The sequence below is a fragment of the Amblyomma mixtum genome, chromosome 2, assembly GCF_055824585.1.
Source record: "Amblyomma mixtum isolate Tamu chromosome 2, ASM5582458v1, whole genome shotgun sequence".
Lineage (NCBI taxonomy): Eukaryota > Metazoa > Arthropoda > Arachnida > Ixodida > Ixodidae > Amblyomma > Amblyomma mixtum.
The window spans coordinates 111,160,285-111,304,463 of NC_143013.1; the positions used below are offsets into that span (position 1 = coordinate 111,160,285).

Genomic DNA, 144,179 nt, shown 5'->3' on the forward strand with positions numbered 1-144,179 from the left:
AGTACAACCAGCGATATTATGGTGTCCATCCACTTTCCATTTTACAAAACAACAAGCAAGGTTTCACATCACTGCAAGTTGTTTTGACAAAGCGTGTGACTGCTGCATATCTTACAAACAACGAAAGGGGCCGCGCGGAGGCGGTAAGCACAGGAGACAAAAGAACACGAGTGTAGAAATCATTATTCATCATGGGTCCAGCAGTTTATATGCCGTCAAATGCATAGCGCGGCCGTGCCCTATCGGAAGTGCGTCATGTTTAAGGCGCCGCGCTCGACCACCAAAATAGCGGAAGTGGGTAATACACTGACAAAGAAGATGTGCGAGACAGTGACACAATAGGTCATGAACCGTCTAGCGTTCTAAGCGACCATGCAAGGCAACGCCGAATTATACAGGGTGTTTCACCTAAGACTTTCTGCAATTTTTAAAAATAAGCTATTTGAATTAGATGCGCGCTTTTTCTCGCATAGCGTTGTCAGTGGTGTAGTACGTTATAATGCAGCTAAGACGTGCTAACTAGCAGGCTTGTTAACCAATATTTAATAGTTAACTTTTAAACTATTACCGTTGGGCTCCTTAATTATTGGGAGGCATGTAGCCCACCGTAAGTGATGTCAATATCCATTTCTAGAATTTCGAGAACGCGGTTATCCTCGGCGCTGTGGCCCAACAAATTTTGGCTATTTCGACGAGTTACGTGCACTGGAGAGGTTGCTTTGCCTGCAAGCTTCTCAAACCGCATGTATTTTGGCGCGATGTAGGCGAAATTTGTTGGGCCACAACGCCGAGGACAATCGCGTTCTCGAAATTCTAAAAACGGATATGGACATTACTTACGGTGGGCTGCATGGCTGTCAATAATTAAGGAGTCCAACGGTAATAGTTTAAAAGTTAACTATTAAATATTGGTTAACAAGCCTGCTAGTTAGCACGTCTTAGCTGCATTATGATGTACTACACCATTGACAATGCTATGCCAGAAAAAGCGCGCATCTATTTCAAATAGCTTATTTTTAAAAATTGCGGAAAGTCTTGGGTGAAACACCCTGTATATCAGTCTCCGTCCGGAAGCGTGCTGTTTTTTCCCCTCCACTTAGCCTACAGAGAAGCTACTTTATCTTTCATACCTGCGTTTTCCAACACAAGCCGTAGCGGGTGAATGGATTCGCCTAATTCCTGAAACCATCCGACCCTGACAATACAGGTTCGGCGTGGCAAAAGCCCGCTCATCATTACATGAGCAGCGACACAGTAATTCGGGTTTGAAACCTGCTCATGAGTTTCGGCTCTTGCGTCCCAGGTAAGCGCATGGCTGGTCGGCATGGCTTTAGCGGTCCTCCTTGACACTGGTTCGTCTTTCATACTGTTTTTGTTGAACGTTCATTCAATACCATTTTGGTCTCTAGAGTTTTGTCTTTACATCCTCGCACATCACAGAACAAAAATTCAGCTTCGATATTTCGAAATAGTGTTTTGATGCTGCAATTTCTGCACAACCATCTAGAGTTTTAGGCACCAGGCGTTTATCCCAAACCAAAAAAGAATCATTTGACAAGCCGGCAACTTACGCTTCCTTACCCTTCCTCGTTCCTGCAGGCAGAAAAAAAAACATATGAAACCAAAGCAGCACCTTTACGTTGAAGGCACATGGCACCACAAATGAAATGTAACCGGAACAATGATAGATCATGGTAGTGCAGCGTCTGTAGAAAATTCAAAATAAAATTGATTCCAGTGAATGGGATGTTATAAGAGCTCATTAATTTAGACAAAATTAACAGTTATTGTTGGTGAAAGTATTTCCCTTTCTTCCTAGGCTATTATCATTCGACAATCAAAAATTCAGTTTTCTCTTCAAAATATTCAGGCAGAATTGTCCGCAAAGTCAGAAAGAAGAAAAAACCGATTTGAAGAGATATGATGAAAGCACCTAATAGAAGAAAGGCGTTACCTGTAATATGCTGTGCATCTGCAAGATGGAAGTTGTGTAAAATAAACAAAATTATATATGGCAAATACGTTTCTATTGCACCGCGCAGTGCCATCCCTTATGCGAATTTATAAGTTAACTTCGAGACATTAGCAACATATATTTACGTTTCGGCTGAACAGTAGTACGCCACATAGACGTGCCTCAGAGCAATTTTTGATCGTTTTGTTTCTTTCGCGCACCGCGCTCACAACTTAGAAAGCATTCCCTACGTGTGCGCAGCTTAGCAGTATGCGTGGCAGGGCTTCAAGTTGATTGTAAGTATAAGAATTTGTTCATAAACCGAACCTCATCAGACCCAAACAACGTTTCTAAACCACTTTTTTTTTACAAACATCCTGATCACAAGCTTTATTTACACTACCACATTTCTCTGAAGCGGCTGGCAGACGCACTGGGAATAATTTCTTCACCATTTGTTTCACCTCTGCTGTTCGCAGACTTACGGGGTTATATTACACGTTATAAAAATGTTATATAGAAGGACCATTGACACTTGAACTCGCACTGGTCAGTACAAAGCAACTTCCAATCAGTAAAGGGACTTCCGATCAGTCCAAAGCGACTTCCCAGTTAAGTAAAGCGTGGTATAGATACGAATAATCGAGAATCGGGGCTCTTGCGCTAAGTAAGAGTATATCTACACGCCATCTACGTCCGTGTGACCACCACACACATTCTGCTTGCCTGTCAACCTACTCAGCCTTCTGCGGACCTTCATCCAGGTTTTGTTTGCAACAACACAACGAGTTCCCAGCAAGGGAGTGAAACCCCTGGCTTACAAAAATAATGCCACGCGATGAAAAAAAAATTAACCCTCTTGTTTCTCTCCACGGCAGTTCGCTAGACAAGAAATCTATTCACTTCGGAAACTTACGAGCCCTGAATCAGTACGGTACCTATCACTGTTTTTAAAAAGCAAGTCAGTTTCCTCTCGGCGGACGTTGGGTTCTTCCATGTTGAATATTCTCGGAAAAAAAGTTTTAATATTGAAAAATCATGATACCCTTACGAAAATATTGAAGGCAATGATCCATTCTTCTGATGCGTTGCAAAATCTTTCTTTTAACTTGTTCCCATAGATTGCATCGAGAAGATAAGGCTGCCATAGAAAACCAATGAGGAACGCTTTTGACGATAGCAAAAACGCTAATAACAGAAAAATTCGACTCCTGTCAGGTTATATTATATTATATTAAAAATTTGAGTTCATAAGCTGTTTACTGCTCAGAAATACTTTAGTCCACAACTGTTGAGTATGTTGAAGGAACATGAGAGTGCCTCAGCTATAACCAAGGGTGCCCACGAATTGCCGACAACCATCTGGTCAGCTGCGCTCGCAGCTCTTGACACACATGGAAGGCTACTTTACTCAGATAGGTTGCCGCTTCCTTCATTTTTGTTATGTTCGGTAGTCCGCTGCTGTAAAGGGCACTCTCGAAAGTGCGCATGAACTAAAAACGATTAAAAAAGCCTTTAACTAGCAGGCGTCTTTTCTTTACAGCCATGAATAAGACAGAGCTGCATTAAGTTTTCGGCACGTGTGGAATTGAAGGGTTCGATTTGTCATTTCTGACTGGCCCTCATTATTGTGAATACAGGTATATTCTGGGCGTTCACAATGAAATCCACGTTATGTTTGCGCCTTTGCGTCCCTTTCAGGTCCTGTCTTGTGAGCGCGCAATTATTGAAGCGGTAGTTTCACTACTAGACGTCTCAGGCTGAGATCGCCGTGCATTGCTGACAACCTTCAAGGCTCAGCCAAGGTCAAACTTTCAGTTCATAAGTTTGGAGAACCGGTGGGGGGTCAATGATCACACCAATCGTCAAGCAATTGGATAGGTCAAGGTTCAAGGACAAGAGTGAAGGTCAATGTCATTTCAAGGAAAAGCGGAGGTCAAGCCAAATTTGGTCACGTGACGACTTTGGGGAGTCTATCACGTCAGCCTACGACGTCACACCCTATCACGTGATAGGGCGCGACGTCAATCCGTCTTTAACCGAGTAGATGACGGGAGGAGAGCCGGCGCGCCTAGGAATAAGTCGACATGCGGTGTTCACGTGTTTCGTCGTACAGTCATGGCCTCCTAAAGCAAGTACATAACGAAAGTAGCACCGGCGCGCCTGGCACAAAGTGCACGTGCGGTGGTCACGTGCTAGTCCGTTACGTCATGGTCTGCAGCAGCGGCGCGCCTTCTTAGGAATTACACATGTTGCGTTTACGTTTTAGGCGCCTGAGCGGCGCCGAAGTCCACATGTGGCGTGCACTTCCTAGGCCGTGACGTCTCGCCTTCAGGCAAGCATAAAAAAACCACCGTGAAGCTACCGCTTCTAACTCGATTTAACCAAAGCTGCAGCACCGTTATTACTTAAAAAAAAGCATGAATAATAAATATCGCACAGTAAAAGTAGTTCTGCTGATATCTTGCATGCTCCTTTGACATAGCCTCGAGCGGGTTAGAACCTATGGGTAAGAACTGTTTGTTTCAGCAACACGTTGCGGTCGCTAACACGCAGGTCACGAGATATGCTTTGATACTGACATGATCTTATTTGAAGGTTTTCATGTTTGCACGGAGTGACTTTGCAGCCAGTGAAGTGTCGCGTGTGAAGTTACTGACCTTGAAAAAAGTTGCGTATTTCTACCTGCCGAGCTTACGTATTTCGGTGTCCTAATGACCCAATGATCATTATATTGTGGAAGAGCAATGCACATTCAAATAATATGAAATAAAATAATTTATTGAGTGCATAAGCAGGGAGAACATAATCCTCCGTATACAGGCGTGGGTCGCGGAGTCAGGAAACTGTAATGAGACCCTCACTGAAATTAATACTAAACTACAAATAAACTAGCAGCAACACAAGCTGGTACTTACACAATACACACACCTGACACGTAAATCCCGGCAAAAAAGAAAAAGCTATTTGCAAATAATGCAGAGACGAGCTCGAACTAAACGGAGTTTCGATCTCATACACCAAACTGGGAACACTCAGGAGAGATCATGTTACCATTTCTATATTGAACACATCCCTTTTCATACAGGCTGATGTTACGTTAAAATCGCTTGTTGACGTCTCGCACGCTTTTAGGTAGCTGAAGGAATCAAAAACATAAAACAAACTAGAGGTTCGATTTATTATTGTTTGCTAATTACCACTAAGAGACAGTTTTACCTTGTGTTTTGTACTTTAGCTTTAGCTACTTTTCTTCCGTAATAAGTAACATAGCAAAAAACTTAAGCGATGATTAAAAAATACCAGCCTAAATCTGGCGTCGAAAAATATGTCAGCAACCGAAGACACACGATTTGGAATGCATCAAAACATATGATAACTAAAGACGTCATTGCAATAGCAAGCTAGTTTCCTCCCAATGGCAGCTATTTAAGCCGAGTACAGAACAACGGCGAGTACTGTAACCACCCGCCTGCAAGTAATCTAAGTAAAATATTACCTCAGATTTCAGCGATGGTTCTGAAAGATTGTGGCCGCTAAACAGCTCTTGTCTTCCTCTAAGGCAATACAGCAGCCGAGAGTTTTCAAATACAAGCATTATTATGCGGAATTACCCGCAGTACTCGCTTATCGAGAGGGCTAGAACTCGGTGTGACTCTTGAGAGCCTGAAAAAGTATTATTATGCGTCGTGTAAAGGCTCTTCAATGTGATACCTATTTGTTTATAGGTGTCTAACTCTCAATTTTGGTTACGTTACGCACAGCATGTTCGTTCAGTGCAAGAAGAGTTGGACATATCTCGTTCTGCCTCACTGTTGGCTCTCGTGATCTTTGCATCAGGGTCTCAGGACTGCTATTTTATACATAAGCAAAGCCAGACCGGCAAGTTATGATAGGCACGTTATCACTGATTATCATAACGTAATCACAGTGGTGCTAGCTTTAAAGTTTTATTTTAAAGCCAAGCCTCCAATTGGCGATTTTCTTTTGATCAAATACACTTAAGAGCAAGCAATTTTCTGAGCTTACCTGTTCTTCGACCTATGAGAAAGGCAAAGAAAGAAGAGATAAACTATCGTTAGTGCCAAAGCTACGTTCTAAGTCACGTTTTGCCACAGCTCCACTCACAACTGCAGCTTTAGCGCCAGAACCGAAAAACAGTTCTCGGTTCCGCTCTGAAAGGACAAGACTTAAGTTCAGATTTTGTGCTAACACCTGCACCGCAAGAAGCGATCGACCACATAGCAGGAGGAATCTGCCGTCCTCCATCTTCGCTCATCTCTGAGCACCGCTCCTCTGTTAGGCCTAACCAAATAGCCCCTTAATTACTATACAGATGCACCAGACCTTCCGGTTTTCTTCTTTCCAGCATTTTGCTTTATAATCACTGCAGATGGCCGTTGGCTTAACATAAGGACATCGCTATGCCTGAAGCTGTATCACAAAATCAGTGATAAAAATCTTGCCTAGCGGAGCCTCTTTTGTACTGTGAAGAATGCTGCATTAGAAAGAGCTGTTGATTAATTTTAGTACCGTAGGATTCTACTAAGGTGTGCACATGCCGACTCCTACTCCATAGATGTACTCCGCAGCCTACTGTCTCTGAGCCACCGCAGCGCATAATTTTAGCAGTGTGTGTACTTACCACTCTTTTCCTTTCCTCCTTGACGGCGAGAAAATATGCGAAGAACAAGGATTAAAAATTCTTTATAACTTTTGTCACCCGTTTGTTTGTTAGCAAGGTTAGAATATTTTCTCGTACATTGCCTGACTGTACTTTTTCCGCAGTTTCTGGAATTGCTTTCAGCGTTTTTCATTCACTTGGACTGTTAAAAAAGTTCCAACAAGAGAGTAGTTGCTGGCTGCACATCTGTGCAATGCTCCATGACTCTAATCTTCCAAATGTTGGCACCCTCATTCAGGTACGACGTGAAGAGCAGGTAACGCAGCAGATATTATGATAGTCAACACATTTTTGTTCGAATGAAAACGCTAAACTCAAAACTAGATGGCTAACCCATGAATCGCACAAAGAAAACACTACTTACAAAGGTTGGAACGGTGTAGTTAGCTGAGAGAAATCCAATAACGGCATCCGCAACGCAGTATATGGAGCCCCAGAGTCCGGACAACTGGATCAACAGCCCGTTCTCCTGTAAACAACAGTGGGAACCAATTTTTATTGTAGGCTTTGTGAGCAGATAACGTTATATTGGCTCAAATGTGTTAAACGGCATGCGCAGCCGTATTCTAATGATATATTAAATGAAAGAACCTAAATAGTATTATTATTATTACCACAATTATTTAGCGCCTGTTGCTTGATATTGCCGCAGCGCATTCCTGGCGCCGCCTAGTAGTCGCGCTCAGGAGGCTGGCGCGCGCTCTTCTTCGTCCGTGAGCTCGCTCGCTAGTCGGTTAGCCGGCCGGGCCGTTTCCGCTGGCGCTTGGACGTTGTGGCAAATACAAACCTGCCTACCTGCTTCTGTGACATTTAGGTGGAGCTTGCTGGGTACATCCCATGTCCGAAGAGCTTTTGGGTGCCTCCGAAGCCCCGCTACACACCGTGGACACACCTGTGCACAAGGCCAGCCGCCGCTTGAGAGGCTTAGCTCCCGTGTGTGGTCCCCTTCTTTCCTTACCGCGAACCATGACGACTACAGAGGCAAGCCAGCCCGTTCAACTTCCAGTAAGTGCCCAGCCGCTGTTCTTCCATGCTCCGCGTATGCCCACGCCGTTCCATGGCGACAAATTTGAGGATGTTGAGGACTGGTTGACCAACTACGACCGGGTCGCTGCGTTTAATGCGTGGGACGAGGAACGAAAGTTGCGGAACATTTATTTTTCACTTGAAGAGCGCGCGCGAGCCTCCTGAGCGCGACTACTAGGCGGCGCCAGGAATGCGTTGCGGCACAAAATGTCACAGAGGCAGGTTTGTATTTGCACAACGTCCAAGCGCCAGCAGAAACGGCCCGGCCGGCTAACCGACTAGCGAGCGAGCTCACGGGCGAAGAAGAGCGCGCGCCAGCCTCCTGAGCGCGACTACTAGGCGGCGCCAGGAATGCGTTGCGGCACAAAATGTCACAGAGGCAGGTTTGTATTTGCCACAACGTCCAAGCGCCAGCAGAAACGGCCCGGCCGGCTAACCGACTAGCGAGCGAGCTCACGGGCGAAGAAGAGCGCGCGCCAGCCTCCTGAGCGCGACTACTAGGCGGCGCCAGGAATGCGTTGCGGCACAAAATGTCACAGAGGCAGGTTTGTATTTGCCACAACGTCCAAGCGCCAGCAGAAACGGCCCGGCCGGCTAACCGACTAGCGAGCGAGCTCACGGGCGAAGAAGAGCGCGCGCCAGCCTGCTGAGCGCGACTACTAGGCGGCGCCAGGAATGCGTTGCGGCACAAAATGTCACAGAGGCAGGTTTGTATTTGCCACAACGTCCAAGCGCCAGCAGAAACGGCCCGGCCGGCTAACCGACTAGCGAGCGAGCTCACGGGCGAAGAAGAGCGCGCGCGAGCCTCCTGAGCGCGACTACTAGGCGGCGCCAGGAATGCGTTGCGGCACAAAATGTCACAGAGGCATGTTTGTATTTGCCACAACGTCCAAGCGCCAGCAGAAACGGCCCGGCCGGCTAACCGACTAGCGAGCGAGCTCACGGGCGAAGAAGAGCGCGCGCCAGCCTCCTGAGCGCGACGACAAGGCGGCGCCAGGAATGCGTTGCGGCACAAAATGTCACAGAGGCAGGTTTGTATTTGCCACAACGTCCAAGCGCCAGCAGAAACGGCCCGGCCGGCTAACCGACTAGCGAGCGAGCTCACGGGCGAAGAAGAGCGCGCGCCAGCCTCCTGAGCGCGACTACTAGGCGGCGCCAGAAATGCGTTGCGGCATTATACTCGGAGCCAGTAAAACAGTACTCAGTTATGAGTACGCATTTGAGGTGTCTGGTCGCTTTTCTTTACCGACTTCACAAGAATGGCTTATGGCGACCATAACAATTTTCAGGCACTTTTCTATCTTCTACAGCTAATTGGCGTTCTTGTATGTATTATTCTGCCGTTGTGCACAAGCGCTAGGCTGGTGCCTGCAACGAGTAGACCGAAGGCAAAATATAAAATAGTTGTTTGAGATTGCGGTTTCGATAGATGTTGGAGTGAAGGGTGGAACGTGTCCACTACATCACAGCGCTCGAGCAAAGGCAAAGGCTTCTCGAAAAATAAGGGTACTTTTGTGCACACGAGCTTGAATCGTATGGAATCAATACAAATTTTTGTCCCTAGAGTTCGAGAATGAGAAATATCTTCGCTAAGTTTACATCCCTTGGGCAGGTATTGAAAGAGCACAGTAAGAGAGAAAACGGGGCAGAGGACTTCTGTGCGGATTGATTTCTTCTTGCGGTTTCAATGTAGACATAAAATGCGCTTTAGTGAGAGTGATGATTGCACAGCTATTAAATCTGCCGGTCCCTTAAGATTCTGACAGGTTTTTGTTGCTTTCCTGGTTTTAAGGAACAATGTAAGAGCGCCGTCTGTTGCAGTATTATATACGACGGTTGTCCGAGGCATTCGATACGATTTCTTAACCACTTCTCATTCGCCGTTCAAACAACATACACGTAATGCGAAGAAAAACAGGTGGCTGTGGAGTTTTTTTGTCACCGCCGTTCCTGTGTCTGTATGGTTAGTGCTTTACTAAACGTGAAATAAGTGGTTGAATTCCGTTGTCAATGAGTGGTTGGAGCTGTACGCGTGGAACTGTGCATAATTTATTATTCCTGTTAGGAAGGCACTAGACCTGGCAAAGTGATAAACGAACACATAACCAAGGTTGACGCAAGCAGAATGCACGGTTTGCATGAGGGCTTCTGATGCTGCTGTTTCTAACCATTAACAAAAGTAAAAAAAAAATCAATAAGAAAAGAAATATCCTTTTCAAACTCGTAGCCAATAGTAATTAGGCCCCGTACATCGCTCTAGTTTACGAATTTTAATGCATACATGCGCGCTGCATTGTGATTGAGTGTAGGATGATGCTGCACAAACGACGCAATGGATCAATTACTGCGATTGTGCTTCGCAATTGTTGTGATGAAGAAGGTACCATCTTGCCCAAAGGGCCATACGCATTCTGCAGTAGGGTGCTCTCACTTCGAGCAAACAGTTTCGAGGGTATTACTAAATCCTCTAATATCAGTGCCAGCTTATGTAATAGTTACCATTGGTACAAAGTTTTGTGCCGGCAACCCTCCTCCAACTGAAGTTATGTGCATCCTTATGTTGATAGTTTAGAGAACCGCCTACTCCAGACTCTTCCCTTTCGTTTGCGGAAAGTTTTGTGAGGCGGCATTTGTCGGGGGTACATCGCTGACTTCTCAGGTAAAACGAAAAATCTAAACGACAGTGCCATATTCCTGGAAACCAAATGATCAAACTTCCCGCTATTCTTCGCAGGTACTGGTGCTGCCGGCAGATGGCGGCACGTGTTCCCTTGGCTAGGTGAACGTTTTAAGGGCCGTTTGTGAACACGAGAGAGGTTTGGCGCTTATACGGCATGAAAAAGTGCAGTGTTTTAACGTTGTTAAACAAGTAGACTTGAGAATGGATGTGTTTAGCCTGGTTGGCTCATGCTTTGCTTTGTAGCGTCGTCGGCACGTCTGGCGAAGATATTAGTTAGACAGTAGCATTAGTTGAGGAAGGCGACGACGTGCAATGGAGAGCGCGAGACAGTGTTGCAGTTTAACACCAGGCGTGATCGGCTGCTGTGATAGCATATAGTTCTCTCGTACATTGGCCAGCGAAGCTGATCTGTTCGCTCCGCCGCAGGTTCGGAACCCAGCCGCAGGCACACTTATTTTATTTTATCTATTTCCAACTTACCCACATACATCCTAACACCTTGCTCGCAAACCCACATACATCGCAAAATCTTGCTCCGGGGTTACTCATCCCAATAGTGCTTTCGCACTAATGATTCGAGTACTAAAGCTGAATGCATTACAGCGCGAAGGAGATTTCATGCAGCAAAGTGCACAAGAAAGTTGGGTGGTCATAACCAGCGGAACAGCAGAGGTAGTCGATGAAATGTGCATAAGCACCGAGGATATCAGCCATAAAAAAGCTAAATAGCAAATGTGCATGCGAGGAAGGAATGGTATTGATGTTATGGAACCCGCTCCAAGTGGATATTTGAGAGTCGCTTTGTAACTGACTACTATTGGAAAGAAAATATACTGATGCGGTGCTCATGCTGCAATAACGCACTGCTTTCCTTTCAAGAGAACTGCTATGATAAATCCTGTTCAATTTCGCCACCACATTGTTCCACTCAGGATTCGTGAGCAAAATTTCAACGAGAAACTTCAGTATGTTTTCACCGAACCATTGTTTTACTACAACTTCAAAAGAATACCGTACCTTTGCGGCACCGGCCAACAAGATGACGTGAAAGATTAGGCTTACTCCGGCGAAGCCAATGGTGATTTGATCGGGCGTTCTCCTGCCGTTTACTACAGGAGAGAAATGAAATATACGCAGCCGACTTATGGCACCGCTGCCAGTGAACGCGCACAAAATGCAGTTTTCGAATCTCCACTGCAAGAAAAAGTCAGCCAGAGCGTTGATGGAAATCCATTCCGTGATTCAGTAATCATGAATGCAAAGCGCCACCAAAGCGTCGTCGAACCATGCACAGATCTGCTAGAAAACTTGAAAAGGGCAGCACGGGAACCGTACAGCTACATAACCGCCCGAGAAACAACGAATAAAAGGAGTTAGAGCGAGGCAGGCGCAAGGATTCCTTTGGTATTCGCTGTGTGTGCGCTGAAAGTATTCATAAATAACTAGGAGAAGATTGGTGCCCTGAGCAGCAACTGATACGTGGTAGAAGTATTCGTAGCAATACTGCAGAACGTAGAACCGGCTTCTCACGCATAGATATTTGTTCTGCCTTAAACAGTGGGGTTAACTAGCTCTAAGCTAAATACCAAGATTTTTAGCAATGTGCTGGCATGGTACTGCATTACTCAAAAATTTCGCCATTGGAAAATAAAATGACGGATGATTTAGCATGGTTAGGCCATGTGCGAATTAGGTGCCCTAGACCTTCGGTTTTCACTTCGGTTTAGTATATAAGTTTGCTTTTCAATGTTACGCAAGCTTGGTACAAATATCAGCGAAACCTGTAATCCAAATTACTGACTAAGGGCCTTAATGATAGCGCACCAGAACTAGACGGGACATTTAAGCTCCGCCTTGAGGCTATGACGGGATGGCATCAATGAGTCTATGCCTCTATATGCGGAATTGGGAAAGCTCCGCTTTTCATCCATAGATCTCTGGGAGTCCTCACACCACTGCTATGCGATGGCAAGTGCTATGCGATCGCAAGTGTGGTGGGGCTTGTGTGACCCAGGTTGCTCTTGAGCAACTCGTGTCGTGAGGCAGACAGTGGCGAAGACGGTGAGAGAGATTTTTATGCGAAGGCACTGGAAAATCTTTTAGGTACAATATGGCAAAATAAATGAACTTTGGCATAATTATTTACATTTTACGGTCAAGAACAGCCAAACGAGAACTTAGTCCTCAGAGGCCCAATGTGTTATGCCCGTTACTCATTTGGCAGCGTGTATACTTGTGTACTAGGCTTCTTTTACACAGTAACTTTCAAGAGAATCGTGTGTTATTCTAGTGAATACATACATTACACTCGAACATGAAGATTTGCATCTTCTCAATTACCCCATCCTGAAATATGTCCTCAGACCTTCATGTCTATCTAAAAAACGCATTGAAAAAGACTCGCCTTTTCTGATCCAATGCGAGGTTGACGGGCTTTAAGTTTTGGCTGCTTCCCCCACTTTGAAATGTCGGTCACATCCGGGAGGTATGCAGATGCTTTGTTTTGCCGAAGCTTGTCCCGGTACCCGAGCGCTCTCGACGAAAGGTTGAATTCGTTCATGCACTGCGAGCGGTTTTGCGCTGAGTCCGCTGTGGCCAGAGACAAAAGGGTTGCAAGGCACGCGGGTACGTGTTGCTTTAGATCTAAGGACACAAAACGCGAAACAGGCGTTCTTCAGTTTTAACGACAAATACAAACAAACACCTACTTTCAAAAGCGTTTCCAAGGCGGCTAGTTACTAAATCAAGGCTATACAAAGGTCGCTCGAAAAGTGAAAATTTGGTGTTATCAGATATAGAGAAAGCAGCACTTTGCACTTCTTAAAAATGCACAGGAAAACATCGTGTATTTTTAATTAAGCATTTTTTTGTGAAGTGTTGCTAAGCGCCACCGGTCGAAATAACAACGTTGCAAAATCTGTTATTTAAAAAAATACAGTATATTACTATACATTTCTTTGTACTGCACATCGCGCTGTTATTGTTACTTACCAAATTATTGAATTTTTTTGCTATGTCTGTTACATTTTGATCACCCTGTCCTAGGCAGAAAAGCTGCAAATAAATTGTTTTCTCTCTCCTTTCTCTGTACTAGAAGCCAAAGAAAAAATCTGCCTCTCCAGTAATCGAGAGTAGAGTATGAAATGTTTACGGGCATAACGCATTGGTTGTAGATGGTACTAGTCAAAATCTTGAAATGGGTCTAGTGTTCACCACACCACACCACACTCTTCTTGTTGCGTCGAACTGATCGCCTGCAGTAGTGCGGGCTTAGGTGGGCAGCCGAGAACCGTGGCGGCCAGGTCGCTTTCGGGAGCGGCCGCCTAATCATGGCGTTGTCGGCAGCGGCGAGCAGTCTTCTGCTATGGCGCATCACTCGCAAAGCGATCGTTTTCCGCAAGAAGCTTCCTCCCTCCCCTTCATCAGGCTCCATTGCTCGGCTTAAACAGCTGTGACGGTGGCGGCATTGAAATGCAGGATGATACAGAAGCGTACGCTGACACGACGAGACGCAGGCCTGACAAGAATGTACAAGCAGCGCGTTCTAATACTCCGCGAGCGTGTATACATCTGCCTGCCAAAGGGACAAACGTCATGAGCTGAAGGCCCAGCGGCAGGTCTTTTACATGCGTGAGTGTGGGACCGCAGCGCCATCTTTGGGGACGGCGCGGAAGCGGCCCCCGACGGCCCTCCCTCGTAGAGTCTCGTTAAATCTCGTACGGTTCCCGGATGCTCTCGTTTCAGTGCCCGGATAACTGGAATTCAGTGCCCGGATGTTGGCTCTCGGTCTCGGCGTGACGTCACCTCACTGCCGACAACGGGAGCTAAAAGCATTTCATGCTTAAAAATAGAGATTGCAGTGAAGTGAAACTGTTCGTGCTCAACAGGCCGGCGACATCAGGTGTTTGCTTTCCTTTCGCGGAAGTAGTACTAACGGTTCAATGCCGCAGACTGAACCTGCGCGCATGATTTCATATATATTTTCATTCTCGCACATAGCTGTAATCTCTATGCACGACGGCATTGCAATAACAATGTCTCTCGCAGTGGCCATCTCTAAAATGGAAGGCAGGATACTCGTCTGTTCCCCTCAGCGCATTAAGTGCACGAGGAGGGCGACTTTCCATATTGCACTACGCACTGACATTGCTTGTGGCTGTCAGAGTGTGTTGCTTTGGTACAATATGTAATCGGTGGTGCTAAGGATCAAGGGTGTATTCAATATCTGTTCGAATCAAATGAGTCCGCTTAGTACACTGACTGTGGGCTAAGTATTTGGGCTCAAGCCTGAAGCACGTAAAAACATACGAATGAGACTCGGGTTTTCGTTAATTTGTGATTAATGAAGTAGGTGCAGATTTTATTGAGACCACGTGAAAGAAGAGCGCACGCAAAATTGTTACTTTTCTTAATGCACAGAGGTGAGACATGGATGGAACTTGCGCTGCTATTTTCAGTTTCACAACTATGTTCCTTAAAAAAAAGTCTTTTGCAATGAAAATGCAAAATGACTGTAGCTAACGCTAGCAACGATAGCGTCACCTGTGGACCTATAGTTAAACATTTTTATGGTTGATAAGCAAACATCTTGAAGGTGAATGATCATTCCAGTACTGTAAAATATAACATACGTTACAATGTACAACAAAAAAAAAACGCTCGCTTATGTCCTCTGCGTTTATGTCTCCTCGTTATGTCCAGCAGTTCTCTTAAGTGCAGCAAAGACGGATGCATAATGAACGTGATTTATTCGTTAATAGTCACATTGTGTTCACACAAGCTACCATCCTATTCAGACGGTGTTTCCTTCTTTGAGGCCACTACACCATGATTCCTTGCCGCTGAAAAAAAAATGCGCCGCTGATGGCTAGCGATTCATTGAATGCTTAGAGGCAAGTTTGATTTCAAATTCAAATTCTTTATTTCTGCCTTGTAAAGATACAGACAGCGGAGGCGCAGAAAAAGCTGAGAGGAAGCTTGACTAAGCCGCAGCCCCCTTTCGCTTGGCAGCAGCTTGACAGCAAGGCTTTTAATACAAAAGGCAGTTGCAAAGCGTGATAACAAGTATACAATAATGAGCAGGTACAAGAGAGAACGAAAGAACATTATACAATATTGACACAATATTCACATTGGGTAGACACAGGTAATGGCAGCAAAGAAAAAAAAAGAAAAAGAAGAAAAAAAAAGCACAAGACAAAAAATCCTGCAGCTGCAGCTGCGTATCAACTCAAACGTAACTTTAGTTGAAGTTTAGTCATAGCGGCATTAGTGAGTGGTGTTCCCACCGCACTCCCATCAAAATGCTGTCGGAAAATCACGTGAACCTGGCAAATATTAGCCACGTCAACGGTTTCCTCTCGTTAAGAAGCGTACATGCCTGCATAACAGTCCCCAACCATACCGATGGGCTGCTGTTTTCTCAATATATTATAATAGGTGGCTTGCGTGTAAATCGACCGAAAGGCGCAAGAATAAGCCTTCTTACGATACACACGATGGAGACCAGAAGCAGTGTGGTTTTAGTGCTACTCCAGTGCATTTTTCTTCCTGGTGCCTTTTCGGTAACTGAAAGGACAAAATAGCAGTAGCAGTCTTGACAGCAAAAGTTTCGACACTCTGTTGTACCTTATCGCAATTAGTGCAAGCGAGAAATTAGGCTAAATGCAGTGAGATGCCCTGCACAGCGCTCCTTACTGACACAAAGGATTTTCAACGTGAAAATTGGCGTTTGATGTGGGGTCTACTCCCGACAATACCGATGTGTCATCGATAATTAGATACAACTGCTGCAAATTATGTAATAAACTGCGCGACGTTGCACGCCTGACGTGTCATTCTTGAGCATATGGGTCCCGTGCACATCAAGCCGTGTATGATTATTGGGCTGGTTACTTCTCTTGTTCGGAAAATTCTCCAATTGAGTAAAAATTAGCACTTTCCTGAGCGCTTCTCATGGCTTCTTTTCTCTTCAGCTGGTCTAGACCAAAGTTTTGGCTGTCTTTTCTTCCGGTTGCATGCCGCGCGTAACTCCTCTTCTAGTTCTAAATTTCAGCTAGAAAGCAATGAACTTGAGATGGTGGCCTCAAAATGGACGCAAATCAATCTTTGTCATTAACCATTGACCACGTGCTAACTACGGTCTCCAGATGCTTCGAAACAGGCTGCCTTGTACACTAAACAAATATAAGCTAACGGAAGAGCAGCTGCGGGTTCTAACCAAGAAAAATGACTTTATTAACTAACCCGTACTGTAAGATTTGATTGTATTTTTTAACTAATGCACTGATTCACTGTTTTTGCACTTATCTTGTTCGAATATTTTTTCCATTGTTCCTTGTTATTCTTCCGATCACATATATTTTATGTACTTCCAAACTGTCGTGCTTGCTGTCATGTTATTCGGGGAGACGGGGCCAGTCAAGCTGCCCTTGACGCAGCTTTTATCCCGTCACCCTCGCCACACCCCGTACATGCCCTGTACTTGTTGTGGGAAATAAACTGAAACTGAAACAACTACACGTAGTACAAGGCGCAAACATTCTAAACATTTAAATGAATATAGGCTTTATACTGACTCATTCAGGTTTTGGTTTTTTCCCCTTGAGGTTAGAAACCGCAATGCCCTGCCTGATGGTGTTGTTAACACCTTTTCGCTTTCTTCCTTTCTTTCCAAGTTCAGTAGCATTGTTTATGACTGTTAATGACATTAATATTGGCGCGTGCTCATGGGAGCGCGCCGACGATGAAGACGAAGTGTGCGTGAGCCGGTGGATAAAGACGAAGTGTGTGTGTGGTTCGGACAGCCATCTCGTGAGTTCTCTGCTGTGCGCTGAACTTCGCTGAAACTGTGATCTTTGCCGGTCCTGTTACATTTTTGGTGGAGGTGCGGGGTACTTTCCACCATCTACGTGCCCCGAAGGCTCTCTATGAACACGGATTTGACTTCGATTCATCGCAGTACGAGCCGCCGCATCCAAGGTCAGTCACCAGAGTACGGTCCGTTATCCCCTAGGACCAGGGCTCCAGCCGCGACGCGCAGGACTGACGTGGCACCTATGGCTAGCAACGGAGACGCGGCAGCTATGGCTGACAACGGGAACTCAGCTGCTCATTTCCTGGTCCTCCAGCCGCGAACGCCGCCGACCTTCCATGGCGAAGTGTTTGAGGACGTGGAGGACTGGCTTGACCAGTTCGAGCGCGTTGCCAGGTACAACGGCTGGGATGCGGAGCGGAAGCTGCACAATTTTTACTTCGCTCTTGACGACTCAGCGCGGACGTGGTACGAGAACCACGAGACAACGTTTCCTTCTTGGGAACGGTTCCGTAGCCAGTTGCTGGCGACCTACTTCAACACCGACCGTCGGGAACGAGCTGAGTCGGCGCTGCAGTCAAGGAACCAGCGACCCAACGAGAGCGTCGCAATGTATTACCAGGACATGACACGACTGTTCCGAAGGGCGGATCGAAACATGGCCGAGGACAAGAAAGTGCGCCACCTGATGCACGGGATAAAAGAAGAACTGTTTGCTGGGCTTGTGCGAAACCCACCTAACACCACTTCGGAGTTTCTATCGGAGGCCACTACCGTCGAAAAGACCCTCCAACAACGCGCCCGCTATTACAATCGCGCCGTGAATACCGTATCAACTGCCGACTTTGCGCCAGCCTCCAGCGACTCCGCTGACACCCTTCGGGAGCTGGTTCGATCTATCGTCAAAGAAGAGCTGCACAAAATGCGCCTCTCTGCCCAGTCGCAGCCGCAGTGTTCGTCGTTAGCACAAATTATCCGAGAGGAAGTGCAGCAGGTGGTCCCTGAACCTGTTGCCCCTGCTGCCCTCACATCGACGCCCCCGCACCAGACGTACGCGTCGGTACTCCGACAGAACTACGACCTCGCCCCTTGGAGCACAAGCCCATCTGCATATGCTTTCCAGCCGCGGACCCCGCCTGTCCCTGTGTTGCCCGAAGCCAGGCTGCGGAAGACGGACGTGTGGCGGGCACCTGACCAGCGGCCCCTTTGCTACCACTGCGGTGAGGCTGGCCATATCTTGCGGTGGTGCCCTTATCGTCGAGCTGGAATTCGCGGATTTCATCCGCGAGTCCCCTGTCCGTCCAATAGCGAACGGCCCCGCGAAATTGAGGAGCACCTGTCAACGCGCCGGGATCACACTCACACTGATTTCCCTCGCCCTGACTACCGCCCACCAACCTCTACCCGCTATCGTTCGCCGAGTCCCCGTCCTTCGACAAGCCGTTTCAGCCGCTCACCGAGTCCTCGCCGGGGAAACTAGACCCAGCGGCCTGCGGAGGTAAGGCCGCTGACGAGCGAACAGTCGAACATCCTCCATCGCGTTCCCGACCAGACGACGGCTATCAAACGAGGACACGTGACGATCACAAAGGATGTGCAGCTTCGGACTTACCGGTCGATATCGACGATTTAGCAGTTACGGCATTGGTTGATACGGGAGCGGGTTATTCGGTTATGAGCAACGAGCTAGCAAAAGAACTGAGGAAAGTTTTAACCGCGTGGACTGGGCCTCAGATTCGCACAGCTGGTGGGCACCTAATTACCCCTGTTGCCCGGTGTACGGGGAGAGCTACAATCGACGGATTTGTTTACGTTTGTGACTTTGTTGTCCTACCTCACTGTTCGCGCGATGTCATTCTCGACCTGGATTTTTTACAAGCTAACGGCGCCGTTATCAATTTACAAGAGCCGCGCGTGACATTTTCGCCGACGCAAGCAATTGAAATAGCTGACCCAGACGACTGCAGGATACCAGCCCTGCGTATTGCTGCTGATGACGTGACGGTGCCTCCGCGGTGCAGCATGATGGTCCCCGTGCACAGTGACTCGCCCGGTGATCGAGACGTTATGGCAGAGAGAAACGTCAGCCTTCTACTTGAGAAAGGAATTTGCGCTGCAAGAGGGCTTGTTCGCTTACGGGATCGCTCCGCGACACTCTTGGGGCGCTATGCCGGAAGGCCCGAGTTTGGCGCTCGCCCGAGTTTCATCCGAGATTGCGATGACGGCAGTCAGTGAACGAAGGTAGCGCGGAACGTGCGCAGGCAGCGGACAATAAAATGTAGAGATAAAGACACGTAAAGGCGATACAAGCGCACCCTGCGCGCCTGTTTCACACTTCAAACACAATACACTGCGCAATACCAGGCCGCAGCGCTACCTGAAGTTATCAGCGCCATATCAGCAATCGCGAAATCGTGACTTCTCTGCTATCTATCTGCACACTCGCCGCTAGCTGTTTGACACGCCTTTTCGGGCGCGTCAAAGGCGTGTCTTCTCTTTCAGGCTCTATCTGTCTCTCCATTTCCGAAGACGAACAGTGCGCACTAGGTGCACTCTTGTATCAACCATTTCTCTTCTCTCGAATACGTTAAAAGGCAACAGATAATATTATGAACATTTTGTTCATTTCCAAATGTATTTTAAAATCTGAATCCAATAAAGCGTTGTTGAAAAGCATAGCTTTAGGAAATTAACAAAGATTTGACACTTTCTGCCGCTAGAGGCGATAGTGAGGCCCTTGGTGAGGCCATTGCTTGCAGCGTGGCTTGCATACGAACTAGAGCGGCAGCCCAACGTGTCGAAAACGAGAGAGCTCCTGCGCTGACACGCCGCCGGTAGCGCTGCCTTCGACTGGAAAGACTGGGCAACTACTACACGCTGAATCTGTCTTATTTTTCGGCCATTGCGATAATATATTTTATTGTGTCGTATATCAAAATATAAGTCATGCATCTTCTGGCTTGCATAATAAACAAAAGCAAAAAACTGAACTTCACTGCACCCCCGCGTCACTGCTGCTCTCTGCAGTGACCTCAGGTGGAGCTCTCCGCTGCTACGGCCGCTGCCGCACCCCGCTATGGCCAACCATTGCTTTTAGTACGCTCTTGGCGAATCTCAGCGGTAGAAATTGGCCGTGCGAGCGGCTGTGATTGCGGTGTGAGAAAAAAAAAACTGCTGTTTGGCTGTATTCAGTGATTCATTACGTATGCCTGTTGTGTGTGACGCCTCTTTAGTGCACTGCGGATGCGAAGAGCGTCCTTCCCAGCGACAAAACTCATCCTATGTTATCAGACGCTGACTAAAAGCTGTGAAGGGGGTGGCGCGCGTATCTGCGTAGTATTTGTTAACGTCGCGCACTTCAAGGTTTTGCGGACTGGTTTGGTCACTAACGTCGATCGCCGTTGTATACCGCAGGGACATCGCATTAATATCATTCGGGCAGGTGAGGGACCCTGTTTGTAATAATGGAATCGGACTTATAACAGAGAAAGGTGTTACGGTTGTGAAGTACGCAGTGCTAGCGTGCTGGAAATTACAAACACTTTCTTGCACTGGGTCTGGAGCAGCGATCGTTTGTCTATCCGAGATGTGTTTGACACATTGATGCTGAGCTTTATCACCGATGAAAGGACGGCCAAGCCAAACACCTGTGATGTGATGTTGTTGGAGTCGGACGTGCTCCAAGCACCGGTTCGTCGTCGTGCTCCCTGTTTGACGACTTGCAAGCAGGTGTGACGCGCCTTCAGCGTTGCGCTGTGTCTTACGTGGTTGCGACAGGCTATAGTGATGTGCAATCTTGGTATGCGAGCGAAGAAATCGGCGGCTTTCGCCACGTTGCGTGTCCTTCGCAGAGGTGCTTAGATTTATCAGCGATGACGTCCGTTTTGCCTGTTATATTTCGATGGTCAACATCGTCGATGTCTGTCAGCAATCAGCACAGCCGCGCAGCGTACCTGTAGCCGGCAGGGATGTTGGGAGTGGCCCACCCATAGCGCGTACGCCTATAATTTATGTACGACACGCCGGGGGCGTGACCAATGGTTTTGATTGACAGGTGAACTCGGAGCTAAACTCGTGAACGGTGAAGTGCCCCGAATTCATCTCGGGACTGTCATGGCGGCAGCAGCAGCAGCCTGGGTAATCGCTTCCTCTGACGGCAAATGTCAGTACGGCCGGCTGGACCCGTTTACTGCCTTGGCCGACGACGAATTCCAGCGACATTTTCGCCTCTCCAAAAAATCGGTACGATGGTTGTGTAAATAGTTAGGCGACGACCCACGCCTGCGGAGAGTGCGTACCGGGCTTCATTCGCTTTCGGTCGAAGAGCAAGTCCTCTGCGCCCTCCGGGTATTCGCGAACGGGAGCTTCCATGGGAGCGTCGGCGCAGACCGCTTTATTGGACGCCAATAAAGCACTGTGAGCCGCTGTGTGAGGGACGTCTCCGACGCGCTTATCGACGCGGCTGTGCAGAAGCGGTGGCTCGCTTTGCCCACGACTGCGGCCGAGCGTGCGTATGTTGAGTAGCGTTTCCTTCTGCGCGGCGGCATCACAGACGTCGTGGGATGCGTCCACGGGACCTACATTGGCGTAAAGGCCCCTTCGAAGTCCAGCCCTGACATGGTGAAGGCCAACTATTTCACGAGGAAGGCACATTATGCATTGAACATTGCAATCGGTAAAAAATAATTGTTCTCGCCAAGTCCTTTGGGCTACTCTAGAGCACAGTGCCAAAGTCGGTCCCAGACTCTTTTGGCGAAGACTGGATCAGCCGCTAACCGGTTCCACAGAACAATTCATAACATGCCAGGTACCTTAAGAGAGGCCTACAAAAAAAAGTGGGCTCCTCGGCAACGGCGAAATCGAAAGTTGCAGATGGCCACTTGTTAATCGGACCACTGCAGAGCACCCACCACTGTGCTAATTAATTAAATCCGACGAATGAATGTCATCTTTCGCACAAACCTCTCACTTGCATCTAAAAAGTGTAGTCTCAATGCTGCAGAATCGGGAAGATAACCGCCACTGCTGACCAAAAGCCGGTGCGAGCTCATTGACAACGAATTTCGGACAGCTCACATTAACGCGGTATGCATGAAATGAACAGATGCATGCAGTTCATTTCAGAACACGGCATAATATTCAAGCGATTCTGGACAAAACGAGTTTTCTCATTCAAGTCACGCGAAATTCAGCTTGCGATGAAAAAAAAATGTGAGATAAAAAAGTTTCACCATGCGGGATTTGAACCCAGGCGCTCCCATTGCCTGCCGACTCTCCGGAGCGACGCGTTAGACCACACGGCCACAGAACAGCGCGGAGTGATACACCTCTCTTTATTTTTTTTTGCGGACTACTTCCGTAGCTTTCACAGCGTTGCCCATGTACCTCGTCGCCATTGGCGGTCAGCTGATGACGGGCGTTGGTAGCGTTCCCTCGCGGTACAAAGCAAAATTTAATAATGCATAAATCACTCCAAAGCGCTTTAAATCCAAATCTTGCACACTATAAAATGCTTATAAAGGTGTACTAAGTGCCTTATAAAATTCAACAAACCTCGTTTGTCTAATTGCACACGCAGTGCACTTGGTGGAGCGACACACAAATGAAAAGTGCACCACCGGTTGGCTCACGTGACCCGTTCTTTGTAGACCGCCCAAGAAGCCGATGAGGTGGCGCCGATGTGATGATAAAGCACGGAATATATCCAGATAACCCAATGAAGTTTGAGGCGTGACGAGGGTGGGATTTTGTCTTGCTACCATTAGTTCACTCATCAGAGGGCGTCGCCAGAGCTCGGGAAGATTCCGAGTTTCAGCAAACTCGGGCCTTCCAGCATAGCACCCTTGATCACCAACTTCGGAACAGAGTTCCAGCCTATTGCGAAAGGAACGGCCGTCGCATACGTTACCGACTTCGTTGATCCCGCAGAAATATGTGCTCTGGAGCTACCATCACCGGACGGACGCGATGCAGCAGCCGTTCTGTCTACCGTGGACATTAATCCCGGCTTGTCGGTGGGTCAGAAGCAGCGCTTGTTAGAGCTCCTTCACGATTTCGCAGAGTGCTTCGCCACGACATCAAAGGTAGGGCGCACCCCGGTAGCCAAACACCGCATCATCGTCAACGAGGAGACTACCCCATATCCCAACACCCGTACAGAGTGTCGCCGATGGAACGGGAGGCTATACGATCTCAAGTGCAAGAAATGCTTGCAGACGACGTAATCCAGCCGTCCACGAGCCCCTGGGCTTCGCCTGTGGTATTGGTGAAGAAAAAAGATAACACCTTGCGATTCTGCGTCGATTATCGGAAGTTGAATCGTGTCACGAAACGTGACGTTTACCCCCTTCCACGTATGGACGACGTCTTGGATCGACTGCGTGACGCTAAATATTTTTCTTCCCTCGACCTTAAGAATGGCTACTGGCAGATCGAAGTGGACGAAAGGGACAGAGAGAAGATAGCGTTCGTGACACCTGACGGCCTTTATGAATTCGAAGTGCTACCCTTTGGACTCTGTTCTGCTCCAGCAACCTTCCAACGCATGATGGACACCGTTCTTACTGGGCTGGAATGGCAGACATGCCTAGTGTACCTTGATGATGTCATTTTTGCTCCTAGCTTCGAGGAACACCTCAACCGGCTGCGAATGGTGTTACAGGCGCTCCGTTCGGCACAGTTGACGATAAAGCCACAAAAGTGTCACTTTGGTTTCGAAGAGCTCAGTTTTCTTGGTCACGTGATAAGCGCTGACGGAGTCCGTCCTGACCCGGAGAAGACTGCCGCTGTGGCACAGTTCCCGCGCCCAACCGACAAAAAGTCCGTTCGTCAAAACCGACAACCGACAACCGTCAAAACCGACAACCGACAACCGACAAAAGGGCCTCTGTGCCTATTACAGACGTTTCGTTGAAAACTTGTCCACAATTGCCGAGCCCCTTACAATGCTTACTAGAGACAATGTATCTTTTCTGTGGCATGATGATCAGGAATCTGCCTTCAACGAGCTACGCAGCCGCCTACAAACTGTCCCAATACTCGCCCATTTTGATGAACGAGCTGCCACTGAAATTCATACTGACGCCAGCAATGTTGGTCTCGGCGCTATTCTCGTTCAGTGGCAGGATGGCAACGACAAAGTCATAGCGTACGCCAGCCGCTCCCTCTCGAAAGCAGAGGCAAACTACTCTACCACAGAGAAGGAATGCCTTGCGGTAGTGTGGGCGATTAGCAAGTTCCGACCATATCTCTATGGTCGCCCGTTTCGAGCTGTCAGTGACCATCATTCGTTATGCTGGCTAGCCAACCTCAAAGACCCTTCGGGACGGCTTGCGAGATGGAGCCTTCGCCTCCAGGAATACGACATCACGGTAGTGTACAAGTCCGGCCGTAAGCACAATGACGCCGATTGTTTGTCACGTGCACCTGTCGACGTTGCTCCGGCCGAAACGGAGGACGACTTCCCGTTTTTTGCTCTCGTCACGTCGTCCGATATGGCCCGGCGTCAACGGGCTGACTCAGAGTTGCGTCCGCTCATCGAGCATCTGGAGGGCCTTAACGTCGCTGTTCCGCAACTTTTCGTTCGAGGTTTGGGTTCCTACAGTCTCCGAGATGGCGTCCTTTACAAGAGGAACTTCGCCCATAACACGGAAACCTTTCTTCTGGTTGTGCCATCCGAACTCCGTCCAGAAATCTTGCACGCCTGCCACGACGAGCCATCGGCTGGTCATTTGGGTGTTACGCGGACGTATGCCCGCATTCGTACGAAGTATTACTGGCCAAAGTTGCTCTCATCAGTCCAGCAATATGTGAGGACCTGCCGTGACTGCCAGCGACGAAAGACACCACCAGTTAAACCCGCCGGGCTTCTCCAGCCCATCCCACCGCCTACAACACCTTTCCAACAAGTGGGCATGGACTTGCTGGGCCCATTCCCATTGTCTTCCTCTGGGAACAAATGGATTGTTGTGGTGACGGACTACTTAACGCGGTACGCCGAGACACAGGCGCTCCCCCACGCTAGTGCTGCAGAAGTGGCTCAGTTTTTTATGACATCAATCGTCTTGCGTCACGGTGCGCCATCAGTCGTCATCACGGACCGTGGAACCGCCCTTACGGCGGCATTAATGCAATCTCTCTTCGAACTCACCCACACCAGTCACCGGAAGACAACAGCCTATCATCCCCAAACAAACGGCTTGACTGAACGCCTCAACCGGATGCTTGCAGATATGCTTGCTATGTATGTCGACGTTGAGCATCGTACGTGGGACGAAGTTCTTCCTTATGCAACCTTCTCCTACAATACGGCAGAACAGGAGACTACCCGTCTTACACCTTTCCAGCTGGTCTACGGACGGTGTGTCACTACCATGCTGGATGCTATGCTACCCGCTGCTCACAACGACGGAGACATCGGCCCCTACGCTGACGTTGACACATTCGTCCAGCGGGCTGAAGAAGCCCGCCAACTCGCAAGGTGCCGGATTCGACATCAACAACAACTCGACGCTGGTCGCTACAACCTCCGACATCGATGCGTTCGGTACGAGCCCGGCGACTCTGTATGGGTATGGACACCTGTGCGCCGCCGCGGACTCTCCGAAAAGCTCCTCCGACGCTACTTCGGTCCGTACGAGGTGGTTCGTCGTATAAGTGATGTCACATACGAAGTTGTTCCGCGGGACACGACCTCCGTACCACGTCGGCGCCATCCGACCGAGACTGTCCACGTGGTGCGCATGAAGCCCCACCATGACAGGCTGCAACCCGCCGCTTTACCAGCTTAACAGCTCTCTGTATTCTCTGCCGTCCGCCGTCTATACCGAACATTACCTTTGCTGTCCGTGTTCGTTTCCGGCGTCGGGCCGCCGCCTTGATGGAGGGGGTATGGCGCGTGCTCATGGGAGCGCGCCGACGATGAAGACGAAGTGTGCGTGTGCCGGTGGATAAAGACGAAGTGTGTGTGTGGTTCGGATAGCCATCTTGTGAGTTCTCTGCTGTGCGCTGAACTTCGCTGAAACTGTGATCTGTGCCGGTCCTGTCTTCGTTACAATATACTCTACAAGTTGATTTGTTTTTAAATTGCTGCAACTCGAGTTTGTACGTGTCAGTCCATTTACATTTCTTTTTTTTTTTGTTCGCTGGCTACTTTCCAACCACTGTTCGATGATTTGTCTATGTTCTCGAGATATTTTTTTCCCTTGTTTTCCATATTTCGAACTTCTTTCTTTTTGCTGTACCACATCCTAAACCTGCCGAAGCCTCAAATGAGGCTAGCGGTATGTTGAAAACAAAAATAAATAAAATAAATAAGTTCCTTTCCACAGTCGCTTCCTCTATTACAGCGCTACAGCTGTCACAAAAAAAAATCAAGAAAAATTGGCTGAGGCCGTCCCTCGTTATCATGAAATAAGAGGTGACAACGATCTGGAAGGGAACACGAACTATCGCTGCCTTTCCCTCGACAGTGCTGCCATGTGGAAATGCGATTATGAAGCAACCGGTGCCTAGCGTCTAACTAGTAGCAAGTGAGACAAGGTAAAAAACATGCCGGTGTTTATTTCCAGGAAATCGTTACAAGCGCTACTAGTTGCTTTCGCTGCCACCACGCTGCGCGTGGCAATAAACTTATAAAAAAATTGCACGCTGACCTCAGCATGACATAATGAAGAAACAAAACGACCGAGTCGCCTCCCATTGAGGCGCTATCAGCCGCTAGGCTTTGGGGCACTGGCTAGGTGCTCTCGCGAATTCCTAATAATGCAACCGTAAACAGGTATCAAAATGGATGGATCTTCACGTGCCAGGTAAACACTGCGAGCTGGGAGGACCACGGCAGAGGAGCATTCCGGATTTGTCCAGACCCCGCGTAGTCCTTTAACATGCAATGAGAACACAGTACAAAGGCGTTTTTGCATTTAGCCTCGAGTGAAGTGCAGCCGCAATACATACATACATACATACATACATACATACATACATACATACATACATACATACATACATACATACATACATACATACATACATACATACATACATACATACATACATACATACATACATACATACATACATACATACATACATACATACATACATACAACACGCACATACATACATACATACGTACATACATACATACATACATACATACATACATACATACATGCATGCATGCATGCATGCATGCATGCATGCATACATACATACATACATACATACATACATACATACATACATACATACATTTTGACTGCAAATAAAAGATACATAACATAATGTTTACTTTGATGGAGGCATCTGGATCTTAATCAATAGCTAGTAATGGATAGATTATCGAAATGCAACATATCTAGGCAGTTTATAATGGCTGCAAAATATGAATATTTCATTACTACTGTGAATGTACTGCACTCGAAGTGTACTCGAAGGTAGTAACAAGACAGAAGAATTGTAAGGCCTATTTGTGTTTAAAGTGATCTTCACAGTGGAATTGTCTTGTAATTGCGAATATGTATGTACACGCGCACGCACACTTAACACGACTGCTCGAGCGCTTCTCTCGGCTTGACATTAACGGCGCTGAAAAGTAGTCAATGGGCCCGAAACCATTCTGCACGGTGTGTTTTCTGCGGTTGGCGGTGCCCTACAGCCACCCTAGCATGGTCTCGAAATATGCGTTGTGGGGCCGGTTCGTCTACTCTCACAGTTATTTTCAGCGCACTCAAAGACGACGCAGTAAAGGACGAGGAAGACAGGACTGGGCGCTGTCCTGTCTTCCTCGTCCTTTACTTTATGGTCTCGGAACCAGCGGTAAAGGCTGAGCGGCGCTTATGTAAGGCCGAGTCGGGCGCTGTAGAACTTGTGTTAGGTTAGCCTTCGTGTTGCGTATGCATGTACATAATATTGATAAAGCATATGGAGTTTCACGTAATTTGAGCCAAGGATTTTTAGAAAGCCATCAGCCGCAGCTGAGTCAAACCAATGACATATTGTTTGCAGTCACTTAGCGCTCCTCAATATTTTTTTTTATAATGCGCTCAATTTTTTACTTGGCTAAAATGAATTATATGAAATTATAATATTCACTTCAGGGCCAAGGAAGTTTCGTTAAGTAGTAAAGGGGCTACAAAATCAACCGATTCAATTTTTTTATGGCGACGTACCTCCGACATATTCCTCCCTTTTTTTGACATTTTAAGAAAGCCCGCGAAATATAAAAAAGAAAACACGTGACTATGCTCATACCCTACCATATTTCAGCGTTCTCCAGCGCGTTTTCAACGAACAAAACGTGTGTGCTGACCCTGCCTAAGTGGTGGTTCGGTTTATGGGGTTTAACGTCCGAAAGCGACTCAGGCTATGAGTTGTAGCCGTAGTCCGGAAATTTGGACCACCTGGGGTTCTTTTACGTGCACTGACACCGCACAGTACACGGGCCTCTGGAAATTCGCTTTCATCGAAATTCGGCCGCCGCGGCCGGGATCGAACCCGCGTCTTTCGGGTCAGCAGCCGAGCGCCGTAACCACTGAACCACGGCTATTTCTTTGTTTTGTCTCAGTAAAGGCTCCCTTTGAATCACATATCAGTCGTCTGCCTATCACGTATCGAACAGTACGGCTCACGCTTTCGACATTGTGGACAAACGTGCTGACACACTTTCAAGACTAGGCTAACAGCAACGTCGTCCGCACACTAGAACGCGCTCGATTCATTCATTAAAAATATCTGCCTCTCCCGTAACCGAGAGTAGAGTAAGCATGAAATGTTTACGGGCCTAATGTCATCTCGGTGGACACCCGAACCGCACCGTACAGGAAGGGAGGAACGCCACCACCCGTTCAGCGCGATGCCTTGCGATTTGAACGCAAGGTTTTTTGAGGAAAGGAAATGGCGCAGTAATTCTCTGCCATCTCGGTGGACACCCGAACCGCACTGTAATGGAAGGGAGGAACGCCACCACCCGTTTGGCGCGATGCCTTGCCCTTTGAACGCAGCGCTTCTCCCCCGGGCCCCTGTGCGCCTGCGCGGCTTTGCTTCGATGCGCGAAGCCCCTAAGAGATCACGTATGACAACGAAGTGTATCGAGGCATTTATGTGCTTTTTTCACGCGTTATTAGAAATCGGAAATTATAATTCCGTGCATTATGAAACGCACAGCGACTCATATCTTGATAAACATTGAGAAGGCACTGGCAGCAGTTATTTTTTGTGACTCCTTTGGAGACCAACCGGCGCTTGCATGCCGGTCGCGTGGGAGGGCTTAGAGAGTCTCGTTAAATCTCGTTAAGTCTCGTACGGTGCCCGGATGTTCTCGTTTCAGAGTCCGGATGACTGGAATTCAGTGCCCGGATGATGGCTCTCGGTCTCGGCGTGACGTCACCACACTGCCGACAACGGGGGCTAAAAGCATTTCATGCTTAAAACACTACCCAGCGCTTTCGCACAAAAAGCAAAACCTTAGGGGCCAACACGTCGCACGGAAAGGTCCAACACGACGGACGCAAGCGACCCCAAAACAGTGCCATCGTAAATTCGTGCTTTACTTAGCAACGCTTGAGGCTTATTGTGAAAGCGCTGGATTGATGCCGATGCGCAGGAATCGGGAATGATAGTGACTTGAAGGGTCTGAACTGCTCGTGAAAGCACTTGACTGCTTAATAAATCTCCTTTAGGAAGAAATTCTCGAACGCGTTTTGTAGAGGACGAGTGACCGAAAATGGTGACTCGCCACACCTTTCCTTCTCCATTCAAGTATCGTTTGTGATGCAGTGTGGTCGTTGGTTTTTGCACCATTTATTTACTTCGTGAGCTGGCTACTTTCATTCATGAAACCATTTATAGGTGGCGCGACCTGCGCTGTAAAGTCGTAGGAAAGAGCTAGCCATGCACCTAGAGTGGTTATCTTTTTATTTATTTATTTATTTATTTATTTATTTATTTATTTATTACAGATACCTGCAGCGCCCAAGGGCATTATTGCAGGGGGGAAACACAATAATTTCTGCTCATTTGGCCGAAAGTACACATAATAACAAAAATAACGTGTGAAGGTTCTGTATGGTAATGGTAAGAAATTTTAAGACTCGGAAACTTGTTTAGGGTGTTCAGAACGTTTTGCAGCGCCCCTCTTTAGAGCTGAACTTGAACAAAACGCACATGACGCTTTCTAGTAGGGAAGGACAGTAATGAGCAGTTCTTACGGTTAAACATTTGTGAAGTGCCTGCTGCCGAGAGCGATTACGGGATGTCATCGCAAGACATTTAAAAGAATGAAACATATTTCACCGAGATAATGAAACACGTCTGTGGACACGCTTTTGAATCATTTGAACTGATTACGTAAGTGGCAACATGAAGTAATTGAAGGCTGCGAACAGCAATATCCCGCGGTGAATCGCACGGATCGCCTAGTGCGGAAGAAAAGGTTCAATCACTTGTGATTCAAAATATTGATAGACATCACTAACATTACATTTTGTGCATTCGGAGCTTTGCTCGGATTGAAAAGGCTGCTATACAACTGGCAGGATCCATAAACTGGCATCCACACATTGCTGCAAAAAAAAAATACACCCAGTCCCATAACTTTAACCCAACACAGGGTGACCGCGTGAGAGCACTGACTTATCTCTCTCCCATAACGACGATCCGCATCTACATGTGCTAGGTCTGTCTGAATTTCATAAGCACGCAAATTACAGGTATATGAAAAACTTTCCAACACAATAGGTTCGCATTTTGGCAGCAGAGTCGGGCAATTACCGCGAATAATTAGCTACCAAGATTGCCAGATGCAAAAATCCCACTTATCTCCCTCCGCTAATTTCGAGCTTAGATGATGTCGTAAACGCCCCGCCGTAAGGCTGGAAAACGATCCTTTGACTTGGTTTTTTTTTATTTACCCGTTATGTGCGGAGGAACATATCGCATTCGGCGCACCTGTATAACATTCTCATACTCGCAGATTTCGGGCAGAAAATCAGCGGCGGCGAAGCTGCTTAATCAGCCGCATTTCCCCGCAGAGCAATAGTATAAAAATACCCTGGTTAAAGAAAGTACAACATATATTTCATAATAAAAAATATAGGGTCACTGACCAAGTCAAAGTTTAATTAAACGTACTGACGTTTCGGGAGCCCTACGGCTTCCTTGTTCACAATGGGGAAACCAGGCAAAAAGCATGCGTCTTCAAAATGCGTCGTAATGATCTTGCGTGATCAGATGACAGATTTCCCTGTGTCCGATTTAGTGTGCCGGGAGTGGTCTGAATCATCAGACTCTAGATACAAGCGTCTAGAACTGATCCGTTCTCTGGTAAGCACACGTGCCCCATCCCAACTGATGACATGTCCAGTTCCTTGCACGTGTTCACCTAGTGCGTTATCAGCACTGCGTCCTCTCATCACGTCATTTTTATGCTGCCAGATTCGTTTGCACCAGTTTCCGGACTCCCCGATATAATTGCGGTCGCAATCTGCACACGGCCCCAGGATATCTGTCAGGGGAAGCGGCTCTTTCACATTGGCCACCTCGTGTCTAAGCTTGCTTGTTGGAATGTGGGCAACTTGCACGCCGTACTTTCGAAATACCCGACCAAGCGCTTCACTGATCTGTGGGATGTAAGGAATGGAGGCGCGTTTTGGTGTAGAAGCATTGGAGACGTCAGAAGGTGGCGGTCGCTTCAGAAGTTTCTTTTTTGTGTTTGCCACAAAGATTCTTGGATAGCCATTTCTCGTCAAGTCCCTTTCGACAGTCCTTAGCGCTTCTTTCAGGGATTGCTCGTTAGAGCACGTGTTTATTGCTCTTTCGACTAAAGAGCAGTCGACAGAGCGCTTGTGTGCCATCGGCACATTAATCGGACGCAAGAAAATCTGCCATCTGATTATGCAAAATCATTACGACGCATTTTGAAGAAAACATACATGCATGCTTTTCGCCTGGTTTCCCCATTGTGAACAAGGAAGCCGTAGGGCTTCCGAAACGCCAGTACATTTAATTAAACTTTGACTTGGTCAGTGACCCTATATTTTTTATTATGCCTCCACCTGAGCAGACGATGTTTCGTCGAACACTTGACTACAACATATATTTAATAATATTAACACTATAAAGAGCTTCCGTGTGGACAGCAGTGGCGATTCCGCCGTTGTCTTAAGCAGAGGCTCGACTCCTTCGCTCGCTGGTTTCAAGAAAGGTATTCAGGCAGGCATGGTCAGCGCAGACCATAAGGGAAGGTCACGTTGCTTCAGTTAATCAGCGATATTTGATCACAATGTCCAAGAGAACATAGCAGCTAACTAGGTGTTTGTTGGTGCTTCGTCAAGATTATATCATGTGGCGTGATGAAGTTGGGCTTGGGAGTTAAGGCTCTAGTGCGTGGTTATCCATCGTCGTCCTTTCTTCATGCCATGGACAGCAAAAAGTCAAGTAGTTTACGATCTATAGCAGCCGTGAACTTCGGTATACGCTCGAATTGCTACAAGGCGCGTGCGAAATGGCCGCTGTCCCTAACGGATGACGTCCGTCCTGTACTGCACCAAAGGGTGAAAAGCGGAAACGAGGTGTCTGCGCACACTTACATTACAGTGCCTTGAATGTGCCTGGGGAAAATTCGGGCTTCAGAAGCTCCTGCTCTTCTTCTTTGATTTTACAATGGGCACGCGTCGGCATAGAGCGTAACGCCGCCTATCGGTGGTTATGCGGTGCATTTAACCTCGTTCACTTCAACACGCCCGCGTCCGAAGCTGTCCGTACCGTAGTGAGTACAAGGAAAAGGACTTCTGGCGCAGCGTCCAAATCCTTTTTCGTTTCTATTTTGTGTTCTACCGCAAGGAATGAAACACTGGTGCAGTAATATGTGGATATAAGAAGGTCTGAAAACTACGTTAAAGTGCATTTAGATACTATATTAACGCGCACCTCGTGTGTGTGTGTGTGTGTGTGTGTGTGTGTGTGTGTGTGTGTGTGTGTGTGTGTGTGTGTGTGTGTGTGTGTGTGTGTGTGTGTGTGTGTGTGTGTGTGTGTGTGTGTGTGTGTGTGTGTGTGTGTGTGTGTGTGTGTGTGTGTGTGTGTGTGTGTGTGTGTGTGTGTGTGTGTGTGTGTGTGTGTGTGTGTGTGTGTGTGTGTGTGTGTGTGTGTGTGTGTGTGTGTGTGTGTGTGTGTGTGTGTGTGTGTGTGTGTGTGTGTGTGTGTGTGTGTGTGTGTGTGTGTGTGTGTGTGTGTGTGTGTGTGTGTGTGTGTGTGTGTGTGTGTGTGTGTGTGTGTGTGTGTGTGTGTGTGTGTGTGTGTGTGTGTGTGTGTGTGTGTGTGTGTGTGTGTGTGTGTGTGTGTGTGTGTGTGTGTGTGTGTGTGTGTGTGTGTGTGTGTGTGTGTGTGTGTGTGTGTGTGTGTGTGTGTGTGTGTGTGTGTGTGTGTGTGTGTGTGTGTGTGTGTGTGTGTGTGTGTGTGTGTGTGTGTGTGTGTGTGTGTGTGTGTGTGTGTGTGTGTGTGTGTGTGTGTGTGTGTGTGTGTGTGTGTGTGTGTGTGTGTGTGTGTGTGTGTGTGTGTGTGTGTGTGTGTGTGTGTGTGTGTGTGTGTGTGTGTGTGTGTGTGTGTGTGTGTGTGTGTGTGTGTGTGTGTGTGTGTGTGTGTGTGTGTGTGTGTGTGTGTGTGTGTGTGTGTGTGTGTGTGTGTGTGTGTGTGTGTGTGTGTGTGTGTGTGTGTGTGTGTGTGTGTGTGTGTGTGTGTGTGTGTGTGTGTGTGTGTGTGTGTGTGTGTGTGTGTGTGTGTGTGTGTGTGTGTGTGTGTGTGTGTGTGTGTGTGTGTGTGTGTGTGTGTGTGTGTGTGTGTGTGTGTGTGTGTGTGTGTGTGTGTGTGTGTGTGTGTGTGTGTGTGTGTGTGTGTGTGTGTGTGTGTGTGTGTGTGTGTGTGTGTGTGTGTGTGTGTGTGTGTGTGTGTGTGTGTGTGTGTGTGTGTGTGTGTGTGTGTGTGTGTGTGTGTGTGTGTGTGTGTGTGTGTGTGTGTGTGTGTGTGTGTGTGTGTGTGTGTGTGTGTGTGTGTGTGTGTGTGTGTGTGTGTGTGTGTGTGTGTGTGTGTGTGTGTGTGTGTGTGTGTGTGTGTGTGTGTGTGTGTGTGTGTGTGTGTGTGTGTGTGTGTGTGTGTGTGTGTGTGTGTGTGTGTGTGTGTGTGTGTGTGTGTGTGTGTGTGTGTGTGTGTGTGTGTGTGTGTGTGTGTGTGTGTGTGTGTGTGTGTGTGTGTGTGTGTGTGTGTGTGTGTGTGTGTGTGTGTGTGTGTGTGTGTGTGTGTGTGTGTGTGTGTGTGTGTGTGTGTGTGTGTGTGTGTGTGTGTGTGTGTGTGTGTGTGTGTGTGTGTGTGTGTGTGTGTGTGTGTGTGTGTGTGTGTGTGTGTGTGTGTGTGTGTGTGTGTGTGTGTGTGTGTGTGTGTGTGTGTGTGTGTGTGTGTGTGTGTGTGTGTGTGTGTGTGTGTGTGTGTGTGTGTGTGTGTGTGTGTGTGTGTGTGTGTGTGTGTGTGTGTGTGTGTGTGTGTGTGTGTGTGTGTGTGTGTGTGTGTGTGTGTGTGTGTGTGTGTGTGTGTGTGTGTGTGTGTGTGTGTGTGTGTGTGTGTGTGTGTGTGTGTGTGTGTGTGTGTGTGTGTGTGTGTGTGTGTGTGTGTGTGTGTGTGTGTGTGTGTGTGTGTGTGTGTGTGTGTGTGTGTGTGTGTGTGTGTGTGTGTGTGTGTGTGTGTGTGTGTGTGTGTGTGTGTGTGTGTGTGTGTGTGTGTGTGTGTGTGTGTGTGTGTGTGTGTGTGTGTGTGTGTGTGTGTGTGTGTGTGTGTGTGTGTGTGTGTGTGTGTGTGTGTGTGTGTGTGTGTGTGTGTGTGTGTGTGTGTGTGTGTGTGTGTGTGTGTGTGTGTGTGTGTGTGTGTGTGTGTGTGTGTGTGTGTGTGTGTGTGTGTGTGTGTGTGTGTGTGTGTGTGTGTGTGTGTGTGTGTGTGTGTGTGTGTGTGTGTGTGTGTGTGTGTGTGTGTGTGTGTGTGTGTGTGTGTGCGCGTGCGTGCGTGCGTGTGTGTGTGTGTGTGTGTGTGTGTGTGTGTGTGTGTGTGTGTGTTCTCCGGTCCCGGTTTTTTTTCGCGCTGCGGTCTTTCATAATCTCAAAACTAACCTGCTGATAGGAGCTTATTTCTTCTATGAGGCCACATAACCATGCAATGTTTTATAACAAGGCTACACGGGACCGCGCCAAGGTCTGGGTAACTGCCACAGAGCTCAAGTATTGCGGCCGACCTCCGAAACAGCATCACTGTGTGAACTGCCTGCGCCCGGGTAATTAGCAAATTGTGTTTTTCCGCTCTCCCATTCTACTCTCTTCGTGTACGTGCAGTAGTTATCAGCAGCAGCAACCTGACTACCCCCACTGCAAGACAAAGGCCTCTCCCGTATGTCACCCATTAACCCTCTCCTCTGATAGCGGCGGCCACCTTATCCCCGCAAACTTCATCTCATCAGCCCACCCAACTTTCTGCCACCCCCTGCTACGCTTGCCTTGCATCCACTCCATTACCCTTAAGGACCAGCGGTTATCTTGCCTTCGCATTAAATGCCCTGCCCAAGCCCATTTCTTCCTCTTGATTTCTACTAGGCTGTCATTAATCCTCGTTTGCTCCCTTTGCCACTCTGACTCTGCCCTCTTTCTGTTCCTTGGCGTCAAACCCATCATTTTCCTTTGCATAGCCGGCTGCGTACTGGAAGTTTTAATTTAAATGCAGGAGTTTTGCCCTGTCGGCAGTCTCCGAGGCCCGATAGGCGCCCTCAAAATCCCTGTCCGCCGCACCAGCATTTGCTGGCAAGGGGCGGTATCATTGCTCACTTAGCCTTTCCAGGGCACACAGGCAGCACTGTGTTTAGGCAGGAAGATGATGATAATGACGGCTGGCTATGGACATCAAATTACTTACTCATAGGAAATTCTGCGGACGTGTGGTTTCAGGATGTCTGCTCGTGATGGGTTCCTTGTACTCTTTGTTTCGGTGCATAAGGAAAAATTACTAGAACATAAATAAGTGTCGAGAAGGGAAGTGGGAAGCGCTTTCCTCCGTAGTTCCCGAGATTTATTTAAGATTCACTGAGGCGTCACAGTATGGCTCAGGGATTGTTAGCTTAGTCTAGAAATGTAGTGCAGTGCCCATTGGCTTTTTGAATTCGTTTTATTCTTTACATTACTGCACCAATCGGTATTTTTGATACCCGGTCACTCGACTTATAACCTTCTCTTTGCATTACTCCGGTTTCCGAGTTAGAGGAAGAGGAAACAACTGTATTCTGGTAGACATAAGTGCCTGCGATGCTGATGCCTAGTTCCGTTTCTCATAACAAGTGCGTAATTCGACACTTTCGAGCCTCCGTACTTCGGCGTGGTAAGGACGACGAAAAAGTCGCTAATTTCAATGCTGGAGAGTTTATCGGCAAAGTCTGCAAGAAAATAGATAACAGCACCGTTATTAAGGCTGGAGTCTACGCTTGCGCGGCCACTGCACATTTTTTTTTATGTTTGCGCGATCGCAGTGGTCCTCAAGCTTGATATTTAAATACATTTTTACCACATTGTAAAGTGAAATGCATTGACTCATAAACGTATGCTTTGTTAACAGCAGTTCTTGTTGACATCAGTGGAGTGAGAAAAACCCGGACGAGCATATTATAATCTTATTGTTCGATTTGCCTTTCCCCGTGACGTTTTTGGAAAACAATACTGCACTAAAGAGAACTATTTTGCAGCCCTTAAATGAAATGTCGATTTCGGGAAATAGAGAGCGGCTTCTGGATCCAGCGGGTAGTTATTTAGAACCAGTGTTCTGAAAAAGTTCAACAGTGACACAAATTAGATGTTCAGTAAGTGCCGGCCCAACTGACATTACGCGGCCATAAGCGGACATATGGCACATTTGCGCGTCGTGCATATCTCGTTACGTGTTCTAAACTGACCTGAGATGCACAAGAGAGCCCTTGCATGTTCGTTGTTGACAATTACCTGTCATCAGGAAAACGCAACCCACGGATGTCTGGGCATTCGACCCACCGTGGTGTGAATGCCCAGACCTCCGTGAGCCGCGCTTTCTTCATCACATGTAAATTTTACCAAATTAAACAAATAAACTACTAATTGACTATTTAATAAATTTTGCAGATTTAACGAAATACGAGGATCCCTAAATCTTTCAAATACTTTTAGCATTTGTCAAGTAGGCTGGAAGCTACTGAGCCGCTAATATGCGTCATTTATGTCTTTCCTGGCCTTTTTCAGATCTGTGATTCTAAATTAGTCTTCACTTGAGCCAATAGCCACTCCATATTTAGAAAGATCTACACTTAATTTAAACACTGCAATAGTCTCATTTCAGTTTCGAAGCACGCAATATTATCTTCTGCATAATTAATGTTTTATGCAACATCTCCTCCACAATAAATATTAATTTTTTAGCAGAATTCACTCAAAACAAAAGCAGCCCTGCTTTAGTGTGTAAGTTTTTGCAGAAAACGTCGCGCAATCAATAAGTAAGGTAAATAAATTTACTCACTAAGTGATTACCATCTTATGGTGACGCTGCAGATTCTACAATAAATGCAGGGCTACATGGGAAAACCGGTGCTATAGCAGCTTAAGCTGCAAAATGAGCATAGATTGCGCAGCTGTAGGAGCGCGGCTTTAAGCGTCACAAAAACAATGGTGACTCTGGCCCCACATTTAGCCACGTTACGTCATTGCCGTGACAGAAAGCTTGCTCCCCGTGCTCCGAGGAGATACACCAACCTCAGGACACCACTACCGCAAGCGAAGCTTTTATGAAGTAGTATTCATCAGTCAGTTCCTACAAATCGGCAAGCACATTCCGTAGCCCGAGCCTGTGTCCACCGTGAGGCACACAGCACACGAAAAGAGTGTGCACACACAGTAGCCCACCCCCGACCAATACTCACAAATTCTCGCCCATCGGCAGTCACTAGTACACCGCGGCTGCTTGAGATTCAACGTGACGCGGCCGTTATCAAGAGAACCTGAGAATGCGCAAACATACAAGAGCAAGGTTGTGGCATGCGTCACAGCTGCCCGTTCCGCCCCACGTGTTCTGAGGATAAGAGCAGTATTGCTCGTGTAATGGGAAGGCCCCTGCGCTTATTCTGGCTTGCTAACTTACCTGCTTCTATTGCTTTGAAATTAATTGCAGGTGGCGGCACCTGCAGGCCCAAATCTTCCGCAGATTTTTCGATGTCTGGAAACAAACGGGAATCCGCGTCAATATGCGCAAAGAAGTCCTACATCCTTCATAACAGATGCATCCAGGAAGAAGCTCCCACTTCGACGTTAATTAAAATTTTTATTCAGCTTGTGCATTACTATTGTGCCTCTGGCACGAAGAAAGCGCATCTGTAACACTGTGTCAAAATTTTGCCGTTCCCGCAAGCTCAGGTTTCCCTCGAAGTAACCTTGCGTTTCGCGACTGAGGGCAGCGGAAGTGCCTACACTTCAAGCAAGCTGTCCGTGATGACGGGTACACGGAGGACCTTGCGCAAGAACTCCTTCTCGGCTGGGTCATTGGACGTCCAAGCGATCACGTGCATCCCCCGATCGTGCCACGCTCGAACGTAGTCCACGCTGAGCGCATTCGTGCTTATAAGCAAGGCAGACACGCCGGTCAGCTGAGGCAGCAGCCCGTAGTGAAGCGCACTTTCTAGAATCCAGTCGGCGACCATGGAGACGCAGTGCTTGAAGATCGATTTGTATCGCGGCCGCCTGTTCTCCATGTCCTCGAAGGTAAAGAGCCCCGGCCTCCAAGTCAGTGCTGTCAGAATGTCTCGGTTGTGCTTTCGCAAGGCGTAGATGAACTGCGGATAGGAGGAGGCAACGAGTGCCCGCCGATATAGCTCCGGTCGCCGGCGAAACAATTCGTCGAGAATAGCGATGGCGCGCCCATCCGCATGCTTGACGTCTACGATGATCCGCAGTCCGAGGCGCAGGCACTCTTCTACGCCTTCTTCGAGCGTCGGAACGCGCTCGCCTCGGTAGCGGTTCGCCAGAGGGTGCTTGCTGGCGGCGTCCAGTCGACGCACGTCTTCGAAAGACATTGCCGCTAAAGGACCCACTCCATCCGTGGTACGGTCAAGAGTCTCGTCGTGGAAGAGCACTGCCACGCTGTCGTTTGTGAAGGACAGGTCGAACTCGATTCCGAACGCGTTGTTACCCTTCGCTTGTCGGATGGCGGCCAAGGTGTTCTCCGGGGCGTCGTGGCCAGCGCCGCGGTGCGCGAACACGGGAGGCAAGGACGCGTCGCCATGCTCCTTGCCCAGGATCACCTCATAGGCCACGGAATCGGGAAGACGCGGCAGCGCTGCTCTGTAGATGGCGAACCAGGTCAGCAATGCGGCGATCACGCTTGCCAACACGGACACCATGACGAGATTTCTGGGCACAAATAAGAAGAAAGGTGAACTTCCACCACCACTCAACGTCACAGCCCCATTTGGTGCTGGTAATTTAACGACAGCTCTTACGACTAGCAGAATGTTGGATTAGCTCACGGCAACCGAACGACGCGACATCGTGGGAGCATTTCCTCTTCTTCTTCTTCCTTAGTAAAAATGGCACATACCTCCCGATTCTTGGCCGATCCCCGAGTGTGGGTATGTGCCGTCCTGTCAAAGGCTACAACAACAACAACATACCCACGAGGTGGGTTTGGTTGGTTGGTTGGCCTCAAACGAGGTGGGATTGGCCAAGGTGCAGTGCTTAATGGGAGCTCTTCTTTTTGACCTCAGTAAACATAGCAGCTCAGCTCTGCAGCCTCTTTCTTTGCACTTGACCAAGCTCCTGCTGCCGGGTCCAGATCACAGTTTCATCTTCTTTCTCATTATATAATTAACTACTGGCATGGCATGACGATCATTAAAGGCTAGATGTTTGATAAGGTCAGCTGTTGAATAAAAACTCTAATTGCACGTGTACTATTTTCCGAAGGGATCGAAATGCACACAAGATGCATTCAGCAAAGGCATTAGGCCATGTAGGCCTCTCTAGTCGTGTGGTAAGAGCTACATTCAAGGTGGCATTGCAGCATATCTTTTTACTGCACGCCACGTTTAGCTGTAGTGCACTAGGTCTCTCTTTACAACCAATTTGTCACCCTGTTTTGCGCGAGGTGTACCTGCTATCTGAACGAATAGCAGGATGATTAGCGGGCCGGCTGACTCTGACGGGCCGTTAATTTTCAGCGTTTTTTCTCAGCCCCAGGGTATTATTGCTCTTTTGGTTTGTGTCCTTGACGTGCGACAACTTAGGGGCCCCTGGCCAGTGTCAGAAGCACGTCAAGCGACCGCCTAGTCGACACTGCGCCCTATCCACGCCTACACGGAGCTTGACCGTCAGCTGAACCCCATGCTGCAGCGGCAACAGCTATAGTCCAGCGGCCCCTGTAGCCGCGGCTACAGACCAAGTCTCTGCGAACGACAGACTACTCGACGAACAAGCCAGTGCCGAGCTTTTAAGGCGGAAGCCTTTAATGCCTCATCGTTGTAAGCAGGAGTTGTCGACAGAAAATGTCACGCTTTTCAATTGGTCGAAACGTTCGTGACGTCACAGTGCGCGAATTTCAATCGGGGCCAATTGTACTTTGGCTACTAACCATGCAACCAATTAAAGGGATCGTATAGTGATGCTCCAATTAAGTTTGACGGAGTTTAGTTAATTGCTTAATCAACCAATTAGTCTAGTTAACCTTTCTAGTCAGACCAGATAAGTAAATAAAAACGAGTAAGAAATTTGCCGAGCTTGGGAATCGAACCCCGGTCTCCGGAGTGCGAGTCGAGCACGCTACCACTCCGCCATGCCAGCTCGATGGTTCGGAATGAACAAAGGTGCGTCTAGTGAATACGGTGTCTTCATTCACTCCCATCTTCCTCCCTTCCCATTACGGCGAGGTTTAGGTGTCCACCGAGATATGAGAGAAAGATAATTTCCTTTCCTCAAAAACCAATTTACCGACGAGCAAGGCGTATTTGTCCGTGTTTCGGATTGGTCGAAATTGTCGTGACGTCACCGCGCGCGAATTTTGACTGGTGTCCAACGAAATATGGGAGACAGTTACTGCGCAACATCCTTTCCTCAAACACAATTTTCGACTAGTGTCTACTGAGATACGTGAGACAGTTAATACGTGATTTCCATTCCTGAAATACAATTTTCATTTTCTTCATTACGGCCCCTCTTTCTTCTTTCATTCTCACTTCCTCCCTTCCTGTACGGTGCGGCTCAGGTGTCCACCGAGATGACAGAGAATTACAGCCCCATTTCCTTTCCTCAAAAAAGCGTTCCGTTCAAAGGGCAACGCATCGCGCCGGACGGGTGGTGGTGTTCCTTGGACTCCGTGGCAGCGCTACAACACGCTGTCGCGTTCCACTCCTTAAGGCGAAGCTTAAGCGTCATTAATTGGCAGTTAATTAATGCACCAAGAAAATGTGCAGTGAACAATCGCGTAGCAGAATGCAGCACTCAGGCTTTCGCCTTTCACCACTTTAGCCGCTAAAGTTCCTCGTAATTTTTGCGTTAACATAGAGAGGACATGGACCAGGTGCCCTTAACAGTTGTGTCCTTCTAGAAAAAGAGAGCTGCTTGTGTTCCTGTAGTTATCAGGCCCACCGAGGTAGGCAGCTTAGTGTCAGCTCAAGAGCAAGTACTCAGCCATCGCCTTAGCAAGGACGGAGGTTGATGATCAGAGTGTCGGCACTGCCCGCTGCAACCTTCTGCTTACAGTAACGAAGCTGGCTGTAGTGGCTGTAGAGGCAAGTGTCCCATACTCTAAGACTCGGCAAATAGTCTCTCTCGCTCTCAGCCTAAGGCGCCTCAGCGCGATAGGATGTTCAGCGAAAAGCAGCACAACGAAAGCACTGACATCAAGCCTTAGTCGGGCGCCCGGGCGGCGGCAACCGCCACTGGGGTCCCGTACTAGGGACCTCCACCTAGTGTTTGTAAGGATCGGTCCCTTACGGGCTGATCCAAACATACCTCCTGCTCATTCGTAATAAATGTTTTCACCACCACCACCACCAAGACATCACATGCCTATGTATTCCGATCCTGTTTGCATCATCAAGTCTCTTGTCCGCGCCAAACCGTTGTGAAGAGGTCTCTAGAAGAAGAAGCTGTCTATGCAATTCAGTCGTTGGTGTCGGCCTCCTACGCTCCCTAGGGGCGTAATACCATACATCGATAACCTGGACTTCAACAGCCACAACTTCAACGCAGACGACCATCCACAACATCGTTCGCACATGCACAATTTTCTAGCCTCGGGGTTTACGATCCAAATTCTCCTTTTTCCAGCAGCTTGTGCGAGCGTATCACTCCCGTTTCATAGTCATCTCTGAATCGTGCATCGAGGAAATTTTCAGCTGCACAGATACTATTTAAGCAATTCAGAATGGCCAGATGACGTCAGGAGATTGCTGATAGGCTTTCGCAAGGATATCCCGGCCATCTTGGTTACGTCCCACCTCAAAGTGACAACGAATACGTGTGCGCAGTAACAGCAATTGGCAGCCAATAGTGCACTGTCATTGGAATGTACGTTGAGCCAGGCAGGCCATTCGACTCTTTAGGGCATGAAAATTTGTTAGCAAGGACGTCCTCTCCGCATGTTATTTGTGGAGGCTTCAATGATCGCAATGAAACTTGGTAGCTTTGGTTTATGGTGTTTAACGTCTCAAAGCAACTCGAAATTCATTTCGTTTGGTTTAAGGGGTTTTAAAATCCAAAAGCGGCTCAGGCTTTGAGGCACGCCGTACTAGAGAAATCCGGAAGTTTCTACCACCTGGTACTCTCTAACGTGCAATGAGATGGCACAGTACACAGGCCTCTAGATTTCGCCCCCATCGAAAGACGACCGCCGAGGACAGGATCACACCCCCGTCTTTCGGGCCAGTAGCCGATCCCCATAACCACTGAGCCAACAATAAAATTTAGGGGCACTACACGTACATGTGCCCGAGGTGCCAAGCTTGCGCAACTTCTCTCAACAGATTCAATTGAGTTCCTAAATGATGGGCCGCCGCGGTGGCTCAGCGGTTACGGTGCTCAGGTGCTGGCCAGAAAGACGCGGGTTCGATCCCGGCCGCGGCGGTCGAATTTTGATGGAGGCGAAATTCTAGAGGCGCTTGTGCTGATCGATGTCAGTCCACGTTTGAGAACCCCAGGTGGTCGAAATTTCCGGGGCCCATCACTACAGCGTCCCTCCTAGTCTCAGACACTTTGCGACGTTAACCCCCCTCCCCTTCAAACCATACCAAACTAAATGATGGCAGCATATCCTACCTAGAGAGACTCTGTTTGAAGAACGGAAAGCAACCCGCCGAAAGGGCTACCGAGTGCGACACGCAGGCTTTGTAATCTGTTAAGAATGGCCGCAGACCCACCTCTGTATTCAATTCACTTTCTATCTTAATCGTTCAAACAGCACCAATCTCTAGCCCACTTCCCGTCGACAATCGGTGCAACTGTACCTGTTTCTGCCTAGACCGCAGCCAACAGATGTTGAGCGTTGCGACGCGATGTCCAGCGCAAATCCGGAAGGTGAGGGCTCCATAGAAATGGCCCCTTTTCTTCGACCTTATGCGCCAAAGATATTTCTTGGTCTCTCACTTTTTACAGCGGGACTTGTGTTTGTTTGCAGGGGCAGCGTCCTCCTGAGAGGAAGCAGAAATCGGCGACACACCACGTTTCGAGGACAACGTTGGACTTTGCACGTCTGCCCCAGACTTTCCGTCAGGGATTGAGCTAACAGGCTGGCAATCAGCCAGCTGTATGCAACATCCCACAGTGACATCAAGAATCCCATTAGTGGTGGTGCTGGACGCCGCGGCCACACCGCCATCTGTTTGTTCCTCCGGCTCACGCGCCGGGCAGGAACGCGCAGCCAGAGTTTCATCATTGAGGCTGTGTATTTCCGATCTGTGCTCAGACAGGCAGTGGTGGTGAACATCTGCAGACAGTTTCCCGTCCGTGAAGGCATTGGAGGCTCACGCTACAGATCAGGACCGGCATCAGAGACTAGGCGAGAAGTTGTTGATTCAATTAGCGTAAAGGCTGTCATGCCACCAGCAGCATCCAAAACTTCTGTCGCATTCATCAAACATTCATTCACACAGCATTCATTCAATTCATTGAACACAAGGGCGGCCTGCCTGTAATTAAATCCAGGTTCTATAGAGCGCAAACTGTCAAGAGATGAGGGACGTCGTTGGCAATTGACGCCATCAGCAAGAGTGAGTGCAATGTGTTTATTCAAAGTACGCATACCCTCCATATCTGAAACTCTCCAGTGCTCTACAGTGATGGAAGCAACCTATCCGCAAGCTCGAAGGGCTAAACGAATGGAGAGATCTTCTCGGTGTTCTAGGAGTCAAAGAAGCTCGAGCTTTACGGGCTTCGGTTCTGGGTCAAGGACGAGAAACAACGGTTTTTCTCTTGTAACTCTACGGAGCTCACGGGCTTAGCTCTTTGGCTCACGCTGTCTTGCAAGTTACCATCCATGCGAGGGACATTTGGAGAGAGAGAGAGATAAAGAGAGGGGGAAAGGCAGGGATGTTAACCAGAAAGGTTTCCGGTTGGCTACCCTGCACTGGGGAAGGGAATGAGGGGATAAAAAGGGAAGAACTATGCGACGGAACTGACTCCCCTTAAATCGACGAAACGCGTAAAGCATCTCTAAAGTCCTAGGCACGATATGGAGGGCCAGCAAGGTCCGCATGCAGAAAAACGGAGTTGAAATCTAGCTTACCGACAGTTAGACTGGGGAGAACTGTGCGATAAGTAGTATTACTGGCGGCAGACGCCCCAGCAGTACCTCGGCCTCGGGCCGATTTATCCATTTCAGCGGATAACATGAAAGAAACGCGACCGTTCAGAACGTCATCATGGCAGACGAAGTCCGATACGACACTTCGACGTTTGAAGCTCAATAAAGGCGATTTTAGTGAACGCACAGCTCTTAAAAACGTATCTTCGAGGTATGTGCTGAGGCTTACATGACAGATCATGTACATGTTAACTACAGATGTGGCAATCCAGAGAGTAGGAAATTTCCTCCGTTTCCCGTAAATTTTCTACGTGCTGGCGTGCGGTCGTAGCGACATCATGCGGCATCCACTGGAAACCCCCCTCGCAAAGCACGACGCTGAACCAGTACATGCCGCAGGTAGCGGACAGCGCACAACTTTCGCACTTCCACACGTAAGGAGATTTAAGTGTACCTCGTAATTTTTTTCAGCATTAATAAGCAAGCACCGGTCGGTGAACCGCTTACTCACAAGTTATGCGTCTTATTCACAGTGCGGTTCTTGAATGTTCTTATTTTGCCCTCTCTATTGTGAGTAAACTGCCCGCCGTGGCTGGTCATGGCTAAATTGTCGCGAGACGTTGCTCGATAAGAGAAACCTGGGTCGCACACCGCTATCGGTGGCCGCACTTTCCATAGCAGGGCAGTGGCGCATGAGTGGCATGAGGACTCCCAGAAATTCCTGATAGTCGCAAAAACAATTTCGCACGACTGGGGATGAACCCATTAACGCTTCCGAGTGATACCCTTAATGCGGAGCGTAATTGCCCGCTCAATTTAGCCTTAGTCGCTTTGGGACGTTAAACCCCATAAACCAAACCAAACCAACCAATTTTCTTGCTCCTCGGTGTCTGCTCAAGATAAAATTTGCAGTGGCTTAGCTCGAGTATGCCAGGATACACGTACGAATGGTAAGGCATAGCTTGGTTACCCTTGATTAATCTTGATTGCAAGTCCAGGTTAGTCGGGTTTTCTAGCTGCGTTGTTTCAATCCTGCGACATGTTATCAGACATGCGACACAGCTGGCAAAGCGAGCCGAGGCGAGCGCAACGACGAGGCAAGCGGTGTGACGTCATACCAAATGACGGCGGCGGCTCTGCTGTGAGGCGCGCGGCGTGACGTCATGCCAGATGGCACGGCGAGCGCGCGGCGTTCGCCAGCTGCGGTGGTTGCTAGGCAACGGCTGAAGGTTGGTCTCTGTGCCTTCTCGGAGCACCAGCGCAGCGAAATCACAACTTCGTCGCCAATGCAGCTTTCGCTGCAATAATTTCTCGTTTTTAAGTCCCAAACACAGCTCAAAATGGGCTCAGAATGGCCATATACTTAACATCATTCAATATTTCGTAATTTTTGGAACTTATTTTCGCACATTATGTAGGAAGAATGTGGAAAACGCAAGCTGAGGCATAGGAACTGACACTGATGGCTGTCGTAGCCTCAAAAAACACCGAAGATTTCAGCTCTGATAGCTCAACGTATTCCACAAATAACACCGCTTGTCGTTTATATGAGTGATTTGTGCAGTCCCGCCTTTATAGCCTGATGGGCTCCTTATCGGCTTCCTCTTAGCTAAAAGAATTTTGGGCGCGGTTCCCACTGATAATTTTTACTTGTTTTCTAGCAGCGTACGCAAGCACTGAGCTGGAAAGATGGACTAGAAAAAGAAGAGATTATACAATAGCACCAATACAAGGTTTAGAAAGCGAAACTAACCCCCGTATTCACAAACTGGCCTTACCTTTACCTTACTTTAACTCGAAAGGCGACTTTACGTAAGGTTACTGAAAGTGAAAGGTGAGGGAAAGGCCATGCCGTGTTACAGAAATCCACCTTTCGGGTGCCTTACGGAAAGCGCCCTTACCCGCAGAAGTAAGAGGTATGGTACCGAGGCTAAAGAAATATTAATGCTTCCCTCAACAGCGCATGTACTGATAACTTGTTTCTATACTGTAGAAAGCAGTTAAACATATAGTGGAGCTAGCCTGGCTCTAATTTTCACGCACGTTTTCTCTTGGTCTAGCCACAATGAGAGGCAGCCGTCGCTACAAGCAGCTTTGTTGCTTCAACGTCCTTTTTGTTTACTTTTGTGTGATTCGTAATGTGTTGTGCGACTGTGCGCTTTGTTGTTGTTGTTGTTTTGTGCGGAACGTCAAAAATGTATCTATAGCGAGGATCGTTGGCCAATACTTGTTTTTGTTGCTTGTTTTTTAAAACTGTATAAACTCTTGTGTTGCCTCCCTGTCAATAATTAGGATTGTAGACTCGTCAAGCTGCCCAAGGGCAGCTTTTTTCTACGATTCCTCCATCTGTAGTGCTAGATGGGAAATAAACTTTGATTTGATTTGATTTGATACCGAGTTTCTGGTAGAAGTGACAACTGCGATACAATGAAATTTCATCCAACAGCCGCTTTGCTTCTGCTGCCTCTTCCGGCCCGCCTGGCTTCTGCTGGGTACGCTGCAGAAGGCGTCGCAGAAATCGAGCATAGCTTTATTTTATGACGGGACGCGTGCACAGTAAAGGGGTGACGTGAGTAGTATTTTTATTATAGCGCTGCACAGTTCCGAAGCGCCCTCAGCTGCGGCATCGATGCGAAACCACCTAGGCATAGCGACGACCAGGGCAGCCAGCGAGCAGCGCAGTTCGTCGCTCAGCGCGTCGCGGACGGGGTCGCTGCCGAAAGCTCGGCTCTTGCTCAGGCATGCTGTCATTGCTCGAATATAGCAGGCCGCCTTTCTGATAGCATGACTGTTTTGCCTTTTCTGGTGCGAACGGGAAGTACACTAAGCCAGCAGTCATAAAAATGGCCGGCGTCATAAAAATGAGCAGAAGATTGTTGTTGACGTAAATAGGAAACCCTTGGATAGGGAAATGTAAAAATATATCATTTTTCTGTGTCACTGGCCGATACCGAGTTGCTGCATGGTAAAAGTGACAACTGTAACTACGAGCAAATTTGTTGCTGGAACCGACTCGCAGCTGCCGCTGGCCCGACTACCTATATGGGGCCCGGCTCGCTTGGCGTCCACCAGCTCCACTTCCGAAGGCGTCGCGAAAAATTGACGACATTTTTAGTTTATTGTTAGATGGTGCTTTTAACAGTGAATCGATATCAAGAGTGGTCTTTTATTACAGCGCAGGCGACTTCCGAAGCGCCGTCCGCTGCGGCATCCATGAGAAAAAAATTACGAGGAACTTTAGCGGCTAAAGGGGTGAAAGGCGAAAGCCTGAGAGCTGCATTCTGCTACGCGATTGTTCACTGCACATTTTGTTGGTGCATTAATTAACTGCCAATTAATGACGCTTAAGCTTCGCCTTTAGGAGTGGAACGCGACAGCGTGTTGTAGCGCTGCCACGGAGGCCAATGAACGCCACCACCCGTTCGGCGCGATGCGTTGCCCTTTGAACGCAACCCTTTTTGAGGAAAGGAAATGCGGCTGTAATTGTCTTTCATCTCCGTGGACACCTGAGCCGCACCGTACAGGAAGGGAGGAAGTGTGAGTGAAAGAAGAAAGAGGGGCCGTAATGAAGAAAATTAAAATTGTATTTCAGGAAAGGAAATTACGCTTTAACTGTCTCACATATCTCAGTAGACAGTAGTCGAAAACTGTATTTGAGGAAAGGAAGTTGCGCAGTAACTGTCTCACATATTTCGGTGGACACCCGTCAAAATTCGCGCTCGGTGACGTCACGACAATTTGGACCAATCTGAAACACGGACAAATACATCTTGCTCGTTGGTAAATTGGTTTTTGAGGAAAGGAAATGTATTTGTCTCTCATATCTCGGTGGAGACCTAAACCTCGTCGTAACGGGAAGGGAGGAAGATGGGAGTGAACGAAGACACCGTATTCACTAGACGCACCTTTAGTTCATTCCAAACCATCGAGCTGGCATGGCGAAGAAGTGGTCAATAAATAAAAAAAAAAAGCTGGCATGGCGAAGTGGTAGCGTGCTCGACTCGCACTCCGGAGACCGGGGTTCGATTCCCAAGCGCGGCCAATTTCTTACTAGGTTTTATGTATTTATGTGGTCTGACTAGAAAGGTTAATTAGACTAATTGGTTAAGTAAGCAATTAATTAAACTCTGTCAAACTTACTTGGAGCATCACTATACGATCCCTTTAATTGGTTGCATGGTTAGTAGCCAAAGTACAATTGGCCCTGTTTGAAATTCGCGCACTGTGACGTCACGACCGTTTCGATCAACTGAAAAGCGTGACATTTCTGTCGACAGCTCCTGCTTACAACGATGAGGCATTAAAGGCTTCCGCCTTAATAGGCTATAGGCCTAGCGACGACGAGGGTCGCCAGGCGCAATTTGTCGCCTGGCGCGCCCGCGGGCTGTGCCGTAGCCGAAAGCTCGCTACTTGCGCAGGCATGCTTTGTCGCTCCTCGAGTATAGCAGGTAACCTTTCTGATAGCTTGGCTGTTTTGTCTCTTCTGGTGCGAACTTCAAGTACACCAAGCCAAGCAGCGCTCATACACTGCTGCACGGTGGCAAAGCCTGACATCGGCTGTAGGCGGAGCTTGAGTCGAGCAGCGCTTCGATGCTTGGCGCTCGATGTGTCCCTGTTTGCAATGGGGCGGCAGTTCTCAAGCGGTGTGCGCACCAGTTAAGTTTTCACACGTGTGTCTCCTGTTTTCATTTTTCCATATCTTCGGCTTATGGAAACTTGACCAGGGCCGGAAACAATGTTGCTGCAATGACGGCAGATACAGTCGATAGCACCCGGGAAACCGTGGGCTGGGATACGCTGACAAGTTAGCTGGTGACAACTTGGAAGGTCCTCGCACCGTAAAAGCGAAGGGCGGCAAGCAGTCGCAGCAGCGGCGGCACGGGGCAACCTCGTCCGTCAGGGTAGCGGTGCAATGGCAGCATAGACAATAGTTCCAGCACGGCAGGCTTCGAAAAGTGGTATCTCGCGAGAAACTCGTCGAACAGCTCCATCGCGTACTGGCGATTCCTCAGCACTCGCCGCTTCGGCTTCGCTCGATTTCTTCTATTAACTCCGTGAACTTGACGAATCGGAAAAGCGGTCGTCGTGCTGGGTTGCCAGATTGATTGAAGAAAGGAGCTGCTGAGGTAGGCCAGGGGCTACCTTTGCGAACGCGCCCTTTCAGAGGGCGAAAGGGCGGCTAAAGGTGCAGTTTAACGGCAAGTTTGGTTTCTGAAACTCGGAAAGGAGACGCAAAGCCAAGGACGTCGAAAGGAAAGGTGAAGGTTAGTTTGTGAATACGGGGGCAAAACCTTTAAACTGTAAACGTGAAAGCCATAACCTCAAAAGATGGTGCAAAAGAAATGCATCTCACCACGCGGCGCTCAAAAGATGAACTGGCGGAGTCAGGACTCAGAACTTTACGGATAACTATGCACTGAGGATACTCCTGCGGTTGTGCGTTTAATATAAAGAAGCAGCTGCGGTTCATTACATTGATTATCGTTAGGAAGCTTGGCTATATCAGCAATGTTATGCGCCACGCACGTGCAAAATGGGCATTATCATTTCTGCTGCCAATGCAGTAAAGACGCCCGTTCCATGTGGTGCGTCATTCCGAGCCAATGCAGCTGTTATCTGATTGGCACATTTCCCGTTAGCAGTTGCAAGGATTATGCTAACAGGCAGAAGTGCGACACGAAGCGAGTCTTCACCTTTCAGCCATTTGGAAGACAACCCTTCATACACCATGAATACTTCATCGCGGAGACAGAATTTCTAATTCTTCCGAGGGAATTTAAAGAAAAGAAACGTTGCACTGGCATCAATCCATCCGCTGGAATTTAAGAAATGAGTCCTCTGTAAGATATTGCTGCCACCATTCAGAAGCGCAAGTACTGAGAAGCTTTTAGGAGTATGTGCAAATGCACATAGGCCACTTAAAGAGATTAGCACAAATGGCCCACCGGCGGAGTTATTTCTTCGAAACTCGCATTATTCTGGTTCACGATAGCGACGATAACGAGGGTTCAGGCCTTCCCGAATCCTCAGTATAGCTTAAGGCTCAGCGGAAACTCATCGCCTCGAAACGATTCTTTTTCTTTCTTTCTTTAAATTTTGTCGCAACGGCTGTCGTCGGTCAATTGTCGTAATTTTTTTATTCGCCCCTCTACGTAATGATAATGCCTCTCTGCTCTTTTTCGGTACCCAAATTTGGACAGTTTGCAAACCGCCCGTATCACCCAAACCTGATGTTGACAATTATTTCACACCGGTATATGTGGGAACATTTGAAACAACAGATCTTTTTTTTTGCTTTTATTGTTTTTTCAGTCTATTTTGTACTTCAAGTGAGCTCCGATGGTCATAGCACGCAGCAGCCTTCCCTGGCAAAAGGCGTGCTGTAACGCTGACCAGGCCTGGGTATTGCAGTAGCAAACAACGCTGCACACAAAATACCCATCCTTCAATTTTTTTTTTCACCTTAATCTCTCATCAGGGAAGTCATTGCAGAAGGACGCTTCTGAAATATAGCCAAATTACAAACATAAAATATTAGGTGAGTCATCCTGAGCAAAGGATACTTCCACCCATCTGGCTTCAGCAGAAGGTACCAGCGCGCACAATCATCATGACAAAATAAAAAAAAATCACGAGGGGTGAACGAATGCAAAAGAAAAAAGGTTGGCTTGTTTTCAGACATGCTGCCCTTAACCCGTTGGTGAGGCTCAAGTAGCACATGATTTCAGCCCTCCGAGGGGGCTCAGAGCCGATATTCAAGGAAGGAAGGGAAAACTTTATTTACACCAATGGTTTTTCCTGCGGTTTGGGGGCATCTTCAGAGACGTCTTGGTTCTACCCCCAGGAGCCTTCTCTGTCGAAGTCGTCCGCCGCCTCGGACAGAAACGTTGACGCTCAGCTTGCGATTCGCTCCCGCAGGCAGAGTTAAAGCACGCATTCTACCTGCCCTCTTTGCTCGCTCTCAGCTGCCGCAACAGGGGTCACATGGGCTATAAAATATTTCACCCCCACCGAGAAGAGGAGGAGGAGTTGGAGTTGAATCGGCGTCTCGAACAGCAGGAGGTAACGGGAAAAAGAGAAGCGGTGTTCCACGATCGCCGGCAGCCGGCCGCGGAAGGTCGGGTGAAAGTGCGACGCCGCCCCGAACAGGTTCCAAGGTCGCCAACACCTCGCACAAACGGCAGATAGTACCGTGCACTGAAGCGCGGCCCACAGGCGTTCTGTGGGCGGCCATGGAAGGCTAGAAGAGGTTCGAGTGTTGTCGCATCCTATTGCATGGCAGTGGCCTAAAGTCATGATCCAGGTAATGGTCAGTGAATGGTTTTCATATAGACAGCTTAGCGTCTGTCTGGGGTTCCGTCGTAACATAATTTCCCGCATGTAAAAAAGAAAGACGGGAAACAAAGAATATTCCACCGTCTTGGATCCAGCGGTTCCGGGAAACTCACTCAACACTTTCACAGCCTTGCCTTTTATCTCTGTGCTGCTTGTGCAGTTTCAAAACACGGGAACATGAGTTTGCGATCTCACCTTCAACTCAGTCACGGCTAACTGCTCGAAGTACAAGCCCGAGAAAGAGTTAGCGATAGCGTTGTATCTGTTTCGCGGAATGTGGCACTCTGGAATGTCCCAATTAAGAAGATCGCTTTGATGTATATTCGCATTCTGAGGCTGGCTCGTACTTCCTGAAACAAAAAAGAATCCATAACTAAAGATTTGATAGACGTTTTTAATTTATTTTTTTTATAACAGCAGTCCTTTCAGGGAAGTTTTGTTTGCCTTCTACCTATTACAATGTCACACTCGTACAACGGACGGGCCAAGTTGTCCGTTTCCACCATACCTACGAAGAATTGTCACTAAAAGATCTATCGAAGGACATCTTAGCGAGCAACGTCTAGTGTTGCGTCATGTCGGTACTGATCTAAAGTTCTGGCCTATTTAAGGCCTATATTGAGGCGTTTAAGGCGCACTAATGTTCTGAATATCCTAGCTTGTGTCTGTGCAAAAGCGCTTACCCTAAAGCCTTCTCCCGCAGCACTCTCTACCTCCTCCAGTCTGGTAAGACACTCGGATTGGCCGAAAGTTTTGCACCAAGCGCCGTCACGACTAGTGGTCGCCATGGTGAAAGCATCTTCGCCGCAAACATAGTTCCGCGGTTTGCGATGATGCTTTTTTATCTGTGCAGTTCTTGAGTGAGGAAAAGTACGGCGCTAAGGAAGGGTTTACTGCACGAAACTGCCCGATTGCTACTCTGGGCCGGCGGCGCGGAAGAGAGGGTCGTCGGCGTCTTATCCAGTCGTTTGCCTTTCGCCGCAGCGACCAGTGTTGCAGAGGCGAATGACTTTCGCCGCTGGCCATGCGCTGGGCGCTTCCCGGAAGCAAAACAAGATAAGCCACATCGCCCGCTGTGACCGGGTTGACTCATATTGGATGGAATGCTTGCAAGCATTGGAAAGTGAATAACGAGAGGCTGCGGGTTCACCGCACGATCAGCAGTGATCCTGTCAGGTACGCAAAGGGTTAATTTTTACTTTTCTTGAAATACCCTGAGTCATATATTTAGGACTCAGTTATACATACACTTGACGAGGAAATATAATGCATTGAGGGTGTTCTCCGGATTCCTTATGTTGCCCCTGCATCGTTGTGCAGGGGCAACATAAGGAATGTTGCATCGTTGTGCAGCCGCAACATTGATACTACAGCTTGCAGATGACACTGCTTGCTAGCTATGACGTCACAGATGGCAGATGACTGATGGAGAAAAGGAATAATGAAAGGGGAAAACAATCTTTATCAAATCAAATTGTGAGAAATCCGTATGTAAAAACCGGTATGTACCATTGGGCTCCATGGTTTTATAGTAACTTACGGGCTACGTTGCTCCAAATGACAGCGCACTGCAGTTCATTGCACTCCGGGTATTTCCCGCGACGTCTCGCGCCGAGTGCATCGACCCGCCTCAAGAATGGACACTTTGTTCGTGGCGGTGCGGCTGACCACATTCGTTTCCTCTCTTAATCTAAACAAATGGGCTAAACAGGGAAAAGGAATTACTTCCCTGCCATGCAAGTATTTTATTGCAAAAGCATTACTAGTCCCTCTGCGACAAAAGCCGGCGTCGTGTGTGTTAGTGTGTGTACTCGGACATGGAACAGAAAATCCCAATGATGGCAAGAAAAATAGAGTAACGTCGTCAAGCGGCCGTAGGACGTACAAAGCAAGCGGAGCACCGTACTTGAGACAGTCATAGGCATGTCATTCTTCCATATATACTCCCCACTGGGTGACCTCAATGTGACGGCAGTTTTGCCGGCAACATTCGTACCAAAATTGTGACGCAACCGTGACGCAACCGTTTATCGTACAGCGTTCTGGGTGTTGTGAAACGATTTTTCGTCGCATACAGCTTACATGTGCTAGTCAGATTGGAGGCTAGCTTGCGACAGGGATTCGAACCGACGACGTATGCATCTTCAGTTCTATGCTTTCTCAGGCTCTACCCCATCCCTTAAGGCGCGGTTGAAGTGTCCACCGAGATGTGAGACAATTACTGTCACATTTGCTTTTCTCAAAAACCATCGCATCATTTACTGGGACGCCACCGTTCGTCTTACAGCGTTCCTGGTGGCGTCATACGTGCGCGCGTGTGTGCATGTGTGCGGTTGGTGTGTGTGTGTGTGGATGCCAATGAACCCGCGGACAGTTATGCTTTAGCATTCCACTCGCAAGCAGTCTTAAGTGTTTCTGTCCAATTTTTATTGTTTTTTTATTCTGCGGTTTCTGCATCTCTGAAGTGTTCTTTTCCTGCATGTGAATGCGAGCACATTCAGGAAACCATCTAGACATTCAATGTATTTATTCGAGGATAAAACAAGCTCTTTAGATTCCGTACTCGCAGCTTGGCAGCTTTCAAGCAGCCATTTTATAGTTATACCAAGGAAATAACAGATGTACAATGAAAACTGCTACGACCTGGGGACTACAAATAAAGTACAAATTAGCATAATAAACGAATGACACTGGTAGAGAAGTACAAAGGGAGGGCTTCGAGACGCAGCATTGAAGGAAAGAAAGGCAGTCATCCGATTCTTACCTTGGTAGGTTTCTGTCCTATAGTAAGGCGTAAGTCTGAGACATGTATTTTGAACGAACCTACGCTGAGTTGTTGGTAAACTGAGATGTGAACATTGTGCAGCCGCTTTACTGTTACTGATTAAAGTTGTCTTTCAAATCAAAAAGTTCACCTTGCGGCATGTCTTGCTGATCTCTAAGGGACCAAAGGGGGGGGGGGGGGGGGGGCAACTTTACTTGTTTTGCTGCAGGACAGGATCTCTCTCTTTCTTCGGATAAATGGTTAAGTGCAGCTCATTGAAAAATGCTTAGTGGGATGTGTTCATTAACGCGAAGCTGGAGGTTCAGCTAAGATTAAGTGTCGATCCTAATTAGGTGAATTTTAAAGACACCAAGGAGAAAGATGCAGGAGACGAATGGGAGACGCCTTTGCCCTGCCCGGGACATGGCCTAGTAGACGGCGAAGGAAAAATTACCCGTCCTCCCTCCGATTTTGCTCACGTACGCCTCTACTTTATGGTATAGAAATTAAAACCTAACGTCTGTAATTACCTGCTTTAAGAGAGAAACTTTCTTCCTGACAGCAACTTTATCTTCGACAGGATCGAACAGAATGTAACCAGCCACAGAAACGGGAACCCAAGAGGAATTACACAGGACAGCGCTGTCCCGTGTACTTCCTTTTGGGTTCCCGCTGTCGTTGCTGGCTGCATTATGTTTGATCAAAGCCAACCAGCCCCGCATGGTTAGCCTGTGGCTCCCACCGGATTATCTGCCATAGCAAGAATCGATGGGCAACAAGCTGATGCGCTCACCAGTTTTGCACCGGTGCTCACAACTTAAGGCCGCTCGTATGATTGTCCCCATTAAGCCTCTTCACTATCAGCCTCCTGACTCGTCATTTGTGCAAACGTTTTGAAAGCTTACAACCCATTTCAGAGAAGTGCTCCGAGAGGGGCATATCAATTTTGTCTGAGAAAATGTTGCACCTTGAATGGAGGCTAGAGGAGGCGCTAGCAAATGGCGGGCCGCGTTTTTCGTACGCGAGAGCCATTTGAGTTGTCCTTTCATCCGTGTCGTTGGCATCCACGATAGCAATGCGTATGATGCACAATATGTCGACCATTCAGAATCCCTTTCAACGCACCCACAGCTGGGAACGTTCTTATCCTGATTCGGGGACACCGGCCGCAGCTTAAGCCTCAGTGCTCATTGAATACGGTCTGTACTTTCGCCTGCTCCTCCGCGCACGCGTCAGCGGTACTTCCCTCCATGCGAGTTACGATGGAGATGGGAGAGAAAGAGAGAGAAGAGGTGTGCCCGTCGGAGAAGGGAGAGGGTGAGCAGTCGTCTGGCTCGTTCAGCGGCAGCGGAGGCAGCTTGTGTCGGCGGGGATGCCGAACAGCGAATAAAGGGTGGCGTCGCGCGAGTCGACGTCCGACCTTGGCCCTGGACGGACGCCCGGGACGCCCAACATGCAACGCCATCCGGACGACCACAGCTTCCGTGTCGGCCTCTTCGGCGCGCTCGTCGCGTCCGTCATCCTGCTCGGCAGCAGCACTGCAGGCGAGTGCACTTCGGCAGCATCGGTCGATTCGCGTCAGATGGAACGGGCAATTGACTAGGCGTGGAATACAATCCATGTTGCAGGAAGCTGAAGAATTTCAGGGAGCTATCACTTGGCACACAAGAACGAGTTGTCTTTGAACAGAACATTTTCAACCCAATATAAACTGTGGAGTAAAAAGAAAAAGTGAGGTTTATGGCGAAATCATTGGTTAAACGCGGCTGATGGTTTTCCTTTCTTATTGGTACGGCCTGTATATGGTAAAAGAATGTCTCAGACTAGAATAACGCGATGGTGGTTTGAAGCGCTCACAATGCGTGTACATTTTTCGCTTATTTCGAAGGAGCCGTATATTGGCAAGGAAATACAATTGTGGTTCTGTTATTAGAAGAATCGGTAGCAGCACATGAAACACCTGGGGCTAAATTTGCATATTTTCTTCTGAAAGCATTGCGATATATAGTGAGAAACTGGGCGAAAATATTTGAACGAGTATGCCGGTTTTCTAGTGTAGTTCCCATCTGCAAAATACCTCATGTTTTTCAAGCTCCAAAAGGAATTCAGCCCTATTTAATATCTGTTCTGGCGGATGGAAGTGAGATATACCGTATTTACTCGCATAATAAGCGCACTTTATTTTTAAGGCCGTCACTAAAATTTGGGGTGTTAGTTCATTACTCTGCATAAAATATTAAGAAAAATTTTAAGCGGTAAAAAGGGGATAGCAATTTCACTTCTGGTATAAATACTCCATCCGGAACGACTATACCTGCAAACAAAACAGAGCGCACTCTTTCCTTGTTCGAAACCAGAGTGCACAATTTTTACCTTAAACCTGCAGGCGCAACTTGCGTAGCGATCTATAACGCTTTCCACAGAGAGCCCGACTAGAGTTCACTCAAGCACAAGTCGCACCATTTAGTGCGAAGCTTTACTGCAGCATGTTGATACAATCCTTAATATGGGAAATCGAAAAGACACCCTTTGTGACCAGGCCTGGTTTTCATTGGTTCTCGGGTTCCTCGCAGGATAGTCTTATTGGCTGTTCGTCCTTTGAAGTAAGGCGCAAAAGCCTTCACATGCGACAGACGACTTTGTTTCGACGATAAAAATAGGGGCCTCTGATTATGCACTGCAATTAGCACCAGGCTAGAGGCTAATAAAATTGATGCTTTTTTTCAGCGAAGGAAGAATAGACTGCACTTTTTGGCAGGAAATGTGGGGGTGCGTTCAGTATGTAGCGCGCTCATTACGCAAGTAAATATGGCAATAAACTCAACGATGACGAGGAACAAGGGCCGCAGGCATGCCGAAAAAGCCAGCAGTTGTGTTTGAACGTTGGCCTTAAGATCCAGCAGTGGGAATGTAGGGAACCTCGGCCAATTGCGCACTTAGAAGCCCTTGCATTTTAGTTTTGATACCTAAAGGATAAATTATATCATAGAAGCTCATGGTACAATTAGCGGAGTGCAGCATTCCATGCACTCGGTCGGTAAAAATGACACTATATAGTTCCATTTAGTGTTCCACGCCGTAAGCGACCGCTTGCTCGCATGGCACAACTTAGAAGAGAGCTGGAGGAAATCTTAATTTCCTTAATATTTTTTTATTTTCTTAATGCTTCGAGTTAATAGCGCCCTTTTGCATATCAAGGTCGACTGATTAGGGCGAGTGTAGATAGAGCTCGTATTCCTCTGAGTACTGCGGAAGAATGTCGTAACAGCTGATCAACCGTGGGAAGTTCAGGGCTGAAAGACATGAATAGCTGTTTTAACATTTTGTCAGGGCGCCTCACTTCTTGTGACGTTTCACTAAGTACAACGCAAAATAAAAATTCAGGGGGCACTTTTACAGTCTAAAGTGCGTAGAGGCACAAGCGTTTTCCGCACCACTTTGCTGCCTCTGTGGCACTGGTGACGTCACCACTGGATGACATCAATATAATCAACGACTAATTACTAAGTAGTGACAAATTTCTAATTAATGCCTAATTACTGATTAATGACAAAATACTAATTAACTGATAATTAATGACGCTTAACTTCGCCTTTAGGAGTGGAACGCAACCGCGTGTTGTGGCGCTGCCAGGGAGTCCACGGAACGCCATCTACCCGGGTGTTCGGCGCGATGCCTTGCCCTTTGAACGCAACGCTTTTTGAGGAAAGGAAATGGCGCAGTAATTCTCTGTCATCTCGGTGGACACCCGAACCGCACCGTACAGGAAGGGAGGAAGTGGCAGTGAAAGAAGAAAGAGAAAAGGGGGCCGTAATGAAGAAAATGAAGATTGTATTTGAGGAAAGGAAATTACGCGTTAACTATCTCACATATCTCGGTGGACACACGTCAAAAGCGTGACACCTCTGCTGACAAGCTTCTGTCGACCACGATGAGGCATTAAATAAAGGCTTTCGCCTTAAAACCCAGTATACAGCGCCATGAAACGTGTGCGCTTGGCGGTGTATATTGGGCCTTGTGAAGCGCGTGCACAAATTTTATGAAGATGAATAAAGAAACGTGAGGTTAAGCGTCAATGCTGCACTTGTCCCCTTGTTCGTTTCAATCTTCATTCTGCTGCAACATGGACGGCGTCCAGAGGGTAATCCTGCTCACTCATTGAGTCATCTCTTTCACATCTTTTCTGCTTTTATCACGGATAAAACTGAAATTTATCGCTTTGTGAGCGCTAGGAAATATGTGCTTCATGGCATATACTCAAGACACGTCAGTTGGTTTGAAGTATTCATTAACATAAAAGCCACTGCCCGAAAAGGCTCGTTTCGTAAGGTTTAACGTCCCAAAGCAGCTAAGCCATTGCGGAACATCGTAGTGGAGAGTTCCACATAATTCCGACCGCCTGAGGTTCTTTAAAGTGCATTGACGTCGCACACTACACGGCCTGCAGCATTTCACCTTCATCGATATGCGATTACCATGGCCGGGATCGGACCCGCGTCTTTCGACTTAGTAGCCCGGCACTACAACCACTGAGCCTCTGTGGAAACTTTCCAGAAGGGGCATTCCCAACGCTGAGCAGGTGTGCTAATTGAGAAAATCTACCTGGAACTCTGCGCACTAGTCATGTGTGATGGCTATGAATTAAATTTCAGGCTTGAAAAAAATCACTTTCTTGATTTTTTTTTATCACGTAGAGGATGGCGTATTGCTGCGGCTGCTTCCAGATGGATGCCTTTCGCTCAAAATAATTGCCGCAGAGTCTACAGCGTGCCACTTTCGGAACAACTAGGGAAAGGAGTCGCAAATAGCAGACGACTGTTTTCTAACAAAAGATGGGCAGGCATTTTAATCCCTGACTTTGTGTCAAACTCGGCTGAACATAAGGACTTTTGAGTGAGGAAAAATATTGGATAGAAAATGAATGCGAACTGCGCGATTAGAAGCATGGTTGGAAATCAGCTGACTCGAAAGTCGCAATGTGCGTCGATCGTGAATTCTGGATCGAATACTGTCGCCGCAGCCTCCGTCATTGGGAAGGCCTGTCGTTTGTCTTTTTCTTCACGTACCCTCCCACTACACATGCCAGGAGCGGTAGCCGACAGTGATTGCTTGCTGGCGCTGATGGCTGAAGGGATTATTCACCAACGAGCACAGTTTCTCTACAGCACACGCTAATCCCAACTGAACAAAACCTGAAGAACATGGAACCAGGTCGTAGCTCCCTCCACGACGCAGCGGATGTCCGGACACGTTGAAAACTTGGGTTCTGAGTTACCGATCGAAACCGTTCGCTCTCTTTTAGTGAACCTCATTTCTCTTGTTGTGTTCTGCAGGGCATCCATATAACAGAAAAGCTAAAATCTTAGAACATTCACTGCGGGCTAGCTGTATGTCCTGTTGTCCGCGACTGTACAGACATTGTACCTGTGCCATGTTTAAAAAGAGACCGTGGTGCTGACGGAGCACTGGCCATTTATGGGGTGCTGAAGTATATGCGCATATGCTGTGGAAACTAATTGCAACCACTTTTTTTGGAAATAGAATTTAATCCTGAAGGCACTGAAAAAAAAAACTCGCAGTGCTTATTTGCCTGTAATGTAGAATTTTTTTTCTTTGTGTTTCAGATGCCATGAAGTGGGATGACCTAAGAGGTAAGTTTAGCGTGGAATCTTATACTTTCTCTAGAAGGAAGAATAGCTTCCATTTTGCGGTATTTATTATAATAAATAAATCTTAATAAATAAAGCTTAATAAATCTGCGAAGTGCTTCAGCACCAAAAAAGTTCAATACAGCTGTCATGGGGGTGCTTCTAATCCTGATACAGGAGGTTCGGATAGAGTTGAGTGAAGATCCGTCGATGCGATACGGGCAGTTGAATCGCCGCAGGCCCGATCCGGCTCCATTCCAAGCCGGTTCCTGCAGTGCGATAAAGCTTTTGTGATGATGTCAAGCGCACCTACCCTCCTGCTAAGTAAATACTAAAACGAAAACCAAATTCGAAACAAATATGCTGATATGTCATAAAAGCTACAAAATTTCAAGGTAGCTTTCTGTCACTGCAGCTTGGTTGCTTGGTTGTGCAGCTGGTTGTGTTCACTGGTTCACTGCAGCTTGGTTGTGAAAATTGTGTTAGAAAACCATACAGGACGCGACGTCTTAAGATCAGGGAACGAGGATTCAAGGGGAACGGAAAACCTACCTTGCACGAGCCGGAAGTATGGGGATTTTCGCGCTTTAGAAAATGGAACCTCCTGTAGCTGAGTCATAGCCACAGTGTTTTAGACCAAAAATTTTTTGCTTATTCTTACTTGCTTAATAGCTATATTTTTAATGTCTTGTGTAAATTCTTGTGGATGCTGTGTTACCTCACCGTTCGAAAGTCAACTTTTCGATCGATATCGACTGCTATCGTGCATCAGAGTCGCACGTCGATTGCGCTCGGAACTCAAATTAGTAGGGACTTGATCTGAACCGCATGTGCGCGTGTGGGAGGAGTGTTTAAAACTGATGAGATGAAAGAATCTGAACTCGGTAATAATGCATGCTTGAGTTCACATTGCACTGTCAGGCTACACTTTGAAGTGGCTCTGTCACCCTAATAGTATGCACTACTGCCAGAGTGAATTCCTTTTTCCGGTACGCTCCCTTGTAGGTTTAAACCACAGAGTGCGCACGCAGTTATGGCGTGCAAACAGGATAGATTGAAAATGGTTTTTTTCCAATAAAATACAGAGAAGTCGGTGTTGCATTGCGGTTATTGCAATTTTTAACTCTGAAATACTTGGTCCTAATTGAGAAACCACGCATAAATTGCGGTCTTACTCTTGGGCTGAATATGCTCAAGCCAGAGTTAATTTCCGCTCGACTAGAATTTTCGTGGGGATGAAGCCCAGAACATTTAAGCCTGCGCTCTGCTGAGCAAAATGACGAGCTTAGCGCCAAATAAAAGTGCTATTAAATTTACTTCGAGGATAAAGTGGGGTAGGCCTGCATCGGTAGACTACCGCATTTTAGCAACAAACATGTTACTTTCACTAAAACGAATTATTCATCGGCTAGAAAATGTTGAGAGATAATATTGTCACGTTGTAGTGACGGCAGTCCAGTGGTCAGGAAGACACCAGCCAGTCTTGGAAACGAAGCTCTTTATTTGGGCTGACTTGCGCCCGCAAAATAACTGAATCACTCGGCGGCGGCGTAAGCAACAAACGTGCTCGTCGGTCGTCGAACTACGAATGTCCGCCGCTCGCGGCATCGCTCAATTTAAAGCCGGCAAGGAAACTTCCAGATAGCAGGACAAGATCATCTACAGTAATCTGGAAAAACCTAGATGCAGCCTTTCATGGCTGCGATCAATCGAGATTAGACTGGTCGCTTCTCGCGTCACAAACAAAAATGATAACAGCCCTTTCCTGCAGCCTTGGGCGTGAACGAACAAACACTACAATGATACGTGGCATTACCCCCCTTCCAAAGAAGCATCGTCTCGATGCTTTAAAATGAAAATAAACACGGAGAATGCTTCGAGAACTTAGAGTCCTTTAGCGTTCCAAGTAAGGTGTAAGGGCAGCGGTAAAAGCTTCAAGTCTGGCCGTGTCGTCGTCGTAGTTGTCGTCGTCGTCGTCGTCGTAGTTGTCGTCGTCGTCGTCGTAGTTGTCGTCGTCGTAGTTGTCGTCGTCGTAGTTGTCGTCGTCGTAGTTGTCGTCGTCGTAGTTGTCGTCGTCGTAGTTGTCGTCGTCGTAGTTGTCGTCGTCGTAGTTCTCGTCGTAATTCTCGTCGTAGTTCTCGTCGCAGTTGAGGCATAGTCTTGTGTTTTCGTCGATGGAGGACCTTAGTTCTTGCGCTCAGGCGGCTCGGCGATGAGCATTCTTCCCGACGCAAAAATTCTTCTGTTTCGGCTGGTCGCTGGCCGGGTCGGGGTCGTGGGGCGCCGTAAGAGAACCCTCGGATGCCCATTCTCCTGTATGGGCAGTACCGGAGAATGTGACCGGCTTCGCCGCTGTAGAAGCATAGCGGGAGGCACTGGTCGGGTGTTCTCCACTCGTCGCATTTCCTCGGCCGTGTGCGACGCTCGTAGGACGGGCGAGTTGGGGCGAAAAGGCGGCGCTCCACCGCAGCTGGCTAAGGGCGATAGGGGCTTGGGTCCCGTCGTCGAGGTGCAGGACGGCGCACTGATGCGGCGTAAGTCATGGCTGGAGGCTCCAGAGGCTGCGTGGTAGACTGGAGTCAGTTCCTCTGTCAGTTCCTCCGGTGAATAACTCAAAGGGCTGGCATCGCGACTTGCAGGGGTTGTCCGGTACCTGGAAGGCTACCCAGCACCTCCACCAGATGTCACGTTGTGGTGACGGCAGTCCAGCGTTCAGGAAGACAGCAACAAAGACTTTCAAACGAAGCTCTTTATTCGGGCTGACTTGCGCCCGCAAAATAACTGAATCACTCTGCGGCGGCAGCGTAAGCAACAAACGTGCTCGTCGGTCGTCGAACTACGAATGTCCGCCGCTCGCGGCATCGCTCAATTTAAAGCCGGCAAGGAAACTTCCAGATAGCAGGATAAGATCATCTACAGTAATCTGGAAAAACCTAGATGCAGCCTTTCATGGCTGCGATCAATCGAGATTAGACTGGTCGCTTCTCGCGTCACAAACAAAAATGATAACAGCCCTTTCCTGCAGCCTTGGGCGTGAACGAACAAACACTACAATGATACGTGGCAATATAATAATGCCATCGCCCTCTCCTTTTTGGGAAGCAAACTAGCTGCAGTTTGGGTTTTTTAACCAGACAGTTTTTTGCGAAGATCGCCGAGGCCAGTCTATACTGCCATTCAACTTGATATGGTAATCATTGGGTGTTTTTCAGTTTCGTAGTCATGAGTATGATTCGAGTGGCGGGAAGGAAAAAAGTGCCTTTTTTATAACCACTTTTCTACGTATAAAATGTATTTTGCTGCCGAATAAGCATCAACATTGAAAGACAAAGCATTGAGCTTTTCTCACTAGGAGAATATGGATGATGTGGTTTTAAGTAAGAGAGAAGGGGAAGTAGTTGATTGAGTGCATGTTATTAATCCAAAAAATTCATGGGGCACTTTGAATGTCTAAAGTGCGTAGAGGCGAAAGCGTTTTCCATATCACTTTGACTGCTTCTGTGGCACTGGTGGCGTCACATGTAATTGAGTACTAATTACTAAGTGATGACTAATTGATGGCTGATTACTAATCACTAATTAATGGTTAATTACTTATTGATGCCTGAGTACTAATTAACTGCTAATTAATGACGCTTAAGCTTCGCCTTTAGGAGTGGAACGCGACAGCGTGTTGTAGCGCTGCCAGGAAGTCCGCGGAACGCCTCCACCCGTTCGGCGCGATGCCTTGCCCCTTGAACGCAACGCTTTTTGAGGAATGGAAATGGCGCAGTAATCCTCTGTCATCTCCGTGGACACATGAACCGCACGATAGAGGAAGGGAGGAAGTGGGAGTGAAAGAAGAAAGACAAAGATGGCCCGTAATGAAGAAAATGAAAATTGTATGTGAGGAAAGGAAATTACGCAGTAACTGTCACATATCTCGATGGACACCAGTCAATATTCAGGGGGGGGGGGGGGGGGGGGCACTTTTTTGACCTAAAGTGCGGTCACTGATGTGTGGTTAAGATGTTAAGCTTCGCCTCTGAGTGTGGAACGCGACAGCGTCTTGCAACGCTGCCAGGGAGTCCACAGATACCATCACCCATTCGGTTCTACGCCTCGCTCGTCGGAAAATTGGTTTTTGAGGGATTGAAATGTATCTGTCTCTCATATCTCGGTGGACACCTAAACCTCGCCGGAAGGGAAGGGAGGAGGATGGGAGTGAGCGAAGACAGCGTATTCACTAGACGCACCTTTGTTCATTCCAAACCGTGAGCTGGCATGGCGGAGTGGATAGCATGCTCGTCTCGCACTCCGAAGACCGGGGTTCGAATCCCGAGCTCGACAAATTTCCTACTCGGTTTTATTTATTTATGCGGCCTGACTAGAAAAGTTAATTAGGCTAATTGGGTAATTAAGCAATTAACTAAGCTCAGTACCACTTACTTGGAGCTACTGTGCGATGTCAGTGCACGTGAAAGAACCCCAGGTGGTCGAAATTTCCGGAGCCTCCCACTACGGCCTTTAGTCGCTTTGGGACGTTAAACCCCATAAACCAACCAACCAACTTACTTGGAGCATCACTATACGATCCCTTCAATTGGTTGCATGGTTACTAGCCAAAGTACAATTGGCCCCGTTTGAAATTCGCGCTCTGTGACGTCACGACCATTTCGACCAATTGAAAAGCGTGACATTTCCGTCGACAACTGCTGCTTACAACGATGAGACATTAAAGGCTTTCGCCTTAAAAAAGGCGCAATGTGGCTTGAATGTTTGGTGCCACCGCTTATAGGCTCGCGGTGACAAAGAAGGCGCGATGCAAGAACGCTCACAAAAGAACGCATTTGGGAAAGGTTTCAGTAGACGTGGCCTCTCCAGCGCCCACCTCCCAGCCTAGAACAAATGTGGTCGCCTGTGTCACAATAGTGGTGACCAGCCTGAATATCTGCTGGCGAATGTGCACTGGGTTCCCTGTGTGCCTTGTGGGTAACTGTAGCTCGCTAATTCAATATCTAAAGTCGCATTTCTCCTCCAGCACAAACGCCTGGTTCTGGTGAAAATTTCGACGAAACTTTCAAAGCATGAGCAGCGTTTCTCTAAAACGTCCATTTAGCTTCGGTTTTAGAGCGCAGCTCTTAGGCGCCTGTTCCTGCGTTCCGCGTCGTAAACGTTGGCGCTGTCGGCGTAACACGCCACTTCACGGGTAGCCTGTGCAGGTGTGTGACAGGTGCCGTGTTGGCAGGCAGAATCGGAGCGAGACGCCACCTGCCACGGTGAGAGCGGAGGAATATACAAGCGGAAGGTGGATGTAGCGGAAAGATCTCACAGGGTGGCTAGCGACGTAGCACGCCGCCTGCCAGCGGTGGCAGGTCACGTGTGAAGAGCTGCGCTCAAATTTCGCATGAGCAACTGTCGTAGTGACGTCCATTTTTTTTTCTTCTCTGAGAAGTTACATTATTAATGCATTAGCATTAAAAGGATCAGCGCAAGCGAAAACTGGTAAGTGGCCCACCATCCATCATGTGGAGGTCGCAACCTGCCCACCGTGCTACGAATTTGGTATACTTCCTGTACGAACTTAATATACTACCTCGGATATAAGAAATCTCAATATTTCACCTCCGATATAGCGACATCTTGTGTGTTAACCTCAGGTTTAACTAGAAGTACTTGTAAGTGCTTGCATTTGAGCGTGTTGGTTCATAACTTTTCAGGAGGACACAGGGGCGCAAAAAAAGACACGGACATGGAAGTAGACAAGGACGAGCGCTTACTATCAACAGGCTTTATTCAACGTAGACCGTTAATATACAGGGTGTTTCAGCGAACACTTTCAAAAATTCTCATAAGTAGAATTTTCTTGGTAAAGATATGGCTTTTGCAGCATAGTATTACCAATGTTGGTGGACACCAGAAAACCGATGAATAATATTAGGTAGTAAACTGGTTCACTAATTTTTAATAATTAACTTTCTAACTATTACAGTTAGGCGCCTAGTTGCAATTAGACATTTGTAGCCGGTCGTTAGTAATAGCCATATCAGTTTTTAGAATTTCGAAAACGCAATTACCCTCACCGCTGTGGCTCGACAAAGTTTGGCTGCATCGGGCGAAAAATACATGCGCTATCGAAAGCATGCTGGCAAAGCATCCCCTCCAGTGCAGGTAACTATTCGAAAAAGCCGAATTTCGTGGAGCCACAGCGCCGAGGATAATCGTATTTCTGAAATTCTAGAAACTGATATGGCTATTACTAACGACCAGCTACAAATATCTAATTGCAACTAGGCGCCTAACTGTAATAGTTAAAAAATTAATTAATAAAAATTAGTGAGCCAGCTTACTACCTAATACGATTCACCGGTTTTCTGGTGTCTGCCAACATTGGTAATGCTATGATGCAAAAGCCATATATTTATCAAGAAAATTCTACTTATGAGAATTTTTGAAAGTGTTCGCTGAAACACCCGGTACCTTCGCTTTACCCAAGCGCCCCTGTGCGAATCACAAACACGTGGGTACCAGAGAACACCAAAAGAAATCCAAAGGCAGGCGATTACAGAAATCTATCTAGGAAAACCATTTCAGATCGGCGAAGTATCCCAGATAAATCACTTTTCCAGTTATCTCCTTTTTTTCTAATGTAATAGGCTTCCACCAGTTCCCATTGAATCTGATCGCGGCTTCTCAACAATACTTTACAGTCCGATAAGCGGGATAACAGGCGAGCTTATTCTTCTTAGTGCATTCTTGGCAATGGTCCGGGAGATGGGTGCCTGTTTTCTTTAAAGAGTTCTTGTGCTCCGGAAGGCGCTGGTTGAGGCAAAGTCCAGTTTGCCCAACGTAAACCTTAGTATACTACCTCAGATATAACTATCTGTCATGTGTTAACCTCAGATATACTGAACCTAAGTATTCAACCTCGGATATAGCGAAGTCTACTGCCTCAACCTCGGATGTAACGAACTATCGTGCGTTGATGTCGCATATCACGAATTTTCATGAGTTATCTCGTATGCAACTAACTTTCGAGTATGGACATTGGATCTAACGAACTACTGTGTTTGCTCGGAAGTAGAAAACTTAGTGCACCACCTCGGATATAATGAAGTTTGGCTGCTAACGCTTTCAAAGGATCCGCCTAGGATTGCCTAAGATTTCGTTTTTACACGAAATATAACCGACAGAAAATATCGTTGTATGCAGTAAGTTGTATGCAAGAACTGCATTCATAATTTTACTCTTCCCCTTTACGAACACCTGCAAATTGGTGAATCCCACTGACCATTGTAAGCTTCACAGTTCACCATATTTCTTTTCTTTTCTGTCCCTGCCTTGTAAACAGAAGCTGCCGTCTTGATACCGTCAAGAGTGCTAGATTTGATTCCTGTTTCGACGATTTACTCGCTAGCTATTCGAATTGTTTTCGTTTCGAGGCGCTCTTGAGTCACGCCTTAAATCATGATACTTTACCAGCTAATTGACGCAGCTGTTATCACTCAGTAGGTAACCGACTACTCAGTAGTCAGCTGCGAAGGCGTGGAACTAATCAAAAAAGCAGAGTTACAGAATCTAGAGACAAGATGTTCGATAAAGGGTCGATACAATTTTCGCTACAGGCAGCGATACTACAAACGAGTCTGAATGGCGGCCATTTTTTGAAGTATTTTCTCTTTATAAACATGAAGAATGCGCTGGTACATTTAATTCTGAATTTTTACGCTTATGGTTATATTAGATTTTAAATCAACATTACAGCTGGAGGAATAATAACATTCATTCATTCATTTGTTGCTCACAACAGGACATCCACTGCGTGAAGGGGCCAAGAAGAAAAGCTAATTTATTACGGCTTGAAAAAAATCTTGGTCCCCTTGGAATTGACATCAACCAGACAGTACAGTTAGAAAAAAAAGGGCTTATAAAACTGACACCAAGAGAAAGGTTCCCAGTACAATACAGCTAGTTGCCCACAGACACTTTTCTAATACAGCAGCGGTAGATTGTCCCGATAAAGTAGGCTGTTTTTGAAGTGCTTGTTTTGTACTGGAAAAAAACGAGTAAATTAATAAACCATAGCTTCGGGTACCGGAAATTAAATTTTTAAGTATCTATATCTGCTTTCAGGTATTCATTTAGCAATCAACGCAGGTAATTTTTAAGCATTTGAAAGCCGTAATTTGTACGACGTTTTTATACTTCCCAACGGTCAGTTTTTCTAGCATTACATGCCGCGTTGCCTGATAATTATCAGTGCCATTAGTGAAGCAATAGCGTGTGTGCTTTCCTAATGCTGAGCAAGTAATCTCGCAGGAGTTTATATTGATTCATAATGGCTACAGGAATGATCTGGAGCATTTGGAGATTCCTGCACTGGAATGAAAAGTGGGGACATCACTAATGACTCGTAAAATCTGCTTTTGCATTCTTAAGAGACGAGTAAAATTTTTTCTGTCGTTCTGCCCAACACAAAATGATAATAACTTATGCAGGATAAAAATGAGCTTAGTAAACTGCTTGCTTTGCGGGAATTTTAAAGACGTGATGATTTTACGATAGTACCGGTTACCGAACATGATTTCTGCCAAATATGATGCATGTGATAATTAACATTAAACATAGATTAATATTCAAAGAGTGTGCGCTTACTAATGCATGCATATAACAAACACTTTCTGAAAATTTCGTCAGTAACGATTTATTTCATGCGCCGTCACATTACAAGCGCAGGTTCCTGCTCAGAAAGGAATGCTCATTACCTAAGGTATGCTACCGCACATCAATCCAGACTTGGTCCCTTTCAGTGTTGCGCTACCATCCCCGCGAAGTTGAATAGTGTGCCTTGTTGACATTTGAAATGCCTTTCTTTTTCAGTAACGTGGGGCATGCGCAACTGGAAGGCAAGTGCGTTCGCCCAGATGCCCCTGACCGCCAAGCAGGCCGAAGAGATGGGCTTCGTGCAACTCAACAGTCAGTGCGCAGGTGAGCGAAGACTGGCGAGGGATTTTTCAACCGTGCAGGTACCGCCTGTACATGATGTTGCAACGCACATGTAACCAGTGAAGGCGGGCTAGTTGGTGGTTGATAATGGAGTGCATATTGCAATCGCGCAAAACGACGCAGGACGAAGAGAGGAAAGCACAGGACAAGACGCGTCTTGTCCTGTGCTTTCCTCTCTTCGTCCTGCGTCGTTTTGCGCGGTTGCAATATGCACTCCATTGCAACGCAGTTTTCCGTTGCTCCGGCTCCCGCCGCGTGGAGTGTACACCTTTTGTCCCCGATATTACATTGAAGGGCGCTGCTTCACGCCCCCGAAAGAGGCACCGTCTTCAAAACGAGCCCTAACTGTAGAAAATTTATTGTACCGTCGCACCTATGGCCACCACATTTCGAAAATTCGAAGAATTGTTATCGCATTTACTATTGGCCAGCGACACATCTGAAATTTTAACCAAGCGCCTAACTCTAACAGTGAAAAGGTTAATTATGAGAAATTATTTACTCATCTTATCTCGCAACGGAATTTACCTGTTTTCTGATCTCCGTCAGCACTGGTGTTAACGTGGCGCTGAAGCCATATTTATTCTTGGAAATCCCAATTTTGAAAATTTAGTGCAGGGCTTCCCTGAAACACATGGAAGAGTTCTTTTCATAAGAAATCGAGATTTCACATTTTTTGCGCCCACAGTAGGTCAAAGGCGCTTCAGCTACGGAATGTTGCTGGGGCAGAGGACGTAATGAAGCGGAAATATTGCGGAAGAGACAACGTGCTCCAGATGTGGCGGGCTGTGCTACGTAATGTAAATTCCCGACAAAGTGTGTCCTCCCCAACTGTCCTTGCCCCTGCTCGAATATAGACGGAAACAGATGGTGGAAACATGAATTGTAAACTTCGGCTTTTTTAGCGCAACGATGATACCGTCCGTCGGCCGGTGTAAAAGCGGGTTTACTTTCTCTAAAGTGATACTGAAAATCTGATCAGGCATCACCCAGTCCGAAAAGCACAGCTGAAAATGGCAAAGCGATGAAAGGCTCTTTGAGAATCTGCAGCCTATCTGCCATAGGCACTTTAACTTATCACGTGGCATTCGAGGGGCCCCTGTTATAGACGGTGCGGGCACCTCCACCTCCGTTCGATCGGTGCCGCGTTGAAAACAGGAGGTAATGCTCTGACAAGGAGGGGTTGTCTTAACGAGACCTTACAGTAAATGTTTCAAAATGGGAGGTCGTGTACAGAGTTGATACACTGAGCTGCCTAGAATGGTGGTTTGCTGATAATGTATTATGTACAGTCGAGGACATAAGTAAACGAAGCACGCCATTTCTTTCTCACTGCAATCACACCTTCGCTTTAAAGAATGATGAGATGTTTTTTGTCCTTAAGAATGCGCACAACGTTCCACCACCAACAAGCACATAATATAACTGGCAATTTCAGTTAGGCAGCGCGTGAAAAATATTACGAGGCAATGGTTTGTTTGTTTTAATTTGTGGGGTTTAACATCTCAAAGCTACTCAGGCCATGAGAGACGCCGCAGTGAAGGGCTGCGGAAATTTGGACCACCTGGGGCTCTTTAACGTGCACTGACATCGCACAGTACACGGCGCTCTAGAATTTCGCCTCCATTGAAATTTGATCGCCACGGCCGGGATCGAACCCACGTCTTTCGGGTCAGCAGCCGAACATCGTAACCACTGAGCCACCATGGCGGCATTAGGAGGGAATGGCGTGCTGCCTTTACATTTCTCCGCACCTGTACCTATTGCGCTCTATGTAACCAGATTGAGCAGTTGCATAGGCGAAGAGATTATGCGCATTGCGCAGTTAGCCGGCGGCCCCTAAATAGCTGCGTCCCAAACTGAGGGTGGTAATTTGAAAAAGTAGGGCTGTCTTCAAAAACTATATGAAAGGCCTTTTTATTGATACGAAAGGAAATAGACATTGCTCCAAGCGCACCACTTAAACGCTAAGAAATTAACGATGATGCCACACCAGGACTGTTTTCGGATAAAGCAGGAAATTGAAAAGGGTTTCGAATAAGGCAGTCAGCTCTAGGTTTGGAACCTCAAAAAGCTCCTCATCGTTGAGCAGGTTGCAAAAGAGAATGCATGGAAACAGGTTTAGCTAGGCACCGCCATGTATGGAAACAGGAAACATGAAAACAAACATCGGCATTCAAAACAGATTTTTAATTCATGCTGAGGACTTTAGTGCAATGAAAATAAAAGGATGACGTTAGTTTCAAGCAAGTATGTAAACTATGATCCAGTGCCTTTCAACTGTTGAAGTTGAAATGAGTTTTACCGTCACGGCTCAGCCTTTTTTTTATTTGCTGAGTGCCTTTATTAGGGTGCATTAATTTATAAAGCCGCCGGCGTCACTCTGACAATCTCAGAGTATTTTTTAGAACAATTATGTGCTTCCCGTTGCTTACTAGGGTAAAAAGGCGATAAGGATAGCTACTGCCCGCGGACGCATTGGCATAGATGTATTATGATCGACAGGCATACCCATCGGACAGGCCTCATACTATATGAAGATAAATAAATGTTTACATCTATAATGAGCCAGAAATATTTGAAGTGCCGCGAAAACGCTAAAAAGAATTCGTTGCTGCGTATAAATGCCACCGTATGTCGTCAACACAGAGTTCAGAAGCCAGATGTCACTAGGGCAGCATGTTTCAGCATTGAATCATGTTAACTACGTACCTTTAGCGTGATGACGGAAGAGGTATGAATGGAAATTCATGTCACGTATTTATTACTACAGTCAGAAGACTAGTATCCGCTACATACTGGCAGTTCTCCGTGGCTTTTAAACAGAAGGAAAGAGCAAGAGCGGTCGTCTTACACTCTGTGGTTCGCGAGCTTGAGAGCACTACGAACTTCTGGAACCAGGCACCTCGCATTCGGACAGCTTCTAGCGCGAAGACGCAGGAAGTTTAATATTGCATAAAAGTGAAAAAAAATATATATTTCTTTGAAATTCAGCAGAAAGACACCTAGCTTCTTACGGTGTCGTCAACATCACTTGTAAAAGAAGGTCTTTCAGATGTGTACAGTTAAGCCAGTTGGTTAAGTTTCAAAAAGGAAACAGCACGACGCAGAGGGTTCGGGGGGCTAAGCCTGCTTCCTGTATATATTTACTTTAAGTTGATAAGACAGCGCCAGTGCTCCTATCAGTGTGGGGGCTAATAATTTACTATCGCGCCTTGTGTGTGTCTTATTTGTTTTTGTTTATAATACTTCAAGCTTTCTGCACTTTTTCTCTCATGTTTCTTTCTGTTTCAGGCACTTTTCATGGCTTCCGATTTATGAAGGACGGTGATCCTTCTGTGGTGCTCATGTACGACGTGAACGGAATTATTGCGGGGTTACAGTCAGGGGTGAGTCCAGCATAGGCGCAAAGCGCTCGGCGCTTTGTCTTCGCACCATGCGCATATTTTTTTCAAGGAAAATTTTTCTAATTAACATCCACCTAACGCATTCGCACAACTAAAGCCTATTTATATCCTTCTGAAATCTTTCAGTTGGGAAAACAAATTTCGTGTCGAAGGATCAAATTTGTTACCATCGCCTCTCTAGGCAGCTGTGAGACGGCAACTCGGGGCTCAAACCTTGGACCAGGATGCATGTCGACAAAACGATGAAGCTGTTATAAAATTGTATTGATTTCAAGTGTAGATGGAAGGCTGCTGTTTTGATGAGAACGTGCAACAACTCACATTGAAAATGTCTCCTTCACCTTTTGAAATTCTCAACCAATAGTTCTATTTCTTTTTCATTATTTCATCTGTTGTTTGTTCCTAGAGCATGAAACATTACTGACTGTCCTTTAGGCACTTAATATATGATGATCAGACTGCACAGAGACGCTTGATACCACATGTGAACCAACAGTCTGTGACCGAAGTAGACTAGTGATGTTTAAAATGCATTGAAATTTTATAACATTATGGAAGCGCAAAAAGAAACGTAGTGAGAAATGAAATGCCAAAACGTTTACTTTTGTATTTGAGACAATAGCAACTACCTGGCAATATTTGGGTGCGTATGTAAGCTTTGCGCTGTGGAGGGGCCATCGACGTAATTGTTTCAAGAGCAGTGCCTCAGAAAACGGCTCGGTACAGATTAATTGCGCAGGCATAGAAATTAGATAAAACAGTTTATATGACAATAACCCGAAATAAAAACGTACTACCAAATACATACAGCATTGATAATAAACGTATTCAGTCAGTAACGCCTCTGAAATCTATGGCTCATTATCACAAGCGCCCTGAAATGAGATCAGCATTTCATGAACATTCGCATACCATTTAATAAGTGGTTCTTTATTCATAGAAAATTCAACGATTCACTTGAATTTGGAGGAAACTGGAATTTGGAAAATTGGAGGCATACAGAAGAGTAGTTCGCCCAGACCTAGGGCACATTTCCGCAGTGGGGGACCCACACTATGCAAATATATTGCACAAGCAGAACTAATTCAGTGACTTCCTGCTAATTTATTTAATCAGACTGCCGATCTTCTTCATCTCTTGGCGATATGCTGCAGCGACTGAATATACAAACACCCTGTATACGCCGCAGCATTGCGAGACTGAAACTGATTTATCTTATCTATCAGAAGAGAATTGCTTTACAGCGCAAAACCAATGTTTGCCCTGCACAGCACGAGTCATCGGGAACCAATAATATGAATGTGAATCGCCCCACACTTTTCACGGACGAAGATATTCCAGAGGTCTTTTTTTTTCAGCTCAGAATTAGAGTGCAGCTGTCTGCCAGCATCGGTTGTTGATTCTACCTATAGAAATGTCTACCAATTTATTGTCACTGCACTTGATAAAACCCTTTACTGTTTTGGCAGCACTGCTGCCTGCTGTGCTTTGAAATAAATAAACTCCCCTCTAAGTACACACGAGAACCGTTGTAGATTTTCTTATTGATGATGGCAATTATTTTCATTTTTAAGTCATATCAAGTGTTTTGCGGATAAGCGACTGAAGCATTCATACGCCGTACACAGGGCAAAACATTACCTTTTGAAGAGAATGTTGCCTTGAAAAAAAAATACACCAATAAACCTCCTTCGAGTTTTTCTGATTATCTTCTGAACCCCTTCCAACTTTACTGCAGACGTTTCTTTCTAAATAAAGCGCTGTTGCTTTTAACGATCTGCGCTCGTTTACAGGAATATTTAGTTCAAATTTCGTCTACCTTTCATCATATCAGCATGTATTTCAGGTGACCGTAAGCCTTCAGCCTATGCAAACACAATTTTATGCGCAGCACAAAGGCTTCACCAGACATCGCAAACTAGAAACAGCAAGCTCGAAGCCCGTTCAATGTCAGACCACCATAGATTTTGAAAAATTATGACGAATTAACAGCTCAATGGCGTAAAATAATATGTCTAGAATATGCAGATTATAAAATTGTACCATATCAATGCGTATGAAGTCATAAGTAATTACCGTTAATTAAAAAGCCGGAGTGTCTCGGAGCCCTCTTCAGTGCACTCTGAGCCGCTTAGAGCCGCTCCGAACTGCTCGGGGTCACTCAGAGCCGCTCGGAGCCACTGATACCAAAGAAAAAGAATGCGACGGCCGCTGAAAGGAAGCGATGGTCTCGTCAGAATCCTGCTGTACATGAACGTGACCTAACAGCAAAGCCTCAAGCTCGACACAGTGTTCCCACAGCGTATGTGAAGGAGGCTGGCTTATGTGACGGAGCGCCATCTAGACCTCGCGCTGCGGCGGTGCAGGGCTCAAACCAAACGCACGAAGCGCGAAGCAGAGGAGCAGCGACACACGAAGCTGGAGGCCGCAGCGGAAGCGAGACACACGAAGAAGTTGCTGCAATGTTCCTTATGGTATCGATAAATGTACGCTGAGTGGTTGCCTGGGCGTTGCTGTGTTTTTTTTTGTCTTACTATAAGCCTACAGCTGTGCTGATATTCTGGAAATATTGTTGCCCATTCAACTCACATAACTTTGCGCGAGTATTCGAAGCTGACGTTATAAGACTGGAGGTCAGTACCGCAATTCCGATATCGATGACGCGTACGGTTAGCTAGAGAACTTAAGTGAACATTACATGCCGCCGTCTCTTCTCCAGTTCCACGTGGAGAATTCTCGGATGCACCCCCGTACGGGCTACCTGACGGACATTGTGGACGGTAGAGACATCAAGTTCCTGACAGTCTACTTCATCCCGCCTGGTGAGCTGCACCACTTCACTTCATTCGTGCTTCAGTTGCCTGCAAGCAGTCACTAGTGCGAAATTTCTTATAACAACCAAAACATATTTCTTCGTACACTGCGTGTAACACAGACTTCTTTGTGATCGATGAGCGCAAACACCTGACAATCCTCGAGGAAGAAAGAAGCACAAGGACAGTAGCGCCGATGCGTGTGATTCTCTCTTCTTCGAGGATGATCTTGTGTTTGCGCTCATCGTTCGCCATAAGAATAACATGCTACATCAAGCCTCAGGCGCAGTTTTATTCACGTATTCTTTATTATCCAACATTCATGACGTTTCCGGCAAAAATTGAGAAGGGTAGATGCTTGTGCCCTTTGGTTCATATTGCAAGGGTAAAAGCGTAGCGCAAAACGACGAGGACTCAGAAAGAGTGTCGAGGACTCAGAAGTAGCGCCGTGTGTTTCTGTCTTTCTGAGTCCTCGTCTTTTTTGCGCTACGCTTTTACCCTTAATAAATTCAATAACTTTCCCACATTCATTGGTTTTCTTCTATTCATTTGTGGAGAAAGAGTGTGTCCTTGTCATTATTTTTGTGCCTGCGAATGAACACTAAACATATGTCCAGCATTCACGTGCCCGTCGAGTTTCGGTATAGATCAAAATATTTGCCAGCTCAGGACTGTCAGTGAGACACCAGCATCTTCTAGTTGAAGCAGTGAGACTAGAGTCTCTACAGTGCTGTCACCCACGTTGTCTTAGGGCAATTTCTTGAGCTTAGTACCTACGAGTCATTACTCTCGAAATTGTCTAATTAGCAGATGATACCTCAAGCAGATCACTAGCAACCACACACACTCCAGGCTTTTCATCCTCAGAATTCTGTGTGCAGCCATTGTGAACCGCTTAGAGGCTAGGGTGGTTCGCTTTTAAGACGCGTAGTGGGGCACCTGTGGCATCACTGGAAGTACGAAGCTTCGGAAGCGGGACGAGCAGTGTTATTGTTAGCTTCAAAAGTTTGTAACGATGGCGGTGCACAGGAAGCCACACGGCAAAGCCCAGCCGAAAATCCCATGGACTATAAACCTCTAACAAAGATGGTACCTGCTCTTCTTGTTGAGGCGCCATCGTCTCTTTTCCTATATGTGTGCGTTATTTGAAAGGCAGAACGCAAAGAAAATAAAAAGAAAGCTGGAGAAGCATGCTACTAGCTAATGGCTGTACCTTTTCTCTGCGCCGTTCATTATGTGGGATGCACCATTAAAGTACATTAAAATGACGCAGAAATATATATTATACCGTTAACAACTTTCATGGTAACTACAGTAAATGCACCAAGAACTACCTCCATTGAAGCGGGATCTCAGAACTATCACGGTGTCGAATTCTTCGCCTTGGTGAGAGGCTCGCCCAAAAAGGAAATACCTGTTCGCTTGTGGCGTTCTTTGCAAAAAAAAAATGAAATTGCTGTTTCTCTGAAGTGCTACCCTGAATAATTATTGAAGCAGCAATGTTCGCGATCCTTAAGCTTATGCTAACGAGTACCTTAGTTCAAAGTATGATAGATATCGGCTCAATATCCAACCAAAATGCATGAATGCTGTAGGCCTTAAGACAAAGTTTATTTATGTCAACGAACTCTGGAGCAGCCGCGAAGCGCTACCTTAGAGTTCTTGGATGTCGAAGCCCTAGCGGTGTGTACCCTGTCAAATCATGGGCTTTCTCTTGTGACGTCACCATTGCAGAGCTCATCTGCATGCGTGGCCGCAGCCTGCGTGAGCTGGAAGAGGAGGGCGTCGGCTCAAACGTGTACCTGCAGCGGGAGTCCGAGGCTCTGAGCCGCCTGGTGTCGGCACCGCGTTACGACGACGACCTGCGTAACAGCCTGTGGGTGCGAGAGGCCTGCTACCCTGGAATGGGTGAGCGTGGCGTGGAAGAAGTCAATTGGATGCCGATGGCTGAATTAGTCACCGAAAGACACCTTTCAGAACTGTTACTACAGAGATGCTCGGCAGGCTTACTGCTTATCTCTGTATGAAAAGATGTGGCAAGAAGTGCCGGCTCCAAACAGCCGCGCGGTTTGAAGCCAAGAGTTCTCGCGCTCTAAACGCAATATTTCTCCCGGCGGAGCTTAACCGACAACCATGATTGTAGAAATCGAAGTCCATATTGACCCGTGCTTTACGACAGTCGATGGGTGGTCAATATGAGTATGGCGTAGTGAGTATCTTTTCAGCCTGCCATTTCAGCAGTGAAGCCAGGTGGCCGTACAGGTACGGATGGAATCAGTGCATTTAAAGGAGCTTTTTTTATAGATAGCATTTACAGCCATAATAAATGTAATTATGGCTGCTGAACAATATTTTTAGTTCGCTGTTTATATCTTGCTCCAACCCTCATAATATCATTTTCCAGCCCAATAAACAAAGCTGCGGCACGCACGCCGGTTTAAACGGCGAGTCTCTGATGCAGCGATTGAGACATGCCTCCACCAGAAGTATAGGAAAAGCCAACGTCTAAATAGAGATATTTATTGGTCGAAACTATAAACAAAGTTGAGCAGGTCAGCCTATGGATTGTAGATAATTTGAACAATGGTGTCCACCATTTCTTTGCATGGGTAAAAAAACAATAGGGTAGATATACCTCTATTAGCATTTAATAGTTGAACTTTATTTATTCATCATAGCGCTTAGCCCTGTCATGTCTTAAGCAAAGAGTCACGTCAGATAACGGCATTCAGCATCCCTTTTTTCTTGGTTCCTTTGCTGGCTTCTGACACTCAGCGCTGAACAATATATGATACATACTTTGGCCGATGGAAAGAGGGAGTGTGTCATGCGTGTGGCTCCCTGGTGTCCGCAGGTCGGCACTACTTCTGGAACATCACCGAGGACATGTCGTGCGAGCATCTGTTCCCGGTTTACGTGACCTTCTTCCGCGGAGAGATCGTCTCTTTCGGCTTCCTCCACTCCCTGGCGCCTCCGTCGTCGGGAAGGTTCGAGCGGGTCATCAAGGAAAATATTGGCGTGAGTAGTTTTATAACATTGCAATCAGAGCTGTAAAAGAATATAAGTATCTAGGTGTCACAATAACGTCACGGCTCAAATGGACGAAACACATCGAAAATATATGCTCCTCCACCCGCAAAAAGCTAGGATTTCTGAAGCTTCGGATGAGCGGTTGCCCTAGTGCCCTAAGACTGAAAGCATATAAATCTATTGTAAGGCCCAGTCTCGAATATGCCTGCATTGTATGGGACCCCTACACGGTAGATGACATCCAAAAACTAGAAAGAATGCAACGTCTTGCGGCACGATTAATTTATAACCGTTACAGGCGCCTAGACTCTCCTTCCGCCATGGTGAAACTCGCAGACTTAGAACCACTGGCAGATAGAAGGAAGAAAGCCCGTCTCAACTTCCTTCATTCATTATACTTTTCTCGACTTGGTATCCGACCTGAAAATTACATCGTTAATGATTCCACACGAGCCTCGCGCCATAAGCATGCCCTTAGCCTGAAACCTATTTTTGCACGCACAGATGCCTACAAGTTTTCTTTTTTTCCGAGAACAGTTTCTCAATGGAATGCTCTACCGGAGAAATCTCCGTTGTTTTGTAATCATTCTTGATTTTCACTGCTGGTTTAGTAGCTGTGCAGTAGCCGCGTTCTCAATTGTACTTTTGCGTTGCTTGTTTTGTTGTATTTATATCGTTTTTTACTATCGCACCTGTTTTGCTTTTCCCTCCTGTATGTATTTCCCTCTCCTGCTTGGACATACAGCATGTCCGCAGTATTCAATAAATAAAATAAATAAATAAACATTCCCAAGAGGGCATCCTACACACAATAGGCGCAGGTCAAGTGCCTAGAATATAGAATTTTTTTTCACACGCCATCATAACGAAGAAGAGGGGTTATTCTGGACGTTTCTCTCAGCGGCTTGACGAAAGGCAATCCAGCGCTAGCAGCACCAGGTGCAAAACTTTAAAGTAAGCTACTGCAGTGGCGTTAGCCCTCTCTCTCTCAAGGGTGTAATGATGGTTCCCGGTTTTGTCACAGGCGCCTTAGAGCGAATGAAACCACCTCTTTTTAAAACGCTCCAGCTACGGAGAGGTTTAAAGGGGGGAAAGTGTGCTCTGAAATTAACATAACTGATTTATAATTCAAGGTAGCTGTTTCCTCAAAGACATTGGGATTGCCTGTAGTCGTCCGTTAAACTGTTATTCGTGCTATTGAAGAGGTACTTTTGATTTAATGCCTTGAAGCTTCACGCGTGCGATGAAGGACGCCGTAGTGCATGCCTTCGAATTAACTTTTAAGACCTGGCGCTCGTTGATGTGCACTGATAGAGATAGAACTTAACATATGGACGGTTTAATCCGATCACATTACAAGCCTCATTCGAGAAAAAGAAAACCCGGTGGTGTCTGGTGACGTAGGATGTCATCGTCATCATAAGCCTCACTACGGCCATTGCAGTGCAAAGGCCTCTCCCCATGTCTCTGTATTTTAGCTTGTCCTCTGCCAGTTGCGGCTGCCGTATCCCTGTACACTTCTTCATCTGATTCGCCCTCTAAATTTTCATCCGCTGATGTATTGCTGATTATACCACGGGGTGTGTGACGTCATGAGGCCATGTGACATGGTCTAGTTGGCTGATGTGCTGGCAGATGCGTGGGCAGTTGGGAAGTGCGCATGTAACAAAACATGGCGGAGGGCGGTGGCGGTCTCGGCGTCAGTTGGCAGGTGCACTTTGCTGTGTGCAGATGTGTCTAGACAGCTCCGCATATCAGGTTGGAATGGAGCCAGAATCAAAAAAAGTTCTCTTGTCTCTGTTCCTGCGCTGTTTTCCTCAACAGAATCAAAACATTGTGTGTCTATCATAGTGGAAAATCCCCGCAAACAGTGAGGCCGACCCCTGACGAAGATGGAGTATCACCGGCTGCACAGACTAAGCATATACGGCAAGCAGCAATGACGGAGGAGGAAAAGCAGGCTTAGCGGGCTTCCGAATTTGATGGTATCGCATCCTCAAGACGTAAAGTAATTAAGTGGCCCTTGAAGTTTTATTTTTTACTTTACTTCCATCCAAATACGTGCGCTGCAGCGAAGATCAAATCCTGCAAATCGGTTTACCAACCTAAAACCGCTGCCATTTGGTCACCCCGGCAGCTAGAGGTCGAGAAGTAACGCATAGGCATCTTTAAATATTTCCAAGCGTATTATATGACCACCCAAGAGCATGGCTGCACACTGCGGGACCTCGTGGGGTATGCCAGGCTTGCAGCGTGCAGGGCACAACTGAGGAAAGCCTCTGCACCGAGGGTTGCTTCCCTGCATCAGAAACATACACACCAGTTCAACACCAATTGTTTATCTAAGAGGTTTTCGGACAACAGAATACCAGGTACGAATCTGCGGCGACAGAACGTAGCTTCAGCCCTACCAATATAGTGCTGAATGTGGTGGTTGCATGCACAGCTGACACTGCATTTCGCAGCATCTCTGAGGGGTTGTAGCAGACGACAGACGTACTACAGTAAAACAGTCTGCTTTTAACGGAGGGTGAAGCGTTCAAGTCACACTATCGTAGTTCGCCTATCTCCTGAGTCACGTCGCTTCGGCGGCGCGCTAGCGCACGTCCCAGTCCTGGTGCTGTGGTCTTATCTCTGCATCGGGAACTGGCACGTTAGAGTTCTTTCCGCGCCTCAGCTTTAGTCCCTCATCGCAGAAGGAAAAAAAAAAGGTATTCTGGGGCCTAACAACTTTTTATAGCCGCTGTCGGCTCTTCGCTTGCAACTTCGTAAGCTTTATTCGCTAGAGAGAGGCGCTCCCACACTTATGTACAGAGAAGCAGCCAGGCTCTTTAGCGGAGTGGTCACACGTCCCTGCGGAGTCCTGAGCTTGCCCTTTTCTGGAGCTGCAAACCGGCCTGGAATTGTCAGTCGCCCCGTTTGCCGCACGTACAATATTGGAATGAAATTTCTAGTAAACCGTCAAATGCAAGAATAACCACATTCATTCATGTTAATTCAATGCCGTGTTTGACAGTAAACTGGCAGCAAAACTTAGATTCGTGCATAGCAAAGAAGCGCAAAGCTGTTGTGAAGGACACGCTCAAAATATTTTGGAAGCGGTAGTTGCGTTCCACAGGCTGCACAGAACATGGTTGAAGGACTCATTAATCGAGTAGTTTTTCTTGACTTATGAGTTTTTATCAGCGGAAGCAACACAGCCGGCTCTGAGGCATGTCGCAGTGCGAGATTAGAGATCGGTTTCGGCTATTTAAGCTTCAATAAGTAGCGCCAAAACTTCAGATCACGAGCACTCTCTTATTTTGTCTTAATTGTCATGCGACCGCCGCAGCTGCGATGTGAAGCCGTGAATTAGCACTTAGCAGCCAAACGCTAAAGATGCTGAGTCAATGCAATGCGAAATCGAGCATCGAAATGGTCGTAAATTCCAGAGATCTTGTACAAGATATGGTCTTCAAAAACGGGCTGCCATTGCATTTCGCAGAACTATCCCCAAATAGCACGTGAGACGGCAGATGGCAGATGTTACTGCCAAATACGACAGGAGGGCGGAGGTAGGACGCACGCTGAACTAACGGTGCAAGCTGTGTTCAGAAGTGGTGCATGCACAGTCCTTGCGCTTAGTATTCAAACAGTGCAACTCGTAATTGTCCAAGGCATTCAGCAAAACTTGACGGAGAGTTAAAGGAACACTAAAGATGAATTGAAATAGGTCTCTATTGATTGATTACTGTGTCCCAGTGATAAATCAGCCAGCTAAAATTAAAGACAGAACTTTTATGAAGTCGAAAAAACAAAATTAAATGCAGGTACCGCCGCTGCCAGTCGTTTCCACAAGCAAAGTACGATAATGTCAAAACCAATATTTGCAACGGGGATCTCTAAGGCTAGACAGCGGTGCCACTTACTAGCGATGATCACGAAGTTCTTTCTGTCATGACGTCAGCAGTTTGAATCTAGTTGTATGCATCCTTGCATCCTTTATTGCTGAAGGTCCATAAAACTAGCCACAAAGAGGCAAAAAATCAATTTCTGCACACAACAAAAATTGTACTCAGTTGTTTTAAGCTTCCCTTAGTTCATTTCTTCCCTTTTGACGTCCTCTGCAGACGTACCTGCACCGTCCACCCAAGTGCCTTGAGAAAGAGCTGGCGGCTCCAGGGACTCGCTTCTCGTCCTTGCACGTATACCTGGTCAGCAAGCCGTGGGAGGTCACCTGTACTCACGACTGACAGCCGCTCCGTCTGCGTGTACTCAAGGAGGCGCTCTTCCAAGCATCAACGCTAGAGGACGTCTGGAGACGATTGCCGTGGAGCGAGCCTTCGGCATCATCTCCGTCACATTTTCGCAAACGATCTGTTTAAATGAGCGAGAGATGTGCTCGTCGAACTCCCATCACGAGCTCACTCCATGCACGAAATCAACGACTTGGAAGCGTAATGTCAATAGGACTAAAGGAAGTGAAACCATGATTTTTGGTGGTATGACATTAATTGTCGTGTAGCGTATTGTTAGGGTTGCACTAGTATTGTAACTGCCGTGCCTTCTTCAACAAATAACGTCACCAATAACCACAAGTGACTGAACAATCAGTTAACTCATTACTACTGATTGTTTACTACCGAATGTAGCCTCATCCTAGTTTAAGCGGTGGTAACAACCGTCAACTAAACAACACGCTCTTACAGTGTCTGTTTAAAGCCAATTCATTTTAAAAATTAAAGTGGTGGATTTTTCAGGTTCTTGATAAGCCGTATTTAATTTTACTGCAGTATTATAATAAGCAGTAGTTAATAGTATTAGCAATTTACATCACTCGAGTTATCCGCGAACACGAAGATAAATAGCGGAGAGCAGGGAGGTCTTCTCCTATGAAACCTACACACTGGCAGCACCGCTGTGACAAACCGTCTAGAGCGGGGGCAGCAGCCTCTATTGCCGCGTGGCGGTGCTCACTTGCCGCATGCAATTGTACCGGTAGAAGTAAGGGTGTTCGTATCTTGCTGATGGCCTGAGTATCAAGCTCTCAGGGTGACTTTGCGGCCCCGGACGCTCCAAGCGAAGGAATACTCATTATTAGTAGACGCCCTTGTGACTACTATCGGCAGCCTGAAATGCAGAGATTCGTGCAACTCTTGGTGGTTTCGCTAAGAACGGCAACAACAAAGCACAGAGGCCTACACTTTCTTATCAATCGCGTTCGTGATGTGGCATTAAGGCGTCGTTTACCTTACTGTGTGTGCGTGTGGTGAAAAAAAGTGGTGGACAGCATGGCTTGCACGAATACGAAAAAACATTGAAGGGCATTGCTTTTTTCGCACATAAACAAAATGTGCCTGCCGCTAGTGTAGAAACTTTTGGTGCTAATCTCATTATTTGAAGTGTCCTCAACCGCAACTGTGACCTTTGAATAGTACTCAAACAGCCTAACTGGCACTATATGCATATCGCGCATTGCACTGACGTCAACAATCTTTACACATTTTGAATAATTATTTCAGCCCCTCCTTCCAATGTCAGCCCTGTTCATTCTTAGCTGCTTTTCTGTTATGCCTTTTCCCCTCCTCCTCAGGCGCAGCTAATGTTATCGCGAACTCTGAGGCAACTGAGGCGACTTGCTTATTTACTTTAATTTTCTTTTTCTAAATAAATACAACGTTAGTAAAAACAAGCCTGTGTTGAGTTATCTTTGTTACATCGTGTTTCATTCTCTTAATCTAGAATCCGCCTGCTTTGTAATGGTAGTATAAGTAGATTTCGGGACCTTACAAACCAATCTCTATTGGTAGCGCCTGTTCTTTCCTGGAAGAACACGTCGTGTTGCCTTTTTTGATATGTCCTGTTTGTGTTTTGCACGCATCAAAGGCCAGAAATTTAATCGATTTTCGCAGAAGTTGCAAAATATTTTGCCTTTCGCATACGGTATCTACAGAAGTTTGAAGCGCTGAAATAAGCCTTACAATAGGTGCGCTGACAGCCATGTAACGCAAGCGCCCTCTACTTTAGATTTAAGAAAAAGTTCTAGTGGACTACACACCTTATATTGCTATTCAGTTCAACGTCCAAAAGGTGAAAAAACTTGAAGTGGCACCATAGCTGCGATGTGTTTGTTTTCTTTTATCCAAAGCAGCTGGAATTAATATTGATTGAAACAAGTGGAGATTTGCAGTAAGAGATGAATCCGTTTACAGCTAACACATTTGCTAGAAGAATCGCTTCGCTGTCTTGCCCACTCTTTCAGGAATGGCTATCAGCACCAGTTATTCTCATGATATACGCGGTGGCTCTCGCTGCAGTAAAATTTTATTTGTATGGAATAGACATTTTGAGCAGCTGCATTTTTATGAATCCATGCAAACCTTCACTAAAAAACTTTTTTTTTTATTTATTCAAGACAATGATACAAAACTAATGTCTTTGAGGATGTGACTAAAGCCAGAAGACTGCTTGACGAAGTCACGCCACCCAGGAGCAAACACCGGCCGACTCCCAGTGGTCAAAACTGCATGATATCGTTTTAGAAGCAGGTAAAAGTAGAGAAAACACGTATTTTTTTCGTTTCTTTTTTTTTTACAGGACAAAACTCGCTGCAGGAACAGAAAACAATAATAGGTATACAATTCTACTAACAATTCATGGTTAAAAAACCTATTTGATATAGATACATATACATGAGACTGAACCTGTTACTTGAAAACAAATTGTGTGTTTTTCTAAAGCGCTAATCTTTTTCTAAAGCGCTAACCATCTAGCCCAACAGCAAGTACTTCTGCAAAAATTTTACGCTAATCTTCCGCTCAGGAAAATAACTTCTATATTTTCTTACCTTGATTTAGTGTGCAAGCTTTGCTTAATAAGTCCTGAATAAGTGGATAGCAGGTTATTAAATCAGGTATCTGATAGCTTAATCACTAAAATATGTAGTAAGAGAGGTCTCGGGACTTGGTTACCATATTCCTTCTTAATTTATATGCACTCCTCTTTTTACTTCAATTTTTTAAAAGTAGTTTTATCGGACGGTATTTGCGATAACCTTCAAGGCATTGTATTTATGAAGTTCAGGTACTTCGAGTATTACATTCGATTTAAAGTGGGGCGCACATTTATCGGGCAGCCCATATTGCTCTTTTTTGTATTGACAGTAGAGAAACTAAACTTGCTTTCGTAATGGTTAGCCACGCTAGTCGGCAATAGAGAAGGCGTCAATGTATAAAACAGTTGTATACCCGTCGTTTTAGAGAAGCTGGAAGATAACTCCTGAGTCTATTTAAAATGACTAATACGCAAGAGGCGTCCGTTGTAAGTGCTTCGATATGCGCATTCGATAAGAAATTTTCATGGAGTGTCGAATATTCTTTTATGCTCACACCTTGAAACTCTCAGACCTTTAGAGCACAATAGCGCATAGTTGTCTTCTACTTATTATTTTTTCTACTTCTAAGTTAAATTAACAGTTTAGTATTATGAACACAAAAGACAGAGCAACGTCATCTGAAATATTTGTAGTAGCATTAGGCAATTTTTCACATCGAGCAATTGCGAATGAAAGCATTTTTGAGCAAAAAACCGTTTATGAACGTAATTTTTTCATATAATGTAAGATTTTCACAATAACAATCATATATCCTCTGATCACCCAACGGCAGTTTGTATTTCTTTTTCTATTATTTTTTTTTGCTGTCGTCAGAAGTGTTTCCCATTGGCTTTCTGTGACAGTCCTAACTTTTCGATGGTATCGATGAAAACGCTTTAAAAGAAAGATTTTGGTACATATCAGAAGAATGTGCCAGTACCTTCAACATTTAAATAAGAGTGTCTCACGACTTTCATATTTCTCAAATTTTTGTTCCAAAATTTTGGACATGTTATAAAGCAAAAAATTCTGGTGCTGAACTTATTGGTTTCCCCTTTGCAAAGAAAGTAAAGTAGCCGATATATACATAAAAAAGAGGGTGTACTAGTGATCAAGTACATTCTTCCATTGTATCTTCATGGAAGTAGTCCCCTCCACTTCTTTATTTTGTAAGGAACCTTCTGCGGTAGCGTGCTTTTTTTTTCTCTACTTCGACGAAGGACTCTAATTTTACAACCTAAAATGACAGGGAAGGACCAGAAAGCACGAGAAACAACTCGTATTCAAAACAGTCTGATTCTCTGTGCATACGTCATGCACCAGGAACAGCTGCCAGTTTGGCCATTGTATTGACAGAGCTTTTTCAACAAAAGCTTGTTCCGCTTTGCCATGTCGAAACCAGGCACCGGGCTGATCAGGCGAGCTCCAGCTGACCTTGCTGCCAAGCGCCCAGTGGACCTCTCCCACCCAACTTCACAAAGCATAAGCTGATGATGATACTAAACTGGACCGCAAGATTGCTCGCAGACATGCTTACGATAAACTACCATATACTAGGCATCACTTAGGGTACGTCGGCCATTTAATTTAAAGTGGCTGTTAAAACTCCTGTTAGGTCTACATTCCACTCCCTTATTTTCTCAGCGTTTGTTCAGCATTCAGCAATTATTATTTTACTTCATGCCTTCCGGCCACTTAGAATACTTGACTGAATGTAGCTGCAGGCTATCCTCGATTTCCTCAGTTTTGTAACAGGTTTTTGAGGCCGTGTCCTCTTAGATTGAAAGTAGATAGAGGCAGGTAATGATGTTATGCTGACCCGTTGGGAATTTAATGCAGCCAGGCTATCTGCTAGGAGGCTCAGTGAACAGAAGCTGGTAATTAATCTCCGACACTTGGGAAGTATATTAAAAGACGAAAGTTTGTATTGAAAATTCACGTATGCTTTCTAAAATGACAGTGAAAAAAGCACCAAGATTTTCCATGACTGCACGTTTTTGTTCTTTTAATCATGTTCTCTGTTTGGAACACTGGTGTTCCCCATATACCGACTGCTAATGTCGTCTTACATAGCCTTTTATGGTCTGCGCCGTGCGAATTTATTCTCGGTATCTAATGACATCGTTATAGCTGTCTACAATCTCTTTGCCAACTATAGAGAGGGAGCTCAAAGACAACTACTATGATAGAATTGTTTTCTTTCTCCGTGCGAGCAGTATCGCATTCAGAGCTCCACAAGCCGTGGTAGGCAGGAAAGCTCGTCTTGAGCAATGGCTTTTACAGCATAGCTATGCTGCTCATGTCTCAGGACGGCCCCCGCATGTCCCCGTTCCCTGATCACGTGCCAATCTTCTCACGTGCCATATGCTGCCTTCGTCGTCTCCAGGTGTTCGCTAAATTTTAATTAGACGAAGCCAGATTCATGCTGGCTGACCACGAGTCGTATGTACATAGCGTTTATTGTGTTTTGTTGATTGTTTGTTTTGTTCAATTTTCTTTGCAAAAGCCAGGCAATAAAGAAAAAAAAATGGTGCGGGTGGAGGGATGGTGCGTGACCATGTACCGCGCCTGCATGCACCGCGCCTGTAGCTTCGCGTAATCTTTGCCGCCATTGGGTGGACCCTGTCTCGTGAGTCACCCAAAGGCTTCGAAACGCCTGTTAGACGCTCTATGTAGCCGGGAAGTAAGAGCCCGGAAACATACAACCCGTCCAGCATACCTAGCATACATGCGCTTGAGACGGTGCTCACGAACACGTTGACCGATAACATGCCCATAACTTTGCTCACAGATTTGAAGGACAGAATGGGACCGCGTTTACGACATCCGGCGTCTAGTGCAGGGCTGCAAGATATATGTCATTGAATTTTGCTACTGCTAAACGCCAATGTCCCCAAAAGGAACACTTGCATAAAACTCACCGTCAGTCAAGGACACAGAGGCTTTAGTTCTTTATTAATGGGAAAGCATTACATGGGTCATTAGGCTGAAAATTTGGTGTCGTCGTCCAATCCAGACAGTCCAAAAACCCACGTGACCTCATCACGTCCAACAATCTCGGGGAAAATTTTGGAAAATTGAACAATTGTAAGAGACTGTTATGGAAATATTGAAGTGATGGTCCTTTCTTCTGATATGTAAAAAAAAACCTTTTTTTTAATGTTTCCATCGATTGCAACGAGCAGTTTAGACTGCCTTAGGAAAACAATGGAGAACGCTTTTCACGATAGCAAAAGCGTTAATAGAGAAAAAGTTGCAAGACTTCCTTCGGGTGATCTGTGGCTGTATTGATTGTTATCGTGAAATCTTACATTATATAAACAATTGCGTTCATGAGCGGTTCCCGTTTAAAACAATTTTTGTCCAGAATTTTTGGGTATCGACTCATCGCCAGTGCCTGCATATCGGGAATGGAAAAAATAAAATTTATAAAATCAAATTTCTCCAGATGTGGGCTTCGAACCCAGGTCGTAGAGAGGGGATAGCTTCGGAGGCCATTCTAGTGAAGTGCGCCAGCAATGCCTTTTTTTTACATAGTTTTCATTACACTGAAAATATTTTACTTCAAATATCATATTTCCTTGTGGTCGTTAAGGGTAACGGAGTTGATTCCAAGAGAAGGCAAACATAGCAGGGGACGGCAGAAAGTTAGGTGGGCGGATGAGGTTAAGAAGTTTGCGGGGATACGGTGGCGGCAACTGACAAAGGACAGGGTTAATTGGAGAGACATGGGAGAGGCCTTTGCCCTGCAGTGGGTGTAGTCAGGCTGATGATGGTGATGGTGATGATATTGTTATTACACTTTTCTATTTGCATGAACTATTTACGCAGCTTTTAGAAATCGCAACGAAAGACAACTAAAAAATTCCCAGCAACACAGCACTAGATGGGCGGTACCACCGCGGTAACACCCCACGCACTAAACTGCCAGTCTCTCGTGCTGGGTTTGGGTACCGTCATCTTCGTTAACTTCTACTTGGGCGGCGCAAATAGATCAGCTTCGATGGCAGTTGCATTAGAGTAGCACGCCACTGCCGCCGCGAAACACCCCGCGTGCACGCTTTTACATCCACCGCACAAAGGTTGACTCAAGCGCCCTCCGAAAATTTTTTCTTCTTCGAAATCAGAAGCTACTTATCACCCCTTTTTCTGCTTTTTTTATTTAAACAATTTTTTTCCTCCCGAAAGGGCTCCAAAACACACTCTGGTGTCAAGGCCAAAAATATGCCATTTGCCAGTAATATTTCAATGCCTTTAAACTGTACAAAAGAAATACTAAAGTCGCGATGTTTGCATTGTTCGTACTACAGCGTGTAAAGACAAATACTTAGGGCTATGGTGCATTTTAAAGAGGAATTAAAAATTGGAGTTTCATATGTTCCAATTTCATAACATTGGCAAGTAAAAGGTTAATTCGTTCCAGGTGCAGGCTCATTCTCGTGTGCTACTTTTTTTTTGCTAGGAGGCTACTTTGGTCGAGGCGAAGACGTATTTTATATCTGCTCCCGATGTCGTCGGCACCGGAAGTATATTGCTAGCCTTTCTACTAGCTCTCCCGCCACGTTTTATTGTCCCATAATTTCAATTTACCGCTGCGAAAGTGCGCTTCGGTGAGGCGCTGCCGGCTATACATCAGCACCCACTTCACCCGACTTCGTGCAGCTTAATAGCGCTGTCGGTCCTTTCCCGATAACAGCCGAAATTTAGCACGTAATAAAGCGTTTTCATTTCGCTCCCAAGCGCCATTCATGATCAAAACTTGCGTTGTGCCGCAGGCCGCAAGTAAATATGCAATAGAGCGGTTTCAGTGAAAGTTTGAGTGCGCAACTGCTGCCGCTCAGGATGCCGTAATTGTATCATTTGGCGGAAATGCGCAGCAACAGAGTTTGGACGAAGAGTTTGCGAAGGAAAGAAAGACCTAGTAGCACGTACAAAAAAAGCCAAATTAGCACGATGCAATTCCTTTGGGACCAATGTCAGTTTGTTTGAAGGTATGCGTGTATTTCCAAATAAACTATTTGTCAAATAGAGGGCTTATACCTCGTGTTTAAAAGGCTATCTCTTGTCCAAAAATGACTATATCCAAAAAGGTGAATTTTCAAACTAGCAGTCGCAGAAAGCATCAACTGAGTGCGTGAGGAAAAAATTCTATGAGCGAAACCTACGATTATTTGCGAAAATTTGACTCGTTTCTCATAGCAACTTCTCGAGGCTAAGCCTATGCTGAAAGGAAAGATTCCGCACCATTCGACAAATAGCCCAGGGTGAATGCTGGGCCGAACCAACAGGCGGAGTCCTAAACTCCAGACGTAGTCGGCAAGTACGAGGTGGAGGATATTAAAACACGAGCTTCAACTCTCAAAGAAGGCATTAAAACATGTTTCATTTAAACTCTCATATAAGGCCTCCTTTGTAGAACAAAAGTGGTCCTAAAAAGACTTGAGAAAGTAATGCGGCTGTCTTCGGAGTGAGCGAAGCGATTATACCGGGTGTTTTTTTTTTAGGTCTAAAATTGTTACAAAAAGTAAATTCCTCAAGATTTATTTTAACACTGGGGCTATACTGAGGGCTACGGCGGACGCCAGGTCAGAGGCAAACTGCTTTAATTAGTTCGCTGATTAACTGAATACGTTAATTAACTTTTATGATTTGTATTTTAGGGAATATGTTGTATTAGCAGAATTGGAGATCGTCTTCCAAACAGTCCAGCCAAGAAAAAAAAATTTCATGAAAAAACTTTTTGCGCGCGTTACGAAGCGAGAAAAAGTCACCCAGGTAGGCAGCTTCACACTGTAATTTAGCGCCTGTGAGCGCCTGTGACGTAGTTCGCTCCGCCCTGCGCTTTGTGTCAGTGCGTTTTTTTTCCAACGCGGCATTCCGTGAGGCTGCGGAGCGAAGCGAAACAAGCAGCGATCGCGCAGGCCGCCTGTCCGGGCTTCAGGTGACGTCAGCCGTGTGACGCAAAGCGCAGGGCGGAGCGAATACGTCAGAAACGCTCACCGCCGCCGAGTTACGGTGTGAAGATGCCTGCCAGGGTGACTTTTTCGCGCCTCGTAACGTGCTTGAAAAATTTTTAATTAATATTGTTTTTTCTCCGTTTGACTGTTTGGAGGACGATTTCCGAATCTGTGAATACCACATACCCCCTAAAATAAAAATTAGAAACGTTTATTAACATATTTAGTTACCCAGCGAACTAATTAAAGCAGTTTTCCTCTCCCTTGGCGCCCGCCGTAGCCTCCAGTATAGCCCCAGTGCTAAAATAAATCTAAAGCAATTTACCTTTTTTTTTTAATTTTGGACCTTCTAAAAAAACACTCGGTATAGCCAGTGGTAACTGAAGCCTGACACATACGATCATCATCATCAGCAGCCTGACTACGTCAATTGCAGGACAGAGGCCTCTCTCATATCTTAGCATATAAACCTTGTCGTGTGCCAGCTGTGGCCTTCTTATCCCTGCAAACCTCTTATTAATCACAGCCCCCACCTAACTTTCTGCCACCCCCGCTACTCGTGCCTTCACTTGATATCCAGCTCGCTACTTTCAACGACCATCGGTTGTCTTGGCTTCGCATTACATGCCCTGCCGAACCCCAGATCATCCTCTTAATTTTGACTATGATTTCATTAAACCACATATGTTACACATATTAACTTTCGACATATTTTCCTTTTCATAGCTTGCTGCGTTACCCACAATTTAAGTTCCACATTTTCGTTAGCCTCTCTCTTTCAGTAGAACAGTTGAGTAGCAATAAGGCGCATACTATCAACCACAGAGTAAATAAGGAAGAGCGGAAAAGATGTATAACCCCGCCACAGTAAGTGCACGTCCCGCGACCACACGTTTCTCTCACGCCACGTGCAGCTTCTGAGTGGCGAGCCTTTGTTGTCTGAAGGAAAACACGTTCATCGCAGTTATGTGACGGCCTCATGGCGTGCCACACGGTGCAGAAACCGTGGCTTCTGTTATGGCAAACACAGCTCTCTAGAACCCAGCTGCTTTCATTCGCGTCTTGTGTAAGCAGTGTGTACGAACAGTGCATGGAAAAGCGGCGAAGTACGAAAAGCTCTGAATTTTGGCATGGACGCCAATCCACGAAGAGAGTTCACTATCAAGGCTGATTTTCAGTGTGAGAACAGAACAGAAATCGGGAAAGGCATCTAGGTAATATCATCAATGGTGGATGTTCAACTGGTGAGTGCATTGCTCCTCACAATGCGCTTTATTTTTATCCGTCGTAAATGTTTTGTGCGGGAATAAAAACACTTGACCTGGAAGACGGAATGTTTCAAGTCAACAGAAAAATCGAGGCTTTTACCAGTTAAACGAATTGCCCACATGTGCAGAAGATTTTGCGCCGAATTTCTAAGTCTAAATTTTAAGTCAATGGTTACCAAGTTAGAAGACAGGCGGCCCAAAGGCACCTCGCTCCTGCCTATAGACGGCTTCCTTATTTGATATACGAAATTTTATTGATTCGATCTGGCTTTGAACGACGTGAAAGTTTCTGATTAACTGACCAGAAAGCTATAATGGAGTTTTCCAGAGGCGATGGCTAATATAAAAGGCAAAAATATTCCGCGGACATCTAAGCGCCTCATTAGGAGTTCGGCACAATTGCGTTAATATCTATTGGCTACTTCGTTCCTTAATTAATGCCTCTGCAATTACACACACTCTTCAGCTTGCAACAGCAGGCGTACAGCCGGCCAAATCTTTAGCTAGCCTGCGCGACGGCTGCTTTTTCTGCGCTCCTCCGCTTTAGGACGAAGCAAACTTGGAGAAAGCTGAATATTAAGCTGGGGCTTGGTGAGCCTGCGCTTAGATTTGATGTTTTCGCAAGCTTGCTCCGTCACAAGGTGCAGGAGGAGTAAAAAAGCAACCGTCACGCAGTCCAGCTAAATATTTGGTCTGCTGTACATGACAAAACACATAAGGTCACCCTTTAATCAAGTCGAAAGAGCATTCCTCAAATGCTTAGCAATAGCGTGTCTGCATGCCGCCCGAAGGGTTATGGGTTCACTTCCCAGCTAATTAACAAAAATTTTCTTTTAAGCGCAAATAGTTTAATTTGTATCCTCATATATATTAATGACATTTCAATCATGCTACGACTGCACAGTCACACTTTAACACGAGTTTCAATCTTTTTCATTGTACCGGTAAAATTGTTGCTTCACAACCCCACCGACAAATCCTGAATTTGTCTGAAAATGCCCGGAGTTTCCTCTGAACGTCTGCTCTAACACTGTCTCGTCAATAATGTACTAAATGTCACCTGCCAAAGTACAGGGGTGCCATTAAGTACTCCGACACGGTGGGCTCCTTTTGAATTAGGTTGAAGGAGACGGTGAAGGTTAGGCCAAAATGGGATCCTGAAATACCCTTGACAATCTTGAGATAGTGCGAATAGTGGGTGCGCGGGCAGATAGTACTTATACTTCATAACCAACAAAAACGTTTAACTATTCACGTTAGAACTAAGTGTAGTGAAAGACAGTTCAAATACACTTCTATGCCACAAACGATTTGGTAAAAATTAAAACTTCGGCATAGGAACACAGCATTTTTTTATATCAGCATAAAGAATATTATAATAACACAGAGAAACGCACGCCGTTATTATAATAACACAGCGAATACACGCCGGTCTCGGCGATGCCTCTACTGCTGCTAATTTATGGCGAAAGGTTTTGCCGGTTACTGCGACGTCCGTCTCCTTTAGTTAGTGCACGGTAGGACTTCAAAACATCCTGCAGCAGAACGGCAGGTCATTTTCCATCGGGTCGCACATCTAGGATATTTGGCGTGGCCTAAAGGGCATCGCGTGGTTGGTGTGCCTCAGTGAAGTAGTCAGTGCTGGTAGTGTGTATGAACGCTACGCTTCCCTGCTAGCCCGAACGGAAATAGAGCCGGCTTGGACAGCCTGAAGGGGATTTCCTTTTAGCATTCTGGCTCTAGTGTTTGTAAGTATAGCATCCATCTCTTTTCTCCTTGTCGTGGGAGTTCAAAGATGTGATTTTGACTATCCGGCTCGTGTGTAGCCTAGTCGCCTAATTGCATGCACCAATTGTACGTTACTTAACATAGGAATTTTGCGGGAGATTGAAATAAAAGGCCATTAAGAATTACGCGTCATTACCTCCTGCTAATCGGTATCCTAATTTGCATTCGCAGCGTTAATAGAATTCACGGGACCACAAAGAACTATTTTATGAGGACAAAAGAAGCGCTTTTAATAAACGTATAAAGCGAAGAGGACACCACATGCGCTATTGTGTCCACTCATGTGGTGTCCTCTTCGTTTCTCCCTTGTGTTACGAGCGCCACGTTTGTCGACATAGGAATCAACTCGCTTAAACAGCTGCCTTGAAAACTATAAAATGCACTAGAACCAGCATGACTAAATGACCGATGGCGAATGGAAGATAACGGATGGTCGTTAAATGTCGTATACTAGATTCCAAGAGAAGTTGAGCGCAGCAGGTGGCGGCAGAAAATTAGGTGAATGGTTGAGATTAAGCTCGCGGTGTTAGGGTGGCCACAGCTGGAACAAGGTAAGGGTAATTGGAGAAATATGGGAGAGGCTTTTCCCCTGCAGTGGGTGTACTCGGGGTGCCTGCTGCTGATGATGATGATGTTGACGTTCACTTCTCTTTGTCTATAAGACGGCCAATGCGCTAGTGGCAGCCTATTTGCACAGAGGACGCCACGCATACGTGGTGCGTAGATCCTTTCATTAGTACCGCTATGCACGGCGCCGTGCAACTCTCATTTCTCTTCGTACATGCCAGCAGCTCTAATTGGAAAGAGGAGACGCGCCAGCTGCACGTGGGACTGGGCATAAATTTCAAAGCTGTCCCAATTAAGCTTCCAATAATGATTTGTCATTGCAAAAAAAAAAATGCAACGCTCAGCCTTGTTGAAGTGTAGAAGTGAATGGTATGTCATGGTGGCTTTTCTGTGTGAAAAGAAAACTGGAAGCTCTTTGAGCGCAGGACAAGAGAAGAATTACACTAATATGGAGTACAAATTGTTAAAAATTGCAATATATTTGCGGGACCCGGGTTTTGCTCCACCAGTAAATTACTTGTTGAAATGGGCTTCGGTTTTGAAAGGCCATAACCTTCAAGATGTTTTAGAGGAGGCTTCACCAGGGGCCTCCTATGAAAGTGGCACCTTGCCTAAATTTCTATTCCACGCGTTTACTTGCCTTCGGCAATGTAGGGTTGGGCCGGCTTTTCGGGCTGAAATTTGCTTCTAGGGATCATCTAGACAATAGCGACTCGTGCCAAGCAGCCTTCGGGTCGGGCTGAGTGGCTAAGTAAGGCCGACAGCAGGAGGCGGGCTAACTCACTAGGCTCCCTCTGCAGATGGAATATCGCCATCAGCAGGCCAGAACTAAAGCAGAAGCCAGTTTCGTTACTCGCGCCGTCGTGTCTCCGAGAGCATGGCCAGCTTCTTGACTCGCCAAAATCACATTCCGTCTCCGTCGTTGAATCAGGGGTGACGTCGCTCATCCCAACGCCTTACTCTGCTCCCTCCTGCAGCATGCATATCAGCAAATACGTATCTAAGCTGTGTGGAAGGCTGCATTGAGGTTACGAGAGTCCTCTTTAAAGTCGAGAGAGAGAGAGAGACTTTAAAGAATAATGGAGAGGTCTGCCTGGTTATGGGCCTGGCATGCTACTCCAGATGAGGATGAAAGAAGAGGGTGAAAGAGAGAGAGAGAGAGAGAGAAAAGTGACATCAAACATACTCAACACTCACGCACTCACACACACAATGATTAACAAAGTATGTCCACTAAAACCGTGTCCCTCAGATGACTCTCAAAGTACGTCCACTAAACCCGTGTCCCTTAGAAAAACTAAGAAAGCTTTTGTCCCTCGCTCAGCCGAAGTCGCATCAGTCCAGGGTCCAAGGACATGCTCCAGGTGCATGGGGTCGTCCTGACGAAGTTCTAAAGCACCTAACAGTGCCTTGCGATGAGTATTAAATATTTGCAGTGGCAGATCAAGTGTTGAATATCTTCGCGCGCACCACATGTCGGGCACGGAGGGCTACTTGATACACCAATTTTATAAAGATATAATTCAGTAAAGGCAACGTCCAGACGAATTCGGTGCAGGCAATTACAGTCACGTGTATTTAAATTGCGGGGCATGCGGAATTCGCAAGCGGGGTCGATGCGAAAGAGGGATGTGTATTGACGCCGCGGATCACACCACATAGAGCGTTGCGTCTGCCAGGCTTTAGTAGCGAGAAGTCTCGCGCCATCACTACGAGAAAAGGGTATCGGTAGGAACAAGGAGGTGTCGCCATGCGCCGGTCTTGCTGCACCGTCAGCACGATCATTGCCTGCGAGGCCACAGTGAGCGGGTAACCACTGAAGCACAACACGGTGACGTAACTCACAGGCCTCGGTGTGTAGCCTATTCAAGTCATCGACGACCTGCTCCTGTAGGCTTCCTGGTGAATTTATCGCCTGTAGTGCAGCGCGAGAGTCACTGAAGATAACCCACGCTGTTGGCGGTTGTTGTAGGGTGTAAGTAAACGCAACACGCAGAGCAGCCAGCTCGGTAGCAGTAGTTGAGGTGCGGTGACTGAGTATCGCTGATCTTTAAAGTGGAGGGGTGGCATGTACTATTGGGGACAACATCCTCTGAGACGCGCGACTGACGACGTTGGCTCATAGGTGCGGAGTGCACGACTGCCCGGCTAATTTCACTGCACTCATTATATAGTCGAAGTTTCATCTCCACAAGCGTGATCTGCAACTACTGGCTGATAACAAAGCTATATGCTTTTGATGTCGATCGCGTGTTCTGGGCACTTTTGTACCCGACAGTAAAATCATGCTCGGGATTTCTTTATCTCTATATTTCTCTAACCAATTTGTCAAACAAGGTATTTTCTACAAATGCGTCATTTTAGTTTAAACATTAATTATATTGACTTTTACGACTCACCAAATTTTATTCCTAAACTTCTATCCTTTCGTCCCACCCTGTCTTTGAGCCCCCAATCTACTGATTGCATTTGCTGATGTCTACTTCGGAGATTCGTTGCCACTGCCTTTGTTATCTCTACCGACATCTGTACCAACATCGCGCTGTATCGACAGCCTGCATCGACATCTGGATTGATACTGCCACATTCTAGCAAAATAAGTTCCATTCTTTCCCTGATTTACGACACACAGCATATGTGTCATCTTGTTTGCTAAATGTCTTTTTATAGCTTACAATTGTAGACACCTTGATCTCGCTGCAAAGAATAGGGCACTGCCCATTGAGTTATTACAGATCTATTCAATTCTTGATTTGCCTCTTTGCATGTTCTACATAGGTCTACAGCCTGCTCTTTTTTCATGAATTATCAGATGGTTGCGCCGCCTGCTGTCATTTGCGCGATGGGGTGGCGGGACGCTTCTGGGTGGCGGGACGCTTGTACATGTGTTTTGAAAGCATACGTCACGTGGAATAATGCTCAGCTGCAAATTTACGCTCATTGTGTGCCCTGAGCTACGACAACAAAGAACTCCTATAAACATCGTCTGCCCAGACACTCTCAAAACTCTCCAGGAAATTGCTCCTGCAACTACCCCGCCTTCACTCGTGAAGAGCGACGACAGCGGCGGATCGGGATTGTCTGACGACAAAATTATGTTTTCGCATCATGTTCTGTTTTAACGTAGTAGTGCGTATTGGCTTTCTTGCTGTTTGTCAACGTCCTCCTTCAGTAATAGTACGGCGCTTACGCGTGGGTAGCCCAGTGGTTCACAGTTCTCAAGCGGCGCAACAGCATGGCTAATGGCTGTCTGCACTGTCCGCACTGTCCGTAGATACACGCGCTTCTGAACGAAAACGTTGATGCGGAAAGCCGACCCACAGGATTTAAAAACAAAATACTAGCAAAAATACTAGCTTACACTTCACCTATTCGCCCTATATTGAAGTATATCATCATAGCCTGGTTCCCATATACAAAACATTGTACAGATAAGTTACAGAGCATCCAACGCAAAGCAGAAAGATTTGCTTATAACCGATACATACGTGATTATTCTCCAAACGAACTTTTGCATCGAGGCGGCCTTCCACCAATAAATGCTCGCGTCAAGTTCATGCGCCTCAAATTTCTTTTCCGCTTTTATTATGGTGGATTCAAAACAGACACAAGTCAATATTTGTATTTAACGACTACACGCTCTACAAGGGACAAAGAATCTAAACATTTAAATAAACATAGGTTTATTATTGACTCATTCAAGTATTCGTTTTCGCCCAAGCTGTCAGAGACGGGACTATTGTAAGACATTCCAGCGGCTAAAAAGACAAGGACGAAGGTACACAAGACCGGCGTTCGTCCTGTCTCGTCTACCTTCGTCCCTGTCTTTTTAGCCGCTGGAATGTCTCACAATAGTACTACCAGCCAACTAGCCCAACTTTCTACGCTTAATGGCATAGACTGGAATGCCCTGCCTGATGCTGTTTTTAAAACCACATCGCTTTCTACATTTCTTTTCAAGTTGACTAGTATCGATTATGACTCTGAGTGACTTTTTTATAATATTCTCTCGTATTTGATTTCTTAAATTCCTTCGACTCGAATTCCTGAGATAGTGTCAGTTTTAATTTTCTTCACTTACAAATTTAAAACTCCGTTCGATGTACTGATTAGTAGTTGGGTTCTTGAGATTTATCTTTTTTCTTCAGCTGGTTTTACTACTTCTTATTTCTTTTTTGCTATACTACGTCCCAAACCTGCCACAGCCTCAAAAAAAGTCTAGCATTATGTTGTAAATAAAATAAAGAAGTAAAAAAATATGAGTTTCTGATTGCGTCTGGAGGCTGCGAAAAAAATGCGCGCTATGGAGAAACTGTCGAGGGTGCCTTAAAAAAAACTCCACAGGAGACCACACATCAGCGCTTTTCAGGAAACTGGTTGCCTCTTTGGCTTTAAGTTTGACTAAACGCACTCTGCAGCCTTAAAATTACCAATAGGCTCTCGCGTCCGCTATTAGCAACATTCACTGGCTATAAGGTGAGCCGCTAGAGATTCAAAATGGCTGCCGAAGACGTGATCCGGCAGATACGCTAACTAGGTTTTGTACAGGACTGCATTCCTTAAAGCTGCTTTAAAATATTCGTGAGATTGTGCTGCCTTGGGAGAAGAAGCTCTCAGTGCATAGGCCGTGATGTGCATGTGAATGATTTTGTGTGAACGGCGACAGCAGTCGCCGTCGTGTACTTGTTTCATAGCTTGTTTGTACCGAGCGACACTAGTCGCTGCCTTGCTGTTTTTGTCGTTGTGAGGGCCTATGGTCCCTTTGTATGAATAATGGGTCCAATAAACCTCTCTTCGAGGCCGTGATGTATTCTGTGGCGCGAAGATATGCATGGCACTGTATGTCAGCGTACAATACCTCTGTGTGCAGTCATTAAATGTGCGATAACATACACGCGACGCAGGTGTGGCTGGTCTGGTATGCAAACCATTTGGATGCTGAAGGCTGGTGCCGATAGGTGCGACAGGTGCAGAGGCGGCTCTAGCTGAGGCAGGAAGGACGGAGGAGAAACGCTTGATACATGCCCGGAGAGCAAACACTGATACCGAGAAAAAATGTTCAACTTTGTCGATACATTAGTACTCGCCGACTACAGCATTCTAATTTGGCACGGTGTTTAGTCACACACGTAATGCAATAACGCTGAGTTCGAAACAAGTATGGCCTTGTTTTCCGCCTCTCTGCACCGAGAACGCCGTCACATCTGAGTGCCTAGTCCGGGCCCAACGGAAAGCCCATAGTACAACGTTGTTAATGACGGTCTGCAGTGCGCATTTCAGCCCCGATTGCTTGTGAAGTATCACCGATCGCCAACGATTCGGAAGGAAAAAGAATTATTTTTCACTAGGAAACTCTTGAAAAGCGAGGTACCTCAGACTATAAATGTAGCCACTACTCTACACTCTCGCCGCGTAAACACTTGTTTACTCCATCTCATAAGTTCCTTGCAGTATAATGGAAGTTACAGACGTCCTCAGTCAATAAGGAGAGCACGTTAAACCTGTTGCTACGTGCCTCGTCATCTGCTTGTCCTCTGCTCCCGGCGTACACAATCTGGTCGAAGAAATTGCAGAGGACACTCAAGCTCCGCTTTAAGGGTATGCGAGATAGCGTATTGGGTCAATCGCATATATGCGGAAGGTCATTCTCGACTTTATAATCATAATGTCACGTGCTGCGCATGGGCTCTGAGGAACAAAGAAGACGTGCGGCGGCTGTAAGAAAACGAGGAAGTCCAGTATCCAGCCGCTGGCGCACCAGGCTCTTATCGACCTGTCTTGTAAATAGCATTTGTAAATAGAACCTGTAACAGTGTGGTGGAAGTGGGGGTCGATCACCACGGACCCCTCTCGAAACCACTGCAGCCGAAGAATCGCCGGATTGCCACCGTTGCCCGTGCAAATGCCAAAAGAAACCGAAGCACGTTCGACCGGCGCAGCAACGCCCGCTTGGCAGCACTACCGTGAGCCGTGGACGTTTTCCGGGAAGGCTGGCGAAGACGTGGATGATTGGCGCCAGCTCGTCCGCAACGCCATCTGCAGCAGCCGGAGTACGATGGTCGTTTCGACACTGGCTACGGGGAGTGTTATCCCGAGTGCTCCCCCGACCCACCACTTTGTTACCGCTGTGGTATGATCGGTCACATCTCTAGATTCTGCCGTCGCCAGTTTTCCCGCTCCCAGCGCCAATGGTCGTACCCTCGCCCGAGTTTCAATGCGCCTGTTCATGACCGTGTCTTCACATCGTCTCAGCGCCCATCCAGTTACGCGCCACCACGGAACGACTCCCCTGCCTCTGACCGAAGTCTGACTCCACCTCCGCACCGCTCTCGCCGCTCGCCTTCTCCCAAACGTCGTTCCCCACCGTCCCCGGGAAACTAGCGTGTGCGGCCATGGAGGTGCGGTCGCCGGATCATCGATAGTGCCAATTCCTCTGCCCATTGTTATGTTAAGGAACCGCCTTGAAGTTTTAGTGGACGGTATTTGCGTCATGCCCTTAGTGGACACTGGTGCCACGTTGTCAGTGATGAGGTCAACTTTCAGGAACCGTCTGGGTCGTAAAATAATGTTCGCTTGGGATCGTGCTGTTATATACCGGGGTGTAGGGGGAGAATCATTGGTTCCGATTGGTATTTGTTTTGTGAATGTAGTGATCGCTGGCCACATGTTCCGAACTGAATTCACGGTGCTCCCTCGTTCTACGCATGACATCATCCTCGGTATTGACTTTTTGCACCAGTGCGGCGCCACTCTCGACTTCCGCAGTGGTGGCATATCACTAAGTCCTGGCCTTCGGTCAGCTCTCATAGAAGACTCGCCAGTGGTTGCCCAAGTGTTTTCTGTCTCTGCATATACCGTCGTTCAGCAATGTCTGCTATATTCGTTCCTGTTGTGTCCTCGAGCACGATTTCTGATGCCTTCGATGCGGTGGTGGAACCTTGTTCCCTTAACTGTGCAAAGAAAAGTGTGCTAGTACCCCGCAGCGTCGTCCATGTGACCAAGGGGCATGCCACTCTTTGGACTGTCAATAATTCCAACGAACCTGCAGTATTGCCATGTGGTTTAAAACTTGCTAGCTTTGAAGAACGTCTTTCTGTGCCAGTTGCCGCGATCACTGACAACGTGTCTCATCCAACTAGACGCCGCGATCTGAGCGACTCTCATTCCTAGCCATGGTCAACAAATCTCTACCCACTAGCGACCGCCAGGTGCTAGTGGCCGTTCTTATGAAGCATGCGGACGTGTTTGACTTCTGTCGCGACCAACCACCGCCGATTCCAGCTTCCCGTACCCATCACATGATCAATACTGGATCTGCACAACCGATTCGACAGAAGCCATACCGCGTCTCGCCTTCCGAACGTCAGATAATCGATGAACAAGTCCGTGACATGTTGCACCGCGGCATCATTCAGGAATCTTCAAGCCCGTGGGCTGCTCCAGTGATCCTTGTCAAAAAGAAAGATGGCACTTGGCGATTTTGTGTCGACTACCACCGGCTTAACACTGTCACAAAGAAGGATGTTTACCCGCTCCCACGCGTTGATGATGCCATTGACTGCCTCCACTCAGCCTCCTACTTTTCCTCGGTGGATCTACGGTCCGGATACTGGCAGATCCGGATGCACCCGCAAGACAAAGAGAAGACAGCATTCGTGACACCTGACGGGTTGTATGAATTTAACGTTATGCCTTTCGGCCTTTGCAACGCTGCAGTCACTTTTGAATGATTTATGGATACGCTTTTACGTGGCCTGAAGAGGCAAGTTTGCATGTGTTATCTGGACGATGTTGTTATTTTTGGTAGGACCTTCGCCGAACATAACAGCCGCTTAGCCATTGTCCTAGACTGCATAGAAAGAGCGGGCCTCGTGCTGAACTCGAAGAAGTGTCGCTTCGGTGAACGCCAAATTACTGTGCTTGGTCATCTCGTTGACAAGGATGGCGTCAGGCCCGACCCGCAGAAGGTTGAAGCTGTAAGCAGTGTCAAAGAACCCAAATCAGTGAAAGAGCTCAGGAGTTTCCTAGGACTTTGCTCATATTTTCGGCGTTTCGTTTCCAAGTTTTCTGATTTAGCCTACCCGCTTACAAGTCTCCTGCAGAAAGACACCCCTTTCCACTGGACTCCCGAATGCGATTCCGCGTTTCGGCAGCTCAAGTTGCTCCTCACCTCGCGGCCAATATTGCGTCATTTCTGCCCGACAGCACCGACTGAACTCCACACTGACGCCAGCGGCATCGGCGTGGGTGCTGTGCTTATCCAACGCCATGAGGGCAATCAACACGTTGTCGCTTATGCAAGTCGCACCCTCAGCAAGTCGGAACGCAATTACACTGTAACAAAGCAAGAGTGCCTCGCCGTTGTTTTCGGCGTACAACGGTTTCGTTCGTACCTTTATGGACGTGCTTTTAAAGTCGTCACAGACCATCACTCTCTGTGCTGGCTGGTCAATCTACACGACCCCTGCGGTCGGTTGGCCCGCTGGGCGTTACGCCTCCAAGAGTTTAACTTCAAAGTGTCTTACAAAAGTGGCCGCCAACACGCCGACGCAGATTGCCTCTCGCGGCTGCCGCTCACGGTTACTACTTCCGATGATGAAAACTTCGACGACTATCTCGCTGCCGTTTCACAAGAGTTTCCAGATCTTGGCACTTTCCAGACGGAACAACGCAAGGATCAGCACTTGGCGCCGCTTTTTACCGAAGCCCGTGACCCGGCATCCGCAAGCCCTTTCTGCATTCGCGACGGTTTACTCTATAGAACGAATTACTCGCCTGGAGGTGCGCGCTTTCTCCTCGTCGTTCCGGCTACTCTGTACTCCTCTGTTCTGCAGGCTATGCACGATGACGTCACGGCTGGGCACTTGGGGTTTGCCAGGACCCTTAACCGCATCAAATAACGTTTTACTGGCCAAAAATGCGTCACATGGTTCAGCGCTACGTGGCCACCTGCGTGCAGTGTCAGCGGTTCAAGCTTTCCACGACTTCTTCGCCTGGACGCCTGTATCCTGTGCCACCTCCAAGCACGCCATATGAACAAGTTGGACTCGATCTGCTCTGCCCGTTTCCCCGCTCGTCCAACGGTAACCGCTGGATTATAGTGTGCGTTGATCACCTCGCCCGTTACTATGAGACCGCCGCCCTACCTTGCGCCACCGCTGCTGAGGTCTCGCTCTTCCTTCTTCGTGCTGTCATCCTCCGGCATGGACCTCCTCGAGTTGTTATCAGTGACCGCGGTCGCCAGTTTACGGCAGACGTTGTGGAAGAGCTTCTGCGTCTTAGTTCATGCCATTTTCGCCACTCGACGCCGTACCACCCTCAGACGAATGGACTGGTTGAACGTACCAATCGGACACTCACGACCATGCTGGCCATGTATGTCGATTCCCGCCATAAGAACTGGGACGACGTGCTTCCTTTCATTACATACGCCTATAACACGTCGAGGCATGAAATAACTGGTTTAAAGCCCGTAGGATTGCCCGGATACGCACTTTGGCATCGCAGGATCGCTCTAAGCAGCGTTATGACCGCTGGCGCAAGGATGTCTCCAACCTGCCCGGTGACGTTGTATGGTTGTGGACGCCCCTACGCAAGCGTGGTTTATCAGAAAAGCTGCTATCCCAATACACTGGCCCGTTTATCGTTGTTGTTCGCCTCAATGACCTCAACTATGTCATCTCTCCCCAATCAACGCAAGGACGCCGCTCAAGGACAACCCAGGTCGTGCATGTCGCACGGCTGAAGCCCTTCCACTCTCGGGACCCCGATTGATTGACTGGCCCAGAGGGCTTCGTCTGCGAACGGGGAAATGTCACGTGCTGTGCATGGGCTCTGAGTAGCAAATAAGACGTGCGGCGGCTGGAAGAAAACGAGGAAGTCCAGTATCCTGCCGCTGGAGCACCAGGCTCTTATCGACCTGTCTTGTAAATAGCATTTGTAAATAGAACCTGTAACAATATATCGCTGGGAGTACTCATACCAGTCCCGGAGCCGTAGTGGATCGATTAAGCGATATATCACTGGCATGCGACGGTAGATGCCGCCAGCGGTAGGGTTTGTGAGACCCGGTTGCGTATTCGCCAAATGCAGCCGGTACAGCCAGCGATGACAGCGCCGCCCACCGGCAGGTAGCAGCCACCATTAAGGCTGGTTATAAATATTCATTCAGAACGACGGCTTGACATCGCCGCTATGGCGCAGTGGATTAGAGCCACGTGTTGCGTATGGAAGGTCGGCCGTTCGACTCCGCTCTCTGTACTGTAATTTTATTGTTTTTTTTTAATTTCATTTCTTAATTTTTTACCCTTTTAGGTCGCAAATCGTGATGCTTAGTGCCATATAACGACGTTTAAGATTTTCAAAACATTTTCTGCATACTTTTACACAGATTATTCACAGCGCTGGAACATCAGTTTTGTATTTAAACTAAACATTACATGGTTAGTAACAATACGTTGGTATAGACTTTTAAGCATTATTTAGGGAATAATTATCCCTTTTAGGTAAGCCATTGTGACAATCTTCAGTCACCGTGATCAATTCACCGTGGTTTCAAGCCTTGTGGCTGTACAGGCTGCAGTGGCTGTACAGGCTGCAGTTGGCGAATACGCGACCCGGTTGCTCTTTCCGAGCGACCTCTCACCACGAATCATTAATTTAACTGCCGCCCTTCACGGTGATCAATTTGCTCACAATCCGGTGGACTGGTTGTGATGACGCCGCAAAGTCATGTGACCTACGTGGCGCGCCTAGGTTGCTTCTCCGGAGATTTTTCTCTCACAGAGCCGACGACGCCAAAGACGAGGTTTTCTGCGAAACGGCAGCCTAAATGCGATTCCGTTAAAAATAGTGTAAATAGGCGCTGTATACGAACCGAACAATGAAGGAATATTAGCAACATTTAGAATAGTGCTTGCACTCCAGAGTAGATTAAACGCAAGCAATGCACGCAAAGTTGCGTTGTTTGTTCTTTATGCAATCGTAGACGCAGCAATAACTTCAGCCTAATGGCGGCATGTGGTTGTCAGGACGCAAGCAATTTTCCTCAGTAAAATAACGCCCCTCTTCAGACATGGCAGTTGCGCGAAACACACACACACACACAAGACAGGTTACGTGTTACAGACAGGTTACAGTTTACGCTCGTCCCGTAACCTGTCTTGGGTGTGTGTGTTTCGCGCAACTGCCATGTCTGAAGTATTGAACCAACTAGTCCGACAACACGTTCTACTTAACACCCCTCTTTTGGTCTAAGAGCAGCAAAATTGTAGCTCGAAACAAAAGATAAAGGAAATTGATCACTCGTGGATTTGCTGCACGTGTGATGAGACCAGGCAAAAGCTTGACGCCCTGTTCATGACTAATAGAAGAAAAGAAACACCAAGTATGTAATAACAAAAAATTCACTCCGAAGCGAGATGTCCTTCGTATAAGCGCGCCACCATGTTGAAAAGGCTTCTGTGGCGTACGCAAGAGTCGCGCAGGCTAAACTCAAGAAATAATGTACAGAACACGAGCGTACAGTATCATCCTCATCCGTTCTGGAATAGCATTAGGCGCATGCGAACTTAAAGCAGGCCATCCGATATTCGGGCACGCCCATTTTATAATGGAACTACATTCCGATGAGTTGGCAGTCGCCTTTGCACTCATTGCCGCCTCGGTACTGCTGAAAGGAATTCCTGAGACAGGAGTACAGGTGGCAGTACTGGCTGCGAATCTAGCCTCACGTGTCTGTAAAGTTCAGTATACGCTACGAATTGAGCGTGCGTCTGGCGACTGATAATTGCATACATTAAATCGCACAGAAAACACATGTTCTCATTTCTGAAAATGTGCCTCCACCAGCAAGTGGCCACTCCTCCAAAAACGTGGCCCTCAGGGGTGGTCCACAATTTACGTCAATCAATGTCACTGTTCATGGCAGAAATGCGCACTGCAAAACGTCGTAGTTTTTGCAACCGGTTTCAGCCAGGATCACTCGATATTCACAGCAGCGAGGTAAAACTTTGAAGAAACACAGGGACACCGGGACAGCCACCGAGCTGGTGTGGTCGTTTGTTTGTTTCTTGGTCGTCCTCATTTTTTGGGTTCCTATGGCCAGGATTATGGCTCATGCACCCATAGTTCAGAAATCCGCCACCACGCGCCGCATGAAGCTGAGCTCCTTCTCCTCTTACATTCCTCCTCCGGGGTTTCGGAGAGAGATTGCAGTAATCATCGCCCATTGTAAACTTTGTGCGTACTCCTCTCACACCCAGCTTTTCGGGGCCCCGGCTGCGATTCTCTTTCTTGTTTTCTCACCCAGCTTGTTCAAGGCGTGCTGATTGTGCGGCTCCGCTACCCGCTTCATTCCTTGGTGGGGTGAAAGAAAAGAAGCCGGACCGTGGATAGCGCGGTGGACGCTCGCCGTTTTCGTCAGAAAAACTGGTGGCGGTCTGGCATTGCTAACCACGAACACCAACGCCAAGTCCTTTCCTTTTGTGACTTAGGTATGTAAACAAATAGGTATCTAAATAAATAAACAAACAAACAAACAAACAAACAAAGGAAAAACAGAAATATTGCTGCGACTAAGTTTGGAACCCGCGGCGGCGTGAACAGATCAACCTCGCTGGCCTGTACACGAGAGAGCTCTGCTATCGCCACAGTTTTGTTTTCTTTTTATGTCATTGAAATCAAACCCGCTAAGCTATCAAATGCTTTATGTTACCCTGGCGGTTACCCTCAGCGCTGTGGCCCAACAAAGTTTGGCTACATCGCTTCAAAATACATGCGCTTTCGGGAAGCTTCCAAGCAAAGCAGCTTCTCCAGTAGCTCGTCGAAATAGCGGGAATTTTTTGGGCCACAGCGCGGAGGGTAATTGCATTTTTGAAATACTGAAAGCTGATATGCGTATTACTTACAGTGGCCTACACGCCTCTCAATGATTAAAGAGCCTAACAGTAATAGTGAAAACGTTAAGCACTCATTATTAGTTAGCAAGCCTTCTAGTTAGCAAGTATCAGCTGTATCTTGATCGCACCGCTGACAATGCCATGCCGAAAAAAGTGCTCTTGTAACGAAAAACACTATTGTTAGAAACTGTGTAAAGTTTTAGGTGAAGCGCCCTGTATATAAGTGAAACTTTGGCAGACGGAACTGATACATATGAATAAAAATAACAAATTAGCTGTAAGTTATCAGGTCTTACTTCGCAGGTTATGCCTCCTTGTTGCCCTCACCTCAGCGGTAATTGGGTTGTAGTCCGCAAAGTACCATGTCCCTTTCGACGACTCCTGCCCCTTCTGTCTCGCTCCTGTTTGCGAGGCGGACACTAGACACTTTGTTATTGACCTCTGACTCTTTATGCACCAGTCGTGCCGCCTCTCAAGGCTCATGCATTTTACGATGAGGTCAGTGACAGCGTGTATAGACAGACGTTGCTGTGAGTAATGCATTTGAAACGGGAGAGCAGCTAAACCCTCATGCGGCTGTAAATTTTCGCTCTCATTATGAATAGCCTTGAACGTTGCTTATTTAAGAAGTACTCTTACAACGGTTTGGAATGCTCTCTGCAATAAAAATGAGGTGTTTCTTAAGAGTTTAATACTTCCAATAAATGCCTATGGTAAGATGCACTAAGGTAAAAGCCGTATAAGTTAGCATTGTATTCAACATTTCCTCATTAGCAAATTCTCCTACCTGGCAGCGGTCTGAAGTTATCGCCGCCAAACGCGGTCATTTTCGGCAGTGACGGCACATTTTTTGCGTCATGAAGCGACATTTTGGTAACATAGCATAATGCGCACGTACCATGTGGTCACGCGACAGTGCTCCAGCCAGTCAAATTTCGGGAAGCGGTCCTACTCAGTATGTGGATATTTTCTAGAAATTATTAAATGAAACACAAGTGCTTTCTTCTATTGATACCTTTAACTTAAAAGAGTATAGATACTTCATTTTAGTGCCATGTTTTCTTCTCTACAATCATGTGGAAGGCACTGCTATGCATGAATCACCATGTGGTATTTGCCTGCGACCGCTAAGTAATCTATAATTCAATTTTTTCTGTCATGCTGTTTCGGATTCGGTTTCAGCATCCTAACGATCGCTGTGACGTCAAAGTGTGGTTATATGTTACGTGAAGCATGGAGAAACTGCAATAAAATCGCTGCTACATCGTTTAAATTCACTACAGTGCTGAAGCCAGCCTTGCTCAACAGCGAATGACAACTAATGTAGAAGCAGCCAATATCTTGAAGTTTATTCACGCCTTGCGTGACCTGTAAGCACTCTTCGACGTGACAGTCATGTTCGACTGTTCAACCAAAAAAGAAACAGCACGAGCAATAACTTCGATTAGAGATAATTTAGCAATCGTAGGAGAGCACCATATGGTAATGCATGTATAGTAATGCCTCACACGTCATTACAAAGAATAAAACACGCACGCAGAATAAAAATGAGCTTTCAAGGTAACGTTATTTGCACGTCCCTGGGAAAAACAATTCATAAACTTTATTTCGACCCAAAATTTATTTCTAAACCACAAATTCAAAGCACGTGACAAACATGTGGTTGCTCTCAGAGCGCATGAGAGAGGCAGTATGGCGACGAAAGTAGGCATGCGTCTCGAGAATAATGCCCCAGCAGTGAAAGCACTGTTGGATGTGAAATGGTTGTTTGCCCAATTTTTAAAATTTTTCTTCGTATTGCTATTCGGTTTACGATGCCCAATTTTTAAAATTTTTCTTCGTATTGCTATTCGGTTATTTCGTAGCTTCAGGGTGGTTAATGTTGATCTATTCAGATTTGCATTATGCTTCGTATTATCCACCTATATATTTCTGCCACTTTTACTGTACTTTTTTCCTAACTTCTCTCTGTTTACGTAGTATGTTCTGTAAACTGATACAGATTTTTTTCCTCCCATTCCTGCATCCTGTGCTTACCGGGTAATTTTATCACCTTCATCTTGCCTCACTTGACTGGTGGTATATGATAAGAATCCCTCGTTTAATATAACCGTAATAAGTTAGTAATTACTCAACGGCATCTACCCGAGCGCAGCCATACGGCTACAAAGGAAAGCTATACAGCAGATAACCGTCTCTTCCTCACTTCTTCAATGTATTTATTTTTTACCTTGCGCGGCTTTAAGAAAAAAAAAGTAAATAAGCTGAACAGGGCGCATTATGCAGTCACGGTTACAAATAAATTGAGCGCTCTAGTCGGCACTAATTGCAGTGAAGTCTTCCCTATCGGACATGAAGAAACGTGATTTGTCCATGAGAAAGCGCATTAGCGTCCACTACCAACAAGCATATACCATAGCTCCCAGTTTTAATTAGACGACGTGTTTCAGACTATTAGAAGCCAGTCACTTGATCCGTTTTCTTTTGTCGGCAAGTTTACAAGTTACAATTTTTTTATTAGTTTATGGTGGTCAGCTCCTTTCATTCTGCTTAGAATCTGCTCAGCAGTGTTTAGTGCCGAGTTTACCGCGACCTCTTACTTAGGGGCTTTTGATGAAGATATCGCTTTGATAAATTGATATACAGTCATATACTGTAACCGTAAAATGAAATGCCAACTGTAGAAAACGGAAAGCCCGGCCACGGGCTCAGCTTATGCCTCAGCTTATTGACAGGAAGCATAGGCGCTCCCGTCTGGTTTGCGATACTTTTGCTTGTGTTTTTTTATTACATTCGTTGTCGCGTTTTGCAACTGGAGCGCCACATCCATTCTTTCTGTGTATGGGAACTTGCGAAGCGCGGTTTCACTGGCAGCAGCGGCTGTGGCCCGCTTTTGTCAGTGAAGCGGGCGTTCTGGGCTCGCTTTCCTGCAGCATTATAATTTTGCTTCCGTCACCGTCGTATCATCAGCGTCTGGCTGCAATGCCAACAATAAAAAACTGACCAGGTTAAGGTCGAGGTTCTGAATTCCTTCTTTGTGGTAGTGAGTGATTATGAAATCCACAATGCTTGCAGACGAGTGCACAAAGTCAAGAGCGACATATGTAGTACCCCCTTTGCCAAAAGTAACCGAGCAATACGTTTTTGCTTCTCAAACGTATAACGGAGCATTTACAGCAGCCCTAAAGACCGAGCGGTGCCATAATGTAAGGACAAGGTCTCACCTCTCTTTACACAGAATCAGAGCTCAAGGGCTGCCACAAGTGCTTCGCTACGCGGCTGAGAAACAAACCACCTGTGCCGGGTTACTTTTGGCTAAGACTGCTGTGTGCGCCGTTCTCGATTTCTTGCCTTCGTCTGCAAGCGCTCTGAATTACATGATGACTGAAGGAAACCAGCTCGCCCGCCCAGCAACCAGTCCTATTCTGTTATTGAGCATAGCTTTATTGTCGCCGAGAAGAGCGTAATAAAATGGGAACCGATCTTCGACGCGTCATTTGAAAGCGACAATGCCAAGCGTCCGGACGGACGATACACAGCGAATCGTTTCCCTTTATCTCTCAGGTGTGCAACAACGTGCCTTTGCAAAAGAAATGAGTCGACCACTGTCGACAATTAATAGAATTGCGAAGCATACCGTGATGAGGGACGGCTCAGTAACTTCCCCATAGGGCACAGATAGCGGACGACAAGCAAGGAACAAGACGAGTTTATTGTCGCCTTTGCCGCCGACACACCCAATATTACTGCTCGTGAGATAAATGACGCTTTTCAGTTAGATGCCAGCACGTTGACTATTAGACATCGCCTGCACGTGGCTACTCTGCGAAGCCCAGTAGCGTCGCAGAAGCCAGCGGTCCCAGAGGCAAACAGAAATGCCAGACTAGCACTTGCGCAAGACCACTCATCATGGATGAGGATTACTGGCGCTGCGTGATGTTTACTGGGGAGTCCACTTTTTCAACACGTTGATGCCAGCGTCAGCGAATTTGGAGAGCTGTAAACACCAGGTGTGTATTTTCTGCCATGTGAGCACGTAGCCTCTGCCACATTTGAGGTAGAATTGCTTCAATGCAATAACCGTCAAGTTTAAATTTGCTACGCGGAAAGAAGTTTTTTTTATAGTTATATTCTGGGACCTATCGATACTTGGTCCTTATCTGTATACTATTTGTGCTACGTTTTTGTTTAGTCATTTTTGCCGTCTCTGGTGACGGCAAAATTATATCGTAGCAACGAAATACTCGCATCTTTTTCTCTGTTCAGGCTCGAGCCCAAGAATTTCCATCGCGCTGCAAGCAGCGCCGCTGCTCCGTCACTGTATGGGGAGCGGTGTGCAAGGACGGCCTTAGACCGCTGGTTTTCCTGAAATAAAAGTTGCAGCAGCTTACTGTGACGTCATCCAGAGCGTTGTGGTGCCCTACGCCCTGGACTACCCATTTATCGACATGCTGTAAAATTTTCAACAAAACCGCAGCCCCATACACACGGCCAAGTCAGTTACCTGTCTGCTGGAACAACTGGGAATCATGTTGCTGAAGGGGCCTCCACAAGGAGATGACATGAATATACTGTAGAATGTGTGGGGTGCTATGAGGAAAGCCCTTCCTTGGCGGCTACTCCGGGCTGGCTCCCAGGATGCTTTGTGGGCCGCTGTGCAACAGCAATGGGAGCGCTTATGGACTTCGGATTTTGCGACCCGTCTGTATGAGAGCATCCCTCGGCGAATCGGAGCGGTGGTCGCTGCTAGAGGCGATTTCACAAAGTACTGACTGTCAGACAGCTGCCTATTCCTAACCGGATGCACGCCACCGACCCCTGGACGGGGCCTCCCTGTCTCTCGTATGTCTGATGCTGAGGTTTCGCGCGTCCGTATAGTTACCCTGATTAAAGTATCTTCTTTTTACAATGGCGTACGGCGAAAGTGCCAATCTTTTCTTTTTTTAATCGACAAGCGTGACTTGATGCTTAAGTTGAGAAAGGGTGAAAGAATTGCAGGTGGTAAAAAGTCATGGAGTGGAGTACAGTTTCCTTTAGGTAATCCACGCACGTTTGACTTTTCAAGGACAAATAATGCGGAAGGTAGCAACGTTGCATGCTACTGTAAGTGTCATGAACCTCTTGCCTTTATTCTCGTGAACCGGCCAACGTTTATTTCTTCGCATCGCAGACATACGGGGATAACACGGCGATGACGGATCAAATTTAAAGCGCTGGCTTCACCCAACCGGGCCAGAGCCGCTGCCGAAAGCGGAACCACGCTACGCAAGTTTCCATATGTAGAAAGAATGATTGTGGTGCTCCATTGGCGAAACGCGATAAATAACGTCAAAAGAAAAACAGAAGTAAAAGTATAGCAAACTGGATGGGCGCGCCCGTATTTCCTGTCGGCAGGCTGATGCGTAAGTGGCACCTTTGGCCAGGCTTTCCGCGGTTCAGTAGGGTAAGAGTTTGGGCTAGTTGGTGATCCATAACATATAAATAACAGCGCAAAAAAGTAAGACACACGACGAAGAACGGGGACAAACAAGCGCTGACTTCCAACTGACGTTTAATGGGTTGTGCTTAAATACTGATTACAAACAACAAAAAAAGAAAATATCTTTGCTTGCAAGTAGTGACAACTCTTGTCACTTCTTGCAAGCAAAGATATTTTCTTTTTGTGTTGTTTGTAATCAGTATTTAAGCAAATTTTTCACCCATTAAACATCAGTTGGAAGTCAGCGCTTGTGTCACCGTTCTTTGTCGTGTGTCTTGCTTTTTTGCGCTGTTAGATATATGTTCCGCGGTTCGCATTTCATTTGACGCTGATAGCACAAAAATTTACGGGATGCCAGTTCGCGGAAAAAAAGTACTTCTGCATTGCAAGCCAGGTTGTATTGGTGACAGCGGATGCTGTATACATACGCCCCGCCATGAACGCGAGGACTTTATTGACCTGATTTACTAGACCACGAAGATATGAATTTTTTTCCTAGTACCCGCATTCCACAACGACTGTAGATTGTCTAATGTCATGGTTTTTCGAGCGTCCTCTACGCCAATCATACCTTGTTACAAAAGACAATGCTTTCATCTTTGTGGGAGCGCACTGGAGTACACTCTTTCCACTTTGCCTAATATTTCTGTTTGCTTTACTTACCGGTCTACGTGCGATAAAAATACTGAAATGAATTGAGCTAAATCCTGCATTCTCTTTGTGCCCATAGTTCTGAAAAGCTGTCAAAATTCAAATTATGTTCTGTGCACCCTGACAATGACGTGACGCCCACGCATGCTGGCGTCGGTTTTATTAAGCATTATCGCTGTTGGAGTAAAACCATGAACCCCGTCAAGCGCACATTTCACGTTTCTGGACGTTGCTGTGGGAAGGTGTGCTGCTGTATATTTCACACAAAAAAAAAGAGGTGATTCAAGAATCAGTTTTGTATGGGGCCCGTTTGACCGCTATATACGAGCTGAATAGAGCCCGGATCTCACCTCTGTTCCAATAAATCAGACAGCAACTCAGAATACAGTGCAGTACACAGAATGCGCGAACATGTCCGTGTTATTGTGGAAAGACGGTCCTGCAACAACAGCGTAGATGTATCAACTCCGTAGAGGCAGTGGGATGAGAAAGAGGTGGACATAGGTTAGTATGCAGGATTTACGAGCAAAAGAAAGCTTTCTAGGCGAGACGCCACGTGCAAACTGCAGCCCTCGGCGCGTTCTTTGCACCTATTACTGCTGCAGGTAAACAAGACGTGCGGCAGGAGCACTAGCTGCTTTGCACATACTGTCTTTTTTTCTCTGGACGCTACAAGCAAAAGGCGATGCAATTTAATAATGCCACTAGTTTCAAATAAACTTCAGCAGATGTATTCTTATACCAGGACAAAATCGAAGGTTGAGGCCACTTCTGCTGAAAGCTTGTTCTTGCCGCCGCGCAACTTATAACAGTGGTGAGTCAGCCCTACTAAACCTTCTCTAAGTTACTACTGTGTTTTTCAAAATGCAGTAGGTGGATTGCGCACGGCGAGCACATAAATCTTTTTGCTTTGCGGGCAAACTACAGGTGCAGGTTGAGCAGTATTTTTTCCGCGTTTTCGAAACTGTCCCATCATATGGCAGTCCCCACGTGATCTCATGCTCAAAATTATTTCTTTACGCTGAGAATAGCGCCGCGCTTCAATCGCCGTCTTTGAGCTGCGCTTCTCTTCAAGCTTGGTGGCACTTACAGGCACCTTGGTTTGAAATAATATCGTTCGTGCGATTCTGTCTCTGAATTGAACATAAAAAATGTGTCGATACCAGGCGGCTTATTTCCATTATGCATATGCTTCCAGTTCATAGACCTCAGTGTAGCGATGTATCCGAAAAGAACAGTATTCAATATGCTGCTACGTTCTTGAAACTGACGAAATGTTTCCTGCATCTGAGTCCTGCAGACAATGTATCGGATGTGAAGACCTGGGATTTCTATTACTTCATATAGCAGTGAGCCTTGCGAACTGCACAATTAACGCGGACTACAGTTTTAAAGTTACGGCAGTCATAGATAAGTATCACAAAAGATTGTGACCAACGCACACTTTTGCTAAAGGGCTTCAGGCCGTCATGCTTGCTATTTGCCGTCATAGAGAGTCTGTCATTGCAACCCAGTTTTCCTGAAATCTCCAAGAATGAAAATGAGTTTCTCCGCGCCTTTTGTTTGGTTTCTGCAGATTTAAAAGAAGCCACACATCCACAGACAGAAGGGAACACGATGAGTTGAATATTTTCGACTGAGGCTGCACCTGTGGTTCATCTTGCTGCCTGCATTGCAAAATATCGGCTGTCTGCGCTATGGAAAGTACATCTATATCACGTTCGAGTGAAACATTCGGTGGTTGCGAGGAGTAAGCACAGCGTTAAAAGTAGCTGAGCAATGCATCTGGGCGCGCCCTAACTCCAACGAACAAGCACTGACGCTCTATGCCTGTGCTTGTGGATACGCAGTTCACCGGGCAGCTAGTATGTGTACGCATGTGCAGTATTGTGCACCGGGTGAGTAAGGCTCTACTCAGAATCTAATTCTCGCGGTAGGATATGCCACGAGAATTTATGAGGCAGGTATCTTGAATCGTAGCCGGCGGGTTCGTAAAAGTGGCTACTTCGGAATTCTTAATTTCACTTCCGTAACGAATTCCGCTGCCTGAAGGAAGTTTTCGCAATTATAGTGGGGACACTTTCTGCCAGCAGAATTAACTGCATGTCTTGCCGAAACGTACTGGTTGAGCAGTCTTGTGCACTTTCAAGGTAATATAAGACCGGAAAAGTGGAGGGGACGCACAAGTTCCGCCTTAAGGGTATGACGCGATAGCTTAATGACTTACAGCCCATTTACACAGAAGTGGTCATTCTCTACCTTACATTCATATATCCCTGGGAGTTCTCATACCACTTCTGGCGCAGTGGTGCAGCGCTTAAGCTATGCTCCACTGCCCTGCGATGGCATGTGCTGCCAGCGGGGGGGCTTGTACGACCAAGGTTGCTCTTGCTGCGCAGCCTCTAGCGACTAATCCTTAATTTAACTGCCACCTGCCATGGTGCGCAACTTGCTCGCAGTGCGGTGGGCAGATTTTGATGAAGCCGCAAAGCCACGTGACCTAGTTGGCCCACCTGCCTCTTAGGTTGCTCTTTGGGTATTTTTCGTGGATTTATCGCTCAAGGGCAACGACGCCTACGACGCCAACGGCGACGCCGCATTTTCAGCCGCGCGAGCTCCTTGACACTATCGCGTTATAAAGTACCCAAAATGCAGAAACAGACTTTTATAAAAGAGCTCTAAGAATCACGGCAAAATAACCAGAAAATAATGAAGTTATTGCGACCAAGGTTTCTTCCGACCTTTTTTGCGATCCTGTGAAAGCTTAGGGCACATTAAACTCCCGTAAAACTGGGCAATCAAAATAAAAGTGGAGAGAAATTCGGCGTCCATCGAAAACAAAGCTGGTACCGACAGTCGGAGCGCGCCCTGCATGATGGGGTTTTCCCATGAGCCACCGCTCCTAACACGGTGTTTTAGCGTAACGGAGACGTACTAGCGAAGAAGGAAACCAAAATACCGTACGCTGGCTGCGCACGCTCTGTGGCCCAGCCCTTCCTTTTGTGCATGCGCAGATGCGGTCTGTTAATCCGGCATACCTGTGCTCTATTTCGTCTACGCTATGCTAAACTCTCCAAATGGACTGCAGGTGTAATTTTTAGGATCTGGGTTGGTTGTTTGGTTTCGGGGAGTTCAAGATCTCCGACAGAGGCTGTGAGGGACTGCGCAGGGGAGGGCTCCGGGTAATTTCGAGCGCTTGGGGTTCTTTGACGTCCATGACAACGCACAATACACAAGCCTCTAGCATTTCGTCTCCATTGAAATAGGCCCACGGCGACCGAGATCGCACCCGACTCTTTAGGGTCAGCAGCCGAGCACCATAACCACTGAGCCACCGCTGCGGCTATTATTTAAGATGCTGCTCACTCCATGGTTGAATTGTTGCTAAAGTGTTATTACTTAGGCTTACCAGGCCAATGCTACCTTCTGAAAACGGGAGTCAGTATGGCTTACTGCACTATATGCTGGAACCATTTGCGCAAAGTAAGACCGTTTATGCGGTTAAGGCGATAGAAAAGAAAAGAGGTAGTTGCTTCCGCAACAGCGCTCTTTGTAGGCGACGACTCTAATCTTGGACTTCTTCCTTACCCAGTTGCGCATGCACTGAGGTCGCATCTGGCGTCGGCAGAAAATTCTCACAAAATTTCAACAACTAAAGGTTAGGATAGCATCAGTGCTTTATTCGTACAACAGAACCCTTCCAACATGTGTTTTATCCCCTTGCTGCCATTTATGTATTAATATCGAAAATAACTGCAGCATAACTGCTAGCTGTTTTGATCTGGCCGGTATTATAAATGTACCACGAGTTAGACTGACTTTCCCGGTTTCTGATCTTTGGCTTGTCAAAACTAAGCGATGAAACATGATGTACGAGAGTAGCAGACAGCGTCATGCTCTAGCTGTTTGATGGCAGCTGTTTGAAAGAAAATGAATATCGAAACTTTTTCAGTCGTAAGGCATATGTTCTTAATATTCCAAAGCATGCACGTGGTCTATGACGAGCACGCACGTGGTCTATGACGTGGTCTATCCGACCAATTAGTGTCAATTGTTTGCCACGCACTGACATCGCACATTTCTAGCACAGCGGTATTTAGACACGCAAAATGACGGTTGGTGAGCTCTGGTAATGAAAGCTGAACCTCTGTACTTATTTCTGACACACAGAAGCGAACGTACTACAAGAAATGCGTGAACAGGGTTTCGAACCCCGGACATGGACGAATTTTTTTTAACTACCAGGTTCTACCGCACTTGTATAGCTCTGTAGCCCTATGGTAGGGCTTGAGTGGACGCGAAGGAGTAATTACTCACTTCTTACCATTCGTGCTTGGCGGATGCCTCAAAACATAGCAACAACGCCATTTCCACTTCAAGCTATTGCTCAGTTCACTGTCTCCCTATCAGTGGTAGTCATCCCGGTTATCTCCGCTGGTAGAGCGACTACCCCGTTGGGGCGATGTTCTAGAGCTATATTCCGGACACGGACGAATTTTTTTTAACTACGAAGTTCCTAGGCAAGCTATACAGCTTTCCTTTGTAGCCGCATGAATGCGCTACGACGGATGCCAGTGAGTAATCGGTGCCTTATTGAGCATGTTTTAAAGGTTCGGCGCTCTCTTTCGAAAATATTTCAGCCACATTAGCTGTTCTAACAAAATTCTGCAGGTATCAAACGTATTATTTTGAGCTGAGTAGGAGAAGTTCCCGTAACAGTTTACAGCCACTTCCGAAGTGTCAATATTGCCTGCTACTAAAAGGCACTGCGATCATTCGCTACGTAAATCTATCTATCTACGTAAATCACGCCCGCCTGCGAAGTCTCTGGCGAATAAAGTGTGCTTGAGGCATGAGCTTACGTGATTTTTGCAAATGTTACCAAACACGTGGAGAGTCCTTGTAGCATTTGAAAGGGCGAAGCAGTTTCTAAATCCGTCAGACCAGTATCAAGGCGTGGTTTTTATGTCATTCCGCAGCCCCAGGAACCGACTGAAACCAGAACAGCCACCCCTCAAATGCCTCCACACGCACTCAAGGAGCTGTATCTCGATGACTTACGGGCAAATATCCGCTTCTCCAGTACTCCCGGAATAGTCGCAGCAGGCATCGAATGCCGAACCGATGAAGCGTATGCGGGAATAAAAATACCTGCCGTGCACTAGCAAACTACTGCTGCTTCGTGTGGCGTCGACTCGCGTGCGGCCAGCGTCCTTGCTGCCTACTTCCTTCCTAAAGCTTCCTTCCTCAGGGCCAGATTACTTCCTCGCTTTCAAGAGCGCGCACACAGTCGCTTCGCCGGACTGAGGGCTCGCCAGCGGCAAGGCAAGACTGCAGGTGCCCGCATAGGGGAGCGGCGCTAACTACTCGGCACGCAGCTTTGCGCTGCCATAACACAGCGCGCCACCGCTTTGCAGAGGTAAAACGAGAGAACAAAACGCCGAGAGGCCTAAGAGGAGGAACGGCGTCGGCACTCGCGGAAGTGCCAGTGGATTTGCTGTGCACCGGCGGCCGCTGAATCCAGGTCGGTCGGTCGGTCGGTCGGTCGCGTGGTCTGATCGGCCGTGGATTCCAAAGCGCGCGTGGAGAGGGTGCCCGTACGCGAGTGTCTGTGCTCGTGTTTACGAGCGCCAGTGTTTACGCGCGGCTTTGTTAGGTGGACGAGGAGGGGACGGGGGGAAGGATGGGGGACCCAATCTCCAGAGCGAGTGGCCGGCCAGGACAGAGCCGGCGGCGGAGGCATTTGGGCGAAAGTGGCACGCTGCCAGTCAGTCACAGAGAGCAAAGCAAAGAGAAAGAAAGCGAGAGGAGGGATCAGTGAAGACAACTGGGAAAGGGGGACGAACGAAAGAGAGCACAGCGTAGTAGCATCGGCGTGGGACATCGCGGTTCTTGTTATCCTCACAGGGGCGTGAACGGCGAGGAGGAGGTTGAGGAAGGGGGAGGGAGGTCAGGAAGAGTGCGAATGAAGCCGAAAGGAAAGCTATCGGACGGTCGCTTTCGATCGAAGCGTCACCGTCTTCCGACCGTGCTGCAGGGACGGTGTCCCGAGACTCGCGACCTCTGCTTTGTACGCGGGGCCGGACTTGTGAGGCGTGGACGCCAGCGGATGTTGGTCAGTGGCACGAACCGCTCTCGATATCGGCCAGGTGCTCAGCCCGCGGAGAAAACGGCGCTCGGATCGCAGTTTTGAAGGAGCCGGCGGCGCAGGTTCCCACGTAGAGACCACCACGTGACGAGACATCTGTGGGTTGATATTGTGAGTGACTCACTTTCTCTTTTGTACGCCCCCTCCTTCTTCTTTTTATTTTCAGTTGACCTGAAAGAGGGCAGGGCAGTTAATCCGCTCAAAGCCGGTAACCCGGTTTTTTAGCCTACTCTCTTTGAGAGGTTCAACTTGTAAGCGGTGTCTACCTGAATTAGGCTAAGCCGTCACGGGCGATACGCATTTCAGGACACTGTCATCCCGAAGAGATTGGTAAAAACAAACTTCATGAACTCAAGCGCATTCACTGCGTATGAAGCCAGGATGCAGTTCTAACGTCTTCATTGAAAGTCAAAGCGCCTATAAAGTGAGCAGTGATCGCTTCAGCATTCCCACTTTGGAGTTAACGGCTTGAACGCAGCTCGCGGTTTTGACCGCAGGAGAAAACTAATTTTCACCGCGAGGTGGAAACACGGCACCGACGCCGCATGACATGCAGTAGTCTAACGAAGTCAACGTGCTAGGGGTTGTAATTAGAAATTGCTTTACCTTTCGAGGCCTTGGTGAGCTATTAGAGGGGTGATGGTTTTTAAATTTGTTCTCGCCTTTCTTTTAGGGCACGTTCACTATTCTTTTCATTCAGTGGCCAATGTGGCATTAAGACGCCGATTTGAGGTTCAAATTAGATCTGCACCGGACCTCCGCAAGACATGAGCTACCAATCCGCGGATGCAAACCATTACCTAGAGCCGGACAACAACCCAGCCAGAACTAAGTTATCGGGCATATACCTGGAAGCTTTAGGAAATTTTAAAAATAATGCTTGACACAGCATACTAAGCTTTTGAATGAAACACGAAAGGACTAACGTTAGGAGACATGAATGCTACAGAATGCGGAAATTAATGCCGAGGATTACAGAAAAAACGTGCGCTAATTATATCCCATCTGCATTCAACACGAAGTCGTCCTATAACCGGTCGTTCGCTAAAATCCGGGCGTATATAACACGAGAAGGAAACCGCAGCTGTGAGCGGCAGAAAGTCAGGAGGCCAGATGATATTAGTAAATTTCCTGGGATAAGATGGCCGTAGCTCTTGCTGGAGAGAGCTGCGAGAGATACTTGGGGAGGAACTTCATTCTACATTCGACATAGCCGGGATAATAATAATTATGAATACACAAATAAGTTCGTCACGGCAATCACGTTAACTTATCAAATCACTGAAGGAGGAACTAGCATTAGAGGTGTGTTAGCTAACCACAATCTCAATGGAACAAAATGTCTCATGCTGAACGCTTTAAATTAACCTCAACTTCCTGCGAATAAAAAAAAAATATTTCTCTTCAAAATAACACAGAGATAAAACAGGAACTCAAGTGATCGCAGTCTTGCCATCTCCGTAGCCAGCTCGAAGGTGATGGGGTTTGCGCTGCTCTCATAGGATTGCGTCGAACTAATTTCATTCTGGTCTGGCACTGTACTTTTCTTTCTGGCCTGTAGTTTAATATTTCAGGTCTGTTTCTTCACTTCGCAGGTCCGTTGTGTGACGCCTAGCTCGAACAATAAGCTTGAAAATTGATCCGTGTACTGCCTCACTTTCGCGCCATTTTCGTGTATCTTAGGTAATGGAGAGGCGAAAACATTTTTTACTGCAACGTATTTATTTGTAACTTCAAGTTTACAATAAGCTTATATTTCTCGTTCACGGAGACAAGTGAAATATTGACTGCATAATCGGACTGATTAATACCAAGAAAACTTTGCTTCTACGTGAGAAATGAACCTAAAGGGCAAATTCCATTTCCTAAACTTGTCGCATTTTCACACCATAGTGCAGTCATAAGGATTCTTTAGGTTATATTGCACCGGTTTAGAACTAGGTTCAGCTAGAAACACCTGCAAATTGTTCAGTCTACGAAAAAAAATGGTGGCAATAAATTAAGAGAGAAATTGTGTGCATGCTAGGATTTCGCTGCACTTAAGGACTTCTTTTCTCTGCTTCACAAAAATATGGCAGTCAGATTTTTTTAAGTGGATATAAAGTGCGTGATAAAAACAACGGACGCTATGAAACCCCCTTGTCTGTGTTGAAAAAAGCTCTGAGGAACCTGTTATCTGGACCCTGATAACGAGTTTCTGCATTATGCGCCGTCATAAAAACAGCAACACAAAACCTCCGCAACCCGCTTTCAGGGGATGTTCTCCATAATATGTCCACTCCGGGGTACATTCGCAGGGATAGGCGTGAGCGCCTAAGCCCGCGGGGACTATGGAGCGTGAGAATCTGCCAGCGATAACTGATTTGATTTCACTGTGGCTATCATATAGATTGCGGTTGCATACAAACAAGTCGTTTCTCGCGGTGCGGAGAAATTCGTCGCCGTGGCACAGAGTTATTTTTCTTTTTTCCTTGCGCTCAAGGCTACCACTCAATGTTGTTTCGAGTTCTTGTTGCAGTTGTGTTCCCTATTTCAATTCTTTCAGTGCTAAATTTGCACCAGCGCTTTGGATATCCTCAGGCGCAATAAACTGTTGAGGCCTTGACCGCTTCTGCTCAGCGAGCCTTTTTGTCCCGTGAGATGATGTTTAAATTACAAGGTTTTCCATCCCGAAGCTAAACAAGGGCTACGAGGGACGCCGCACTTTAAGGCTTCTTATTAGTTCACACCACCTGTGGTTTCCTAACGTGCGCAGACATTGCACAGCAGACGGGCGTTTCATTTTTTTAGTACTTCCCCTCCATCGAAATACAGCCGCAGCGGCCGAGACCGAACCCACGGCCTTCGAATGAGCAACCGAACGCCAAAGCCACTGAGCCGCAGCTTTGTATTTCTCGCCGTGTAGTGCAGTGATTCCCGCGGTCGAGAAAAACCTTCCATGTTCGAGATAAAATGGAGTCTTCTCGAGGCAAATGTTTGTTGCACGTGCTGACAAGATATACAACTTTCGAACACAAACAGAGAGAAACTTTTGAAGGCCAAAAATATAACAGCTGCAAACACGTACAATGCGAGCCGACGGAAGTTTTCCACCCCCTTGCTCGTTTCGACGCTTTCTCTTAGGTCTTCTTCAAATTAGTACCGTATCTGTCATAAGAAAAAGAATCTGAACTCGCCGCAAACTTTTTCAAGGCTGGGAATGGCAGTCACCTTTCAACATTCGCTCTAGTCCATAATACCGTTCTCTTTTTCTGTCTTCTTATTTAGTTGGCAGAGGGTGTCAGTAGGCATAGGCTCAGATATCGAGACGGGGATGGAGAGATTTAAAATCAGTACGGGCAAGTTTCATTCCGAAATTCTGAAAGTTCGTTGATAAAACGTCTATTCAACCTGCTCTTATAAGTAACACTCGCGACAGGCCTGCCTCTCTGAAGTAGCGTTTCCGCACAGAAGCCGTCACTGGGCACGCCCATTAGTAGTGGGGCAGATCCCTTTCGTTCTGTTTATGGTTTATTAAAGCGCGTGCAGTTGCAAGAGGACGAGGCCACATTTGAAGGCGGAAGCTAGTAACTGTAGTATGCGCATTAAAAAATTCCTGCCCATTCTCTCGTAACATACAGTGGCCACTCAGTCTTTGATCTCAGCAAGATGCAAATTGAATTTGATACCACCATGGTCAGCTCGCACTCCGATAGTGTACTGCGTTGGATATGAAAAGAGGGTTCCAAGCGCGCCGCACTTCCAGAATGCTGTATTGGCCATTCGGTGCGTATGATCTTCTTGCTTACGCAATTTGAATTTCACGTCATTCATTTCATATACTCATGAGGGTATGAGCGGTGAGATAAAAATCTTCACTTCAGCATCTTGACAAGGCCATAATTCCGTTCACAATCTTATTAATAAACTGCAGCTACTTTGTCTACATATATTTGATGAGACGTTTTGTTCTTTCTTGAGAGCGGAATTTGTTTCACCACGTTTTTCTTAGAAATTTAGCGACGTTAATGGTGTCTTAATGAGATTGTTTTCAATTTAGTAGATATGCACCAAGGCACTTCCGCGTGAAAGAAGCCTATCTACGCACGATAACGTATGGATTGTAAAGCGCCAATACGCGGAAAATTCTGATATAGCTGCCCAACGCTTCATTTTATGAAATGCTCCTTGGTTTCATTTTAGCCGCTTCTATACTGCAAAATGCTGGACCTCTTAAAGCCTAGGACCAAATCATGAGTCATGAGCCTAAACCAAACCATCAAATACAGTGAGGTGATAAAAGCACCAAATGCTGAAGCGTACGTCGGCACACAGCGGCGTGAAAATGCCGCGGGAATGCTGCAAGGCTAATACACGCTATTGGAGCAAAAATAAAACACACACAAGGCAGTAGCGCGTGACGGCATGCGATATAGGTAATCCAATTAACGACTCGTGCGAGGGAGGTGAGACTAGAAAGAGGAAGCTGCGAACGGCATCCCTCAAAGTGATGCTTCACTTTAGCTAAGGCTTCAGGGATTTTCCTGGGACCATGGCCTAGATGTTGCATGGCGTTCATGCCCACTAGGCTATTCGTGTAATATTTGAACACAGCTAGTGTCTTGCAGACCAATTGTGTCTTTTATCGTCGTTGCGTTTTGGGCGAGTTGGTCGTTCATAATTGCACATGCTCCTGTGTGGGTTCTCTTTCTTGTGCATGTTCGTTGTCTACTGCATTTTTCATGTTAGAGCAGTCTTTTGAATGTTGCGTCCAATCCGCGGATCTTTTTATTTCATTTTCGCCTTTATCCCTAGTTGCCCCGTGGTTTATCTACCTTGCATAGAAGGAGAGCGTAGCTGCGGACATCCGGCAAACGGGTATATGCTAAAAGTCTCTATTTTAATTCTATCGAGCCGAATTCAGTAAAAGTTCTTAGGGCTCAGTAAAATGGGAAATTTGTGCAGTTTGTTGCATGAGAACTAAGTACATAACAACGCATTTACGCAACGAAGTGACAAGCGATACACGCCAAGCGCTTTGCTTGTGTCTGTTCTTACTCCATCCCGGCCCTGCGCTCTTTTTGCTACTGAGTCCTCTTCCTTAGAGTTCTGTGATCCCTGAAGAATCCCTGACCTAAGAGCTGGCACCGGATGCCATCGCCATGTAGCTGCAGCTGTGTTGCCTTCTACTCCGCCTGATTATTTCTATTGTTAGCGAAGTTTCTCCACGTGCACTGCGGAGCCGTCTTTGTTTGCACGTGCTTGATGAGACTCACAGGAGACGGGCTGCATAAGCTTTAGCCGGCGACCTTCCCAGGTGATATTTGCATGTCACATCTTTCTTATGTTTACGTTTGCGGCTGCGGCTGTGCTGTGGCATACCTCGTGCACCAGCAGCACTGTCTGCGAAGGTTACTCAGCCTGGCATCCCGAGCTTGCAGGTCGCAGTTCCCTTCGGCCAAGGCTGCTTATATTGCTGCAATGACACCATTCAGCAACAGAAGGGCGCGCATAGACTTTATGAAACGCAACTTCCCGGCGTGAAGGTGAATGCTTCGTTGTTTAACCTTGCTCTCGTTTTTTTTTCATCGACGGGAGTGAACTGTCTGCTTGATGGTATTCAACGAGTCAGCGTCCTTATTGTGGTGCATTCAGGGTTCTATCGAAAGCGCTAACGAGAATGCTGGACGAATGTGTTCCTAGAGCGACAGTTTGCGCAAGTCAGTTGTTTTGCGGAAGTATTTCTTCAGCGAAAAGGATTTCATCAGAAGATATGAAATTCAGCAGCAACTATACTCGCAGTGCAGTTATCCTTACCTTAATAATAATCCAGTTGACATAGATTCGATAGTACAGATTTCCTCAAGAATAACGCTCAGGACCCCTACTACTGAGACATCTTGAATATGCCGAACTGTTACGGCGTGGTCAAGTTGCAATAATTTCCCTCGGTATAGAATAACGCATTCGAACTTGGAAATTTCACAAATTTTTTCGAGTTTAGCGCAGTTCAGTGAAAAATGTAGCGTGTTTTACTCGACAAGGAGGAGTTTTATTTATTTGGCAGGCTAAAATTTAAGGAAACCAGGCTGTTGCTTACTGTGCTGTTCTGCTGAAAACTCACTAGAAATTTTTATGGTGCATAAATAGGTGCAACAGATCTGAAGAACTGCCTGTAAGTTGATAGGCAAGTATGACTCGGAAATTCTTAATGTTTAGAGACAATTATGCCAAAGTGAGTGAGTGTACGGTAAACCCCCATTTTAAGTGAAACTAGGTATATATTGTATGAAGCTGCCAAAAAATGTGTAAAATGCGGCCACGAAGAGTACCAGTACGTACCGAAATGATGTAATCACATAAGCTCTACAAAAACCAGATTGAAACCGCTCATAACCAGACGAGAACAAGTACAATCAACATCAAAATAAAAGGGTCCATGTAATCACCTACGTGTTGAATTTACCTTCCTATAGGGAGGCAGTTGAAGAAGCTTTTAAAAAATATTAAATCTGATAATTAATCTGACATAAATGACAGATAATTTTCAAGCTTGCTTTCTTTAACAAAGCAATTTGATGCTGTTCAAATAGATTCCATAGGGTTGAAGCGATATTACTGAAAACGCAAATGGAAATTATTTTAACCAGGCCCCCGCTCGATATTTCCGGCAAATAAAAGCACTACACCTCACTCCCCTATCTTTAGTACATGATAAGCAATCATAAAGCAATTTGTTGTCGCTTTCACTTCTTCAGTGAAGGGGGTGTTTCTGGTGGGTTTGTTTTCAGAAGAACAAACCATGAAGTCACAAAATACGGTCCCTTTTACTGCCTATAGTGCATAATACAGTTTACTGAGTAGGTGAAGGGAAACAGAAGGTAATGACAATTTATTTGGTTTTCAGCTACACATACTACACTGTGCATATCTATGTGACCTGAACGAAAAAGTTGGAACATCGAACAGACCTTGTGCTTACTGGAGGTAATGAACTTCGCTCTTTCTAAACAAAATCTTCCGGAAGCCAACGCACTTCTACAAAAGTTCTGGATGGCGGCATCGTTTTTTTTTTTGGAAATACTTATTTAAACCTTGCCGTACCGAACGGCTGCTTTAGCGTCGGGCATCGCCAACGACAAAATACGAACAAAATGAACGATGACAACTGAAATGAAAAGCGTCTAGCCTAACAAAGCTGGATGTGGTATTATGTACCTCAAACAGTAAAAAAAAAAATTAAATAAATGTCCATTCATGACAGACTGACACGAAAGTAGAATAACACCCGGACGCACATCACTGTGTTTCTTGTTCAAGCAACTAGGAGAGGACCAGCGTTCGACTACTAACGTACGAAGTTTTGATTTTATACTGAACAGCAAGCCTGCGCTGCCGTTTTATTTTCTTTTTTTTTTGGGGGGGGGGGGGGGTGACGAGCAACACGAGCTGGTGCACGCAACGCTATCGGTTTGTCGGTGACCATGCTTCAACGGACGCGCGACTGAAGGAAATACGCGAAAGAGAGCACTTTTGTCAGGCAATTTGTGCGGCCAAGCCGCACAAAGAACACAGGAAGCGCCACCCTGTCGACAGCTTCCGCAACTTTCGATGGGATTTTGGGGGCGGCTCACACACGCCTTCCTGCGCAATTGTAGTATGCGCCATAGACCGGTCTGTGTCGAACAGATGTTCCGCTGTATGCTAGTACTGAGCGGGCGCTGCGGGTGAATGAGTTTGTTGGACGCATCTCTGCCGCCAAAAAACAGAGCATTAACCGCAAGAGAAGGCGTTCTTTAGCGCTTGCGTTCAAGCCTCGTATACATACTTTCCGAGGAAATCTGCAGCATTTTCATATGCTCAAGATTACTGATTCACCGGCCTCTTCATTCCGTTCCTGTGAATTCGATCATGGTACACCTTTGGCACTACTCAAAAGCAATAAAATGTTTCCTTTTCTCTAGTGGCCTGAAGCTATGTTTTTTTTTATGCCAATGCTGGAAAAGGCTCCTTTATTACTTGCCATCAATAACGCTAAAAATGCAGTCGTGCTTCCTATCCACTGAATTCAGGCTGGACCGATATCAATAACTTTCTAATGATTGTTTTTTTCCCTCATCATCAGCGTCTATAGGCAGCTCGTGCTTCATTGGGCGCCAAAAGTTGAAACGCAGCAAAAAGCTTTGTATCAATAATTTCGCTAAAGGGCGAATTACAAACACCTCCCTTAGAATCCTTAACGCAACCAAATTCTCACCAAATTAATCCCAATTGATATGGGTCCCAGCCCATTCGGGGAATCCGGGGAACGAGGCAGCCCACAATAAAGCCCGAGGTTTCGTCGACCGGGCAGTGGATGAGTCTGGCTCCCTGAATTTCACGAAGGACTCCATGATCACATATCATGATCTCACCAATCATTTTAAACTAGAGAGGAGAATTTTCCCCCCTCCAGACAAAAGACTTACTAAAGAACAAGAGGTTACGTGGCGTCGTCTACAGACGAGATCGACACGCATCCCATCACTCCTCGCGCACATTTATCCAGATCTTTACAACCCAAACTGCAAACACTGTGGCCAACGTGCTACCTACGATCACATCCTGTGGGACTGCAAAATAGAGCCACCTCCGGGTGATCTAGTTACAGCTCCTTCTCTCGAGCGGTGGGAGACCGTGCTGGCTAGCTCTGACCCCAGAACGCAAGTTTTGGCGGTGGAGTGGGCTGACAAAGTCGTCGAGGGCTATGTACTCTCGACCACTTAACGCGACCTCTTGCCAAGCTCTTCCCGGCGAATAAAATGTTTTACAATCAATTATTATTTGTGTTATAACTTCCACTGGTGGAAGAAATAGTAATAAACTAGCTAATCAGTTTTTGCTAAGGCATTTCTTATTTCTAATATGAACAATTAAGAGAGAAGCGGAGAATAAAACGCTTGATAATCGCTAGAGCATATGAGGTAGCCTTCAGGGCACGCGAATTTCACGACCGGTCACGGCTTCAATTTCGCGATTACTTATCGAAGGGCGAAAAAAACAAACATTTCTTGAACTCCTAAAATTAAAGGGACAATAACGAAGGCAGATTTAGAAAACAATTGAGATGGGTAAAATTACGACATTGAAGACAAAAACACCATTATGGAAACGACAACAGACTGCAAATGAAGAGGAGGAAATGGATTTGATCCCACCATGAAATCCGGAGATTAGGTGACCCCTAGGCTCTCTGGATAGGCAAGTGGATTTCTTAGGGAAGAGAATCACAGCCGGCGCCAGAATAGATTTAGGTAGGCAGATATACTACGGACAGGATTAATAATTTTTTTTTAAGTACCTTCTTCACGACGTGACTGCAACATCCGGCGATATACATTTAACTGATAATATTTTTGTACGTGCTTGTTTATTCCTTTTTCTACCACTTATGTAGTATCCTCAGATTTGGCGGGTCCTTAAGGGGATAAAGAGATGTGGTGTGTTTGGAGAGATATGGAAGAAGCCTTTCTCTTGCGGTTGACGAAGTAGGCTGGTTATTACGATGATGATGTGCTAAGGATGTTTCTCAAAATATGGAGGCCGCCTTGGCCTCTTGGAGACCTATGCCAGAAACTTTGCCCCTAAGAGTTGAGTTTCCCCTGCACGTGGCGACGTGGGGAAACATTTGTTGATGATGGAATCGGGCTTCTTGATGAATTTATGGTTTGGACTCGCAAACATTCACATTACTCGATGGTCGGAAAAGAAGCTTAACTATTTCTTTACCAATAAATAAACAAGAAGAAACGAGCAAGCAGAAAACTATTTAAAGCATGACTGAACCGTTGATTAGACGAAATGAGCCCCGGCTTAACTCAGAGCGCTACGATTTCAGCCCTTTGTCTCCGCCCTTGGCGGCGACAGCAACCAATAATAAATCAGGCGACACTTCTCACTAATCGATGCTTAGGGAAAGGAAAACAAAGTTCCCGTCAGCTAATCAAAGACCGAGGAAATGATATGGCTAAATAAATAGAGGAGTTCCGTGCACACATACAAACAGCACGCCAAAATCTTAGTGTCTGAAGTTACATGAGCAGAATCCTTGAAACATTTCACAGTTCAGTTGCCGCAGGCGAGAAATCGCATAGCCAATGACCGGTCAGTTGCAACATTCACTTCTGTCAGTACGACATGACTATGGCTCACATAACGAGTCATTCTAGCCCTTACCACCACTGCTTGGAGTCGGTCAGGCTGAGTCGTGGGACACGTGCAGCACAGCGCACTTGCTGGTTACGTCACGGGCGTCGTCGTAAGCTTAGCTCAACCTGTCGTGGAGCTTCTCGACATTCCCATCACGTGCGCTTGCCTCTAACCGCTAACCTGTCGCGGAACTGTCCTCGCCGCTCGCGCTTTCGCCCTGGGGAGTTTTCTCGCGTGAATCACTACCTCATCTGTACGTAGCAGAGGGCATCTCAGTAGTTTGATCATACGTGGCAGCTTCCGATATCTCGTCCGTGGAGCTGTTTACGCATTCAGATGGCATCGCCGCCTCACGCTTTCTATCCGGTCAGGAAGACGTGTCGGGAAGAGCCTCAGATGTCTCATCGCGCGCTGGGGCGTCCACCACTATAGCTAGTATGGTGCGCGCTGATGCGTGCGCCTTTACGACCTGGATTATTACGCAGACGTAATCCGATTGACTCTACCCGCCGATAAGTGCCTGAGCTGTCTCAATGCACGCAGTAGCATCGCGCACCAGAGCCGCAGCGTCACGGGACACTCTCCTCTCAAACACCGTTGGGGCTGCTGTTTCGCATTAGTCATTCGATGTGCTCCACGCGTCAGAGAACGTATCAGATTTCTTCATACGTGGTGGCTTCCGACACCATCAACGTCACGCCGCGCGGAACTCTGTTTACATCTCCGGCTTCAGTGACCTCAATCCTGTTAAGCATAGCAGCTTTGACCGCGTCATAGTGATCTCGTTCATCCACGCTGAGCTCATGCAGCGCCTAGCTGTACTGGTCTTTCACCGACGGCATGACTAGCAGCAGGTCTATCCTCTGGCATGTTGTACGCCACGGACAACTCTCTGACCTCCACGAACCACGGCGGAACTACTGAGTCGTCTGGCAAAGTGAGTACGTCTAAGTTTTTGCACACTCACTGACTGAGTTTAAGTCTGACAGCACGAACACGTCACGACCTGAGCCCGGCTTGGTCTTCCTAATACTTCCCCATTTAAGAGCCATATTTCGCGTCGTAAGACTCGATGTTTTCTTGAGGTTGCCGGCTCAGCTGCAACCCTTCGAGTTTTTGCTTATAACATTGGGGTCTCTGCGTCTTGCTCTGTTTACAGCTATAGTGGCTTCATCGCCACCGCGGATCACGCCACAGGCGCTTGTCACCATTAGGCTTTTTATCCATCCTGTTCACGCATGGTGTCATACTAATCGTCGAAGCAATGTACTTCCCGCTCCTGATGCCATAGTCACAAACACCAACGCACTCTAGAATTCTCGCTCTCCTGAAAAACCGTTCTTCCTGTCGCACTACGTCTCTCCTCTGTGTGGGAGCGCGTCCTGATGTCGGTGCCTGGATTCCTTGCTTTATTCAGAGGTTCCGCTTCCACCTTCCACGACCAGAAATCGCGATGAGCGCTGGAAAACGCTGCATGCGCTTTTATAACCAGCTGGCTTTTGCGAAGTGAGAGAGAGAGTTATTTTGCTTTATTGAACACATAAATCACGCATCAAAGTTTGATGGGCTCTATTTGAGGGGCCCATAGTCATGCTCGCTTGGAACACATTGATAGACTTGAAATCCAAACATTGCAAATGCATGCCAATCATCAAACGAAAAAAAAGAAAAGAAAAACAAAAACATAAGACATACTGCTTGTAGCTAAACATGTTAGTAAGGAAAAATCTTTTTGCATGAGGAGGAGGAGGATGTAGAAGAGGAAAGGCAGGGAGGTTAACCGAAAGAATAATCGGTTTGTTACCCTACACGGGGGGAAAGGAGTGAGGGGATAAAAAATGAAAGAGAAAATATGTCTTTTTGCAGATTACTCAAAGTTGCTAGGTATTCTGGTCTCAAGCGGGATGTCATTCTAAATTTAGAGTCCTGGTGTTTGCCAAATCATGTCGCTGGGCTAGTAGATACTTCTTCACCTGGCTTCTTCGGTGTACACGTTAATTTGGCTAAGACCGTGTAGCGGCCAGCCAGACGAAGAAGACCAATGTATGACACAAGAACCACAGGAACTGATCTTTACCAAAATTTGAACAACAAAAAACAGACGCGCACATAAAGGTAGGAAACATGTCACTTCCAGGTACCAAACCAGACAACATTGAATACTATAAGCTCTGAGAGCTTACATGTTACGTCACTATGAGCTCGCTGCTTTTACTTCATGGCTTCCCGTAAGCCGGTGCTGGTCGACTTTGCTTCACGAAGCCTGACGAAGAAGAGTATTCAATCTCCCCACACGATTCCATACTAACACGCAGGAAATTTTGAGAACTCAGCGGCGGCGCTGAAAGAAAGACTAGCCAGCGGTGATCGCACAAAGCTGCTAGTATTTCCTCAGGTCTCCCAGATTTTGCTCGAACTTTCTGCCAGCGGCCACCGAATTGGGAAGAGTACTGGGATCGGATACCAGTACGCTTACGTACCCCAATACCAGATCCCAGTACGTTCGAGAAATGCTTGCTCTTTTTTTGGTGGCGCTAAAAACTCCTCGCGCTAACATCAGCGGCCTTACAATGTTCCGGGATGATTGGAACTGCGATGATGCGCCTTTGAACGATACTTTTAACACGTCTACGTCAGGATTGTTGGGTACAATACAAGGGCCTATTCACGGCTATTCCTGAGACTAGTCAGTATGTTGTACATTTAGAGTTACTGATTTGCACCATGTGCTTTACTATATGCGTTGGAGTGTTTGCAGTTAGTAAATCATATAAATAACCTTGCGAATACCGATCACACTAAGGCAAGATTTGCAAAGGGGTTTAATCTTTCATCAATACAGCATCCAAGATTGTTATAGCAAGCTTGAAAATGTTATAAGGGGTAAAATGGAGCTGTTTCGGAATGTCATTTTGTTTCATGCAGCTGCCATATATTCCGACAGCGGCCGCTGAAAAGCACCTAACGTCATTACATCAGGCCAAGCACAACGCTTACTACGTACTGCTTTGAAGAAGAAGAAGAAGAAAAAAAAAGTGCTGGGCACTGATAAGGACCTGAGTGAGAAGGATGGGAGTGCTTTAAAATTAAAAAAAAAATGGTCGTTTTTGCCGTCTTTATTAAAGCGCAACTTTTTATTTTAATGCGGCGCGGGAAGAGGGCGAAATGACATTTCAAAAAGTATTTGCGCGGTTCCTAAAACTACAGAGACGAAATTTTCTTATTTTGTATTTAAAGCAACTCCATTAGCCTCCTATCCTGCAAAACCCGCATGTGGATGTGAAGCCTCTGAGGAAAGCCTCACACAAAAAGGAAAAGCGCGTAACTGGCTCCGTTGATGAGTGGACACCTGAATCGCGCTTTGAGGTATGCGGCAGGGGTTACACAGAGATGTGCGCTGCATCCATTGGCGCTGACAACGTTGTGGCAAGCCATTTTTCTAGTGCAGATCCGAAACTCCTACCATCGATCCAAAAGCTGACTGTAGTGCATTCGCTTTTCACCTCCGGAAATCCGCGGACTACTTGGGGCTAGCACAAAATCTTTACTAAGGCGAAAGCCTTTCTAGGCTATGTCGATGATTTCGTGCCCGCAGAACGTGTCGGCAGCAGTTATGGGGAAGTAAAAATAATAATAATAATAATGCCTTTATTTTCCATCTCAAGGATGAGGGACGCAGAGAGAAAAAGCTAGGGATGTAGCTTGACGAGCTCTCGCCTCCCCAAATATAGATAGAAGTTGTACAGGAAAAATATGCAGACAGCATAACAGCATACCAGCAAAGCTTAAAAAGAAGAAAGAAAAACCCAGCAATAATACTAAGGAAATAAAGGAAGCATCAACAGAACATATTTTTTGACACAACTGTAACACTTTGTAACGCTTAAAAATCAAACGTAAAGGAAAAATTACATAAATATTACAAATTGCAAAATTGTAATCACATAAATTTAAACACAATTACAGGAATTACAATTCAGAAGTTACAAAATCACAACAACAAAAAAATTATACAAAGTTACAGAAATTACAATTCAAAAGTTACACCCGGTTAGGTGTATTTGAACCAAAGTTTTGCAACTCTTTTTTTTTTTCGAGTGCTCAACCGTCATGTTGTGGCTATGGCAGAGGTTGAGATAGTGCGGTAGACTATACCTAAGCATCTGTTTCCCATAACCTGTTCTGTATGCATAAATGTGCCATATTTCGTTGCTTCTTGTTTTGTACGATGCGCGTTTTTGCGTAATGAAGCCAGTGTGGCAATGGAAGGAGTATTGTTTTTATTTTCGGTTTTGTATTTAGAGAGTAAGCAGTATGCATATAAATCATTAAGTGGCATTATGTCCCCTTTCTCAAAAAGTGGTTTGGATGGATGGTCATATGCTACATTATATACTATTCTAAGAATTCTTTTTTGTTGAGTAAGTAAGTAACTATAAAGAGATATCCCCTAAAAAGTGGTTATAACCGAAGGGGGTGTGTGAGGATGCTTGGCGCCAATCGGATCATTAGTTAATTAATTATAGCCAAAACCGCGACAAAAAGTGGGCGTGTCGGGCCGCGAGTGGAGCGAAATTTGAATCACTGGAAGTGTCGTACCACGTGTCACCCCCACGTTTTCTTCCATGTTATAGGCCCACGTGACCGAAAAGGAGGGCGGAAGCAACGCGCGGCGCAAAATTTAAATGTACGAAATCAATACTGAGGTGAAACGGCGGAAACTTTGGAGTAATCGAAATCTAAGCAAGAATAACAATTTATAGGAAATCCAGTAGTAAATGAAGATGAATTAGGGTGCATTAGAGCGAATTCAGGGGAATTAATTATAAATTAAGATGGATAAATGCCTTATTGACGCACTCGAATGAATTCAAGGTGAATTAGAGTAAATGAATTTTGAATTAAGTGTGAATAATTAATAAATTCCAAATTAAATGAACTAAGTGTGAGTTAAATTGATTAATTGTGGATTCCAAGAGAAAGCAAACGTAGCAGGGGACGGCAGAAAGTTAGGTGGGCGGATGAGATTAAGAAGTTTGCGGGGATACAGTGGCGGCAACTGACAAAGGACAGGGTTAATTGGAGTGACATGAGAGAGGCCTTTGCCCTGGAGTGGGTGTAGTCAGGCTGATGATGGTGATGATGATGATGATGAATTCTGTCAAAGCTATGAATTAAGTGTGAATGAAATAAAATAATCGTGAATTAAATGCAAAATAATTACTCATTAAGGTGCATTAACTGTGCTTTAAGGTGAATTATGTGATTCGATTGGCAGGCGTGACGTCACAATTGACATAGAGACAAAGAGGAACAATTAAAGGCGGCGAAGAAGCGTCAGTGCTTTCGCATTACTCCAATGCGGTTTCCGCACTTAACGTTTTTCAGGTACACAAGAGACAACAGTTGCCGGCAGAGCGCGACGACGTGCTGGCAGCCACATTGAGTTGCACTCCTCGTCCTTCTCCATACTCTTCGTATTACTGGCGGCCGATATCGTGCATTTACCTTCCCATGGGCTCAGTTACTGCCATCACTGCCGTCTGAGAGATTTTTCATATCTTCTAGGATTATTTCAGGTTGTTTTGTTGAAATACGTTACATTCAGATGCGCACGGACCCCATCACGGGGTGTTTCGATCGCGTTGTCGAGAAGTTCTTTTCAGCTTGTCTTGCGGTATTATCAATTGGTGGTCCTGGGCGGCAGATTACATTGGTGAATTTGGAGCCTCCACGAAGACCCGCCGCGGTGGCTCCGTGGTTAGGGCGCTTGGATACTGAGCCGGAGTACCTGAGTTCGAACCTGACCGCTGCGGGAGGCGAAATGCAAAAGGCGCCCGGGTGCTGTGCGATGTCAGTGCATGTTAAAGATCACCAGGTGGTCGAAATTATTTCCGAAGACCTGCACTACGGCACCTCTTTCTCTCTTTCTTCTTTCATTCCTACCTTTATCCTTTCTCTCACGGCGCTGTTCAGGAGTCCACCTAGATATGGGAGACCGACACCGAGCCCTTTCCTTTCGAAGAAAACAGTTTTCAATTTTTTTCCTCCACGACGCAACGCCAGTCGACAACTCGTGCACTGGAGAGCTGTAAACGCTTTCGCGAAAACTAACGTATGCTTTCCCCCAAGGTGGTGCGTTCGCTGCATCAAAGTCAGCTTCGGCGGGCATGCTGCCCCAGCTACGCTGATAAAGAGACGAATGCACTGCGTAACTGTTTTCATGCATGAGAGTTCTAAAAGAAATCTCCCATCATTGGTCGTTTTTGAGTAAGAATTTCATGACGCGCTCACCTGTCAAACCTAGCAGGAATCAAGATGTGTAGGTTATACGGGAGGTTCCTGCAATTTTTCATTCAATTATTGTCTTTCTGCTGTTCCGTGGGACGTGCACATAGATTCATGTTTTCATGGCAGGAAAGCGGGTGCTATGGTTTGGCCGTACGCCTGTGTCTGCTCGGCCATGTTTGCGTCGGGTGGTGCGGTCGCTTAGTCGAGTGGATGGCAGTTAGGCATGTCGCCCTCCGTTATCAAGAAATTGGAAATTACTCGCGCCTCCACTGCCAGTCTCAAGCATGTGCAGCAAACGGACGTCAAGACGTAAACGCACGCGTGGCATCGCTACAACGAGCTCTCTTCGCTCTGGTGTAATGGTGACCGATGGCTTGCGTTGCACTGCCAGCAGCAGACGACAGCGGGGAGACAGCGAGAGAGCCCGGCTTCCCTTGGTGAATCTGCTAGCAGACCTTGGCAGTGTAGGAAACAAGGAAGGGGAATGAGGGGCTCGTTGTAAATATGGCAGAAGCCAACAGCCACAGAAACCAAGGGGCACAGGGGATTTTTTTTTAATTAATTGATTTATTTTGTGGTGTTGATCAATTTAGAATATTACTGAATATGTCATCGCTTAAAGCTGATGGATTAGAAAAACAGAAGAAAAAACAACCACATGCCACCGATGGGATCCGGACCCACGACCTTCGAATTACGCGTCCGGTGCTCTACCTCTGAGCTACGGCGACGGCTGTCAAACGTTCTGCTTTTGGGGGTATTTATGTTTACAACTAACCTAACCTTGAGAGTGTTCATCAGCGCCACCCACGTTCATAAGCGGCGGACGTAGAACGTCCTGAGTTACCGCAGGTGTGACGTAGAACGTCATCGAACGGAGAGGGTGGAAGCTGTGTGAGAACCCTCTTATGCTTCCTACGGCATCTAGGCTGCCAGAATCGAGGCCCTCGCTAAGCAATTAAGCAAACAAGGAAGGGGAATGAGGGGCTCGTTGTAAATATGACAGAAGCCAACAGCCACAGAAACCAAGGGGCACAGGGGATTTTTTTTTAATTAATTGATTTATTTTGTGGTGTTGATAAATTTAGAATATTACTGAATATGTCATCGCTTAAAGCTAATTGATTAGAACAGCAGAAGAAAAAACAACCACATGCCGCCGGTGGGATCCGAACCCATGACCTCCGAATTACGCGTCCGGTGCTCTACCTCTGAGCTACGGCAGCGGCTGTCAAACCTTCTGCTTTTGGGGGTATTTATGTTTACAACTAACCTAACCTTGAGAGTGTTCTGGCAGCCTTGATGCCATAGGAAGCATAAGAGGGTTCTCACACAGCTTCCACCCTCTCCGTTCGATGACGTTCCACGTCACACCTGCTGTAACTCAGGACGTTCTACGTCCGCCGCTTATGAACGTGGGTGGCGCTGATGAACACTGACGACGATGGTGATGACCAGATGAATATTTTAGTAATATGAAGCGCAATAATTTAATTATTTCCTGGATACTGTAGGATAAGTGCCAAAATAGAAGTGGTTTACGGCTGTAGAAATTGTATTAAAAAAACAGAAAAGCACAGCGCTACAAAGCGCATCAATACATCTGAAACACCGGTAGGAGTCCGTTGTCACAACACTCAGGGATATCAGCGTGGACTAAACCATCAGTCAAGACACACTGTAAAGTAATAAAAGATATAACTACTCAAGTGGGGTATGAGTACTGCATTACGCGAGTAAGAGACAAAAGTAGATATTTTAGCAATTAGAGCGGAGTGGCTGCTTAGGTATCTCATGGAAAAAATTGTTTGTGAGCCATTTCAAGAATAGTTTAGGAGAGTGGTAAATGTAACGAATAAAAATTAGAAATAGAAAATAGTAGTAATAAGCTGTCAAGAAAGGTCAGTAGGAAAAAACTTGCCACGCAGTTTCTCTCAGGAACTGTGACTGAAATCTGCGCTGTAGTTTTCTTCACACGCAAATAATCAGTTCGAGCTAAAGAAGCTGTTGCATATGCCACACATCGGTTCAGAAACGGTTCGGTGTGTTCCTTTGATTGTGTATTGCCTAAACACCCTTTACGTAAACAAATCTCGTCCAGGGAACTGCGCTTTAGAATTTGCCTAAGTGCTAATTTTTGAGTTTTTTTAGTTGACCGAACCAAAATAAGAACTTTTGCTAGGTTATCCTCGCTGTCTTGATGATTTCTGCGTATGCAACTATCCACTATTAACTATGTTTTCGAGAAAATAAATTTCCGAGTTTTGCGGCTCTTTTTTTACCTTACGCTTTAGTATTGTAATCTGTTTAGACGCAATACGGAGTCAGAATGTAAGACGGCTTTCATAAGCATCATAAAATCGACATTCGTCCCATTTCTTCAGGAAAAGAAAGAGAATCCCAGGTTTGGAGGGCCTCATAAAATCAAAATATCTCAAGACAAAACGCGCCCGTTGTTATCTAATAAGCGGGTAATTCAAGGAAGTAATTGCGCTAATGCGATGACTGGCCGCGCAATAAAGCCGTCACTAAAAGTATAATGAGCTTAGTGAAGAATTACTTCCGCTATTTCCGCTCCTCTTTCTGTCATACCCTCTCTTCCAAGTCTCACTAGGTCACGAATGTGTGGAGGGCAGGGTAAGCCTCAGAAGAAAATATGAGCTCATGCTTCCGAAGCATTTTGCGGGGTTCTGAAAAAAAGAAGACAGAACTTCAGGAAGCGACCAAGTGTAAATGACTGGTTGCTTCCCTTGACATTTAGCATATGTTCCCGCATAATCAAAAAGCTATTTACTCTTCCTGTGCCAAAACCCACATGATTATTACATGTCGCATCCATAATGTCGACATGTCGTCGTAAACCATCAGAAGAACTAAGTCCTTGGCCTGGCACAAATCACTTTTTTCTGCAACAGCTCGGCAAAAACAAAACAAAAAAATAAACTCAGTGGTGTTTAGTGCGTCGTAAGCATTTCTATGTGTGACACAGTTTCTTTGAGCTAGTTTTTCTCGATATGTATGCGTACGTAGATAACTAATTCTCCATTTTATTGCGTTAGGAGCGAAAGTATCATTTGGCAAACGCCGGCGAGCGCAGTGTGTCTGAAGCCGGAGCCGAGGCCTCATTGAAGGTGCTAAAGGTGAAAATGCAAGGGAGGGAGCAGAAAAAAATTCGCCATACTAGCAGCCAAACGCAGGATTTCAACTGGCGGCCCTGCAAACAAGCGAACTTCATTTCCTCTGCTTTAGACCTCTGGATCTTGGCCGTATTATTTATTCCTCCTGAAACTTGCCGTGGTTTATGCTGCGGAATGTCGCGGTTTTGATTTCGATGAGAACGCCTTCATCAACTCTCGTCCGCTCATTCTCAGCCGCGTGTGCCTGCGAGCGTCGCTAATGTATAATACAAAAGCGAAACTCAAAAGCGCACCTGCTAGCGCAGATTCGATACATCACAATGCGCAATCGTCAAAATGTTTATTTTTTTTGTCAGGTCCATTGCGCAGTTTGTTCCTACGCTAACAGGCAAACTCATGTGATTGAAGAATGACTCTAGTTTGGGCTAGTTGGTTCATGATTCACAAGGAAAACGGCGCGAAATACGGGGACAAAACAAAAACATACACTACAGGACCAGCGGCGTGTTGCTTCAGTTGCTTCATACCGTCAGCGCAGCCTAGTGCGCGCTGAGAGTAGTGTCGGCCGAGAGATTCGTGCGGGTACAGCCTTTAAACGAGCGGGGGCGTTCACAATCAGCGCGATTGCCGCCGGCAGTTGTGTTTCCTCTCGGCACCACACGGCGATAACCGATAACAATGGCGCGGACACTAAACGTTTGCTTCAGCACCTCTACGCACACGACGAGCCGCGATAAATTTCTGCCGCTTTTGCGCTTCCTAAACACCATTTTTCTTTCGCGAAAGGCATGATACAATTTCGAGGACTCGCAATTGTAACCGAGAGAAGGGCGCCAAGTTATGCATCAGCACATAATATGATTGCTAGTGTGCCGAGCTCAAAATCTGGGGGAGGGGGGTGAGATATGCTACAGAGACAGCCAGGAATGGCGACGAAACTTGGTTTCGAGAAAGAAAAACTGTATAGTTTTTCAAAGGGAATACCTGCTGCTGTACATTCAAGAGAGTGAATTTTCAACAAAGATGTTCAAGGGCCCGATTCGTAATGCCACTCATTTCACCACAAAGGCTGTTCAATTTAATTTATGGAGGTTTAACGTCCCAAAGCAACTCAGGCTTCGAGGGACGCCGTAGTGAAGTGCTGCGGAAATTTCGACCACTTGGGGTTCTTTTTAACGCGCACTGACATCGCACAGTACACGGGCCTCTTGAATTTCGCCTCCATAGAAATTCGTCCGCCGAGGCCGGGATCGAACCCGCGTGTTTTGGGTCAGCAGCCGAACGCCAAAACCGCTGAGCCATCGCGGCGGCTACTAAGGCTGTAATAAAACAAATTCTTGCCGTGCTTTCAACCCTATCAGTTGGTTCATAGCTGCTCAGATATGCTGCCCACTGTCCGTTTTATATTGTCGAAAGACGGTGCGGGCAGGGCACTTTTTTCTTATTTATTTTTTAAGCCCACACTAATATCTGTCCGTTTTATAAAGCCCGTTGTGCTCTTAGCGGTGCGGGCGGGCACTATTATTTTTCATTACTTTTAATCGCCCACTCTAACATTTGTCCGTTTTATAGGTGCGGGCAGGGCACTTTTTTCTTATTTCTTTTTTTTTAAGCCCAAACTAATATCTGTCCGTTTTATACCCGTTGTGCTCTAAGCGGTGCGGGCCGGGCATATTATTTTTCTTTCCTTTTTACACGCCCACCCTAATTTTGTCCGTTTTATACTTCATAGTGGCACGGGCAGGGACACTATTTTTCGTTCTTTTCATGGTCCCACAATTATTTTTGTCCGTTATACTTAGTGCCACGGGCAGGGGCACTGTATTTTTCATTCTTTTACAGTCCCACAAAAATTTTTGTTGTACGTTGTGTTCTACTCCAAATGGCTGTGAATTCTTCTCCCTATTACGTGAATATTGAGAACGCCCAGCGTTCTCAATATTCGCCTTAACGCTGGGCGAATGCAATTCCTGATTGTGACCCCCTTTAATATCTATGAGTAAAACTATAAATAAATGGTTTTAATGCCTCGAAGAGAGCTTTTGTACCCGAAAAACGTTTATCAGTGAAGCGGCTGAAGTTTTCTGGCGTATAATTCGTCGGAACTTATACGACCGCAAACCGACCACTTGTTTGCGGTTGACACATGTGACAGGGCTGCTCGCCTGCTCGCGGTTGTTCCCAAGTGTTGTAGGCAGCTAGCGCAACAGACGACACGAAAGCGCAATCGGTCAGTGCACTCCGCTCACGAAAAGGCACCGCAGCGCGAGTCCCGTACGGTGACGCAGACCGGGCGCTAGGCACCGCTATCTGTACAGAGCAACGTGCGATATGACATCACGTTTGGAAGTAATGCTTCTAATTCAAAAGAGAACGCGCGAGCGCATTCCGATGTGAGCCGGTCCCGCTGTCATGACTGCCATCAATAGTGGAGTGGCCGCGCGTTCATGAGAGTCGTGTCACATATTTTAGGTACCAGGAGTTTCAAGAACAGTGCGCGTTGTTTTACCAACGGCAATGAGCCCCGCCGCAGTGGTTCAGTGGTTACGGAGCTCGGCTGCTGACCCGGAATACGCGGGTTCGATCCCGGCCGCGGCGGCCGAATTTCGGTGAAGGCGAAATTCTAGACGTCCATGTACTGTGCCATGTCAGTGCACTTTAAAGATCCCCAGGGGGTCGAAATTTCCGGAGTCCTTCACTACGCCGTCCCTCATAGCCTGAGTTGCATTGGGACGTTAAATCGCAATAAACCAAACCAACGGCAATGAGCTCCCGCCTTGAGTTATAACGAAACAATCACGGGGCATCAAACAACCGTAGCCGCTGGCAGCGCGTGTTAGATTTCGCTTAGCCGACGCATGTAAGAATAAGCCCTGCTCAACGGACTGTTGTAGGTAAATTCTGCAACAAGAGTGCCACGTGATGATCACCAAAGAACTGCTGCCTCACTAGGTTGGGCTGGAAGCTCGGTGAATAGATGTGAACTTGAGAAATTGCGTCACAGATGATAACAAGGACAACGAAGTTGATACAATAGAAGCGCTGGCGTTAAATATTTTTTATTCGAAACACACGCGCACGTTTACATGCCGCAGCAGTACGCGGCATAAAATTAGAATCGCGGTGAAAGCAGAAAAAAGGGAGTGCTAGAGAAAGGGATGCGAAACTATTAACATGAATCTACAGCAACGAAGCCGCACTCAGTCACTGGCAAGTGTGTTTTCGAAATAGATAATGAGTGGTGGTGCATTTTCTGCCTGCAATCTCCGTTAAACGAAAGTTAAATTCGTGTGCAGACTAGCAGCTTTTCAGCCTTGAAGGACCTGTTGAAAGGGTCTAGCTATGGGGTTTGGTCTTGCCACGTGCAAGCAAAATGTACAACGGGTCCCGAAAAAAAAAAGATTATCCTTCGCATGATCACCAATCATTCACAGGAATGCTTATAAAGAAAGAAGTACTTTCAGGATTAGCCGCCGCGGTGGCTCAGTGGCTATGGTGCTCGGCTGCTGGCCCGAAAGACGCGGGTTCGATCCCGGCCGCGGCGGTTGAATTTCTTTGGAGGAGAAATTCTAGGCCCGTGTACTGTGCGATGTCAGCGCACGTTAAAGAACCCCAGGTGGCCGAAATTTCCGGAGCCCTCCACTACGGCGTCTCTCATAGCCTCAGTCGCTTTGGGACGTTAAACCCCATAAACCAACCAACCAACTTTCAGGATTCCAGAATTCCCTGCAATAATTATAAATCTAAAAAGGCTTCTCTTTTCATTCGCGATAGGTGAATGGATACAGTTTATGGTAAGTGACAACTGTCATGCGATTTCACTTTGAAGCGAGTTATAAGAAAAAATCTTTCGGTTGGAATCAATTCAGCACGAACGTTAATAAGAGGAGCCCCAAAGCAGGAAGTGCTTTAATATGAACGGCGGCTACCTCTCACCTCTCACCTGTGCATTGGAATGGCTTTATGGCCCTCAAGGGTGCCGCAACATAATTTAGCAAAAACGAAGATG

The 144,179-nt window shown here is 46.6% G+C and overlaps 3 protein-coding genes across 3 annotated transcripts; 2 read left to right on the forward strand and 1 right to left on the reverse strand.

The window, feature by feature from the left end:
- Positions 1-17,273: 17,273 nt before the first annotated feature.
- On the forward strand, positions 17,274-37,451 carry LOC149360573 (uncharacterized). Its single transcript, XM_089567873.1, has 2 exons — positions 17,274-18,570; positions 37,444-37,451. Exons 1-2 carry the CDS (start codon positions 17,274-17,276, stop codon positions 37,449-37,451), a joined length of 1,305 nt encoding a protein of 434 aa, XP_089423999.1.
- Positions 37,452-38,657: 1,206 nt separating this feature from the next.
- Positions 38,658-39,590, reverse strand: LOC149360574 (glycerophosphodiester phosphodiesterase 1-like). The gene has a single exon (XM_089569329.1). The coding sequence runs from the start codon at positions 39,588-39,590 to the stop codon at positions 38,658-38,660; it is 933 nt and encodes a 310-aa protein (XP_089425455.1).
- A 21,121-nt stretch (positions 39,591-60,711) lies between these two features.
- Positions 60,712-83,197, forward strand: LOC149360575 (uncharacterized). The gene is made up of 7 exons (XM_089569330.1): positions 60,712-60,733; positions 69,590-69,697; positions 73,010-73,104; positions 75,842-75,944; positions 77,670-77,843; positions 78,790-78,953; positions 83,075-83,197. The coding sequence occupies exons 1-7, from the start codon at positions 60,712-60,714 to the stop codon at positions 83,195-83,197; spliced, it is 789 nt and encodes a 262-aa protein (XP_089425456.1).
- The last annotated feature ends 60,982 nt before the right edge of the window (positions 83,198-144,179 follow it).

Coding starts and splice junctions, on each gene's coding strand:
- LOC149360573 (XM_089567873.1), top strand. CDS start 17,274: ATGAACACGGATTTGACTTCGATTCATCGCAGTACGAGCCGCCGCATC.
- LOC149360574 (XM_089569329.1), bottom strand. CDS start 39,590: ATGGTGTCCGTGTTGGCAAGCGTGATCGCCGCATTGCTGACCTGGTTC.
- LOC149360575 (XM_089569330.1), top strand. CDS start 60,712: ATGAAGTGGGATGACCTAAGAG. Junction 73,105..75,841: donor TTGCGGGGTTACAGTCAGGG/GTGAGTCCAGCA, acceptor TCTCTTCTCCAG/TTCCACGTGGAGAATTCTCG. Junction 78,954..83,074: donor TCATCAAGGAAAATATTGGC/GTGAGTAGTTTT, acceptor CGTCCTCTGCAG/ACGTACCTGCACCGTCCACC.